Source organism: Anolis carolinensis, unplaced genomic scaffold, assembly GCF_035594765.1.
Source record: "Anolis carolinensis isolate JA03-04 unplaced genomic scaffold, rAnoCar3.1.pri scaffold_7, whole genome shotgun sequence".
NCBI lineage: Eukaryota > Metazoa > Chordata > Lepidosauria > Squamata > Dactyloidae > Anolis > Anolis carolinensis.
In genome coordinates this window covers 3981814-4099206 of record NW_026943818.1, presented here as the reverse complement: position 1 = coordinate 4099206, position 117393 = coordinate 3981814, and the positions used below count along the sequence as shown (strand labels likewise).

General features: G+C 42.5%; 1 long non-coding RNA gene across 1 annotated transcript; it reads right to left on the bottom strand.

Moving 5' to 3' along the window:
* Positions 1-9516: 9516 nt before the first annotated feature.
* On the bottom strand, positions 9517-70991 carry LOC134293253 (uncharacterized). Its single transcript, XR_010000276.1, has 3 exons — positions 70778-70991; positions 13348-13388; positions 9517-12537 (listed from the first exon to the last, which is right to left on the bottom strand). It is a non-coding gene; the product is annotated as an uncharacterized LOC134293253 (long non-coding RNA).
* Positions 70992-117393: the final 46402 nt, after the last annotated feature.

Sequence of the window (117393 nt, the reverse complement as noted above, 5' to 3'; positions counted from 1 at the left end):
GTAGCAAACACTGTCACCTCTTGAGAGTTTGCCAGATACCCAAGCTTTTTATTTTCCTACTAGCTTGGCTGACAACATTTTGCTAGGATGATTGGTGCCTTTTTGTTTCCGCTGCTATTATACAATTTCTTGTCTATTAGTTTAGCTTTATTTTGCCAGTATCAACTACTATAATGACATCTGTGAAATATGAGCTTAGTGGAATTGGAGAGAGAAAACGCTGCTCCAAAAAATAAATCCCAGGCAATTTTATTAGAACTCCCTATTTATTTAAACTACATTAGAGGAAGAAGTAGGCCGGTTCTAGGCCTTTAGGGCTTTAGATGTCATCACAAGAACCTTGAATTCAGACCAGAAATGCATTGGCAGCCTGCATGCTGTCTAAATGATGTTCCAGTTAGCCTTTGAACTCCTGCATTTTGTACTGCAGGCAAGCGCAACACAGCAACACAACTAAGAGCAATGGAGGAGGTCACCCCATTGAGTAGACTCAGCTTGCGTGAGCCATGTCACGGCATTCTCCTCCTCCTATTGGCCCAACAGGCAGGGCTCTGAGTGAAAGAGCACACGGCAGTTTTACGTGTGCCACATGAGATGCGCCACGTGCCCACAAAAAGCAGGTAAGGAACCAGAATAGGCTCCCGCTTGCTTTCGTGTCGAGCCGATTTTCGTACTGGGAGGGGTCTTCCCATTACGTGTTCCCTAAGGTAACGAAAGTAGCAAAAGTACCACATTAACGAAGGAAACTGATTTGCACACAACTCTACTGGCTACATAACATCATCAGCGTATAGATTAATCTTGATGACTTCCTTGCCCACCTTATAACCTTTAATAACTGGGTTGTTCCTTACTGAGTTTGCTAAGGGTTCTATGGCCAGTGAAAATAGGGCTGGGGAAAGGGGGCCTTTTAAGTAGGCAGCCTGTGTTTTAGGAAGACTCAATGAGGACTTGATACATCTAGATTTCTCCTTTCCGTATCTAATAAAGTCATGCACTTTGACTTATCACACAGCAGATGGATGACTCCTCCTATTCCGTTGGGTGTTTCCTGCCCAGCTCCTCGGCTCTACTTCGCATTATTTTCCCTTCTCACATCTTCAAGCTGGACATTTGCTCTTATATGTTGAGCTAGTAAAGTCTTTCCTTGAATTCCTTGCGATGAGCGTTTGCTGCTTCCAACAGTCCCCCAGAGGGTTGGCACATGAAGGAACTGAAGCCTCTGATTGCTGACTATTTCCTAAGAGGAGTCATTTGAGCTGGCGGAGAGGTGGTCGGGAGGAAGAAGAGATCAATTAAACATGTAACAAGGGGGGAAGAGATAACAGCAGACACATGAAGCAGGAAATCTTAAGTAACTTGGCTTGTTTCGCTAAGACTGAAATCCTAGCCGGTCCCTCCTGTTAGACAAAGCGGGGAGAATGAGGAGAGCAATTAGAAGTGTCATCAATGCCCCCGACTTGTAGTCTTCCCGTTCTCATTGGGATATGTCAGGCTCGTTAGGAAAGCTAGTTAGGAAGGAAGGATGTCTGGCTGCAAAGTGCACTGGAGAGGAAGGCTTTTTATACTCCCTCTGGCACCACAGGAGCATTTGCCAAGCACTTCCCGGCTTCTCTGGGTAATTGAGATGGGGAGGTCTATTAACTTTCAACATGGGATGAGAGCACTACTGGAAAACTGTGATCCTCATGAAATGTTTTGATGGGTATCATGATGGACATCTTTCTCTGAACATTTGTTAAAGGAGATTAGACTGCTACTTTCTGAGATTGACCTCAATGTGGATCATGGAATCACAGTCATTTATGGATCCAGACTTTACCTCTAGAAGACAATCATACTTGGCTGCAAGTATGGCCTCAATTGTCTTTGGAGAGAGACCCTTCCAACTCTACGATCCTATGATCCATGGGTCTCAAACCAACCATGGTTCTCATGTTTTGCTAGGTTTCGCTGTTGATTCAGAATTTTTCAAACAATGCCCACCTAATGTGGAAGGAGGCCATGGAATTGAATCGAAGCATGGAAGCTCTTGACCCATTAGTAGTTGTTTCTCTCAGCGCCCTGAAATGTGGGATTTAGATCTGTTGTTGTGTGCCTTCACATATTTTCATAAAATCATAGACCTGGAAGAAGCCACATGGACCATACAACCCCTTGCAATGCAGGAAAAGCACAACTAAAGTGTCTCTGATAGATGGCCATCCAGCTTCTGCTTAAAAACCTCCAGAGAGATGGCTGATAACATTTTACACACACAAACACGCATGCACAATTCTCTGGAATGACACTAGGCCAGGTGCAATATCTAGGTCAGGTTCCTCAAACCATTATGGGTGGTGCTGCCATTCATAATAGTAATCAACATTTGTGATGTTAGGAAATACACTTACTTTCCGATTGACTCCCACTTCCACAGGCTACTGCGACCCCCCACGAATGACGGACCTTGACCAAACCTGGCACACAGACCCCCCATGAACAACAGAACATACTGGAAGGGTTTCAGGGGGGTGAGAGGAACTGACCGACCCAGGTGGGTGTTATATGAGGGCTATCCAGAGAGTAAATTATGTTTTGAAATTTAACATAAACAAAGTATAGGAGAAAACATTTACCATATGCAATTGAAAGCCAGACTCAAATACCACTTCTCAACATAGTCCCCATTGAAATATAGGCACTTACGATAGCGATAAAAGAGTTTGGAAAGTCCTTCCCAAACAAACTTTGCAGCTTGGCTTGCATCCTCAACCAGGCGGGCATCCCTTCTCGCAGCTGCGCATGTGAATGCGCTCAATTTTCCCCCACGCTCATCCTGGATTGCTCTTCTAAGGTTTTGCAAGAAGCACACCTTTCCTGTCCCAAAAAACAGTCGCCATAACCTTCCTTGCAAGCATTTGCAAAACAGAAGAGCAATCCAGGATGAGTGTGGGGGAAAGTGGGGGAAAGTTGAGTGCATGCATATGCGCAGCTGCAAGAAGGGACGCCCGCCTGGTTGAGGATGCAAGCCAAGTGGCAAAGTTTGGTGGGGAAGGACTTTCCAAAGTCTTTTATCACTATGATAACTGCCTAGATTTCAATGGGGACTATGTTGAGAAGTGGTATTTGAGTCTGGCTTTCAACTGCATATGGTAAATGTTTTCTCCTATACTTTGTTCTTGTTTAATTCCAAAACGTAATGTACTTTCTGGATAGCCTTTGTAGTTCACCCTGCATCCATTTGCCTTTTTCAAATAACCCAGGCATAGCAAGTATGTCTTACAGATGTTTAAGTTCCGATATGTTAATGGCTGACCATTTTTATCCAAGACCTGCATTCGGTTCAAGACTACAGAAATGGAGTGTGGTGAGATTCAGCATGCAAATTGCACACTTAACAGGTAGACGGACATTGCAGGTTGTCCTTCTGATCTGCAGCAGACATCTTGATGTGCGTGTCCATCCAGCTGTGCATATATTTGTACAATCTCACCATTGGTGGAGTATTATATTTAATTCCTTAAGCATGAAATTATGCTCAGTGCAGAATCCCAGTCTGTGTTCAGGATGAGCTAAACATAAGCTTGGTGCATTGAAAGACACTGAAAATTATCCACCCCTCAGGGTGCCTTCCTAGTCCTCCTTCCAGTCTATCTATCTCCGCTCATCAGCTTTCCTGAGGCCTTCCAAGGTCCCCTCTCGTCCTCAGCCTGAAGGTCTGACAGGTTTGTGTTGTGGTACAATGAAGACAAAAGGACGATTGTTAAACGATCCCACGGCTTGGTAACTGACATGTTAACTGACACGGAGGAATTCACCATCTGAACAAGTCCCTTTCAACTGTAATTTGTTGGGCTTGGGTGGGGTGGGGTGGGAAGGATGGTGGGGAATACGAAGCATTACAACTACAAGCTGTTCCAGCTAAGCTTCCCTAAACAGATAATCGGATTTGCATAATTGGCTACTGCTGGGACTTAAATAATTCAGCAACACAGCAGCCGTAAGAGGCAGGCAGAGCTGTTAACTGTGTCAACACATTGCTCAGGACACTGTTGTCAAGGATGAAGGCTTCGGACCTCACCTCCCATCCCATCCTATGAAAGGTGGTCTCCAAAGATTTGGAGGGATAAGAAATCCTGGTGCCTAAACAAAAGTAGTAGTTACTCTCTCCCTTGTTGACAATCAAAGTCCTCAATGTGAAGACGATGTGATCCAGAATAGGTCTTCACAGTCATTTATAGATCTGTCGTCAAGGCTCTACTCCTGGAAGACGATTGTACTACTCAGCCACGAATGATACCCATTGATGATGTTGGGACAACTGGTTAGTAACCAGATGCAATAAATCACTATTGACTGAGAGGTCATGAGTTCAAACCCAACCCGGGTCAGATTAAGCCCGCTAATATTAATAGCCTAGCTCGCTGTTGACCTACGCAGCTCAAAAGACAGTTGCATCTGTCAAGTAGAAAATTTAGGTACTGCTTTATGAGGGAGGCTAATTTAACTAACTTACGACACCATAAAACCTTCCAGCAGCATGGACGGTGAAGTGGCAGCTCCCCCTGTGGCCGTAATTGAGCATATCCTCATGAAGCTGAAAGCTGGAAAACGTTAAATTGCCTCTGTGCCTGTCTATTAGGCTTGCTCAAATAATTCGTTTTCCCCGTTTACCGTTATTGATTCGTTTTTTTCGATTGTTTTGAAGCAATATCGAACCTTGGTTGTCCACACGTCTGGATATCGCAGTTTCGAATCGCGAGAGGCCGTTTTTTCTTATTTCTTCGTTTTTTTCGAAAAGAAAAAAAAGCTTTTGCAAAGCACCCAAACTCCTTTCCTTTTGCCCCTCAGCCAATGGGAGGCTCAGCCAATGGGAGGGGGCGAGGGGGAAGGAGGCCGAGGAGGAGGAGGAAGACGGAGGGGGGAAATGGCCGCCGCCGCCGCCGCCTCGCCTCAGGTCAGTGCATTAATTAATTGGGCCTTAATGAGCCCCCTTCCAAGCCAAACCCACCAGAGAAACACCCTCAATGCAAACCTTGCAACGTCCTTCTCTCCTTCTTGGACACAAAGGCAAAGGGAGGAGGCACTTCGGGTTCCCAAGCGACCTGAAAAGAGCCATAGAGAAAGGGAGAGCCAGTGCGCATGCTCCACCCTCCAAGGCACACAAGGGGGAGCCGGAAGTGTTGGGGCCTCCGTCCCTCCCTTGCTTTTCCTCTTTGGTCTCCCTATCTTGAACACAGAACACGCATGAAAAAAAACACACCATAATTTCACAATATATAGTTTAAATAACAAAAGGAAGAGGAAGGAAGAGGCCCGGGATGCGAGGGGGTGTGGGCCAGGCCCGTCCTCGGCTGCTCCCAGGGGCCCAGATTCGCACCCTCCCTCCCCCCAATACAGGTCTCCATTCCATACTACGCTACATGAACTTGAATGGATACTGTGGTTGTGTTGTCGAAAGCTTTCATGGCCGGGATCACACTGTTGTGGTATGTATTCCGGGCTCTATGGCCATGTGCCAGAAGCATTCTCTCCTGACGTTTCACCCACATCTGTGGCAGACATAGAGGTTTTGACGTCTATGCGAAGCTAGGCAAGTGGGGTTTATATATCTGTGGAAGGTCCAGGGTGGGAGAAAGAACTCTTGTCTGTGGGAGGCAAGTGTGAATGTTGCAATTGGTCACCTTGATTAGCATTGAATAGCCTTGCAGCTTCAAAGCCTGGCTGCTTCCTACCTGGGGGAATCCTTTGTTGGGAGGTATTAGCTGGCCCTGATTGTTTCCTGTCTGGAATTCCCATTTTCTGGGTGTTTCTGGGAAGGTAATGGCACTCCATGTAGTCATGCCGGCCACATGACCTTGGAGGTGTCTATGGACAACACTGGCTCTTGGGCTTAGAAATGGAGATGAGCACCAACCCCCAGAGTCAGACATGACTGAACTTAACGTCAAGGGATACCTTTACCTTTACCTACACACACACACACACACACACACACACACACACACACACAAGCAGGGACTATATATATATATATATATACACAATATATATCACACACACACCAATTTAACAAAGTTTCAGCCACAAAAACAAAGTTTCTGAAGTAGAACAATGACTTTCACAGTAAAGACAACCCAATTTAACAGGAAATAAGACTTTCAAACCAGGAACAGATTACTGCAATTATTAAAAAAAGGTTTATTATAAAAGCTATGAAAATTTGCCAAAAATCAGAGGATAAGGGAAACGTTCCACATTTTGGTGAGCTATCAGTGTTAAATGTGTTCTACCACTGTACCAAGTTTGAAGAAGATCACTCAAAAAATGAGGGCGGGAGAGCCCCCTAAGTCCCCCCCCCTTCGGGCTGTTTTTGGGCCACCGCGCATGCGCATCCGCCATTAACGAATTAATTTAGAAAATAACGAATTTTCATTAATTTCGAAAAATTTTGGGGGCCAAATTCGTTATTAGCAACAAAAACGAAAAAACTGCCCCCTCTAGTATTGAAACGAGTTTAGAATCAAATTTTTCATGGATCGATCAAGCCTACTGTCTATATACGAAGGTTATCCAGAAAGGACCCAAGCGGCGGAATTTGGTGGGGGAGGAGTTGCAAAGTTCATTCATAGCTATGATAAGTGCCTAGATTTGAATGGCAACTATGTTGAGATGTGGTATTTGGGTGTGGCTTTCAACTGCATATGGTAAATGTTTTCTCCTATGCTTTGTTCATTTTTAATTCCAAAACGTAATCTACTTTCTGGATAACCCTCGTATGTCGTAGGTGCAACGGCATTGAATGTTTGCCATGTATATGTGCATTGTGATCCGCCCTGAGTCCCCTTGGGGGTGAGAAAGAAGGGCGGAATATAAATACTGTAAGTAAATAAATAAATAAATAAATGATATTGTTATGTGGCCCTGCTCTGAGAATTATTATTATTATTATTATTATTATTATTATTATTATTATCCAAATATAATTTTATGCATTTAGACTCTTCACATTTGAATCTCCTCCATTCCCTGGACTGTGTATAACTTTGCTCTCTCTCTCTCTCTCTCTCTCTCTCTCTCTCTCTATATATATATATATATATATATATATATATATATATATATATCGGCAAGTTTTGTTTTAGCTAGTGAACAGCCTCAGGCTATGGGCAAAGGAGCTGGGATTTCACAGCAATACAAAAAAGCCGAACAGATGAAAATAGGTGGAAAAATGCCGGTGACGTTTCTGGCTGGCAGCACAAACAAAATCCCAGGTCAGTGTGCTCTGGCTAGCGGCAAAGACGATGCTAACAGAAAATGTTCTAGTGACAGCCACAAGCTATATGCAGTGGAAACAAAAGAGGAATATTGGTGTGGCTCTTTCTCGTGCTGCATCCCAGCTCACGTCTTCTCCCAGGCTCCCTTTCACCCACCAGTTTGGCTGACTGATGTTGTTGCTCTTGTTGTTATTATCAGCAGAATTATTTATATCCCACTTTTATCTCTTCCGGAGCCCCCAGTGGCTCAGCGGATTAAACAGACCCAACATGGTCAACTGTACATACAGTTAGGAGTGATTGACCTCGGATCTGGGAGTTGCAGTTCACCCTTATCCAGCGAGCCCAGAACACAGCCGACGATGGATCTGGACTCATCTTGGCACACAGACCCAACATGGTCGACTACCAATACTGTCAGGGTTTGGTGATGATTGTCCTGGGAATCTGGGAGTTGTAGTTCATCCTTATCTAGACAGCACTGAACTCAGACAATGACGGATCTGCACATAACATCCCAAAATAAACAATACCTACTTCTAATAACCCGGCACCGCCAGATCCCCAAGCTCCTTTGGAAATGAAGAGACTCTTCATTGAAAGACAGCTAGGACACCAGGAGCCCTGACCTATAGTTTATTCCTCCCAGTAGGGGAAAATATTTGTAGTGATTTCCAACAATTCAAACATCCTGAACATTTCGGGGATTAGCATAACTTGGAAATGACTTGAAGGCACACAGCGACAAGAAAGAAAAGCACGGTGATGCTCTACAGGAGATCTCAAACAGGTGTGCATGCGGCACTTTCTTCTGTCCTTCTACAGGCAGATGCCTAAATATCCTGAAGTCTCCAGATCCTGTCCAATCCTGGAGACTAAGCAGGGTGAACCTGGTTAATACTTGGATGGGTGGTCCCTCGTTATCCGAGTATGATGGTCCTTCAAGAGTAGTGTCTTGGTGGTGGGTACGTAGATGACAGTGGAGTCCTATTCTTGACCCGCATGTTCTTCCACAGCAAGGACATCGGATTCCAGATGGAAGGTGGCCCCAGTCAGGGTTGGCTTGACTTGGATGGGAAGCTGCCAATGAATACCAGGTGCTGTAGGCTATATTGCAGAGGAAGAGATTGGCAAAACCAGCAGTCCCCAAATTACAGCCCGCGGGCCACATGTGGCCCCTTGAAACCTTTTATCCACCACCACCACCCCCCACCACCCCGGTGGCAGTGGCGCCCAGTACGTGTCTTCCAATGCTTTGCTTGTGGTTTTTATCATGGTATTCTAATTATTATTTAATTATTTATTTAATTAATTATTAAGGGGTGCTTTGCTTGTGTTTTGGGTGCACAAAGGCAGAAGGGGGTTGGGCTAAATGGCCCAAGGGGGTCTCTTCCAACCCTCCTTTATTATTATTATTATTTTATTTTATGACACAGCAAACAAGATAGGTATGCTGGATTTCGTATCACAAAATCACAAGTCGAACACTTCCCAAGTGTCTAGGACTGTGTGATGTATTTTTGGATGATGCGCGCAGATATTATTATTATTATTATTATTATTATTATTATTATTATTATTATTATTGCTCAGTGGCCAACTATAATCTGGCCCTCCAAAGGTCTGAGGGACAGTGAACTGGCCCCCTGTTTAAAAAGTTTGGGGACCCCTGGGCAAAACCATCTCTTCCTTGCCTAAGAAAAAACTTATGAAAAATGCATGGATTGTTCATAAGTCAACAAGTGACTCGAAGGCATACACACACACGCAGTCGTAGCCAGATTCTCTTTCTCTCTCCCTCCATAACTCAAGCTTCGAACAGTAATCAGTAGAGAAAACAGCCCAGGTTGTTTCTTCGATTCCTTGACCCAATTGAAATGTTATGCTTCCAGATGTTCTATCCTCTTTCATATGGATTGGAGCGACAGGAAACGAAAGCCTTCGGAATCGAGAGGAAACAAAGCAATTGGCAAGCTGGGTGCTTAGTCACATTTCCAGGTTTACCTTATGGGCTTTAAATCTGGAGACGACATTATGCAGGCATCTGTTTCTTGGAATCTGTCCTGTTGAGTATTCCAGGTTGGAAATAGTCTTGAAAGGAGAGAAAGCCTGAGGTATCATCATCAAACAGATTTGCATATATTTCCTTCCTCCCAATCGTTCACTCTCTCTTTCTCCCTCTCGCAGCCTCCCTCATATACTCGCTCATATTCTCATATTTGTGTCCCACTCTAAAATTATAGACTTTTCAGTTCCAGCGAGAATCGATTTATGGAATCAATGGAACCAAGCACAAGTGTCGACTTCCTAAGTGACAGTTGATTTAACTAATAGTTCCTAGTTGGGAATAAAAATAGAAATTGGTCTGGATTTTGCAGTCATGCATTTTTATGTTAGTGGCAGAAGGTAGGTTTCATCACAGTGGGATAGGAATCCACCATAGGTTTTGGTCTGAACTTTAAATTTATTTATTTATTTATTTAATTTACAGTATTTATATTCCACCTTCTCACCCCAAAAGGGACTCAGGGCAAATCACAATACACATATACATGGAAAACATTCAATGCCATTAGACATCTAACATATAGACAGACACAGAGGTAATTTCACATTTTTGAGCTTCCAGCTTCATGAGGGCATGCTCGATTCCGGCCACAGGGGGAGCTGCCGCTTCACCGTCCACTAGTGACACCGAGCCCTTGATGGTAGTACTTCCTCATTCTTATAGTGTCGTAATTTAGTTAAATTAGCCTCCCTGCATAAAGTGGTACCTAAATCTCTTACTTGACAGATGCAACTGTCTTTCGGGCTGCTTAGGTCAACAGCAAGCTAGGCTATTAATGGTCGGAGGCTTAACCCAACCTGTGCTGGCTTCGAACTCATAACCTCTCGGTCAGCAGTGATTTATTGCAATCATTTCTCGTGTGAGAGAATTGACCACCTGCAAGGACATTGCCCAAGGGATGCCCGGATATTTTTACCATCCTTGTGGGAGGCTTCTCTCATGTCCCCATATGGAGCTGGAGCTGATAATGGGAGCTCATCCGTGCTGATAATGGGAACTCATTCAAACCAGCAACCTTCAGGTCAGCAAACCAACTTTCAAGTCACCAGTCCTGCTGGCACAAGGATTTAACCCACAGATTTCCCTGCTTCTTGGCAGGGGGTTGGACTGGATGGCCCACGAGGTCTCTTCCAACTCTATGGTTCTATTATTCTCCTGTAAGTCTTGCTTTGCAGGTTTTGTCTCCTTGTCTCTGAATGTTTTTGTCTGATGGATGGAGCATCACCAAAGGAAATGCATCAGTGGAGAAACGCAATGAGAGCTCAGAGCGGCATGAGATGGGTTGACAGGGTGCCATTCTTCATGTCTCCTGCGAAAGCGGAGAGTGGTCTAAGGACGTTTGTGACATCATGAGCCATAGAAGCATCTCAGATCATACCTTGCAAAACCAGCTCCCAGCCAGGATTCAGTTATTTGCTGCAAAGGGACAGGGATTACTCCTCACCAGCATCACATCTTACATTGTGCTGAACTTCCATTGTTATTCATTTTATTGCATTGGATAGACCACATCAGTTACTGTATATACTCAAGTATAAGCCTAGCTATCAGCCCTGTTTTAGGACTGAAAAAGCCCCCCCCCGCGGCTTATACTCAGGTGAGGGTCCTGGTTAGCTTATATTCGTGTTGGCTTATACTCGAGTATATATGATACATTTATTATTATTGGTATTATTACATTTATTATTTTACTCTATTTTTATTGCTATTAATAAATTTATTATTTCACTCTGATATTATTATCGTTGTTATTGCATTTATTATTTTACTCTATTTATTATTGCATTTATTATTTGACTGTATTTGTTAGTCTCATTACATTTTTTATTTTACTCTATTATTATTAAAAGGATACATAAGCACATTTACACTGAAGAAGATGAGAATGGTGATTTAATCAAAGTTGGAAAGCTTTATCTTAAATTACAGTTTTATGTAAATACAGTAGAGTTTCACTTATCCAAGCCTCCTTATCCAAGCTTCTGGATTATCCAAGCCATTTTGTAGTCAATGTTTTCAATATATCATGATATTTTGGTGCTAAATTCGTAAATACAATAATTACTATATAGCATTACTGCGCATTGAACTACTTTTTCTGTCAAATGTGTTGTATAACATGATGTGTTGGTGCTTAATTTGTAAAATCATAACCTCATTTAATGTTTAGTAGGCTTTTCCTTAATCCCTCCTTATTATCCAAGTTATTCGCTTATCCAAGCTTCTGCCGGCCCGTTTAGCTTGGATGAGACTCTACTGTATTCAAAAACATTTCACCTTCTGATGCCTCAATTAGTGTAATTTTATTGGTATCTATTTTTATTTCTGAAATTTACCGCTCTTGGCTTATACTGGAGTCAATGTTTTCCCAGGTTTTTTGTGGTAAAATTAGGTGCCTCAGCTTATAGTTGCGTCGGCTTGTACTCGAGTATATACGGTATTTTTTCTTTGACATTCTTATTACAGTTTTCTATGGCTGAGTGGATGACAACTGGCAGAAGACAGGAAACTGGTGCCATTTTTGGAATCAGCAGGTCAGATATACCCAGAAACTGGTCTAACATTTGAAGCACCAAAATATGTTGGCCAGTGTTATCATGACCAGAGCCGGCCCTAGGTATTTTTCAAGTGTAGGCGAACAGAATTTTGCTCCCCCCCCAAAGCCAATCACTGAAAAATAAAAGCATTGGATAAGCAAAAATGTTGGATAATAAGGAGGGATTAAGAAAAAGCCTATTAAACATCAAATTACATTAAAATTTTACAAATTAAGCACCAAAACATCATGTTTTACAACAAATCAACAGAAAAAGCAGTCTCGACTGCACCCCCATAAGTTTTGCACCCGAAGTGACCGCTTAATTTGCCTCATTGTTGGACCAGCTCTGATTATGACCACCCTATGGAACCCAAATATTAGCAGTGAGGAATTTAGGGATTCTACACAAATAAACTCTAGAATCATAATTCAAAAGAATTGATGAGAACCCTCCAGCAGACAGAAACTAAAAATTCCAGGGCTCCATAATAGCTAAAGTGGGATCAGACTGCTACAACAATGCAGTGTGGATGTATCCTTTGAGGAGAATAAGCAGCAATGCCTTTCCATTGCCTCACAACAGTCCAAAAATATTTCACGATCACCTCCTTCCCAGTTAACATCAATTCCAAGGTCAGTCCGATCAGACTCGCTTATTCCATTGGCCTCCCCTGCAAAATAAAAACAACAACAATGCAATTGCGGGCTAATGCATCTTTATGGCCCATTCCAACGCTCTTTAAATTTTACAGCGCCAGTGTTGGCAGAGCCAAGCACGAATGCAAGAGGGAAGTGAAACACAGAGCAGAGATTTGATTTATTTCAAAAAGTGGTATCGTAATCAACACCAGGTGTAAGCTAATCCTACTCTTATTCCCACAATCTCTGTAGGACGATATTCACCATTTGATCCAAACAAATCCTTGACTCTTTAAAATACTTAAGGGGTTTTGTTTTGCTTGTTTTCCTCTGGAGGGGGTGGATAAATATGTTTGCCTTCAAGGCTCTTGAAAAGAGTATAGAGAAACACTTTGGATTTTATGTTATACTTACAATAACCTTTCTTATCAACTTTGGTACTTGGTGGGGCGTTTATCTCTATTCAAACGCAGCTACTGGTCACTTCCATGTCAGTATGGTGGTGCAACAATTATGGTTTTTAGTCTGAACATGAAAGCCCGAGGCCTTAAGGAAAGCAGTAGGGTTGTGCATGGGTTTCGTTTCTTCCATTTTCTTCGGTACCTTTGGTACTTCGGGAGCACGTAACAGTAACAGCCCTTCCGGTATGAAAACCCACCTGACACGAAAGCAAATGGGAGCTGATCTCAGTTCCTCCTCCCGTATTCAGTATTATAGTTGAATCTTTTTTATTTTCCGTTATTCTCCTGATTCTTTTTATTTTGTGGGACTGACTGGGAGTTGGGGACCTGGGGGATGGTGGGTGGTGTGTGCACGCACTTTGGAGGCTTTCAACCTTTTACCTTCTTCTTCTCCTTCCCTTTGTCTTCTTCAGAAAATACTTCTGAAAGATAATAATAAATAAATAAATAAATAATAGTAAGTAAACTTTTATTATGGTCAATGACCAGCTCATATCAAGGGCACCCAGTCCCGTACATCCATATGAAACCCGAGAGGTTATATACTTCAAAATTAATAAAATTCCTATAAAACTGAATCATTGACAAAATTTAAAATCTAGGCTAAAGACTTCAATATTAATAGAAACCATTATAAAATTGATTCGTTGACAAAATTTAAAATCTAGGTTAAAAACTACAACATTAATAAAAACCATTATAAAATTGAATCATTGACAAAATTTAAAATCTAGGCTGAAGATCACATACCAGTACCATTAAGACCCAACTCAATAATAATAATAATAATAATAATAATAATAATAATAATAATAATAATAACTTTATTTATACCCCGCCACCATCTCTCGGGGCAGCTTATATGTGGCAGAGGCCCAAACAACATAGGACAAAATATAGGCAACATAATACAAATCACAATATAAAAAGATAAAACAGTAATACAATATATCAATTAAAACAAAAATACAGGATAAAAAAATTGCATTTAAAACACAGGATCATCCGAGGGAGTCTATTAATAATAATAGTAATCCGAGCAAACAAAAAGAGAAGTCAGCCTCTCCTCTAGAGTAGAAAGTAGAAACAGCTTTCAGGATGCAAAACCCCAAGCAGAAAGGAGATTGCAGCCTTGCAGGCAAGTGAGGGGATTTTTAAGGTAGTCCAGGTCATACAGGTCATAGCTCTTCTTTCCCTGGACCTCCTTAAAATGCCTCTTGGGAAGCTGTGCTTTTAGTGAATCCACCTCATGCTTCTATCTCAAACTTCCTCCCAATCTAAGCAAGTTCTCCATATAATCCAATACCTGTTTTTTAAAACGACTGGTAGGATCCCATTGAATCATTGTCTATATTGTGAGAACACTTGAGCAAATCCTTTGGGTTCAATAGTTCTACTCTATTTGGAGCAGCTATTATTATTATCATTTTGTTTATTTATATGCCACTTTTCTCTCCAAAGGGAGACTCAAAGTGGATTTTCGTCCCAATGGGACACTGACTCCTCTCTAGGTTTTGCACAGCTTTAAAGGAGTTCTCTAAGGTGCTGAATCTAATTTGAGGAGAGGATTCAGCACCATGGATACCTCTTTGAAAACATTCATTAAAATCTGAAGTGGATTCATTGCTCCACTGACAAGGGGTCCCCAGTCGCTACATCTGGGACTAGCAGTAATATTTCGGCTGGTTATCCTCCTCATAATAATATGACACAAGTTGTCTTGTGTGCTTTTATTCAAAAGGGAAGGTGGCATGCAAATTGTCCCAATGAACCATCAATCAAACAAGCCTGTCCGTCTCTATTTTTGCACATGCATATATTCCGTCTGCTAAAAAAAATCGCCATGCAAATAAATAAGTGACTTTTCCCATTCTTTCTCTCCCCTTCTGCTCCAATGTAAAGACCGAGCCCAAGTTCCTTGTCATTGTCCACAAAAGTGCTAAAAGTTCACTGCCTTGAATACATTGTCATCCCCCCTCCGCCACCCTCAGCTCCCTGCCTCTTCGCTTGACAAGGGCTGTCAGAAAAGGTTTCCATCCATTTCTGAGGTCTGTGTAACGGGTTCATTATAGAAGTCAACGTGACAGGTGTGGAAAATGGGACAGGCACCTTTTTTCTTAACCGCTGAACTTATGTGACAAGAAATCAATCTTCCTGAATGGGGAGGATTGTCGTCACCGGGGCCCAAAGTCCCCAGAGAAAGGGAAGAGATCAGGAAACTCGAAGAACAACAACATGCAAAAAAGTTTGGGCTGAGTTTGCTTTACTTGTGGATGCAGCACCTGAACTCTGTTTTCTGCTGCCCTTGGGGACTAGGACGCGGAAAAATGACTTCAAACGACAGAAAAGGAGGTTCAGCTTGAACATTAGGAAGAACCTCCTAACTGTGAGAAGAGCTGTTCAGCAATGGAACTCTCTCTCTGCCCCGGAGTGTGGTGGAGGCTCCTTCTTTGGAGGCTGAATGTCATACCCCAGCTACCTTTGGCTTCTGAAGCTGATTCAGAAATGAACTTTGACCAGGATGAAGCTTATTCTGACCTTTTGCCCAGTTCTCTGAGCTCCTTTCAGTTACAGCTGCTGGCTGTTGATAGTTCAGATGCTTCCTTAATTGGGAGAGATACTGGAGATGTTACTCCCATGGCTGAACCAGATGTCCAGAGTTCTCCAGAGAACTTGCCCTTCAACCGAAAGGAGTTTTTGCATCGCCAGAGATCAGAAAAACAAGGGCTTAGAAGGAGTAACCGCTTGGCATCTCGAGGGGATTGTGGATAAGAAGATTCCCTTGGGAACCTTTGGGGAGTTTGGTCTCCCTTCGTTGGAATCTGATCTTCATTCCATAAAAGTGCCTTGCACTGCAGACAATTTGCAGTGTCAACGTAGCATTTTCCTGAGAACACTTCACCGACTCCAGTTCCCTGATTTCACCAAGCCAAGCCTCCTGTTTCTGGCTGCCAAACCAAGCCGCGACTCCCAATTTAACCCAGAGTAAATTCACTTCCTTGCCTTGTTCCTGAATCAAGTTTGATCTTCGCTTCGTCTTGTTCCTGCTTTGATATCCACGATCTCCTAGTGACTGGAGACCTTGTTATTCAGCCTTTCTTCCTTGTTGTTCCCTGCTCAAACTTCCCAACAGTTTGAGCGTGTTTTGGTTTTGGACTTTGGACAATAATATTGGACATTTTGCTTCATCTTTTTGGACTTATTCATACCTCATCACAAAGGACTATTTCCCACTCATCCATTCTGCTTATGCATTCCTGAATTTATATTTGCTTTAATAAAGATATTATATGATTATTGGTCTCTGTCTAGTTTCCAGTGTTCACGCTGCCTTGGGGTGCAACACTGAAGCTGGATGACATCAAATGACAGAAAAGGGTGTTCCACCTGAACATCAGGAAGAACTTCCTAACTGTGAGAAGAGCTGTTCAGCAATTGAACTCTCTCTGTGTCCCCGAGTGTGGTGGAGGCTCCTTCTTCAGAGGCTTTGAAGCAGAGGCTGGATGACCATCTGTCGGGGGTGCTTTGAATTCAATTTTCCTGCTTCTTGGCCAAATGGGGTTGGACTTGATGGCCCACGAGGTCTCTTCCAACTCTATGATTCTATGATGCTATGTGTTGCGAATTAAACCAGGTACAAGGAAAAACAAAGCATGCTGAGCACTCCAACTCAAGCATAGCACACAGCTTGGCCTAAAATGAACAGCTATTGAGTGGCTGGCAAGATGATTTTGCTACATATCCATTTAGTTTTTTTAAAAAATGTCCCCGCCGAGCTCGGAAAGATCTATAAAGTGCTGAGAGTTCTTTTTATGTTCTCTTTTATCCCTTGCCAATGAAGGGGTAGGGGAGAGAAATATTGTGTAATTTATGCCAGTTCATATACTAATACATATATACATGTATACAGATGACCAAGGCTGTTTGAAATGGCAGGCGGGACAAATAAGAGGGATCCCTTGAGAAAACGACCAGTTAATATTCTCTTTCTCCTTCTCCCCGTTTGAGAAATATTGACGCTCTTTGCCTTGAGAGATGGTGATAAATACGGGGCGGCTTTATGATTAGGAAGACGCTTGCAACATCATGGAGCTCCGGTGCCTTAATACAGAATTCATGAGCTGCTTGCAGCCGCTTGCATTAAACCACTTAGCGTAGGTCACTTCGCCGAAGCTCATATATTTGCATTCTAACCAGAAGGCTGTCGGGCAGAAGCCGCCTTTTAGAGAGCACTCCCAAGATTGGAAATGGCTTCCGAGCACAAGTCACGCACGTATTTTTTGATGTTGTGAGAGGTTTTGCCTACCTTCCTTCCTCTTTTTCCCATGAGAAGTCTCTATTTTGCACAAAGGAGACCTTCGGGGGATGAACTTCACTGGAGAAGAACTGCTACCAACAGGAGGAAAAGCAGAGCCAAGAAATCGCAGATTTAGTATGGTCTGAGCAGATTTCACAGAATTTAAGAAGTTGGAAGACGCCACAAGGGTCATCTGGGCCCAGGCCCAGCCCTAGGTAATTTTCAAGTGTAAGCGAACAGAATTTTGGCATGCCCTCCCCCAAACCAATCACTGAAAAATAAAAGCATTCGATAAGTGAAAATGTTGGATAATAAGGATAATAATAACTGCCTAAATTGCCTTATGAGTGAACCGCCCCTGTCTGGGCCAGTCCTATTCCGCCACAAACAATGAAAGCACTCCTGAAAGACACACATCCAACTGCTATTCAAAGACCTCTCAAAGAAGAGGTCCTTAAACTACCTTCCAAGGCAATTTATCCCATTGCTAAACTACTCTTACAAAATAAGTTCTTCCTAATATAGGATACAACATCCTCAATAGGTCAATGTCCAGACTCTGTGAAGACATACAGAGGGGAAAAGACCCCAGAACCTTCCCAGATAATATGTTGTATTTCTGAACCAGTTGTGTATATGTGTGTCTTCAAGTCACCTATAGCCTCGTGGTGACCCTATGAATTTCACAGGGTTTTCTGAGATCAGGAATCCTGTTGGTTTTGCCCATTCCTTCTTCCAGAATGCAACCAACATCCTGGTATTCATTGGTGGTCTCCTATCTGAGTACTAACCAGGGCAGGCCCTGCTAAATCGCAAGATCAGACTCTTACCATCAAGAACTGCCTTCCACCATTCAGCCATAACCAGACACTTAGGTTCCTCACTAAGTTGCAGAGGTTCTAATCTTCACTAAATCCCAGAATTTCAGTAAGACGGAGCCCTGAAAACAGAAATGATACAAAATTCATTGAAGTGTGTGGAGCAGATACACAGCAACCTGAATCTTATTGGAGAACCCCACCCAGAGCAGACCTAAGGAATCATCTGGAAAGTCAACCTCATTATTTCAACAATTCAACTAGAAGTTGGACTGCCAACATTTTTGGGTTCTTGTGAGTCTGAATATTGCCATAGATTGCATCCCCCTGATTCTACATAAACTCCCAAGATGGCCTCCATCTCTGTCATCTGTTGGGTTAGTTCTATTCCTTGCACCAAGCTGTTAGCTCTTAAATTAATGGATGAGACAACTGCTATTGATCTTCTTAATCTGTGTGAGTAATGAAGGTCCAGCTATCGTACTTGATCCTCAAGTGCTGGGATAATATGGAGAAAACATTCTCAATTCCACCGCTGCTCGTGTGTTTTCATTCTCGCAAATTGCGGCTCTGCAGCTCTTTGGCTTCCTGCAATCTTCTTGCTGAAGGGTTTTTGTAGCCGTCTCTTGTTTCCCTTTATCCTCCGTTCCTTAATGAGAAGTCCCCCCACTATCTTCCCTTCCATTGTATTTAGATATTGTAAATAATTGATCTTCAGGATTAAAGGCAGTGGCTGGACAAAAGCCGAAATTTGCTCTCAAATGCATCTGGAATAAATCGAAGCCTGCTAAGAGGACTCAGCGTGATGCCTCTTTCACGGGGCCACTAAACCGTCAATGCGGATTGGACATTTGTTTGACTACATTGTTTGCGTTTGTTATCATTTCCCCGGGAAAAAAACTAATTAAGGGACTAATTGATTGTTTTGTTGTGCTACTAATTAACTCCATATGGTGCACATCTCTGTGGAGCTACAGTAAGAATTATTGGGACTTTGGTGATTTAATGTGTCACTTCTGGGTTAAGGGACGAGTCTGTGAAACTAATCAGCCGTAGGGGGACACAGGATGGGGAGCCACCAGGCCCCTTTGTCCTGGCCATGATTGGTCTATTCAGTTGTCAAAGGGATGCCTGAATATCTGAGCCAGAGGACAAAATTCTCCATTCAGGAGACAGAAAGCAATTTATGCTCAGAGTTAAGGAGTTAAGGGCTCTCCATGCAGTCATGTCTACCAAATGACCTTGGAGGTGTCTATGGTTGGCTCTTCGTCTTAGAAATTGAGATGATCACTGTAAAGATGCTGAGGTGACAGGGAATGGAATCCTTTTTGAATCCCACCGCTGCCACCAAATATGTACAGAACTGAGGGTGACAGGGAATGGAATCCCTTTTGAATCCCTCCGCTTGCCACCAATATGTACAGAGGTGAGGTGTCTGACAGGAACGTGTGACAGCGATGGAATCCCTCTGATCCTACACACACACACAGATACCACCAATTAATAAAGATGTTTTATGAGAGATTATGTTAATTAATTATTTGTTTGACTATCTTCTTCGCTGCCACCAATGGAGGAGACGTCAGGCAGATGGCACTGGTTCTTTTAAGCTGTCTCTATTTGCTCCACTTCAGATGTCGATGTTACTTAACTTAATATAAGAGTATGACAGAGGCTTGGTTAGAATAAAATCAAAACAAGTTTATTGCAGGTACAGAGCTTGATGGTTTCATATAACTTGTTAAAGGCACTTCGCTTAATGGTTACAAACAGATATGAGGTGGTCAAACTTTCAAAATATTCCTTTCTCTGGATTACACCAAACCCTGATCCTCCTGGATCCCCTGGGATTAATTTTCCCTAATCCACAGGCTCTATAAATGACCCTAGACAAGTCACCTAACTTGCCTAGTCTGGTCTAACCTAAATCTGACTCAAATCCTTCTATTTAAGCCAGCCTGATTCTCCTCAGAAGAATCAGTTCCTCCACTGTGACTAGAAAATCACAGACTGCCTGGGTTTTAAAATATTCCCCCTTTTCCTTTCCAGGCGGCGGTTGGCTCCGCCCCTGTTGCTAGGGTAACCTGTTCCAGCATTCTAAGATGGCTACCTTCCCCCACACATCATCAATTCAAATACTCACCATTTTAAACTTTAGCCAAACCTGACTGTCATCTATAAACTAAACATGTCATCTATAAACAAAATATAATTATACACTTCTTCACAATCACCAACCCCCAGAGTTGGACACGTCTAGACTTAATGTCAGGGGAAAACCTTTGCCTTTACCTAAGGAGAATGAATTGTGGATTCATTGGGCTTGGAGTTTGAGAAACCAAGTGTTTACACTTGGGTTTTTTTTGGGGGGGGGGGGGGTTTACACCTGGTAATGCATGGCAAATAACAATGTGGGGCACTTTGATGGCCTACTTGAATAGACAACATGTGCACCAAGACATGCCACATGCATGGAGCAGAGTTGTGGGTGATATAAGACCAGGCCAGCCTCTCAGAGTCCTCTCTTCATGTTTCGTATGTGAATCCCTCCTTGACCATGGAATCATACAACTGGAAAAGACCACAACAGATTTCTCAGCCAGGGAGCCCTCAGGTTCTGCAAAAGATTGGTAGGGGTCTGTGAGAGATTTGGATTGGGAAGAAACCACCCTTTTTAAAGTTGTAGATACATATTTTTATTTCTTCTTTGTGGTCTCTGTGAAATCACACACGGGTCTTGTGAGTAGGCATGGAACAGCTTGGAATTCTCTATAGCTTTAAGAAGCCTCTTGGTGGTACCATTTCAGGTGCAAATGGGATCTTCTGACTTCCCATTACCTTTTGCAAAGTCCTGAGGAACAGGACACACTGCATCCTCATCACCCATGGTGAACTTGGCATAGTTCATCCATATGCTCCAGACCACATACTCTAAAAAGCTTTTGATGGTCTACAGCAGGGGTCCCCAAACTAAGGTGGCCCTCCAAGGTCATTGACCTGGCCCCTGTCCTAAACTTTAGACTTAGGGTTAACCTACGTCTGAAACGACTTGAAGGCACACAACAACAACAATGTATTTTGGACTATTTCATCATAGTCCGGCCCCCCAACAGTCTGAGGGACTGTGAACTGGCCCTCCACGTAAAAAGTGGACCTCAGGGGTCCAGAGGTTGAGGAACTGCTCATCCCATCATGCTTTACTATTATCCAAAGTACTGTATCTAAGTCTAATTGAAATTAGAGTTCAAGGACATCTGGGAAACAGGTCACCGAACTGAATGTAACATCCGCTCTGACTAGAAGAATGCTAAAATGAATTAGACTTGTTCTTCTCTTCAGTAGATTTCATTGATTTCAGCCAGTCTACCCTAGCGAGAGTGAATATCAGATTTAGCCCATGCTAAGTCATTCTGGTTGCGTAAATTGACTATCTACACATTACAATTCCATCTTCATTTATATGCTCTTTGACCTAATTTGTATTCAAAGAGGCTCCTAGTATACCATTAAGTGCACAGAAGAAGCAATAGGTTGCTATGACAGGGAACACTTCACCTTTTGAATTTCTGCCCAACGTGCAGCTGTTCAACTTCTCCATCCCCACTTTGGGCCAAGAGAGGTCATTTTGCCATAGGCAAGCTGCCATTATGCCCTGACCTATTTGAGATTCGAGCACCAGATCGGATGATTGCTTCCCTCACCTCCAATCCCCGGCCTCCTTTGTTTTCCACCTTTCCAAGGGCTGCTTTAATAGAGAGAGGCAATGCTACCTGAATGCAGAAGGCCCTCGGACGGATATGGATGTGGCAATCAGGCCCATCCCCTCCTACCTTTCAATGAATCAGAAAGCAAGAGATGATATTAACCTGTCAATTTGCTCACTCCTGTCGCTTAGAACAATTTTGGGTGAATTACCAGCTATAGAAAATCACTTTAGATGTTCATTAGCCTGGAAGCAGAAATGATGATAAATGTTATGAGGACCAATTCTCTCTTTCAGACCCCACCCCCCACCCTTTTAAGGTGCATATGAATAGCTGAAATGCATCCCATCCCTGGTGGATATTTCCAATCTGGGTAGCGGATAAGTCAATACTTTCCCACAGATCTAGTTGGTCTGCTTCGTCTGGGAAGAAGAAAAAATATGGGGGGGGGGGGGAAGCTGAGGTGGGCCTATGCTACAGAAATAAAGGAGAACTGGTTCAAAATGTTCCACATGTGGAATTTGACTTTTATACACATGTGATGGGAATGTAAGAAAATCAAAAATTTTTGGGAAGCCAGGGCACCTAAAGAGAGGTTCTTGAGGATTTCTCTGAAAAGGATGGCCTTTTGAGTCTTTAATGAAATAACAAAGTCTTTATTGATGAACAAATAATAAATCTTCAATGAGTCAAATAACACTTCAAGGTTTCCTTAATAAACTGTTGGCTTTTCAATCTTGTCCTCAGGGGACGGGCAATTGGCTTGGGATAACTATATTTTCTCTGTAAGAAGAAAATCCCCTTATAACCTCTCCCAGGCTGTCTATCATGTGGGCCTAGCTGATGTGGGACCTAATACCAATTCCAAATGTGTTTGGGCATCGAGTAGACCTACCAACCAAGGCTTGCAAATGTTTCAGCTGGGGTTCCATGAATCTGTGATGCTGTTCTCTCTCCAAGGTTTCTTTGGAAACTTTAGGGCTGTTTCCCTCAGGAGCTGTGAGGCTGAGAGGCTGTGAGCTCTCAGCCAGAGCTTTTGGGACTTTTCCCCTGAAATTTCTGTTTCTGTTTTCTTGGATGTTCTATATTCCCGGATGTTCTTGAGATATGAAGCTTTTCTACGGGACGACCTGGTCTACATCCTATAGCTTAGCTTCCTTAAGTGAGACTGACTTATAAATGGCTCCTTCCCTCCCAGAGCCCTGAACAAGGGGCGGAACCAAGCTTAATGATGATGGACAGGTGGCCTGTCCTATGACTGCAAACATTAGCAGCAAGAAAATAAAGCTGGAGCTTCTGGTACAGCCGTACTAGCACATGGTGAGTAATGCATAGCAAATAATGGGACGAACATCCTCTATGGAGGATCCTGGAACCAAACCCCAGCAGATCAGGCCCCACTGTAGAGCATCTCAGTGAGATATAACTCCTTGCTTCTCATACTCCTGTGGTGATTGGGATGATTTGTTGTGTTTTTAATGCACACATTATTTTTTCCTGTATGTTCTTTTTAATCCTCATAGCTTTTTTCCAAAACATGATACAAATCAACATGAAATAAGTCCATTAAAACTGCAGTAATTTAACCAAGCTCAAACAGGAGCAGTAAAATCCATACCGAAGGGGGGGATCCAAAACCCTGAGGAGCAAAGTGAGATTCCTGCAGTTAAAAACAATTGGTAAAAGGGAACATTTCACTCCCTGTGGGAACAGCAGCACTGGCTACCAGTTGGTATCCAGGCAGAATTCAAAGTGCTGGTTATGAACTGTGAAGCTATACATGCTGTTTAGGTCTAGACAACTGTGAGCACTACATCTCCTCATTTGAGCCTGCATGAGTTTTAAGATCCCCAGAGTTTTCTCTCATTTGCCTCATTTCCACCATGATCATGGTGACACAATGACCACTCCAACGCTTTGGAACTCCCACCACAAGAAGTCAAGAAAGTTAATTTTGTTCACTCTCCTTCCATTGTTTTGTTTAAATGATTATTTGACAACTAGGGATCTATTAACATATAAACAAGCTGGAATGTAGCCATGTAGTGGTTAGCGAGGAGCACAGATAAGGGGATCCATGCCCGGTGAGCATATGCTAAACCAAAAGGGCCAGGATGGAAAAACAACTCACCAGGTTAAAGACAAGCCCAGACAGCAATCTCTCAGTCTTAGGTGAACCATGCAATTATACAAACATTCTTGGGCTATTTTGAGCTGTTGTGGGAAGTCATCTATCTATCTATCTATCTATCTATCTATCTATCTATCTATCTATATCTATCTATCTATATGATCAATGCACCCGGTGATTACCTGACTTGGGAAATGGCCAGAGGAGTTTGTCTAGCCTTCCCTTTTCTCAGCAGAGTCATGGAGGGTTGACCATCTCTGAGCTACATCTTGATACATTTTATAGTTTATACATCTATATAAATAAAAGGATAGAAATTTGAGCCTAGAAGTAAACAACAAAACTAAATGCCCCAGAACCATGAAACTTGACAACAGAACCCAATGGCCTCGCCGCTAGGTTCCTACCACAAAACTGAACCTCCAGAACCGAACCAGGACTTGCAAAACCCCAAAAACTGGGAAAACGAAAAGAGCATGCACCGGATAGGAACAGGTGCGCGCTCATCACACACCCCACCCTTCACCCTCAACGGTCGTTCCTCGATTCCCTCGATTGCTGTGACTTCTGGGAATGATTTGTTGGCCAGGTGGAAAGCAGTTAATAGCCTTGCAGCCTCAAAGCCTGGCCATTTTTTCTTATGGGAATCCTTGTTTTATATAAGAAATAGATAATCTATAGTCAAAAGAAACAATTTACACAGACAATAATGAAAAATAGATACAATTTATTGAAGGGCTAGATACCATAGAGTTGATCCCCCATCCCATTTATTGCCTGGGGTGCAAAAATTAGAAGCAGCACTCAGTCACAACACATGAGGGACTGGGAATTGCATCTCGGTGTATCCTAATCCTCAACAGAACCGACTCTTTTGACTTGTGCAGCTGTTAAGACAGGTTTGCAGGGGGGCATTTCTAATTGTGACAAGAGTGCCATGCTTGTAGATATGAATACCAAGCAGATACATGCATAAGTCTACCTTAGGCATTTATAACTTTCAATCGAATGCCAGACTAAATAAATGAGGACAATTAAAAGGCTGGGAGAATTGAAATCGCCTCCTACAGTGCCTAAAAAGCAACTAAAATGATGCATGGGAAGTAGGTGTTTGGCTTTCGTGGTTGTTTTTGGTCGATTCCATCTTTCACAGGCTGGAATCCTGTTGCTCTCTTACACATCGGTGTCCAATATGCAATATCCCCCACTCAATTCAAGGTCATGTAAACTGAGCTGCGGAAAAACTCAGGTGTGTTTTTGCTTATGCATTGTGTTGTGCATGCCATTCTCTCCTTCTAAGTGAATCAATTTCATCACAAAGTTGCACATTTATCCCACATGTCTGTGGAAGCAAGTGTTATTTGTACATTGAGCACTACGCATGCCGACCTTATCTATTTCAGAAGTGGCATGTGAGCGAGGGATCTGAATTTTAAATATTGAAATCAGTGCAAGAATATATTCTATCTCGGCTTTCATTCAAATAGATACCAGCTGGCTGGAACGTTACGCACAGGCGCACACTCCTGCCCACATACCCTGCCGAGAGGACTCCTTAAGTAATTATTACTCCATAGCAAGACTGTCAAATCTGCTATTAACCTGAGGGCAAAGTGCATTTTCTTAATCAGTCAGAGTTCATATTCTATATTTTTAATGCGTGCACACACAGGTGTATAAGAGTACAGAGATGATTGCTGGACTTAATCACAGGGAAAAGTGCCGAACCTGGTATTTCTTTGAGAAGAAAAACAGCAAGAGAAGTCCAGCTCCACTACAGGGGTGATAGGTTGCAATGTTTCTAAGCAGTATTTTGCACTGATTGAATTAGCTGTGCAAGAACGATTAAGTCCTTATTTAACACTGGGCACCAGGTTTGCTTATGGCATGGCCATAGAATTGTATTGTTGTCCGAAAAATGGGAACAGATTGGTTTGTTGACATAAATCCAGGGGCGGTTCACCCGCCAGTCAAACTAGGCATTTGCCTGTGGCGCCATCTTGTTGGGGGTGACACGGGCAAATCCTGGCTCCGCCAGGAAGGCGTTCTGAGCTTTGCAGACCAGAGAAGCTGCGTCCGCTTCTCTGGTCTGCAAAGTGCTGAGAAATGCCTTCCTGGCAAGAAGGAAGCCATTTCTCTGAGCTTTGCAGACCAGAGAAGCGGCACCCACTTCTCTGGTCTGCAAAGCGCCAAGAAATGCCTTCCTTCTCATTGCTCAGTGCTTTGCAGACCCCTCCCCACTCCTCCCTGCTGCTCAGCCCCCTCCCTGGTTTGGAGGGGCACCAAAATTCAGGGGTGGGGGTGCCAAAATTCTTATTGCATACTCTCAAAAATTACCTAAGGACGGCTCTGCATAGATCAATAGACTTGCCTGGACTCTCCTTTGAAACGGCGGATGTAAGCAGGCCTGTAGCAAGGGGGGGGGGGGGGTTAGGGGTTCAACCCCCCCCCCCCGGAAATTTTTCAGGTTATAAAAAAACCTGGTTTACTCATGAATTTTAACTGGTTAACCAAATCCCCATGCTAAGTCTATGAGACATAAAACATTAAGAGTCCCTCCAGGCACTATTTCAAGCAGATATTGACAGGTTTGTAGCAGGGGTGTGTGTGCTAGGGGTTCAACCACCCCCCCCCCCAAATTTCAAAACCACTCCTGAATTTTTTTCTGGCTACAGCCCTGGATGTAAGGACTGCCACTTGGTCCTTTGTACATTTGTAGAGTAGTCCTAGTCATCACAATAGGAAACGGGGCACAAAGGACACAGAAATCCCAACTTTCCACTTATCGGCATTCAGACAGAGAGTCCAGTGCCTTCTTTAACATTTTCAGACAAAAGGACTATATGGAGAAAACTAGGTCAAGAGAGGGAAACTCAGCCAGCCCTGGCAACTACCTTGCCTGAATCTCTCGGAATGAAATTCTGGAATGATTATAAGCAAAAAGGTACTGCAGCAGCTTGGGATTCCACTCCTATATTCCATCCTCTATTGAAATTCTCCCCATCTCCCCTCGCCTTCAGTTGGCATTACCGGATTATTGAGTCTCATATTCATCTGTCTCTAAAAAGATTAAACTGTCCTCTGGAAAAGGCCACTGCGCCCCAAAGGAAGAAGCGATCTCCTTACTACACACTTCTTCCCTTCTTCCCTCCCACTAGCCCCAACATCAAATGGATGAGTTCAGCAGAAATTTTTGCAAGTTGGTGAGTAGTACCAAAACCTCTCTGAAGAGCATAGAAAATAGCCTTGCTTCCTTTTCTCCCCACGCACACTGATATATATTCTTAAATAAGTGTTTATTGTGCTCTCTGGTGCAAGGCTATTCCAGTATCACGATTGTGCCATCTGGCTATGTGAGAGGTTTGGGCCAATTCTATCGTTGGTGAAGTTCAAGGGACTCTGATTGTAGGTGAACTATAAATCCAGCAACTACAACTCTCAAATGTCAAGGTCTATTTTCCCCAAACTCCACCAGTGTATTTGGGCATATTGAGAATTTGTGCCGTGTGGTCCATATCCATCATAGTTTGGAATCTACAGTGCTCTCTGGATGTAGGTGAACTACAACTACCAAACTCAAGGTTAAACTCCACCAAACCTTTCCAGTATTTTCTGTTGGTCATGAGAGTTCTGGGTGCCAAGTTTGGTTCAATTCCATCGTTGGTGGAATTCAGAATGTTCTTTAATTGTAGGTGAACTATAAATCCCAGCATCTACAACTTCCAAATGACAAAAACAATCCTCCTCAACCAGTATTCAAATTTGGACGTATCGGGTATTTGTGCCAAATTTGGTCCAGTGAATGAAAATACATCCTGCATATCAAATATTTACATTACGATTAATAAGAGTACCAAAATAACAGTTTTGAAGTGTCAGAGTATTTGCAGCTCTGCAGTAGTTGGATGGAAGCAGTGGAGCGCAGAACGAAGAGACACTCAGAGACGTTGGTAAACCTATTTACAAAGTTTTACTGTATGCAGCAGTAATCAACACAAACAGACTTGCAGACGACAGATGAACACAGGACTGTTCTGTTCTCCAACAAAACTTGACTCAAACTCTAGGCAGACAGAACTCAACTGAACAGAACTGCACTGATGCAATCGTTATGCACAAACACTTGTGTCTGGATACTCCCTAGTTCCAGCCACACATCAAGGTCATCATAGCTTCTTGGCAATTAACTCTTTCCACATTATGGTACAATCTGGATGATGCAATCAGTTGCAATACAAGCATGGCACAAATTGCATTTAAACACTATCAGTACACAAATCCCACATTAACATGAAGTAGCAACGAAAATAATTTTATGGTTGGGGTTCACTACAACATGAGGGACTGTATTAAGGGGTTGTGACATTAGGAAGGTTGAGAACCACTGGTTTAGGTGGACATGGTCAAACAACCCAGTTCAGTTCTGCACATAAGTACATAAGGTCATTGCAAAAATTTTGAATCTCAAGCTGGGAGTCAGCCATTGTTTACTTCTATAAACATGTTGGCTTTCCTCTTTGTGTTGACAGTGGCGAATTGTGTCTTTTGTGTCAGTGGGGTGGCATATTTGTGCCTTAAGGAGCCATGGCATTAAGACGTCTTTGTGAGAGGGCAACCAAGATGACAGGCCAAGAGTCGCAGCAGACATTCCTTGCTCCAATTCTCCAGGATGAAGCAGGTCACAAATCTAAACAGGCAAATGAATTCCTAATAAATTCACAACAAACCACCATCTGTTTCAATTTCCGATCCCCCTCCCCAAGAGAAGCCTCCTTTCTCAGTCTATGGGAGTGCTTTTCTTGTACCCAAAACCTCTGGCTGGAAACTCGCAACAGCAGGGTTGCCTTCATGACACATTACTGTGTCATCACTGTAAATATTACAGCCATATGGATTTTCAATAGCCAAACACCATGCTGCTATTAATATGAAATGCAATAAGATATTTTGGGTTTTGACAATCTCAGCCGTAAATGTTGGCCTAGGAAGTGGAGGGGGAGGACGGAGATGCCTCCTGGCGACACTTGTGCGTTATTTGTTCACGACGTCCCACCAAGTAGAATATTATAAAGGGCGGGCAGGGGGGAGTCATAATAAATAATCAAGATAATGAACTTTCCGGGCTTTCCTCTGTTCAAAACATTTGGGAATGCCTGCTCTCTGCCTCAGGGAGTGGCAATTGCTCTTAGCGAATCCTTTTCACCAGTAATGTAGGTCATTCGGAGCCATGTCGAGAACAGTTGTGAATGGGAACCATCTAAACAGTCATCAAATTCCGAAATCAGAATAATCCAGGTCATAGTATTTCCATTCTATGGAGCTGTGAAAGTTGAATAGTGAAGCAAGCTGATAGGAAGAAAATCAACTTATTTGACATGTGATGTTGGAGAAGAGTTTACAGATTCTATGGTCAGCCAAAAAGACAAATGAATGGGGTCCGAGAGCAAAACAACCCTGAACTCTCCCTAGAAGTCAAAATGACTAAACTGAGACCGTTATACATTAGCTATATTATTAGAAGTGTCGTGCCTCCGCAAGATTTCTCACTGTTTACTCCTGTTAAGCATTCATTTAGTTGGAGGAGGTTAGTATTTTATGTATAGTTTGTAGGGTTAGTCTAGATAGCCCCTTCCTCCTTGTATTTGAAACCTCCCTTGCCCGGTCATTTTAAGACTCCTCTTTGGGACAGACCACAAGTTAACTATGAGTCAATTAGGGTTGTGCTCAGATTTCATTTCTTCCATTTCCTTCGGTATCTTCGGTACTTTGGGAACCCATAACGGTAAGAGCCCTCTTGGTACGAAAACCTGCCCAACACAAAAGCAAGTGGAAGCCAATTTCAGCTCCTCCTCCCCTATTCGGCATCACAGTTGAATCCTTCTGATTTTCCTTTATTTTCCTGTTTCCTAGATCCCTTTCCCTTGGACCTGTTTTCAAGCCAGGTGTCACCCATTCTATATTGATACCTTTCATGTTGCACCAGACTTTTCTCTCTGTTCAAATTCATTTTGATGATTTTTTGGTAAATAAATCAACTCTAAGATTCTATGAACTTGAAAGTTGTTGCACCCCAAGGCAGCGTGAACACTGGAAACTAGACAGAGACCAATAATCATATAATATCTTTATTAAAGCAAATATAAATTCAGGAATGCATAAGCCGAAGGGATGAGTGGGAAATAGTCCTTTGTGAAAAGGTATGAATAAGTCCAAAAAGATGGAGGAAAATGTCCAAAGTCCAAAACTGAAACACACTCAAACTGTTGGGAAGTTTGAGCGAGGAACAACAAGGAAGCAAGGCTGAATGAAAAGGTCCCCAGTCACTAGGAGATCGTGGATATCGAAGCAGGAACAAGACGAAGCAAAGATCAAACTTGATTCAGGAACAAGGCAAGGAAGTGAATTTACTCTGGTTTAAATTGGGAGTCGCGGCTCGGCTTGGCCTCCAGAAACAAGAGGCTTGGCTTGGTGAAATCAGGGAACTGGAGTCGGTGAAGTGTTCTCAGGAAAAAGCTACGTTGACACCGCAAATTGTCTGCAGTGCAAGGCACTTTTATGGAACGAAGATCAGATCCCAACGAAGGGAGATCCCAACAAACTCCCCAAAGGTTCCCAAGGGAATCTTCTTATCCACAATCCCCTCGAGATGCCAAGCGGTTACTCCTTCTAAGCCCTTGTTTCTCTGATCTCTGGAGATGCAAAAACTCCTTTCGGTTGAAGGGCATGTTCTCTGGGGAACTCTGGACATCTGGTTCAGCCACGGGAGTAACATCTCCAGTATCTCTCCCAATTAAGGAAGCATCTGAACTATCAACAGCCGGCAGCTGTAACTGAAAGGAGCTCGGAAAACTGGGCAAAAGGTCAGAATAGGCTTCATCCTGGTCAAAGTTCATTTCTGGATCAGGTTCAGAAGCCAAAGGTGGCTGGGGTATGACAAAAGTAGAGGAAACAAAATCTGTGTGGTTTGGTTGGTTGGTTTCTCACATCCATGTCTTCCTTTGATTAGCAACATTGCATTCACAGCCAAGGGAGCCGATCCCTTTTGTGTTGTTTGGACTGTTGACAAAACTCTACTCCTACCCTGGAGTCTGCCCCCCATTGTCCTACAGTCATTGCTTTAACAAGAGCAAAATGTTTGCCTGGGTTTTTTCTTTGGGGGGAAGTGGAGGCTTGTTGGCAAATATTTGTTTACATTTGAACAGCAAATCTGTATTTAACTACATTTGCAAGCTCTTCATGTTTCATTTGGGAGATAATATGAGCTGCTGCAGCATGAAAGCTAGCTTATCAAAAGAGAGGTTAAAAGGTGACTTGATTGCAGCTGCGTAAGTACCTATATATGGAGAATGAATGGCAGGCTGAAAAGTTCTTTAATCTAGCAGATATATATATATACACACACACACACACACACACACACACATATACTCTAATAGATAGATGTTAAACCAAGGCAAAGGAAATGGGAAGGTAATGAGGAGTTCCTTTATTATTTTGAAAGAGTAATAAGGCTGCTTTCTTCTTTGGGAAAGAATTCTTTTTCAAGTTTTTTAAGGACAAAGTACCATTTGGAAAGCAAGAAAATATCCTTGGAACTTTGTTGAATTTCTCACACACTCTTGTGGAAATAATAATAATAATTTTATTCTTATACCCACCCTATCTCCCCGAAGGGACTCGGGGTGGCTTACATGGGGCCAAGCCCGAGCAGAACAATAAAAACAAAACAATAAAACCAATAAAACCAATAATCAGACAAAAAAGCAAGTCATAAAAACCTCATACAAGATAAAATGTTAAAATCATGGATTCTAACGAAATTCTAACAAAAAGAAAAAAAATATTGATGCGATTCCACCTAAACATTTGGAAAAAAGTCTTAATGATTACGGCTGTTTGACAGTAGAATGTGCTGCCTCAAAGCATGGTGAAGTCTCTTGGGGTTTTTAAACAGAGGCTAGATGGCTATCTGTCAGGAGGGCTCGGATTGTGTATTCTTGCATGGCATGGATTTGGATTGGATGATGGCCTTTGTGGTTTCTTCCAACTTGATGAGTCTATGAGGTGTCTTCAAGTTGACTCCAACTTATGAAGACTCAATCCTGTGTCTATGTGCAAACTCCATGGGAATGATGAAAAGAAGCCAATGTACCCTATAACCTTCACCAAATACAGTAGAGTCTCACTTATCCAACACTCGCTTATCCAACGTTCTGGATTATCCAACGCATTTTTGTAGTCAATGTTTTCAATACATCGTGATATTTTGGTGTTAAATTTGTAAATACAGGAATTACTACATAGCATTACTGTGTATTGAACTACTTTTTCTGTCAAATTTGTTATATAACATGAAGTTTTGGTGCTTAATTTGTAAAATCATAACCTAATTTGATGTTTAATAGGCTTTTCCTTAATCTCTCCTTATTATCCAACATATTCGCTTATCCAACATTCTGCCGGCCCGTTTACGTTGGATAAGCGAGACTCTACTGTACTGAATGAAAGAAAGAAAGAAAGAAAGAAAGAAAGAAAGAAAGGGAAAGAAAGGTCACCTTTCAACACATTGGACAAGTCTTTCCTACCTGTGTCACATTATTTACTATATATACATATACCACTGCCTGCGGTTCCAGGCACTGCATCTGCAGGCGATAATAAACTCCTCTCTGGCACATCAACAGCTCGAGGGGAAGAAAAAAAGTGCAATTTTAAACACACCAAATGAAAGAACCCAGCAGGAACCAATGCGGAAGGGAGGGCTTTCTTCTGTTAAGGACAGTCAGAAACAAATTAGCTTTATGAAATGAAAATGTAGACGCCACCAGGAAGTCTCATAAAATCAGATGCAGAGGAGAAAACCAGCTTTTTTGAAAGGGGCTGTGATCCAGAAGAAAGGTTTTGTTTCATGCGAGGAAAGAGGAGCCACTGACCTTGGCTGAGTTGTTACATATATGTTTGTTTATATGAGTGGAGCAGCATTCTGCTTATGACAAACCTAGGGCACTCCAAGGCATTTGCTTTTGGGGAAAGGACAAAATAACTTCTTCTCCATTCTCTGTACAGAAACCATTTGGTTCGATCTAGGAACCTCAGGTAAAGATTGACTTGAATGAGGCTTCTAATTTTTTTTTCCATTCATGATCCCTTTTCACTTGAGAATTTTTATGTGACCCCAGGTATAGGTATAATTTACGATCAAGTCCAACCAAGAAGCCATGAGATCATGTCTCAAACACTTGGGTTTCAATTTCTCACAGTCTTTCTGAATGCCTAATTAACCTATCCTTCACTCCCTCCATCCAGAGACCTAATCTGAGATCATGAAAAAACTCCCCATCAGCTGAAGGCTGATTCCCAAGAGAAATGGACTTTTCACTGGTTTCTCTTTCCCCTGTTGCTAAGGAACGGACATTGGAATCCTGTGGGACAGAAGGCTGGGGACACAGATGGGCAAGTCAATCAGTCTCTTCCCCAGAAGGAAGGACCGCTACACAGGTTACATGCCGTTTTGTTGAAGAAGTGTAGAGTTTAAAAAAGAGGGTCAGTCTATGCTCTGATGAGGCACAGGGAAGATTGATCCTAGGTTGATGGGATCAAGGAGACTCAATTGTTCATTTTGAGTCAGTTTAAAATAAGTTTGGTGACTTATTTAATGTAGTCTGTGTCCTGGTAAGGCACAGAGAATCTGTGATCGTATATCACAGGGGTGACTGCGGTTTAGGAGTAGCAGAGAAATAAGTTTTAACTACTTTAAGTAAAAGAAGTGACACTTTGGAGCGTTTGACTCATCTCATTCTAGTATTGTAACTGTTAATAAAAATACCTCTAAGTGAGAAACAACATTGTAACCACTAAGCTCTGTGCCTGAATAAACTTGATATTGTTCTTCCAACATCTAAGCCTCTGTCACACATATTATAAGCCAAGTTATGCTACCATCTAGAGTGAATAAGAAGAAGAAAGAAAGAAAAGAAAAAGGTCTCCTCTCTGAGTCTTTAGTGGTTGCATCTTTACAAATTGGTGGCAGTCGTTATTAGCTCCTTACAAAGTGGTTGCAGCAGTGGGATAAAAAAGATTCCCCCTGCCTGAAGGAGCCTTAGACGTTCTTATTAGCTCTTTACACTAAGTAAGTAAGTAAAAGACATGTGTTAAACCCTAAAAGTAGAGTTGCACATGTGCCGCCATTAATGTTTATCTCAACCAAAATATTATATTGCTGACGGTGAGAATTGTCAGCACTTTATGAAACCTGTCCCCACTGGGTTGCTTTTAATTACTCTGATTTTATTTGCTTGGATTTTAATGTATTTGTCCATTATTTTATTTTGTGTATTGTTGGAATGTTTTAAGTTTATGTTAAATATGTTGTTGTTGTTCGGGCTTGTCCCTGCTGTGAGCCGCCCGAGTCCCTTCGGGGAGATGGGGCGGGATATAAAAATAAAGTTTATTTTTATTTTAATTGTATGAAAGCAACAAGATCATCACTGTACAAAAGTATATTGGACAGCTAGTTGAATCATTCTTATTTTCTAGCAATGGAAAAGCATATTCTGTCAGACCAGAAGGCAAGAGAAAAACTTAGGGGTTACTAAGAACAAAGTTTTCTCCAACTGCTACCATCCACCATCAAATTCAACTAGTCTCTGACTAATGGAGGGACAGCTGAGACACTGAATGCCAGCTACTGGAATTGACAATGGGGACAGTTATTGCATTAAACCTCTTCTTATCTGGCTAGCCTGTTCCTTGGTTCATACATTTTAACTTAAACAATAAGGAGAATACTAATCAAACCGGCATTGGGGCTGATCGTTTTGATTCCCCTCAAGCGAGAGACATTTTCTGATAGAGAAGGCAGAGTGACAGAAATACACATTACTTTTGTCCAACCCAGATCAAAATCACATGCTTTTTGTCAAATCAGTCTATTGATTTTAGCTGTAGGCCTAGAAAGTTTAAAGCAGTGGGAAGGGGGCCTTGGAGAAGAGAAAGATGAAGATATTCTCTCTCTGCAGCATTTGACAAGAGGAGGAGATGTCCAGCCTTCTTTTTTTTGGATCCCCACTGGTTTCTTAATTGAGTTTTTAAAAAATACAAAATTGTTTTGACAGGCCAAGGAACAAGTATCTCTGTCTTTTGGAAAAACAAGGATGGTAGGAATATTTCAAACTATTTAAAGAATAGTGACAAATGGATGCCTTGAGTGTTGACAAAACATCTTTGCAGTTGGAAACATAGCCTATGTGAAATTAAACATATGCTTGCTTTGCATGAAAAAATCATTTTCCGAATTGTTTTTTCTTGTATATTCTATTCTTCGCAGAAAATTGTCTGCATAGAAAATTCTGTACAGAAAATGTGATTTTTTTTCTATATATACATTATAAAAAAGTGGGGGAAAAGAAAAAAAAGAAAAAAAGAAATGCAAATCACCATATTTTGCAGCGAAAGTGGGGGAACACTTTTTTATAGGTAGAAAGTAGGAAGTAAGAAAAAAGATATATGTATGTGTATATATATATATATATATATACACCCATGCATATATGTATACACATACATACCCATACCCATCCAAACCTATATATATATATATATATATATATATATATATATATATATATCTAAAGAAAAAGAAAAAGAAAGAATTTTTTTTTTAAAAAAAGGATTAAAAACAAAAGAGGAAAAATTATACTAATAATAAAAAATAAAATAAAATAAAAATTTAAAGAAAGAAAGAGAAAAAAATAGGTTGTAGACTTCCATCTGTCTTTTACTGACTCTTCATAATCTTTTCCAAGAAAAATCATATTTGTTGGTAAAACACCATGTCCCTTCGTCCTCCTTAATCTCTAAGGTTGTGTTGATTCAGCAGATAAGATCAAACTTCATGTGTTTCAAATAATCCTTTACCAGGTCCCAATTTGTTTCTTTCTTTGGTAAACCTTGATTTGGGGATAACCAATAAGTAAGTCTATCCATGTTCATTATCTCTATGACTCTATTTAGCCAATCCTCCTTTTTTTGGGATCTCCTTTTGTCTCCAAATCCTAGCATATGTTATCCTCGCGGCTGTAATCAAATAATTGAACAGAATCTCTTTGTTCTTGTCGTCAGCAATGTCAAACATTCCCAATAAAAAGTATTCAGGTTCCCTGTGAATCTTTATCTTAAGAATTGATTGTATAGCTTCATTTATGTCTTTCCAGAATGATTGGGCTTTTGAACAAGTCCACCACATATGGTAGAAAATGTGATTTTTTTCTGAGCTATATTTTTCTTTAAAAAACAACAAATATTGCACTTCCTTTCAGCAAGGAGAAATTTGACCAACATCCCCACTGCGTCCTCCAAGAAGGAAATTGGTGAAGACCTTCATACATAAGAATAAGACTCCCAACTTCCAACGTGTTGACCAGTTGAGATGACATTGGATTTTCTTTTTCCCCATCTCCCTCTTCCTCCTTCTCCTCATTCAGTTATTTGTTTTCCCTCCTCTTGCTTTCACTCCTCTTCCTCCTCTATTTCCCTAAAAAAAGCCCAAGCTTCCTAAGAGATTGTAAGTTAGAAAGTAGGGCACGCAAATCATGCAGAAACAAAGAGGAAGGACATCTCCATTGTAGATGTCCTTTCATATCAAAGTCTTGAAGCACCCTGGGAGGTTAACAAAAAGATGCAAGCCTTTGTGCCTTCACAATAAGAACAAGCACACATGGATACTCCCACTCTTTGTCTTCTGTGACCTCTTCCTTGCAGGTCAATGGCTCAAGAGTCAAAGTTATGGAGGCCACTTCTAGCTTGAGATCTATCAAAGTCAGTTGTTTAGAAGCGGAGAGGCCATATGGACCTCCACACCGCAGGGAAACATCAACGCCTTAGGCTATGCTTGTGGGCTTCTCAAAAACATCTGGTTGGCCAACAAGGGAAATAAGCTCCACCACTTGAAGTGATTGACTTGACCTTATAATATAATAATAATAACTTTATTTTTATACCCCGCCCCATCTCCCCAGTGGGGACTCGGAGCGGCTTACATGGGGACCGAGCCCGAAACGTACAGCAATAAAACGAAAAAACAATTGTTCCAACAGTAAAACATAAATATCAATAAAACCATCATAAAATCAATATACAGCATAAAATGTTAAAAACAAGAGACTAAAACAAGGATCTGTGCCATAGTGTAGAATATATCAAAATGGGAGAGGTAATTTCTCAGTCAAAGTAGTCCATAAAGTGCAAAGTAGTAGTGGCAGAAAATCCTGTAATTGGATGGGCAGATAGTTCAACCTAGTAATTAATCGCCGAAGGCCTTTTGGAAGAGCCAGGTTTTTAGGCTCTTCTGGAAGGAGAAGAGGGTAGGGGCCTGCCTGATCTCCCTGGGGAGCGAGTTCCAAAGTCGGGGGGCCACGACGAAGAAGGCCCTCTCTCTCGTCCCCACCAACCGCGACTGCGAAGGTGGTAGGAGTGAGAGGAGGGCCTCGCCCGACGAACAAAGAGAACGAGCAGGTTCATAGGGGGAGATGCGGTCTCTAAGGTAGGTGGGTCCCAAACCGTTTAGGGCTTTGTAGGTGATAACCTGCACCTTGAATTGGGCCCAGAAAGTAAACGGCAGCCTTGAAGGAGCTGGGGGTGGTGATGGATGACAGGGAGCTCTGGCGTACTCTGGTCCATGAGGTCATGAACAATCGGAAGCAACTGAACAAATAAACAACAACATCAGAGCGTTGTTGTATGTCTTTAGGGCTCTGTGGCGACGTTCCAGAAGTATTCCCTCCTGACGTTTCACCCACATCTATGGCAGGCATTCTCAGAGGTTGTGAGGCATGGATAAACTAGGCAAGGAAGGTAAATATATATCTATGGAGAGTCCAGGGTGTGACAAGAGTCCTTTGTCAGTTGGAAGCCAGCGCTAATGTTTCAGTTAATTAGCATTGGAAAGGTTTGTCTCTTGCCTGGGCGGCATCCTTTGTTCAGAGTCATTAGTCGTCCTTGGGGCTCCTCTGCCTTCAGAGTGTTGCTTCCCTACTGTTCTGATTTTTGAGTTTTTTTTAATACTGGTAGCCAGATTTTGTTCATTTTCATGGTTTCCTCCTTTCTGTTGAAGTTGTCCACATGCTTGTGGATTTCAGCAGCTTCTCTGTGTAGTCTGACATGATAGTTGTTGGAGTGGTCCAGCATTTCTATGTTCTCAAATTATATCCTGTGTCCAGGTTGGTTCATCACGTGCTCTGCTATGGCTCATTTCTCTGGTTGAGTGAGTCTGCAGTGCCTCTCATGTTCTTTGGCTCGTGTTTGGGAGCTGCGTTTGGTAGTCCCTATGTAGACTTGTCCACAGCTGCATGGTATCCGGTAGACTCTTGCAGAGGTGAGAGGATCCCTCTTGTCTTTTGCTGACTGTAGCATTTGTTGGATTCTCTTTGTGGGTCTGTAGATAGTTTGTAGGTTGTGCTTCTTCATCAGTTTGCCTATGCGGTCAGTGGTTCCCTTGATGTATGGTAAGAACACCTTTCCTCTGGGTGGATCTTTGTCTTGACTCTCATGGCTTGTTCTTGGCCTTGCAGCTCTTCTGATGTCTGTGGTGGAGTATCCATTGGCCTGTAGAGCCCAGTTTACGTGGTTTAGTTCACCTTGGAGGAGGTGAAGTTCGCAGATTCTTTGTGCACGGCCTGTCAGGGCTTTGTGCTTCTTTTTTGACTTGGGTGATGGTTGGAGTTTTTATGAAGCTATCTATCTGTGTGTAGGTTTTCTGTAAACTGTGTGGCCCAATTGTTGATTGGGTTTGCGGATGACCAGAACATCTAGAAATTGCAGTTTTCCTTCCTTTTCTTTTTCCATGGTGAATTGGATGCTTGGGTGGATGCTGTTAAGGTGTTTCCAGGAACTTGCTGAATTCTTCCTCTCCATGGCTCCAAATGGTGAAGGTGTCATCTACATATCTGAACCATACAGTTGACTTTTTTGGTGCTGTTTCTAGGGCTTGTTTTTCAAAGTGTTCCATATAGAAATTTGCTACTACTGGGCTGAGAGGGCTCCCCATGGCCATCTTTCTGATCATAGAATCCATTGTCCCACTGAAAGTAGCTAGTGGTGAGGCAATAGTGAAACGGGGCTGTGATGTCTTCACAACAAACAACAACATCCTTTTCCATGGTCAGAAAGAAGTCCACCTGTTGGGGAGACTCAAACACTACAAGCCGATCCCGCATTTACACAATACATATTTGGGGGTCTGTCCCTGCCTGCTATTTGCAAAGAGCATTGCGCGCAGGTCAAGACTGTTTTGATGTTTCATCCTTCCGATTTAGAAGGACTTAGCTCATAATTTGCTGCAGGGGCCGACATTATGTATTCAACAGCATACAAGAGGTTCTCAGCAGCATATCTATCAAGGCATCCTTCACTTAATTACCTATTTCTTTTATTACCAGATAAAGCTCTGGCTTTGGGAAAGGGTTTGGAAGCTAATCTGTAGTTTGTCCTGGTTTAGATGCAGCAGAGGACAAAAAAAAAAAAAAACATCTTTGCTGAACTTAAACATATTCAAGCATGCAAGAAACTATCCACAGCATGATGCTTGATTCAAGACACATATGAAGACCTACTTCTTCTAGGAGGTCTATCCAGTCAATTTTAAGCTGTGAATTGTAACCTGCCTTTTATTGCCAGTGGTCTTGTATGTAGTATGTACATATTTTAATAGTGTCATGTCTGTTTTAACCATGTGGTACCCCACCTCGAGCTGCAAGGAAAGGCAGGTAACAAATAAATGTTGTTATTATTCATAATTATTATTTTGTTATTACTATTGTTGCTGTTGTTATAAACAATTATTCTTTTATTTTATTTTCATTCAGTAGCGACTTGAGAAACTGCAAGTAATTTCTGATGTGAGAGAATTGGCCATCTGCAAGGTTATTGCCCAATCTTGTGGGAGGCTTCTCTCATCTTGCATGGGGAGCAGGAGCTGACAGATGGAGCTCATCTGTGCTCTCCCCAGGTTGGATTTGAAGCGGCAACCTTCAGGTCAATGACCCAGCTTTCAATCATCAATCCTGTCAATGCAAGGGTTTAACCCACTGCACCACTGGGGGCTAGAAGAAGAAGAAGAAGAAGAAGAAGAGGAACATGCCCTGGCAGAATATGTAAAGCAAAGTGAAGAACTTGCTTTGATTGAAGTCAAAAATCAGAAACTCCTCAAAGCACAACAGACAAAGAATCAGTACAAGAAAACCGCACTACAAACTAGAGCTGACAGCTGGCACAAGAAAACATTGCATGGAAAATTCCTTGACAAAATTGAAGGAAAAGCTGATACGGAGAAGACCTGGCTCTGGCTCACGAATGGGACCCTGAAGAAGGAGACAGAAGGTCTTGCAGCCCAGGAGCAAGCCATCAGAACAAATGCAATTAAGGCCAATATCGAAAAATCAGCTGATGACCCAAAATACAGACTCTTATTTATTTATTTATTATTTAAACTTATATGCTGCCACTCCCCTAGGGCTCGGGGCAGCTTACAAGAAAGGCTAAAATCTAACAATTTAAAAACATCTTTAAAATATCTTTTAAAAAAATCTCAGAAACACTCCCCCAGGGCTCGGAGTGGCTTACAAAAACAGCTAAAATCTAGACTCTGCAAGGAAACCGATGAAACCATTGATCATATCCTCATCTGCTGTAAGAAAATCGCACAGACAGACTACAAACAGAGGCACAACTATGTGGCCCAAATCTTTCATTAGAATTTATGCCTCAAGTACCACCTCCCTGCAGTAAAGAACTGGTGGGATCACAAACCTGCAAAAGTATTGGAAAATGAGCACGCAAAGATACTGTGGGACTTCCGAATCCAGACTGACAAAGTTCTGGAACACAACACACCAGACATCACAGTTGTGGAAAAGAACAAGGTTTGGATCATTGATGTTGCCATCCCAGGTGACAGTCGCATTGACGAAAAACAACAGGAAAAACTCAGCTGCTATCAGGACCTCAAGACTGAACTTCAAAGACTCTGGCAGAAACCAGTGCAGGTGGTCCCGGTGGTGATGGGCACACTGGGTGCCATGACAAAAGATCTCAGCAGGCATTTGGAAACAATAGACATTAACAAAATCACGATCTGCCAACTGCAAAAGGCCACCCTACTGGGATCTGCACACATCATCCGAAAATACATCACACAGTCCTAGACACTTGGGAAGTGTTCGACTTGTGATTTTGTGATACAAAATCCAGCATGTCTATCTTGTTTGCTGCGTCATAAAATAATAATAATAATAATAATAATAATAATAATAATAATAATAATATGTACAAACTATCTCAAATGTATGCAATTAATCAACGAGTTCCAAATCAATTAACAGACTGAAATCCTTCAAGTTGCATTGCAATTTAGCTGTGAGCATGGACTCGTGTGTCTTCGCCAATAGTACCATAAGGAAGATATGAATATGGAACTTTACAGCACTACAGGTGACCATTTGCTAGCTTCGCCATGAGCCGTCCCATCAAAAAGGCCGTGATATCCACAGATGGTGTTTTACATGAAGCAGTGAAATGACACTTGGAATGTGTGGCACATGCACTTCTTTCCTCGCGAACCCACCAGGGTTCAAGCGCTTTCCTGTTTTGGAGGCATCAGCTTTATGTTCCAGAGGAGCAGATGGGATGTTGGCCTCGCATTGCTTCCCTGGGTTGAAATGCGGGAGGAGAGGAAGACCATTATGTCATTCATAAATGGTACATGCGTCCTTTCCAACGCTAAGGGGCATTCGAGAATTAATGTTCTCCTGCTCTCCCCAGCATGCTTTTGGGATGGCTTGGCAGGCATCCTCTGCTTTGGTGTGCATTTTGGAGACTCCGATGGCTTGAGGCTCGGGAAACGTCTCTCGTCTGATGCTCTTCAAATCACCATTTGAGCAAAATATAGTCGTGATTCAAATGGAACAAATTAAATGCATGGAAGAACCATGGAGCAGGAGAACCATGGAGCAGGAGAACCGTGGAGCAGGAGAACCATGGAGCAGGAGAACCGTGGAGCAGGAGAACCGTGGAGCAGGAGAACCGTGGAGCAGGAGACGGTGGAGCAGGAGACCGTGGAGCAAAAGAACTGTGGAGCAGGAGAACCGTGGAGCAGGAGACCGTGGAGCAGGAGAACCATGGAGCAGGAGAACCATGGAGCAGGAGAACCATGGAGCAGGAGAACCATGGAGCAGGAGAACCATGGAGCAGGAGAACCATGGAGCAGGAGAACATAGGTTAGATGGCCACCTGCCGTAAAGGCACCAGATCCTGTCTGATGATGAACTTAAGGTTCCTCCAACACCTGGGCAACATCAGGTAAATACTCCAGTATTATAATAATAATCACCACCTTCATAAAAACTATATACCAACTAAATACATGGAATTTGGTAGGAAAGCAGAATCATTGTGTCAGCTCACCACAGCCGCTCCTGAATGAACACACGAGACTCTCTGTGATATCACCAGAAACTTTACTGCAGGAAACATAAACATCAGAAAAGCCAGGAATGGGAGACTCCGGCCAACCATCCTTTATATACCCTCCCCCTCATTTGAAAAGTCTCTTCCCGCTCAGTAAAACCCCGCGCAAATTCCCCGCCAAGTCCAGCAGCCGTTTCTTCTCTGAGTCCTGAGACGCAGGTGTCTTATCAATGTCAGTGACCCTGAAACTCAGAGCCACATACAGGCTCTAGTAGCAGGGTTCTGACACATTGCTTTTTGCCTCAGGCAACAAAACACTGTGAGCAAATTCCCCCTTTCTTTTTCCTTTTTGTATTACCATCAAGCCTTCTGCAAGGGTGTCCCTTCCAACCATGAAGAATGATTCCTCGCTTTTCTCACCTTCGCCCCATTTTCTTTTCCTTGCAGCCAATTTTTCGGGGGTCCCAGAGCAGGTGGCTGAAGGATTTGCTTGAGTGGCTAAGTTGTAAAGAGCAGAAATATGTGGAATATGTAATCATTTTTTTTCCAGGCATAAGCAAAACACAGAGCGTGCGGCATTCAAATCAATGCGCTTGTGCATTCTCACACCTCAGCGAAACAGGATCAGAGAGTCAGGACCAATTCTCATAACCCTTTCAATGCCTTGTCCTCCTAGGAGCCAAAGTTGGGCAAGAGGGTGCAGTGGCCCCATTCCTTCTGGGTAATGTTTGTTTGTTGAGATCTTATTTGTTGCTGTTGTTGTTGTTTTGTGCCTTCGAGACATTTCTGACGCACAATGTCCCTAAGGGAAACCCATCGGGGAATTTTTTCAGGTGAACAAGAGTATGACTGGCTTGCAGTCCAAAATGGGTTTCATGGCTCGTCGGGATTCGAACCACCAGAGCTGTAGCCCAATGCTCAGATAATAATAATAAATAATAATAAAACTTTATTTATACCCCGCCACCATCTCCCCACAGCAACTCAGGGCGGCTTATATGGGGCAGAGGCCCAAACAATATAGGACAAAATATAAGCAACATAATACAAATCACACTATAAAAAGATAAAACAGTAATACAATATATCAATTAAAACAAAAATACAGGATAAAAAATTGCATTTAAAACACATAAATGGTAAAATCATAATAAATACAGGATAGATTATTAAAAACCCTCTGGGGCTGATTAATTAATGACTGTATCTCCAAAGGCCTGCTGAAACATCCAAGTCTTCAGTTATTTCCTGAAGGAAGGTAGAGAGGGAGCCAACCTAATCTCCCTGGGGAGGGAGTTCCAGAGTCGGGGAGCCACGGCCGAGAAGGCCCTCACTCTCTCTCGTCCCCACCAAACACAGTTGTGAGGAGCGCGGAAGCAAGAGGAGGGCCTCCCCGGAAGATCTCAGCGATCGGGTGGGTTCATAGGGAATGACGCGGTCACGAAGATAGGCAGGTCCCGAACCGTTTAGAGCTTTATAGGTAATAACCTGCACCTTAAATTGGGCCCAGAATATAATCGGCAGCCAGTGAAGCTGCTTGAACAGGGGGGTTGACCTCTCCCTATAAGCAGCTCCAGTTAGTAACCTGGCTGCCGACCGCTGTACCAACTGCAATTTCCGGACCGTCTTCAAGGGCAGCCCCACATAGAGTGCATTACAATAGTCCATTCTTGAGGTAACCAGAGCTTGGACCACCATGGTCAAGTCAGACTTCTCGAGGTACGGTTGCAGTTGGCGCACTAGCTTTAGCTGTGCAAAGGTCCTCCCGGCCCCCGCCGACACCTGAGCATCAAGTGACAGCGATGAGTCCAGGAGGACCCCCAAGCTGCGGACCTGCACCTTCAGGGGGAGTGTGACCCCGTCAAGCACAGGTTGCCACCCTATGCCCCGATCGGCCTTACAACTGACCTGGAGGACCTCTGTCTTGTCAGGATTGAGCTTCAACTTGTGGTCCTCATCCAACCCATTACAGCGGCCAGGCAGATCACTACGTCACGCAGGCTCCTCATCTCATACCTTGTTTTATTCAAGATTGGTATATATAACCGGTAGGCTTGTGCACGGATTTCGCTTCCTCCGTTTCCTTCGGTACCTTTCGTACTTTGGGAAAATGTAACAGTAAGGACCTTTGGAAAGTGTCCCTCCCATAATGGACTGGATAAGGTGCTTTCTCAACCCTGTTGCTGAGGCTCCCAAGAAGGAGAAAGGGGAGTTTTATAAGTTCCCCATTGCCACCAATGGTGTGTTGAATGAAGACGCCCATTTGGCAGTGTGCCCGTTTTCAGGAGCCATTGGAAAACAGATATGTGGGGCTTCCAGTATCTGGCAAGCAGAAATGAATACCAAAAAAGAAAATGGGTTCCCTGGAACTACAAAGACAAGTATCCATTATTACAGTAATACAGAAATCATTAATCCAAACGGAACATCCGAAGGGGTTGAACAATACCAATTCTTATGATTGTTTCTTGTAAAGATTGACAGTCTTCCTTTAAATGTGACTCTGGAGTAATAGCAATTAATTACTTTACAACCACCTGACCATTGTGCTTGCCATTTAAGATCGAAATTAGTTACTCAGCTTCATACTCGCATTGGAATCAACTGTTTGCAGAGTATGCGTGTTGAAAACTTAGATCTTTCTGTGAGTATGACTTTTACATTATCATTGTTGTGTATCGTGTATGTCTCATGTAACTATATGTACAGTAGAGTTTCACTTATCCAACATAAACGGGCCGGCAGAATGTTGGATAAGCGAATATGTTGGATAATAAGGAGGGATTAAGGAAAAGCCTATTAAACATCAAATTAGGTTATGGTTTTACAAATTAAGCACCAAAACATCATGTTATACAACAAATTTGACAGAAAAAGTAGTTCAATACGCGGTAATGCTATGTAGTAATTACTGTATTTATACATTTAGCACCAAAATATCACGATGTATTGAAAACATTGACTACAAAAATGTGTTGGATAATCCAGAACGTTGGATAAGCGAGTGTTGGATAAGTGAGACTCTACTGTATTATAAATAACTGATAGCCACTATATATGTTCCCTATAGGATCCACATTTAAAAAACTCAAAAAAAAACTGAAAAAAGGACTACAATCCACCTGATGAGTTGAAACCAGTTGTGGTTTTGCAGTCTACTATCCATAATAAAGAAACAAGAACAATCATTATATATAAGAAGAAGACTCAATTTGTGTATGTGGAACAATCAAAGAACTAAAGAACATTTATTGTTCATGAGAAGAGGAGTAAATTCATCCTTCAAGAGAAAAATATTGTTTCTACTGTGAATGTAACAATCCTTTGTTTGATTGTTTAACAACGCCTTTTGTATCTGTTTTCATATTGTGTATTGAACTAAATTTAGGTTTTATGATTTCTGTATTACTATAATAGTGGATACTAGTAAGCAGAAATGAATAGCAATTCACCCAAAATGCACAAGCCTAATAAACAGTGTTTCCCAGGTGTCAGAGGAGCTGTTCCCCCCCCCAAAAAAAACCTTCATTTCTTCTTTCCCTTCTTTTTCTTTCTTCCCACCTGACAAAAAAACCTTTACCAAATCCCACAAACAGATTGTTTTATTTATTTATTTATTTACAGAATTTATATTCCGCCCTTCTCACCCCGAAGGGGACTCAGGGCTGATTACAATGAACACATATATGGCAAACATTCAATGCCAACAGACAAACAACATACATTAGACAGACTCACAGGCATTTTTAACATTTTTCCAGCTTCACGATTCCGGCCACAGGGGGAGCCGTTGCTTCACCATCCAGTAGTGGCTGTACTTCATTCCTTTCTTCGTGTTTTGCTGGCAGTTTTATGGTGTTGTAAATTAGCCTCCCGCATAAAGCGTCCCTAAATTTCCCTAACTGACAGGTGCAACTGTCTTTCGGGGCTGCATAGGTCAACAGCAAGCCAGGGCTATTAATGGTCGGAGGCTTAACCTGACCCGGGCTTCGAACTCATGACCTCTCAGTCAGTAGTGATTTATAGCAGCTGGTTACTACCCAGCTGCGCCACAGCCCGGCCCCATTGATGGGATTGATGTTGCACTGTCCTCCTGGTTTGTAATACAATTCTTCAGTGTTGGCTATAGATGGAAAGGGTTCTGTTGGGACAGTGTTTGGATATCGCCTCCCCTCACTCTCCTAACACCCCCCTGAATTATTGATCTCCACCCAATGTGGAATCTGTCTTCATTATACATGCGCCTCAGTCAACCTGGGTATTAGTGTAGATTTCTGGCTGCAAATTGATTAGTCGCTCTCAAAATATGGAAGTGGCGCGTCATGCCTCGCTTTTCTTGGGGCTCCCCAGAGCCCCAGCCGTTCTCTGCTGGACACCGAAATGGAAATGAGATTTCAGTTTAAATGCATCGTAAATTAGATTAGATTTTTTTTTCAAGTGCCAAAAGGAGAAAAAATCATAATCAGGTCTCACGTTGGAGGTAGAGAGAATGTGTACAGAGGGAGAAGAAATGGAATATGTTCAGGGGGAAAGCCCAGGAAGATGGGGTGAAAATTCTGCGCTCACTTGCAAAATGGTAATGAAGTTGGTTCACAGCTGGAAAGGAGGCTGCATCTTTTACAATGAAAGGATGAGGATGATTATGATGATGATGATGATTTTCACCGCTGACAGAAGGAAACCAAGGAACTGGCTGTTCTAGCCCCACTTAAAAGAGATTTCTGCATTTCCTGCATCCAAACATTCAAGAGAAAAGAGGAAAAACTGCATCCATCAGGTGGAAATTTCAAGCTGTACATTTCTGCAGAGGTGTTGCTGAATGTGTGTGAAAGCACATTCAAAGTGGCTATCTCCCCACTACAAAACAACTTTCCAATTTTCAATTCGATATATATATATATATATGGCATGTCCGATCAATGAAAAAAATTCTCGTTTCAATTCTCGTTTCTAAAGTAGGGGCTCTGGCGCTTCGATATAGAAAGTATTTTCGATTTTTTCACCCAAAAATTTCAGATGGTTCGAATTACATTGCTGGTTGCACTGTGAGACAATGTCTCGGAATGCGTATCAAAAAGCGAGAACAATCCGAAATAATTCCGATATTCAAAATGATTTTTTGGACCTGTCTAATATATATATATAGCACAATACTGGATGATTTCCATTCTTCTGCAGCTCAATGGGAGGGTATTGCTATGCTGTCTTCTAAATCCTTCTCTTCCAACTCTAGGATTGTATGATTCTATGGATGAAGGCACAAAAAGGGCAGAGAAATGTGATCTCAAACCATGGTTTTTCTGTAAGTCCTAATGCAACCAAGGGTGAACCTTGCAACGCTAAACCTGGTGTTCATACCCTTTGCAAGAACTCCTATATGTTTTCTTCTAACATTAAGGTAGAAATACTTTCCAAAATCCCACCACGATCTTTCCTTGTTCTGCCTCCATGGTATGCCCACAGAGAGAGACTGAGAGAAAGAGGAACGATCACAATTCAATAAAATAAAATAAGACAAGGAAGCAAGGAAGAAAAAAGGAAATGTGCCCACTCCTTGAAAGCCTCCACTGCTATGGTTGAGATTTCCTGTCAGCCTCCGTAGACATTCTTTGGATGTTTGACAGGATTAAGGAGGATTAATACATTAAAGCATTATTACCATTTTCACTGGGGATTTTCAAAGTCACCACGTTCTGATCTATTTGTCCCACTTTAAAAAAGATGGTGGGTGGGGAGAGGTGAAAATGAATAGAGTAATTGAAAAGAGTCGCAGCAATCAGTAACCTTCAAGTTTTGGTCATTGGATTCCAAGGTTGTCCATGGTGGCTGACCCTGATGGCTACCTAGAATGGCTTAGATCCTACAAGCACCCTAGAGCAAAAACAGATATCTGCCCTCCCGATTTCTAGAGGCTCCCAAAAAATGGATCGGAGCCCCCACCGAAAGCCAGGACACAAAACGAGTCAAGGTTTACCCCGAAAGCACAACCCTACTATCTATCTATCTAATAGTCTTTCCATCCATTTATCCTTCCTCCTTTTCCCCAATATGTTACTACAAGCCACTTTTGTTGTTAATTAAAACAAACTAGTTTAAATAATATAATTATTTTATTATGACACAGCAAACAAGATAAATATGCTGGATTTCGTATCACAAAATCACAGGTCGAACACTTCCCAAGTGTCTAGGACTGTGTGACGTATTTTCGGATGATGCGCGCAGATCCCAGTAGGGTGGCCTTTTGCAGTTGGCAGATCGTGATTTTGTCAATGTCTGTTGTTTCCAAATGCCGGCTGAGATCTTTTGGCACGGCACCCAATGTGCCGATCACCACCGGGACCACCTGCACTGGTTTTTCTCAGAGTCTTTGAAGTTCAATCTTGAGGTCCTGATAGCGGCTGAGTTTTTCCTGTTGTTTTTCGTCAATGCGACTGTCACCTGGGATGGCAACATCAATGATGCAAACCTTTTTTCCACAACTGTGATGTCTGGTGTGTTGTGTTCCAGAACTTTGTCAGTCTGGATTCAGAAGTCCCACAGTATCTTTGCGTATCATTTTCCAGTACTTTTGCAGGTTTGTGATCCCACCAGTTCTTTGCTGCTGGGAGGTGGTACTTGAGGCATAAGTTCCAATGAATCATTTGGGCCACATAGTTGTGCCTCTGTTTGTAGTCAGTCTGTGTGATTTTCTTACAGCAGCTGAGGATATGATCAATGGTTTCATCAGCTTCCTTGCAGAGTCTGCATTTTGGGTCATCAGCTGATTTTTTTAATCTTGGCCTTAATTGCATTTATTCTGATGGCTTGCTCCTGGGCTGCAAGGATCAGGCCTTCTGTCTCCTTCTTCAGGGTCCCATTCGTGAGCCAGAGCCAGGTCTTCTCCTTATCAGCTTTTCCTTCAATTTTGTCAAGGAACTTTCCATGAAATGTTTTGTTGTGCCAGCTGTCAGCTCTAGTTTGTAGTGTGGTTTTCTTGTACTGATTTATTATTATTATTATTATTATTATTATTATTATTATTATTATTATTATATCCCGCCACCATGTCCCCAAAGGGTCTTGGGACGATTTACAAGTGGCTTACAATATATAGTGCAAAAGCTAAAGAACTAACCCAAATACAACATTAAGTAAAGGTAAAGGTTTTCCCCTGATATTAAGTCTAGTCATGTCCAATTCTGGGGATTGGTGCTCATCTCCATGGAGGCTCATTTGAATAGGAAACAAGAGAGCCTGGTATGTGTGCATGTGGTTCATTTTTTTTAGAAAGTTCATCAGTATCCTTGATTCTGACAACAGAAGCGTACGAGGAAAAACTTTGCGTCCAAATTGGCAGCTAGGGGAGGCAGTGGAAAAGCAAATGAAGCCAACGCTGAGCTGACTTTTTATTTATTTAACCATCTTTATTTAACCAACTCTTCCATTACCGACTCCCTGAGCAGCTTACTGAGCTTTTATTTAAAACAAAACTATACCTGACATTAAAATAATATTGGATCAAAGGCAGCATAAGAGACCACAGAGGAGTTGGGAAGTGTCAGCGTTAATCTAAAAGGCTTGACAATTTGTTCTTTTTAAATAAAAAAAGTCAGCAAATTAAAACTTATTTCATTTCTGTGGCATACACTTTCCTGTCCTCCAAAATCAGGAGACACCTGGGGAGCCTCAGACAGAATAACCAGAAGGCTGTTTTTGCAGTCGTCCTTCTAATATCTGTTGCTTGAGGCACTGTCCTAATGGTGAGGCCAACACCTAAAATGGGATACAGACCGTAAGGATTCATAATAATAGTCCAAACTATCAAGTGAAGCCAGACACGAGGAGAAAGACAAGGATCTTAAATATTTTGCTTTCAATATTCATCATAAATGATCACTCAGAGCCGAGGCATTGTCTTCAAGAAGTAGATTCTTGCTAGTGGGTCCGTAAGTGACTATGGAGACCTATTCTGGATTCACACACTTTCACATTGGAAACCTAGATTTCCAGGTTGAAGGTGGTCATGGCAAGGGTTTGCTTGAGGTGCCTTCCTCTTGGCATGTTTCTTCCTTTCACACTCTATTTGCCTCTCTTCAAAATGTAGGTATATATAGGCTTTTCCCATCTTCGGCATCTTTGAGGCTTGTGCTCGGTTCCAGCCACTGGGGGTGCTGTCGCTCCATCTCCCAGCTGAAGAGCTTTGTTCATAAAGGTCCTCCTTGATTGAATCACTGACATTTTTCTGGCATTTCCTTATGGGGGCCTTAAAATACCTCCCTGTTTTTTTAAGCGCTATCTATTTATTTGCTCAGATTTTGTTTTCAAACCGCTAAGTAGGCAGAAGCTGGGCTAAAGGCCAGGAGCTCACCCTGACCCGGGCTTCGAACTGTCAACCTTTTGACTGACAAAATTTACTGGTGGTTTAACCTGTCAGGGTGCGGGTTAAAAACATCAGCTCCGCAGCACCCTGATTTATTACTTTGACTCTCACCAATTCCTCCTCGGTCAGACTGCTTTCCATCTGGAAAAGCAGTACCGACAAATGACACCTCAGTCGTAAATCAGCTGAAGGCAGCGGTTCTAAGGCTTTATTCCAAATATATGCAAAAGTATTTACAAGATACAAAGTCCATCGCTTGTTGCAGACATGCTTTCTCCTTGCCATTCAGATCACACACAGTGATTACTGATAACAGTACATTCCTCAGCAGAATGACAAACATCCTCTCCAGCCGGAAGTCACGACCTATAGGCTGCAGCAGGCTATCACTCAAACTAGCCTGTCATTAACACTCAAGATGCCGGAACACATGTCTGGTATACACAATTGTAAACAGTAAAAACACTTGATTCATCATTTCATCCTTACACCCAAAATAAACCAACATAGCCTACTGTACTAAAGCCCATCTTGTAGGATATTATTATTAGTAGTATGTTTATTTATACCCCACGTTTTCCCTCCACAAGGAAACTCAAAGAGGATATTTTGAAGACAATCCTGACAGAATCATTCCAAAGTGGAGATGGTCCATGTTTCGTACAATAGAGCTGGACAGACAATAGTTTTGTAAACAAGCATCTTGGTATCCCCATGAACGTCCTGGTCCTCAAATGCACTGCACTCACAAAGCTCAGAAGGTGTTGTATTTTGGCATCAATATCAACTTTTGTGGCTGTCAAGGTCGTGGAAATGGTCAACATTTTCTAGAGCTCTAACATGAAGCTGTATTGCTGGCATTGAGGAGAAATTGGTTTGTGTCTTTTGCTGGTAGAGGAGAACTTTGGCTTTTTGGATCTTCGACTAAGACTCCCCATTCTCCACCATGGAAACCCACTTGTCAACTATGGTCAACTCACATTCTCTTTAGCCTTAGACAAAACCCAAAGTGAACTCTCTCCGAACAAATCTTGCCAAGAAAGCCCTACAATAGACTCACCTTCAGGTCACTAACAGCTTGAGGGTCACAACATAACAGCCTGTGTGACTTTTCCCCACCATTTAATCAAGAATTAGAAGAAAACGGTCAAAGCCAACACAACACCAACTTCAAATGCAAAGTGATGAAACAAACCAAAGAGGAGGAAATGGAGTCAGCCTTTCAAAAGGCATTAGCAGTTTTCCGAAACTATTCTTTGCTTCTTCTGAGACTCCCTGGAAACAGAGATAAACATCAAGCTCTAACACTGACAAATAGCTCATATATATATATATATATATATATATATATATATATATATATAATCTCCTAATAGAGAGCTGGTGTTGTCATTGCTTCAGCTAGTATTGAGATTTCCTGTCAGCCTGTGTTCTATTTTTCCCCCTCCCTTCCCTTTTCTTTTCTTTAAAATAGCAATACTTTGGAAGTTTGACAGGATTACGGGGATTAATACATTAATACATTATTACGCCTTTCATAGGAGATTTCCAAAGACTTTAATGCCGCAAGCCATTTGTCCCGTTCTATAAAACGCACAGTAATTGCCTTTAATTACTCCGTTGTGAGCAGGCAATGCAGCAGGCGAGAGGCTGGCTTGCTGATGGGGTGGAAAGATCCGGCCGCCAAGGAGGGGAACATCTTTCTTTGGGGACCGTTCACACTGTGCTATGTTCCACTTTGATCACCATGGAAACATCCCTTGGATTTCTGGGAGTTGCAGTTTCAAGAGGAGACATTTAGATTCCCAAATTATAGACCTCTCAGACTTGCAAAACCGCAAGAACGATGATCCTATAGCCATGGCTATTGGATGGGGATGGAGCAATCTGTGCAATGTGAATGGATGGCTTCTCACTTCTCAAAGCAGAATTGTTTTGGTCCATGAACCTTCTTGTGCCAGCTGAACTGTTGACCTGAAAGGTGTGAGAAAGGGCAAGCTCCCATCTGTCAGCCCTAGCTTCCTGTGTGGGGACATGAGAGAAGCCTCCCCGCAGGATGGTAACACATCCGGGTGTCCCCTGGGCAACGTCTCTATAGACAGATGATTCTCTCATACCAAAATTGACTTGTCTCAATTCACTTCTGACACACTAAAATAATTGAAACACAACTCCCAGGATTCCATAGAATTGAGCCCTGGCAGTTAAAGCGATATCAAACTGCATTAATTCAGATGCACCCAGAGAAGGCAGTAGACCAGTGGTTCCCAAACTTATTTGGACTACCACCCCCTTTCAAGAAAAAATATGACTCAGTGCCCCCTGGAAAGGGGGCATGGCTTAGAGGGGTGGGCATGGTTCCTGCTCAAGAGGGCGGGGCTGAGCCTCTCCCTTAGTCCAAGATGCAGGGCTGGGAGGGGGAGGGGGAGTGGCCGGGGCCACAAATGGGCGGCCAGGACTGGGATGGGAGGAGTTACGAGCTCTGAGGCAGGGCTGAGCTTCTATCCTTGCCAGGACACAGGGGGCGGGGCAAGAGGAGAGGGCGGGGCCTCTTCCCAAGTGCCCGTGTTCTAACAAGCGCCTCAGGGGAAGTATACAAAGGCTCATCCTGTCTCGCGCTCTTGAGAAGAGGCCCCACCCCCACCCCAGCCCCTCCCTTTAGTCCTAAAAGGCCTCTCAGGAGAAATATAGAGGCTCAGCCCTGTCTCAGGCTCTTGGAAAGAGGCCCCGCCCCCTTCCCTAGCTCCGCCCTCTGTGTCCCAACAAGCGCCTTAGGAGAGGTATAGATTCTCAGCCCTGTCTCAGGCTCTTGGGAAGAAGCCACGCCCCTCACATGGCCCCACCCCTGTTTCCTAATAGGTGCCATCACCGCCCGCCCCCTGGATCACTGCAGCGCCCACCAGGGGGCGGTAGCGCCCAATTTGGGAATCACTGCAGTAGGCAAACATGAAGACCACATTACAGGACTTTACAGAGAACCCTGAGTGTTCAAGACACGAGCAGGACTGTTGATAGGTCAAAGTTGACTTGATGGCATTTAACAACAACAACAACAACAATTTTCAGACTGGAGAACTATATTGAAGGGGAGGGAACGGTAAGTACCAAAGGAGAAATCTGTTTGGGTTGGCGCACTAGTTTGAGAAGTGCAAATGAGCCGGCTTCACATAAATATGTGATGATGGGAATGAATTTCTCCCCCAGCCCTACTTTGGTGTAGACACACGCATAGGATGCTGCCCCATGCTGAGTTCACTCTCTATAGAGCCAATCTCTTTTTGGGAAGCTGCCGTGTTTATATCCCCTTATATAATTCCTTCGGCTAGCTCCCTCTTTGCTGTGAAGGATCAAACAGTTTAGTTCTGATATATTTCTCCCTAGACTCTTTTTATAGATTCTTTTTATGGAAATTGTATTTCTCAGCATGCCTACCGCAATTAAATCATCCCTCCAGATGCCGGTCCATTCTGTGGAGTGCCTTTCCGCGCCACTTCTCCATTTAAACTCTCCTGGGCTGCTTTGTCTCTGATAACTTAGGGACATGTCTGCAGCAAACAAGGAAAGTCGGATTTCTTTTCTTAAAATGGTGCATTGTATCCGGATAGCTCCAGAACTGGGAGTTAAATAGAACGTCATGTTAATACTGTAGCCATAAATGTGGCCATAGGTGGCATTTGACCCACCACCATCAGAATAGATGCACCTTGAGGGTCACAATGGCCATGACCCAACATCATGGGTGAGTAAATCACAGGCCAACCAATCCCCCAACACCCTAAAATAGCTCAAACAGGAACTTTCTCAAAATATATTCTCCAAAGGCATAAACAAGAACAGGAAACAGGAAGCTTGACAATACATGAACCAAGAACTTGGGATCACAAACAAGAGACTGATCTCCTTTAGCAATGTTGTCTCCACTGAAAGGCCTGAAAGCAAGCCACTTAATTTAAGTCCACCAAGCCACCCATGACATCATGCCCTACACATCTGGATCTCCAGGCTTTATCTCAAAGCCTCTGAGAAAATCTAGTTTGTGGGGTTTTCACATCCTGCGTTCTCAGGTCTAATGTTTGGACTCCACGCTAAGCCATGATTTGTGCTGACGATTAATGCAAGACAACCAACCAAACCACAAATTGTTTCATCCACCTATGTGTCTCCTACCTCTTTGGTCAGTTCCTTTTTCAGGATGTAACTTGGGGAAATAAACCAAGGAAAACTACAGTACTGGATGTGGAAGCTGTGGTTTGTTGTCATGGCTTCTTTAAATCATAGTTTATCGCCCAAGTGTGTATTTTGGTCATAACAACAAAATGTAGCTCCTAACTCTAGTTGGTGTCTAGATGATAAAACAGTGATTCCCAAAGTGGGCGCTACTGCCCCCTGGTGGGCGCTGCAGCAATCCAGGGGGGCGGTGATGGCACCTATTAGGACACAGGGGCGGGGCCAGGGGAGGGGCGTGGCTTCTTCCCAAGAGCCCGAGACAGGGCTGAGCCTCTATACCTCTCCTGAGAGGCCTTTTAGGACTAAAGCACGGGGCTAGGGCTGGGGGCAGGGCCTCTTCCCAAGAGCACGAGACAGGGCTGGGCGTCTATATACCTCCTCTGAGGAGCTTGTTAGAACACGGGGCAGAGTATAGAGGTTCAGCCCCGTCGGCAGGCACTTGGAAAGAGGCCCCGCCCCCTCCTCTAGCCCCACCCCCTGTGTCCTGGCAGGTGCCGCAGGACAAGGATAGAAGCTCAGCCCTGCCTCAGAGCTCGTAACTCCACCCATCCGAGTCCTGGCCACCCATTTGTGGCCCTGCCCACCTCCCCCTCCCAGCCCTGCATCTTGGACTAGGGGAGAGGCTCAGCCCCGCCCTCTTGAGCAGGAGCCACACCCACCCCTCTAAGCCACGCCCCCTTTCCAGGGGATGCTGAGTAATATTTTTTCTGGAAAGGGGGCGGTAGGTCAAATAAGTTTGGGAACCACTGTGATAAAACAAGAAAGCCAGAATTCAAAAGCCAACAAATCAGACAATGCATGTTGTTGACCAACTTAAAGCGCATCTACTCTGTAGAAACAATGCAGTTTGACACCACTTTAACAGTGCTACGGAATCACAACAGACTGTTTAACCTCCTCTGCCAAAGAGTGCTGGGACTTACCAAACAACGGATCCCTGGATTCAGTAGCATTAAGCCACTGCAATGAAAGTGGCGTCAAACTGCATTAATCCTGTAGTGTAGATGCACCTTTATTTAACCTATTTGGAAGAGATATTTCATCTTCTATCTAACTGCTTATATCAATTAGATATTAAACTAAAAGCAGATGGGGGGAAAGTGCCATATGAATGGGAGAGATTATTAATGCTGTATGCACTAAGAATCAGAGAAGAAAAAGGCTTGGGGTTTGCTTTTGCAAGCCAAAAAAGCCCTCTTCCTCTTTTGTCCCCGTTTCCATTCAAAACATATTATTAGCTCGCCTCTTGAACTAACTCTTATTATTTGCTTCACCGCTTGTACCTGGCATCCTCTCCCCTATCTTTCTCTTCTAATTTGCTCTTCTTTCTGCGCTTCTAAAAATGCATTTCTCCATGGTACTAAGAATGGATTTTTCTTTTGAGCCTGGGAAACGATGCTGTCATGAGACTCCTTTGTGATTCCAATTAGACCTGCGCCACACATGGAAACCAAGGCCAGCGTTTTATGAATACGGCAGCAAACCAAAGCCCTTCGTATCAGCGGTACTTCACATTTGCGTCGGTGCATACGCCCCAGTTTTTGATCACCGTGTCGTTCCAGAGACAGCAGCCGTGTTAGACTTAGTTTCCGTAACGTGGATATAGGAGAATGGCGTACGATGGACATTCTCTTGAAGTTGGCCCTGCAGTTCAAAGCTATAAGTTAAGAAAAGCAAAAGCATGGACGCAATGATGATTTTATGTAATTTGCTATTGACTTCAATGCACCGTATATACTCGAAGATAAGCCAAGTTTTTCAGCCCTTATTTATCAGCTGAAAAAGCCTCCCCCTGCTTATAATCGGGTCAAGGGCAAGCAGGAGGCCATTGCTTGCAATATATGATATATTTATCTCTCATCTTACCCTCCCTTATCAGTGTTTTCTTTTCCAAAGCCTCCCTCGCTCTTAACCAAGGAAATATTTTGAAAAGAGAAAGAAGCACTTGCAAGTCAGGAAGAAGAATATATATATACCCATTAATCTTATAAAAGCATTTTCTCCTGAAATATTTGTTAATCTCCGCTACAGATTTATAGGCATTTCCCCCTGCAAGCCTTTGCAACCCCTATGTACCTTTATATTTGTATCTATCTACCTATATACATTAATTTTATATATGATTTTCTCCATATGTTTGCAAGTCTTTGCAAATCCTATAAACATATAGATATCTAGAAAGTTCAATGACCTGCATATCTGTATCTATGTGTATACATTATTTTATATATGAATTTTCACCTCATATGTTTGCAAGTCTTTGCAAATCCTATACAGATATGATTATCTACATAGAGAGAGATGTCTAGATAGATATATATGAATATAGATATGTAGGGCGTGTAAATATTGCAGGGGAAATGCACACACACACACACACATAAAGATTTCTAGATAGATATAAACATAAATATATAGGGCTTTCAAATATTGCTGGAGGGAAATGCACATATATAGAGAGAGGGTTTACAAACATTTCAGAGGGAAATGCATATGTGAAATTAGTATAGATAATTGTAGATCTATATCTAGCACAGCATTGTGTATATAGGCATTGAATGTTTGCCTGTTACTATGTTGGAAGCCGGCCTGTGTCCCCATGGGGAGATAGGGCAGGGTACAAATGAAGTTTATTATTGTTGTTGTTGTTGTTGTTGTTATTTTATTGTATGACACAGCAAACAAGATAGATATGCTGGATTTCGTTTCACAAAATCACAAGTCGAACACTTCCCAAGTGTCTAGGACTGTGTGATGTATTTTCGGATGATGCGCGCAGATCCCAATAGGGTGGCCTTTATTATTATTATTATTATTATTATTATTATTATTATTATTATTATTATCATTATTATTATTATTATGCTATTTTTAATACCATATTGTTTTTGTTGACCCTACTTTTCCACTTACAGAGCTAGTTTACTGTTTTTCTTTGAAATATGGTAAATATTGAAAAACCTTTAACCTACTGATGCTTCAATATAATTTCATTGGGATTTATTTTCATTTTGAAATTTGTCAGTAGCTGCTGCAGCTAGGATCAGAGAAAGCCTGGCTGAGCCCCCATAACCAGACAAACCATGGTCACATCGGTCACAAGTAATCATTGTGTGTCTGGCTGGAAGGTGGTGCCAGATGTTCCTCTAATCCCGCCAGATCATGGGAGGTAGTTTTGGGGCTTAACAACAAGCCAGGAGCATTGCTTTGGTTGCTGCATAGAATTGAAGGAGATATCAACACCTGCAGCTTCCAAAAAGGCTCATATGTACACATATGGGGCACCTGTATGTGCAGATGTCACTACCTGAATTCCTTCAGTCTTGTATGTGTGTATTGTGCTTCTAGGACTTTCTATAGTCCACTGAAGAAAATCTCAACAGCACACATCTAAGGATTTTCTAGTAAGAAAGCAGGCGTCTTTTGCACATTTGGGATGCGTCTCTTGTTTCTTCTGCGGCTCACTGATCTGTTTCTGCATGAATGAAAAGCTTACAGAAATTTCCACCAGAGCAAAAGTTTGCAAGATTTTGAGCCTGGGAAAAAAACTCTTTGGGAAGGTAATATTGGTTCTTGCAACGGTATTTGAGCAGAAACAGCTTTGGTCAGATTTGAACATATCACCAGCTCAAGTCCAAATCCCTTGAGCAGAGAAGGAGGAAGGGAGAAACATGATTCATTTTCTTACTTGGGAATTACATAAAGCCAGCTAGTTATTTTTGGAAGGATCATCAAAAAGACAGTCCCTTTCTTTCAGCTTTGTGAGGACGGACTCACAGACAAATGTCCAAATGCCTCCATTTACCATTGTTCTGTGACCGAGATTGGAAAGTGAAGCATTTCTCAGTTTGCAGGTCTAGTATTTGGTGAAAAACAAATCATCCAAGAGGTGAACTCCATCAGCCTTGTACAATTCTGGTTGTCTGAACAGGACTATTCAGCCCCCACTCTGTCCCATGGCATTTCTCATTTTCCAATTGATCTTCCTTTAGGCCAAATCGAGTTTCTTGGGATCACAATCCCCTAGCCACCTTGATTGTGGCAACAGTGCAGACCAGGCAATTGGAACTTCAGACCGATGTTGCCTGATAAAGTCTTTTCTGTCCACTTTAATATCCGATCCAGATTTGGTGTTAGGAAGCCTCCAAGCAATGATGACAGGTCCTTCCACCTCGGATGGACTCAAAAGGGTTAGGTTCGATCGGATTTGGTATAGCACTGGGACAAGAGAGAGATGTTTCTGTTGCCACTCCTCTGGAAGCTTAAATGTTAAGTGAGATTCAGCCAGTTGAGAAACTATACAGAGTGTAATGACTATTTCTATTTACATTGTAGTTATAATCCCAGTTATGTGTCTAATAGTACAAGGGCTATCCAGAAAGTAGATTACGTTTTGGAATTAAAAATGAACAAAGTACAGGAGAAAACATTTACCATATGAAGTTGGAAAGCCATACCCAAATACCACTTCTCAACATAGTCGCCATTCAAATCTTTGAAGGTCTCTTTGCTTACCTATGGTCTTATGAGGCCATCTAGATGGTCTTTGGAGGTCTCTTTGCTTACCTGTGGTCTTATGAGACTATCTAGATGGTCTTTGAAGGTCTCTTTGCTTACCTATGATCTTATGAGACCATCTAGATGGTCTTTGGAGGTCTGTTTGCTTACCTATGGTCTTATAAGACCATCTAGATGGTCTTTGGAGGTCTCTTTGCTTACCTATGGTCGTATGAGACCATCTAGATGGTCTTTGGAGATCTCTTTGCTTACCTGTGGTCTTATGAGACCATCTAGATGGTCTTTGAAGGTCTCTTTGCTTACCTATGGTCTTATGAGGCCATCTAGATGGTCTTTGAAGGTCGCTTTGCTTACCTATGGTCGTATGAGATCGTCTAGATCAGGGGTCTCCAAACTAAGGCCCATGGGCCGGATGCAGCCCTCCAAGGTCATGGACTTGGCCTCTGTCCTAAACTTTAGACTTAGGGTTGACCTAAGTCTGAAATGACTTGAAGGCACACAACAACAACAATCCTAATTTCGGACTATTTCATCATAGTCCTGCTCCCCCAATAGTCTGGGGGACTGTGAATCGGCCCTCCACTTAAAAAGTTTGAGGAGCCCTGTTCTAGATGGAGAGACTCCAGTAAGGAAGCCATAGATGTCCTGAATCTGCAAGATAGGTGGAAGATAGGATGACTTGGGGGTCTCTCATTCATAAAGTTGGTTGTCAAAGTTGATTTGACAGCTGTTAAGAACAACAACTCTCAGAATCCTAGCCCAACATCGAAAGCACTGTACTACGCTAACATTTTCTAATTAATTCATTTTTAATAACTAGAGGGCAATTAAAGTGATGTGAGATAGCTTCAGTTCTTTTATGGCTTAGCTGTAATTGTTTTAGTTTTAGAGTTGTGCGGCAGATCACAAACACTTCCATTTTACATCTGGGATGCTTGAGTAAAAGAAAATAACCAGATCAAACCTACCAGATTGAAATTCCAAAAATGCGTACGTAGAGAAATGTTAAACCTTAATGATAGCAAGCTAGTCAAAAGTGCTTATATAGGCAGAAGAAAATGCATATTTTGCATTTTATAATGGTAAGTAATGACTCTTCCTTTTCGGTGATTATGGTTTTGTGTGTAAAACAAAACTGTATATAAAACAAAAATATATGGACAGAATATTAAAAGGTTAATAAGCCCACAAAAACAACCCACAAGACCACACAAAAACCCACATCCTAGATAAAACTCTTCTACTATTGAGCTGTTAGCAAAGCTATTAAATTTAATTGCAGTATAATTACATAGCCGAATACCTAGCCAATACCTAGCTATCAAAGCCATTGAAGACTCATTTAAATGTACACAAAACACAAGGGAGAGGAAGAAGGAGAAGTTTGCCTGAGGTGTTGCGAGATTCCAGAACTCAGCTTCGCTCTCATGCTCAAGCTCACGATAAAGATGTCAATCCAAGAAGGTGGCCTCCTCTCTCCACAAGAAAAGAAATCATGTTCCTCCAAAAAAAAAAAAAAGCCTTTTATTTATAGAATCAATTTTTTCCATTTAAATCCATCATGGCATTTGGTGGTGATGAATCCTAGAAATGTGTCAGTAATTTATTTTCAGAGTCTGGGAGTGATTAAATAAGAGTTAGCATGAAAGTGGGTCACCACCTTCTGCTCTCCTCCTGATTCTACTTTCAGTTTCCTTCTTCTCTTCTTGTCCTCCTCTTTCGTCATCTTCTTTTTCTTCTCCCATATTCTTCTTCCTCTTTCCTCCTCCCTCTTCTTCTTCTTCCTTATCCCTTTCATTCTTCCAATTCTTCTTCCACCTTCTCCCATTTCTCCTCCCCCTCCCTTTCCTCTTCCATATTTTTCTTCTTGTCCACCACCTTCCTCTTCCCCTTCTTTTCCTCCTCCACTCTCTTTACACCCTCAAATCCCCAATTCCCAGTCAGTCCCACTAAATAAAAAGAATCAGGAAAATAAAGGAAAATCAAAAAGATTCAACTGTGATGCCGAATAGGGGAGGAGAAGCCGAGATCGGCTCCCACTTGCTTTCGTGTCGGGCGAGTTTTTGTACTGGGAGGGCCCTTACCATTATGTGCTCCCGAAGTACCGAAGGAAACGGAAGAAACGAATTCCGTGCACAACCCTAATGGGTATGATTTATGACCTCAGAAGCAACTAGGCATACAAAGCTTTATAAGGATAATTCTGGAGAGATTTTCCAGTTGTCTACAGGAACAACCACTAGCAATGGTGATTCCCAAAGTGGGTGCTACCTAGTGGGCTCTGCAGCAATCCAGGGTGGTGGTGATGGCACCTATTAGGACATGGGGCGGAGCCAGGGGAGGGGTGTGGCTTCTTCCCAAGAGCCCGAGACAAGGCTGAGCTTCTATACCTCTCCTGAGGCACTTGTTGGGACACAGAGGGCGGAGCTAGGGAAGGGGGCAGGGCCTCTTCCCAAGAGCGTAAGACAGGGCTGAGCCTCTATACCTCCCCTGAGAGGTCTTTTAGGACTAAAGAGCAGGGCTAGGGGCAGGGGCGGGGCCTCCTTCCAAGAGCCCGAGACAGGGCTGAGTCTCTATACCTCTCCTGAGGCGCTTGTTGGGACACAGAGGGCGGAGCTAGGGAAGGGGGCAGGGCCTCTTCCCAAGAGCGTAAGACAGGGCTGAGCCTCTATACCTCTCCTGAGAGGCCTTTTAGGACTAAAGGGCAGGTCTAGGGACAGGGGCGGGGCCTCTTCCCAAGAGCACGAGACAGGGCTGAGCCTCTATACCTCCCCTGAGGCGCTTGTTAGAACATGGGGGTGGGGTATAAGAGGTTTAGCCCTGTCAGGCACTTGGGAAGAGGCCCCACCCCCTGCTCTAGCCCTGCCCCCTTAGTCCTGGCAGGCACCACAGGACAGGGATAGAAGCTCAACCCTGCCTCAGAGCCCGTAACTCTGCCCATCCCAGTCCTGGCCGCCCATTTGTGGCCCTTCCCATTTCCCCCTCCCAGCCTTGCATCTTAGACTAGGGGAGAGGCTCAGCTCCGCCCCCTTGAGCAGGAGCCACACCCACCCCCCTAAGCCACCACCCCCCTTTCCAGGGGGCGCTGAATAATATTTTTTTTCTGGAAAGGGGCGGCAGGCCAAATAAGATTGGGAACCACTACTTTATAAGGATAATTCTGGAGGGATTTTCCAGTTGTCTCCAGGCAATTGATATGCTTTGTATCCCTGTTTTCAGCTCTACAGCTTCAGCATATCCACTTATCATATGGATCTGATTGAAAAGCTCATTGCTTGATTGCCACCGTTAATTCAGCCATTCATATATCTCTGTGCAAGTGACTGCATATATGTAAATACACTTTCTGCCTTCCACAGATGTGTATTTATATTTACAGATGCTTAATTATTCCGTCACTTTCCCTTCTGCACTTAACTTTGTTGAGCTCTAATTGCAAGAACTCCATCGCCTTTTTGTCATCTCCGGTTTTGTTTGTGTGTGCATGTGTGTCAGCTCATTTTCAGCTTCCTAATGATCTTTTAATGAGATGTCAATTAATGATGCAAACCTGGGAAAGCAGGCGTTGAGGGATTGTCGCTACCTGGTGCATTACAATTGTTCGGCTTGTAATAATTCGCCAAATGACATGCCCTCCTTCTCATCTCAAACGCACCTGCTACCATGGCTTTAAAAAGCCTTTCTGTCTTGAAAGCTTTCCCTAGCAAAACCAGTGGAAGGCCTCTGATCCCAAAATGTCATTCTTTGAATTCATCCCTGGATTTATGGACTTCTGCATCTCCCTATGCAGTCTCAAAAAGGCAATGGGTGCCTGAGAAATCCTCTGTTGTTCTATTACTTTACAAAAATACGGTTCTGCGTACTTGGCTGGGCTTCTCCCTCCTTTTGTTGAATTTAATCTTGTATCTATCACTACCAAGAGACACAAACTTTGTGAATCCATACACTGGCAAAACGCAGGTGTTAGGAAAGCCCTCTTGATCTATACAACATAGACGGAATATTTTCGGTCACTTACTCTGGTGTGAAACAATAGATGTATTTGCAACACCTTATTATGGAAGTCAGATACCATCTAAGTACCATTAGAAGTACAAAATTATAGTATTATTAGTCCACATTATCTTCCATGATTCTACTCCATTGAGTTTTGTAGTTTGGTGAAACACTAAAATCCTCTGGGTTTTATAGATGTCCATCTACAAACTGAAGTTCTTGGCATCTCATGGGATGTCACCAAGACTTTTCAACTGGAATAAAGCATGGTCCCCATATCCATGAGGGATATGTTCTTGGACTTATTGTGGAAACATGAAACCCTATTGAGATGATAGAGTTTCAGTATAGAATTGTGCTGGAGGACCTAGAAATTGCCTAGAGAGAACAACCCTCTACCTTTTCTAAGTCCTCCAGCATGGCTCCATGGCCAGCCTCCACAGATATGGGTCATAGAATCATGGAGAAACATCTCAAGGTCTAAAGGACCTCAAAATGCTTATAAGAGAACGTATTTCTTTTGGATATAGACAAGTGAAATTACAGGTATCACTTCCTCCAAATTTGGCTGAAAGTTGACATTGAGCATGTCTAGTATTGTGCTTTCCCTTTCTACACTCCTAGAATAGAACTTACTGGTATTCATGGTGGTTTCCCATCCAAGTATTAACCCAATATCAGACAGGATCAAGTGCCTTCAGGCTATTTACTCGTGCATCGAACCCCAACAAGGTGACAACTTCTGGCTTCTTGTTGGTCAATTCCAGTGCAAACCACAATTTCTCTATGTATCTCCTTCTAGATAGAACCTAGAAACATCTTCTTCTGCTGTGACACTAAGGGGAAGGATCTTCTCACCAACCTTTCCATCCTCCTTCATCTGTCTTGTTAGCTGTGGTTCATCAATCCCCGTCTTCACAAATTCATTGTTTTATACAGCCTACAGTGACATTCCCATAAATCATGCTACGAAAATAAAAATGCAGACTTGTAAAAAAAAACCAGCATAAACCTTTTGTAACTGATAAGTAATGTCAACAGAATCAATATCTGGCAGGAGAATCTGAAGAGGGTGTCTGCATCATGCATGAGGTTTTGTGAATTAGTGGCATCTGATGAGACTTCAAGTATCAGTGGAGTGGATCATAAACGGCCACCTAAATTATTATCTTACCAGCACTCTTTGACAGAGAAGGCTAAAGACCTTATAAAACTACAAGTCTCTGGATTCCATAACATCAAGTGATGGCAATTAAAGTGGAGTCAAACTGCATCAATTCTGGAGTATATAGATGCACCCTCAGAGTAGGCTGTAAGCAACTCAGAATACATGTAGATACTATGCATTTCAACGATAAAGTACAAACTAGAAGACCAGCCAATATGTTCCTCACCCATCTTCTGAAAACATAGCCTAGTACAGGCTGCAACCATTTCGAAGGTGTGCACCAGCCATAAAACTACCCATAAGGAGCACTCATGAGTAGTTTTATGACAATTTGTGTTTGAAAGCTAAAACGATTGTTCTCCCTTTTCATTATTCCTAACACAAGGAGATGGTGCTGAAACAATTGCCTTTCCTTGTTTATAACCCCCTAGAGATGGTTGGAATACATAGTTGAACACGTTGAAGGCAAGTGCATAACCCCTTTTTAAGACAAAAACAAAAAAACACTACATTATCCACAACAGGTATTTCCTTCCCTTCCAATTTTCTATACTCTTTGGGAAACTAAGAGGTATTCCTCCAAATATGGATTTATGAGAGGAGCCTGTTCCCTTCAGAGCTGGAAAAAGTATCGCTGAAATCACTCAGTTTTGCGATATCGCCGGTTTGAGATATCATTTTAGAGATGGTAAATGGGATATAAATCGATTAAATGAACAAATAGATGTAAGGGATAATGCTGGTAAGATTCAGAAGCCTCATGGTTGGTACATTGAGGTGTCTTAATTTTTACTTAAAAGGCGGCAACAGGGACAACGGGTAGGTTGGATCAGATGAGTACCTTTTAGATGCTTCTCTACCATGGAGAGACAGAGAAAATAATCAGCTGGATGGGTGGATTTAAAATGTTTCCCCTTATGAGGATGCAGAGAAAATACTCAACTTGATGAATAACATTGAGATGTTTCTTCATCATAGATACAGAGAAAGATACTCAACTGGTGGGTGGCTTTTAGAGGTTTCTCCATTATGGAGATACAGAGATAGATACTCAACTGGATAGATAGCTTTTAGATGTTTCTCCATCATGGAAATATAGAGAAAATAGTCTACTGGGTGACTAGCCTTTAGATGTTTCTCCATCATGGAGAGCCATACTCAACTGGTTGGGTAGCTTTTAGATGTTTCTCCATTATGGAGACAGAGAAAATACTCAATTGGATGAGTAGTTTTTAGATGTTTCTCCAGCATAGAGATACAGAAAAGATACTGCACCAGATGAATAACTTTTGATGCTTCTACATCATGGAGAATTAGAGAAAATACTCAACTGGATAGGTAGCTTTTAGTTGTTTCTCCATTACGGAGATACCAAGAAAGCTGGTGGGTAGCTTTTAGATGTTTCTCCATTATAGAGATATAGAGAAAATACTCAACTGGATTGGTAGTTTTTAGATGTTTCTCCATCATAGAGATACAGAAAAGATAGTAAACCAGATGAATAACTTTAGATGTTTCTTCATGGAGATATAGAGAAAATACTCAACTGGATGGGTAGCTTTTAGATGTTTTTTCCATTATGTAAATATAGAGAAAATACTCAAATGGATGGGTAGCTTTTAGATGTTTCTCTATTATGGAGATATAGAGAAAATACTCAATTGGATTGGGGATTATTATTTTTTTTTAGATGTTTCTCCACCATAGAGATACGGAGAAAATATTGAGCCAGCTCTATTAGTAAACATGTTTGATTTCTATATTTAAAATCCTAATTTTGTTATTTTTGTGTTGTTTTATAAGTACACTGATGTTTATTGTTTATGATTTGATGTTTTGTGATGTTCTGCCGGCGTTGACTGTTTGCCAGTTTGGGGAGATAGGGCGGTATAGAAATAAAGTTTTTTATTATTAAGTTTATTAAAATAAAATGAGGGAAAGGTGAGGGGAAACCATACGCCATTACGCATAGGATCATTCTCCCAAAATTTTGCAGAGTCCTTGCAACAGCTCTGTTCTTTTTCCCAGGTTGAAGCATCGAGGAGATAATTATTATTCTTGTCGGAAAGGAGGAAATACCTATATTCTTTCCTTCCTTCCCTACCCGGCATTGTCTTCTAACAGAAATCCAAATCCTAGACTCATCTCTGAAAGGAAACATCCCTTCTCGCTGTTATCGCTCCAACATCATCTTGTAATACCTGTTTAAAAAAACACGGCTGACAAAACCTAGAGAAAATAAGCCCTAATAATTAAGAAGAGGAGGAAGGAGGCAACCGTGACTGTCGAAACCAAGCAGAACTTTTATTTCTTCTTGAGTAGTCATATCCTGTGATGCATGGCGAGCAGGCATTAAATTCTCGCTCAACTCAAAGGCAAACCATTATTCTGTAATTTTGTATGTAAATAAGATGTATTAGCAAGGCGCTCAAGCAATTAATTAAACAGCTGTTACAGAATAAGTGATAAAGGAAACAGGGGATGAATATGCAGAATATTCACTTGCTTTGCCATCAATATTCATTTTTTTTCCTGGTTCTGGTTGTGTAGATACACACACGCTGTTGAACATCAAGGAATGCCAAGCAGCATTGTCGTCGTATTGAACTGCTTTATTTGTCGGTTGTATGGTTGTGCCTTTATGTTGCCAGGAATATGGGGACGACGCGGTACAGCATGCTGCTCTTGCCCAGGTGCTCTTGTTCAATTCATTTACACCATCTTGGCTAGAGACGAGGGGAAAAAATTAAAAACGAGACAAATTGATTCGAAACGCAGGGACGGTTTGGAAATCTGGACAGGAACGTTGAGTTGGCCGACGTCATGCCCAGATAGACAGATTGCGCTTGTTAAAGTGATTTGCATCTTCTTGGCAAGGCAGGGCAAGACACATTTCCAGGTTAGCCATTACAAATGGTTGGAGAGCATGGCTGACTTTCACTCATTGACCCTCCAAGTGATGAAAAGTTACTTTATTGGATCATAGTCCTTAGATTAGATTCTTATATTTCCCCTTGATATTAAGTCTAACTGTGTCCGACTCTGGAGTTTGGTGCTCATCTCCATTTCTAAGCCGAAGAGCCGGCGTTGTCCATAGACACCTTCAAGGTCACGTGGCCATTGGCATGACTGCATGGAGCACTGTTACCTTCCCGCCGGAGTGGTACCTATTGATCTACCCACATTTTGAACTGCTAGGTTGGCAGAAGCTGGGGCTAACAGCAGGAGCTCACCCCACTCCCTGGATTCAAACCACCGACCTTTCAGTCAGCAAATTCCGCAGCTCAGCAATTTAACCCTCTGTGCTACGAGAAGGGCAAACTTGCCCAACATAACACACGTGAAGTACAGATGGAGTTCCGGGGGGTTAACATTAGATAATCAACCCCAGGCGGTATTATCCGGTATTTTATTAGGTCCTTAGTTTTATTAACTATGCAGTTTATCTCATCATTAGACTCTTGCATAGATGTTTCAGTTCCTCCACCTATGTAGACGACAGAACTGTACTTGGTGGTTGACTGATATTATTAACTACTATAATATCCCTGTTTTATATTGTATTTTGTTTTTATCTTGTTATACTGTGAATTGTATGTATGTTGTTTTTGTTTACCGTATATACTCGAGTATAAGCCGGCCCGAATATAAGCCAAGGCACCTAATTTTACCACAAAAACTGGGAAAACTTATTGACTTGAGTATAAGCCGAGGGTGGGAAATGCAGCAGCTACGGGTCAGTTTCAAAAATAAAAATAGATATTAATAAAATTGCATTATTTGAGGCATCAGTAGGTTAAATGTTTTTGAATATTTATATAAAACTGTAATTTAAGATAATAATAAGACTTTAATAAGATGAGACTGTCCAACTCTGAATACCTATATATTCAAGTATAAGCCGACCTGAATTGAAGCCGGCCAGAACCCTCACTCGAGTATAAGCCGAGGGGAGCTTTTTCAGCCCTAAAAAAAGGGCTGAAAAACTAGGCTTATACTCGAGTATATACAGTAATTATGTTGTTTGGGCTCTGCTTCATGTAAGTCGCCCCGAGTCCCCTTGGGGAGATGGTGGTGGGGTATAAATAAAGTTTATTATTATTATTATTATTATTATTATTATTATTATTATTATTATTATTATTATTTTATGACACAGCCAACAAGATAGATATGCTGGATTTCATATCACAAAAGCACAAGTCGAACACTTCCCAAGTGTCTAGGACTGTGTGATGTATTTTCAGATGATGCATGCGGATCCCAGCAGGGTGGCCTTTTGCAGTTGGCAGATCGTAATTTTGTCAATGTCTATTGTTTCCAAATGCCGGCTGAGGTCTCTTGGCACGGCACCCAGTGTGCCCATCACCACCGGGACCACCTGCACTGGTTTCTGCCAGAGTCTTTGAAGTTCAGTCTTGAGGTCCTGATAGCGACTGAGTTTTTCCTGTTGTTTTTCTTCAATGCGACTGTCACCTGGGATGGTGACATCAATTGTTGTTGTTGTTGTTGTTGTTGTTGTTGTATGACACAGAAAACAAAATAGATGTGCTGGATTTTGTATCACAAAAGCACAAGTTGAACACTTCCCAAGTGTCTACGACCGTGTGATGTATTTTCGGATGATGCGTGCAGATCCCAGTAGGGTGGCCTTTTGCAGTTGGCAGATTGTGATTTTGTCAATGTCTATTGTTTCCAAATGCCGGCTGAGATCTTTTGGTTATTATTATTATTATTAGCCTGCCATGATGTGAGTTGTAGTTCACCCACAACCTTATGCATTTGGAACAATTAAAAATTGACTTTTTAAAATAGTCTGGGCAACACTGTGTACCCAAGCTAGTATGCAAATAAAAATACAATAAACAAAAGAAAAAATAGAGGAGGATACCACAGCAAAGTGACAAACTTCCCAAATGCCAAAGAAAAAGAAAGAAAGAAAAGTGCGAAGGAGGCCGTAGCTTGTTTCTGAGTTGTCCTCCCCTCCCTCCAACAGCCCCACTTTTCCAATGCTGGACTATTACTTGCCCAGCTGTCCTCGATATGGCAGATTTAATGACTGCAAATGAGAGGCATTTATCTCTGAAATAACTGTTGTGCTTTAAAAAAAATGGCAAAATCAATAAATTCATTACCACACACCGGCAGGATTACTTGGGAGAAAAGGCTCACGCTGTTCTCCCATGATTGCCAGACAGTGAAATTTGGAGCGTCTCGGGGGTCTCTGAATGGCACACCTTTTTTTCCTCCCAGCATTTATTCGGAATTACCTTGGCGGAGAATGGCCAGGCTGCCTTGTGCAAATGCCAAAGCAAAATGCATCCAAGTGTCCGCGCGCTTTTGTGCTTCTCGTCTTCCCATCCTCTACATTTAACGAGGGTGTTTTTCTTGGGGAAAATGATGCTCGGGGAAGCAATTATGCTCTTTCGTCTGTAAGAGTGAGTGGTGGTGATTTGGGGTCTGAAATAACTGACGGAAAGAAAGAAGGAAGGAAAGAAAGAAAGTAAGTGTGTAGGGTGTTTGTTTTTTTTTCCTCTGCTTAATCCATTGTAAACTTTACTTTGAACATCAGAAAGGCACTTCGGATCTATCATCAGCCTTGTCACTTTGGAGAACATAACAAACAGTCAAGCACAGAGTCCGGGATCTGATACAAGGGACACAGGATATGTTGTCACACTTGAGGAGAGCTGTGACAATTGTACAACGTTACAAAGAAAGTATTCCCTGAAATGCACAGGCAAGAGGCCACTATAGCTAGAAATGTAATCCAATAATATGAACTATAAAACAGTAATTAAACCAAAATATAATCTATGGATGGTGACTAACCTTGAACTTGTTTAAAACATTGGATTTCATAAAAGGATTCACTTACTTGGATGTTTAAATTTGGACTCACAATTAGTGACTTATACAGTCCTCCATTTGGAACATGAACTCTGGTGGGCATTGGACTCACAAACTCTGAATATAGAGTTTTACTTTCTATGAATGTATGTGTGTTGGTAACACAAGGATTATATTTTGGTTTAATTACTGTTTTATAGTTTATATTATTGGATTACAATTGTACAACGTTGCCACCACTAAGTATCCCACCACTTCCACTCCATTGACCAGATACTCACTGTTGGTTAGGATCAGATCCAGAATAGTTGAACCCTTTGTTGCCTCTTCCATCTTCTGGAAAATAAGTGTCAGGATCACCGTAGCAGCCTAGAACTGGCAGATATGGTTCTCTGCCATAAGAAAGGAGATGGGAAGGAGGGAGGATGGATACAGGGTAGTGTATATATAAGATATCTGTTTTGTGAGGGAAATAGAAGTTGTAGTTAACAGACAGTGGGCACAGTGTTTGGCCACTAGGGGGCGGATGGGAGTTGGGCTGTTTGAGCAGGAACTCTTTAGAACTGTGATTCAGTGATTGTGGAAAGATGGAATAAATAATTCGCTTCCATTGTTCTGTCACACGCTGGGCCTGTAACTGTTGTCTTTGTATAGGACGTATACTTTATGCCCAGTGGGAGGCCAGGGCACCTCAAAGAGAGGTTCTTGAGGATTTTCCTAAAAAGGATAGTTCTTTGAGTCTTTAATGAGATAACAAAGTATTTATTGTTGAACAAATAATAAATCTTCAAAGAGTCAAATAACACTTCAAGGTTTCCTTAATAAACTGTTGGCCCTTTCAGTCTTGTCCCCAGGGGACAGGCAATTGGCTTTGGATAACTGTGAAAACCCTCTTATAACCTCTCCCAGGCTGTCTATTATATGGGCTTAGCTGATGTGGGACCCACTACCGATTCCAAATGCGTCTGGGTATCGAGTGGACCTACCAACCAAGGCTTGTAGATGTTTCAGCTGGGGTTCCGTGGATCTGTGGGGCTGTTCTCTCTCTGAGGTTTCTTTGGAACCTTTAGGGCTGTTTCCCTCAGGAGCTGTGAAGTTGAGAGGCTGAAAGCTCTCAGCCAGAGCCTTTGGGACCCTTTCCCCTGGAATTTCCGTTTCTGTTTTCTCGGATGTTCTATATCCCCGGATGTTAATGAGATATGAAGCTTTTCTATGGGATGAGCTAGTCTACGTCTTATAGCTTAGCTTCCTTAAGTTAGGCTGACTTAAAAATGGCTCCTTCCCTCCCAGAGCCCTGAACAAGGGGCGGAACCAAACTTGATGATTGACAGGCGGCCTGTCCTATGACTGCAAACATTAGCAGCAAGAAAATAAAGTCGGAGCTTCCGGTACAGCCGTGCCAGCACAATTGTTGTGAGCTTGATTTCAACTCCAAGAACTCCCAGAGTCTTACAACAAGTGAGGAATTCGTTGGAGGGTTGTTGTATGTTTTCCAGGCTGTATGGCCATGTTCCAGAAATATTCTCTCCTGACGTTTCGCCCACATCTATGGTGGGCATCCTCAGAGGAATTTGTTGATCTTTGTACTCTTGGCAAAGTTTATTTTCCAACAAATATCAGGGTAGTTAAAATCCCTCATTACTACTATGTCTTTTCTTTCAGCATGCTTGGTCATCTGGTCAAAAAAATGTTGTGTCAGGAGTGACATGAGAAACTGCAAGTCACTTCTGGTGTGGGATAATTGGCCGTCTGCCAATGGACGTTGTCCATGCGATGCCCGGATGTTTTTCTGATGTTTTTACCATCTTTGTGGGAGGCTTCTCTCATGTCCCAGCTTGGAGCTGGAGCTGATAGAGGGAGCTCATCCACGTTCTCCCTGGGTTGGATTCGAACCAGCAACCTTCAAGGCATCAGTCCTACCAGCACAAGGGTTTAACTCACTGCGTCACCCATCACATGGGTAGCACACCTTTAGTCAAAGCTGGTCCAACTCATTGGACTGCGAATTAAGCAGTCGCTTGGGGTGCAAAACATACAGGGGTGTGGTCGAGACTGCTTTTTTGTTGATTTGTTGTAAAACATGATGTTTTGGTGCTTAATTTGTAAAATCTTAATGTAATTTGGTGTTTAATAGGCTTTTCCTTAATCCCTCCTTATTATCCAACATTTTCGCTTATCCAACGCTTTTATTTTTCAGTGATTAGTTTGGGGGGGGGGAACGCCAAAATTCTGTTCGCCTACACTTGAAAAATACCTAGGGCCGGCTCTGCCTTTAGTACCTGACCCTTTCTTGAACTGCAATATCTTCACAGATTTCTTCCCTTTTCCATTAATGTTACCATCCACACAGAGTTTTTTGTGCATCTGTTCAACCGCATCTTTTTTTCCTCTCTCTCCTTTGCCCTTTATTTATTTTTGGGCATCCAATGGTTCATAGTTAAGCTTGGAAATGGGAAAAAGGAAGATGAAGGAGGAAGAGAAAAGTCAAGCAATGTTTTATAGGTAATTGATTAATGTTTTTGTTCATTTGTTGTAGGCATGCCTTGACTTGCTATGCCATAAATGGCACCCAAAGCAATGTCATGGAATTAATTGGCTTAGTTTAGCTTAACAACAGCTTTGATGGCTCTAAAAGGGGATTAGTGAGTTCACGGCAAATAAATCTATCAGTAGTTATTAGAGACAGTATGGCACTGAATCGCCCAATGCATCACATGTAAATCAGGATTGAATTTGGAGGAAGGAAAATGAACAATTTAAGATATGCAGATGACACCGTATGAAAGAAAATCTAGAGTGAAGGTACAAGATCTTATCTTGGTAGAGTCAGAGGGTTGGACTAGACGGACAATGTGGTCTCTTCAGTTTCTATGATTCTATGATCAATATCAGCAATAGTAACTAGAATAGGCCCATTGGATCACTTGTTGGCCTGTCCTTAATGCAGAAGTAGTTCCCATTGATTCAACAAATCTACTGTCTTTGGAAGCACCAGTAAGGTTTAGATCGCTGTGTGTCCCTGAATTAATCTTGCCAAGTAAACCCTGCAATAGTATCTCCATGAGCTGGAGTTGATGTGAAGGCACACAACTAAACACCGACCAAAGAAACCCACATTTACCTGAGAGGAAAACCTGGATTCTGTGGGGATTTCTTCCAAATCAAAACCTATAGGATTTCCCCCGTAGGCTCCGGTTTGGTAAGCAGCAATTATGTCGTTCTTTCTCCACCGTTTTCATTAGCACTTCTTATTCGTACCCTCTGGATTTAAAGGCAGCATTTGTTTCAGTGGGGAGAAAATTAAATAAAGACTTGGAAACAAAGTTATCACTGAGTAATAGAAGCAAAAAGCCGGCTTTCATGTTTTCCATTCATTCTCTATTACACCAGAATGAGCCAGCTCGCCCCCAAGGCTGATATGGAATGGATGCCGATAGGGAGGGAATCATTTTATGCTTTTAATGAAAATAAATGCCGTAAATCGAAGCCCTAGTCTGAGGATTGGACTGCTGTCACTGGGAGCACGATAGCACACAGAAAATAGCCACACATTCTCTCTTCCTATCTTCAAAAATTGCATGACAACAAGCAAAGGATGCCAGGAGAGGAGAGACTGACTATTCAGGGAAAGGCGCAACAACAAGCCTCCTGACTGCTGCTTCTCCTCCTCCTCCTTCCCCCTGAGCAGAACCGTTCCATGTGGCACCTGGAAGCGGGGAAGCATTGGTGTCTTCATTTTTAGGCCTGTTCCTGGGTTTGTTCCTGATTCAAAACATTGCATTGGATAGACCATATTAGCTCTAGATTATTAAATATGATTTTCTGTGGGCAAGCAGACTACTGGATGGCATATGTTCTATATCAGAAACTAGAGCTGACTTGGTCTATCCAATGCAATTTTCTGAATCAGCACCCCAAATAACCAAACTGAATATAAAGTTGAGCAAAAACTGGTTCATAACCCTTTTGGTACTAATGTTGGAGACTGGTCCCTGGTCAAGGTGGTCCCCTGGTCAAGGAGGTCCCTGGTCAAGGATGTCCCTGGTCAAGGTGGTCCCTGGTCAAGGAGGTCCCTGGTCAAGGAGGTCCCTTGTCAAGGAGTTCCCTGGTCAAGGAGGTCCCTGGTCAAGGAGTTCCCTGGTCAAGGAGGTCCGTGGTAAAGGTGTTCCCTGGTCAAGGAGGTCCCTGGTCAAGGAGATCCCTGGTCAAGGAGTTCCCTGGTCAAGGATGTCCCTGGTCAAGGAGTTCCCTTGTCAAGGAGTTCCCTGGTCAAGGAGGTCCCTGGTCAAGGAGGTCCCTGTTCAAGGAGTTCCCTGTTCAAGGAGATCCCTGGTCAAGGAGGTCCCTGGTCAAGGAGGTCCCTGGTCAAAGTAGTCCTCAGTCAAAGTGATCCTGGTCAAGGTGTCCCTGGTCAAAAAAAGGTTGGGAACCACTGAATTATGTAAATGGGATCTAGGATCTCAGCCAGGAAGTTTGCTACTAGACTCTCCAAATTCCTCATTCTTTCGACTGAGCATAACATATCTCAAAAGAAAGACTGATCTGGAGCAAGCGAACTCTCCTTCCCAGTCACTTCAGACTTGTCCCCAACATGTGGTTGATGATGATGATTCTCCAGATTAAATCTCATTGATGCAATAAATAGAGAAAATGTGTGAGCCATTTACATCGAGCAGTTTGCACTCAGCCTCCATTTGCCCGCATCAACGTTCACCTTGCCAGATTCCACTTGAGTTGCAAAGGAGGTTGGGGGGGGGAGGGGCTGGGTCGGCCCAGAATTGTGTTCCATCTTCTATTTATACAATGAATCTATAATGTAATTTCATGAGGTGCTGAGATGTGGCGGGAGGAAGAGCAGGAAACCAGATGAGCAGTATGTTGCCGCGCTCTGCCTAATCCATATGAAACAGCATTTGGATATCAGGCTGGTAAACACAGCAGAAGAATGGAGACTGCCTTGCATTGGAAGGTCTGACACTAATCTAAAAGGGATTATCGGAAAGATCACCTGGATGCAGAACACTTCAGCAGAGAGGACCGAGAATCCCATTTAAATTAACACGTTGGGTTGCAAACCGCTTGTAAGCGATTAGCACGCTGCCTCCATTTCTATCCACATTGGGAGAAGTTCATTCTTTCAGATAGTGGAATACTTATGCATCTACCACGGTGCTCGGAAGAATACAAATAGAGGTGAAGGCGACCCCAACAAAGTTAGTTATACCTACGATGGAACATCTTGCCCATATGTTGATTCAATAGCAGGTAATCCCTTTCATCTCAGCGGGGAATGGTGAATTCCCTTGTAGGGATTTAAAAGTGCTCTCTTTGTGGGGCGGGGTTATATTTTAGGATATCACACTTCAGGAAATGCACAGATACAGGGTGGATGAGACCTGGCTCAACAACAATCCGTGGGAAAGGGATCTAGGAGTCTTAGCAGGCCACAAGCTGAACATGAGGCAACAGTGTGATCAGAGGCAGTTCAACCACCAGGCCAACTAGGCAGTTGCCTGTGGCACCATCTTGTTGGGGGCGCCATCGAGGCACTTCTCTGCTCCCCAAAGCCCCGAACGCCTTCCTGGTGAGAACGAATGTCTGGATTTTTCCTGTTTTCAGAGTGTTGTTTTTTATTTATTGTCCTGATTTTAGAGGTTTTTTTAATACCACACTGCCCTATATCCCTGTTCAATGTTTGGTGCTAAATTCGCAAATATAGTAATTCCTACATAACATTACCATGTATTGAGCTGCTTTTTCTGTTGATTTGTTGTAAAACATGATGTTTTGGTGCTTAATTTGTAAAATCTTAATGTAATTTGATGTTTAATAGGCTTTTCCTTAATCCCTCCTTATTATTCAACATTTTCACTTATCCAACATTTATTTTTCAGTGACTGGTTTGGGGGGCACCAAAATTCTGTTTGCCTACACTTGAAAATTACCTAGGGCTGGCTCTGAGTGTGATGCAGCAGCTTAAAAAGCCAGTGGGGTTTTTAAGAAGGCTCTGTGTCTATCTGTTTGGGAAGACTTTGATTGTGTGTCTTTTTGCATGGCAGAATGAGGTTGAACTGGACTCTACTGTATTTCCCCGAAAATAAGACATTGTCTTATATTAATTTTTGCTCCCAAAGACACGCTAGGTCTTATTTTCAGGGGATGTTTTATTTTTCCATGAAGAAGAATTCATATTTATTGTTGAACAAAAAAGTGAACATCTATATATATAAAAGGGTAATGAAATTTCGGCCTAGGACAAAACAACAAAACTACACATCCCAGAAACATTAAACTTGGCAGCACAACCCCTCATCCATGCCTCTACATTCATACAACAAAAAGCTCCAGCTACTCCAGAAAACGGCCAGGCTTTGAGACTGCAAGGCTATTCACTGCTATTCCACCTGGCCAACAAAGGATTCCCATAAGCCACAGCAACGCGTGGCCGGGCAAAGCTAGTTTATTATATAGTAGCTGTGCCCGACCACGTATTGCTGTGGCATAGTCTGGTGGTTAGGGATCCCTCTGGTTAGGAAGCAGCCTGGCTTTGAAGCTGCAAGGCTGTTCCATCATGGCAACATTTTTTAAAAGTGGTGTTAGGCTCCGCATACAGCTACGAGGTCCTCTGGATAATGTAGTTGCTTCAGTTCTCCGGGGGTCTCTGCACATGCGTGGTAAGCAATAGGGGGTTTTCTGTTATTTGGACTTTATTTTTCTAGTTTTTTTATTGAAAAACATAGGTTGGAAGACTATGTCTTTTGTGGCCAAATTTGGTATGATTTGGTCTCGTGGTTTTGTTGTTTACTCCATAGGAAAATGCACATTACATTTTTATATATACAGATTGTTCAGTAGTTGTCATCACAAACCAGCATAACCAGACAAACTGTGAATCCTATCAAGAATTTCTTGTTCCTACCATTATTTCCATGTACAACAATCTATGGTACGTACATTTACTGATCCTGCATGCTCTGCTCTTCTGTTTGGTGTGCATGCTTCCAAACAAAAACTTTGCTAGGTCTTACTTTCGGGGGAGGCCTTATATTTAGCGACTCAGCAAAACCTATACTAGCTCTTATTTTCAGGGGATGTCTTATTTTCGGGGAAACAGGATAGTTCAACCCTGTTCTCTTCTAATGGGGTCTCTTCCAACTCTATGATACAATTCCTCTGAGAGCTGAGCACAGCACTATGCATGACATCAGAGGCGGTCCAACCGTAAGGTTAACTAGGTACTTGCTCCATAGTCCCGGGGGCGCCATCGTCCCAGGAGGATGGCACCACCTCCCACCTCCTTCTCCTTCGGGCCTCCCAGCAGCCTCACTGGGCCTTCCGGCCGGCGCAGAACCACCTTTGCGTCACGCTGGCCCATCTTTGAGGCCTTCAGAGATTGTGAGGTCTGTGGGAACTTGGAAGCTAGGTAAGTGGGGTTTACATATCTGTAGAAGGTCCAGGGTGGGAGAAAGAACTCTTCTTTGAAGCAGATGTGAATGTTGTAATTCATCACCTTGATTAGCATTTAATGGCCCTGTGGCTTCAAGGCCTAGGTTCTTCTTGCCTGGGAGAATCTTTTTTTGGGAAGTGTTAGCTGTCCCTGATTGTTTACTGTCTGGATTTCTCCTGTTTTCAGAGTGTTGTTCTTTATTTATTTTCCTGATTTTAGAGAGGATTTTTTAATACTGAGGGCTATCTGGGCTATCTAAGTTCACACTACCCTATATCCCTATTCAATGTTTGGTGCTAAATTCGCAAATATAGTAATTCCTACATAACATTACCATGTATTGAACTGCTTTTTCTGTTGGTTTGGTGCTTAATTTGTAAAATCTTAATGTAATTTGATGTTTAATAGGCTTTTCCTTAATACTTCCTTATTATCCAACATTTTCGCTTATCCAACGCTTTTATTTTTCGGTAATTGGTTTGGGGGGGTGCCAAAATTCTGTTCGCCTACACTTTAAAATTACCTAGGGCCGGCTCTGCATGACATTATCTGCAAGGGCCTCCTGAAGACATCTGGTAATAGCCAGATGGTTGTCTTCTGCTACTTCAACTCTGACTGACCAGGCTGGAGCTTGGAAGAATTTGATGGGAGACTAGATTGCAAGCAATGCTTGTTTGTCATGTTTGTACCAACTGATCAGCTCCAGCTGGCATGAGGCGCTGCAAAACCCCTGACCCAAGCAAGAGTGTGCCTTTGATCACATCTGACCTGCCTGTTTCACCTGAGCCACCGAGAAAAGAATAAATACGGAGCCTAAGATTTGCAGAGACATGCAGCTATCTGCTCAAACACAGGAACGGAGCTGCGGAAGACATTATGAATAAATGCATACAATCCCTCCTCTCCGTTTTATTTGCCCTGGAAATGGAGTCGAGCCACTCTCTCAGTCAGAAGGCCAATGAGAGAGACATGATGAATCAAGTTTACATCCCAAATACCCCATGTCAGTTTCCATCCCTGTCTGTTGAAGAATAATGGCCTGTTGTTTCTTATTAAGTTGATGGCAATTTGTTCACCTGCAGACTCAGGCAAAAACTCTTCTGCTTCTCTCTATTCGGGGAGCAGCAGAAGATATCAAGAGCAAAGCTCCCATCTCCTCTGGTGTAAATCAGAATTCACTGTTTTGTTAATCGTTGAGTGGGTTTGGAGTTCCATTGGCCACCCAACAAGGGCTCTGTCTTGCGCCCAGTGCTACTCAACAACAATGATTGGATGATGGAAGAGAAGGCATGCTGATTGAGTTTACAGATGGGAGCAAATTGGGAAGGATAGTTAATAGTTCTGAGAACAGGATCAGAAAATCAAGCTTGTTTCAAAACAATACAAAAACAATACAAAAACAAAAGCCATTGTCAAGCAATGGGAGACGTGTTTCTTTCTTTGACTTCTTCCTATGTATGGTATGAACATTTTTGTCCAAATTGCTCTTAGACTTTGATTTATAGCTTGCCAAGCTGGAGAAGGAGTCTGGCGAGGTTAAATTGCTGGTGGGTGCACCTCCTCCTTTGAGAAGTTTACCTAACCCCGGGCACATCATTTTACAAACTTAAAAGCCATTATAGCATTATGCTAGCCCCCAGGGTACTCCAAATCCTCCCCCAGGTACGTAGGAGGTCAGCATTAAGTCAGCTTAACATATCCCCGGCCTTCAATTTCAAGTTCGAGAAGATGCAATTATTGCCAAGAAAGGGAAAGATCATAAAACACGGGATCTGTCGTTCACCTGGAATTTGCATCATGAGGATATTTTATGCTCGCCAAAGGATACGGCTCATTGTATTCTTTCAAAAACACACACACACACAAAGCTGTAAATAGCAAAGTAATAAAAGAGAAATATGTATTTAATGGACTTCAAGGAGAGACTTCAGGCACCTTTATGTTTAAATTTCGTGGTTGGTTAGCCCACAATGGCTTCTAATCGCTTGGGAGGGTTCTCAAAAGTAAAGCTGAAGATACAAAGGCCCTGTAAGTCTAGGATGTCACTTGAAAAACAGAGACTGAGTTACAGGGAAGAAATGGGCAGAGATGATACAACTCCAAGGATGTGTGAATATGTGAATATCTACAGAGTCCACTGGTGGCTTCCATGGCATTGGGGTAGTTCAATGCGCTTTAGTATGAGTTTCAAAGGTGCTATCAAGGGTCTAGCACAGTGTTCAACTTGTGGTCCTCCAGGTGTTTAGGACTTGCAACTCCCAAAAGTCCTAGCTAGTTTGTCCAATGCTTAGGAATTCTGGGAGCTGAAGTGGCCGGGCTTTAGCACAACAAGGAGCATGCATGCTCCATCAGTGCCTAAGGGAAGCGTGCTTGCTCCATCAATGTTTAACATTTACACAAATGATCAGCCACTGCCAGAAGGGACAGAGAGTTTCATCTATGCTGATGATCGTGCCATCACCGTCCAAGCTTTGGAATTGTTTAACAGAAGCTCTCCAAAGCTTTAGGTGCTCTTACTGGCTATTACAGGGAAAACCAGCTGATCCCTAATCCATCTAAAATGCAGACATGTGCTTTTCACCTTAAGGACAGACAAGCATCTCAAGCTCTGAGGATGACCTGGGAAGGAATCTCACTGGAGCATTGAACACCCAAAAATCTAGACTGTGCTCTGATTTACAATAAGCACTGTTTGACTATCAAACTAGAAATAACATCATACGAAAGCTGACTGGCACAACCTGGGGATCACAACCAGACAAAGTGAAGACATCTGCCCTTGTGCTTTGCTACTCCGCTGTTGAATACGCATGTCCAGTACGGAATGCATCTCACCACGCTAAAACAGTGGATGTGGCCCTTAATGAGACATGCCGCATTATCATAAGATGTCTACGTCCCACACCACTGTTTATCTGGCACTGCACAACCTAACTGTTAGTATTTTGGTTGTTATAGTGTGATATGTTCAATCCATTGTTGCTGTTGGATTGTGTATATATGTTCCGGCAAGCATTCCAGCAGCCAAGGAGTTAATTACATGCCAGCCCTGATTGATTGCCCGGAGGGCCAATGGGTCAAGACTTCTGTTTCAACTACATGGACGGAACATTCGTCATGAACTGTGGAATATAAGGAGGTGCTTGCTAGTACTGATAACAGACTCAGCAAGCCAAGAGGACACGGTATGCTTTGTCCTTGCCGAGGAAACATGTGTCCAGAGAGTGATGGTATTTAGAGTTGTAAATAACTTGTAAATAAAGCCTATAGAACCGCTGGGATCAGCAGATAATTTACGACTGAGCTGTCGTTTGTTGGTGCCACTTTCGCCGATGCCTAAGTAGTCTGACTGATGAGAAGAAGGTGAGACCTGACTCATCAATCGGTCAGGGTGATAATTTCCCACTGGAGAAATTGTACTGTTAGGCTGGCACTGCACAACCTAACATCCTCCAGGAAGTAGTAGTAGCCAGCAATGAAAGGACCAAGGCATTGACATCTCCGGCCCATCCTCTGTTTGGATATCAGCCACTTTGCCAATGCCTTAAATCAATAGTTTTCTAAGGTCTACAGAGATACTCGCAGGAACACTTCAGCAAGCGAGAGTCCAGGATACCTGCAATAAGCCTCCAATTGTTATATATTTATCCGCCAAAGGTGTTTTTTTTACGTTTCAGTAACTTTCTCATTCCAACCCAAATAGGCCCTAAATGATTTTGTATCTCAAGATAAACATTGCATTAAGGGAGTTGGGGGGGGGGGGGACACACATCAAATATCATTGGAGGGTGGGGAAGGTGCCCAGTCCTGCAAAGAGAGGCAGAGAAGTAAAACTGGAAGTGACAGCGAAGTTGCCGAGGCCGAGGGAAAAAACCAGGGAGGGAGTTAAATCGGGTTTTGTATCAGCAGAAATGCAATAAGCCAGCAAAGTGGAAGAGTACAAGAGCTGGAAATTGAGTAAAAGCATCCGTAAAACAGCTCCCTCCCTCCCCGAAGCAGCGCTACCTTTGTAGAGCAGTCCAGATTCGAATGATCCAAGAGATGGGTCAGAAATAAATAGCAGGGAACGAGGGAAGGAAAGACAAACCAACCAAGAACTGGGACTGGAGAAAGAAACTTCAATAAAAGTCAGTGTTTGTATGTATGTATGTATGTATGTATGTGGGTGGATATGTGGTAGCTTTCTGATTGGTTCCCACTTTCACAGGCCACTGTGACCACCCCGAATGACGGACCTGGACCAAATTTGGCACACGTAACCCCCATGACCCACTTTACGTCCTGGTGAGGTTTTGGGGGGGGGGGGGGATGGACCATGGTATTTTCAGTACTTTCCATCCCTTTGGGTCCCACAGACCACGACTATGTCCTGGTGCGGTTTGGGCACCCGGACGCATGGATGATGGGATTTGTAGTACCTTCACTCACTCACAGAGATCACTGCAACCATCACAAATGACAAGCCTGGACCAATCCCGACACACAGACCCAGTTTGGCCCACTTTATGTCCTGGTGTAGTTTGAGGGAAGATGGACCACGGATGATGGGATTTGCAGTACCTTCACCCAATACACCTCCCACAGACCACTGTGACACCCATGAATGATGGAACTGCACTAAACTTGGCACATAGAACTCTCATGATACACTTTATTGGCTGCTGCTAGGTAAAGTGTCTCTGTAATGTCACTGGATTAGAAGTTGCTAGGTGAATAATTGGCTATTTCTAGGTGAAGTGGCCCTTTTGATTTCACTGGATTGGCTGCTGCTAGGCGAAGTGTCCTTCTGTACGTCAGTATCTATTTCCTCCCTTATCCCAATGTAGGAATGGCTAAATCTCTCCACAATATTTCTCCACAATATTTCTTTTTAAAGGAATCTTGTTTCCTTCCAGCAAAGAGAAATGGGATTCTCTTTGTGCGCATTTCGGAAGGAAGGTCCCTAAACAGCACACAGTTGTCACAACGTAGAGCTGTGAGTGCTAATCCCATTTCTCTTTCCGAAAGTTTTATTGGTGTTTGGTTCTGCCAAGTATAGCGGAAAATGTTCAGTGCAAAACATCTGCCGGCACCGTTCGGAAAAGCAACATCTGGCACTCTGATCACATACCTGGGCTTTTGCGATCTTGTCTATTTGCTCCTGGGGAAATCTGGGAAGTGTATTATTTTTGCAAAGTAGGTTTATGACCCCATCACGCTCAAGAGTTTAGAGTCAGCAGCAGTCTTTGCATAACAGCGGTACTGTCTTCACCAAGGCATGGTCCTCTTGGAACGTAGGTTGTTTGCACCTACATTACTCCATTGTGTCTTAGTCTGCTAAGACTCCTAGATTTATTATTTTTTATTATTTTTATTATTATTTACAGTATTTATATTCCGCCCTTCTCACCCTGAAGGGGACTCAGGGCGGATCACAGAACATATATACGGCAAAGACTCAGTGCCGTTATACACAGACAGGACAAACAACAGTATAGATAGAGGTATACAGGCATTTCCCATCTTCGCCATCCTGAAGGTTGTGCTCAATTCCAGCCACAGGAGGGTGCTGTCACTCCATCCTCCATGTCGAAGAGCCCTGTTGCTCCTTTTTTGATGGCCGGCATTATTCTGGCATTTCCTGATTATGCCATTAAAATACCTCCCTGTTTAAGCGATACCTATTTATCTACTCACCGCTGTTTTCAATCTGGAACTTTATGTTCTCTTGTCTTCACCAAAGTTGCTTAATGCTTATGCTGAAAAACTAAAGTGACCTTGGAGGCATCTAAATGTTATGAAAATTATTGGTGTTTTGATTCTTAAATTCCCCCCTCCAACTTTCCTCCCTGTTTCTAATATCGTTGGGTTGTTGTGTGTTTTCCGGGCTGTATGGCCATGTTCCAGAAGTATTCTCTCCTGACATTTCACCCACATCTATGGCAGGCATCTTCAGAGATATGGCCATGTTCCAGAAGTATTCTCTCCTGACATTTCATCCACATCTATGGCAGGCATCCTCCAAGGTTGTCACCTCGCAACCTCTGACGATGCCTGCCATAAATGTGGGCGAAACGTCAGGAGAGAATAGTTCTGGAACATGGCCATACAGCCCGGAAAACATACAACAACCCTGTGATCCCAGCCATGAAAGCCTTCGACAACACTTTTCTAATATCGCTTCATATCCTCGAATGTAACGAATTTGATACGAAATACAAATTATAAATAAAATTATGCACATCTCTAAGAGCTACATCTCCCCTTCTTGGCGTAGGACCTGTGACCTGTTTGTCTGCAAAGAATTTCCTCGTGCCATTTGCAATCCTAGCGAATAACACTATCGGAGTTTCCTGAACGTCTTTACATCAACAGGACAATGAAAAGAAGCACTGCTGAATAAAGGAAGAAGGACACTCTAGAAGCGGAAGTATTTCACCTCGTACCTTGAAGCCCTTGGAGTGAGCTACTAGCTACCAACTAATGAAAAAAGGAAAAAGGTGACAGATGGAGTGGGGTTTATTTTGAAGCAGAAATCCTAGTAGTGCTGCTTAACAAAGAGAAATGAGACTCTGAAGTCTTAAATTTGTCCCAGTGTCTAATTCTCGAAAGAAACAGATGATACCTATCCCGGAATGAGTGTTTGGAAATCTACAACGAAAGGAGAAAGCTTTATTAACACTGGAAATGTACTCTTAAGCTTAGATTTCTTTTTCCTCCCAACACCCAGCTTGTTCATATCACAGCTCAGTGAACTGTTAACATCACATATTTCTTCTATTCCAGTGGCAAGTCCGGTTTCCATCTGTGCTTTTTTTTCCCCCCCAAACTGCAAAAAGGCGAACACCATCTTTCCTAGAGAGCAGGAGCGGCAGACAAAGGAAGACAGATGGAGCTTTGCCCAGGACCAAGGAAAAAGCAGAAGATATGTTGGTAGTCCCATCATGCTTGTGTCTACAATGACTTGTGTCTACAATGACTTGTGTCTACAATGACCCTGGGCAACCATGATATCAATGATACAGTGTTGAGAACTAATATAGGACTTCATCACATGCGTTTCTAAAACTGTTCATAGACAAAGTGCCACGGAGCCCATCATAGGACGCAGGCTGCTATCCGTAGTGTTTTGTCAGTGGATATTGTCAGAAGTGGAATGGAGGAACTGAAGTTGGGGAGAAATCATCTTCTGAGCACCTCATGCACCTGGAAATGGGAGACAGCGCTTAAAAACACTTGGGAACGGATCTGACAGATTTTCCCATTTTGAACTGTTTCAGTGATGTGGAGGAATGGGCGTTCTTAAGGACAGCACCTTAAGTCTCTTCTAGAGTGATGAGATTGAGGTGGAAAGTCAAGTTTCCGTAAAGTGAAGTCTGACTTAAGAACGATGCCTTGGTTCTCTCAGTGTAGAGTTAAGATAGGAGGAGATGATCCTGAGTGATGTGGCTTTTTGAAGTGTCTTTATTAGTGCTTTTCTACCATTGTGAAACATAGACGTAATGACAATGAGACAAACAAGATTACATGTTGTATGACGACCGAACAGAAGTTGTGCTGACCCAAGTGACATAAAAAGTACTAAATAAAAATACAAATAGGAAAAAAAACAATTAAATAAATAGATAAAATAAAAGGGAAGGGGAAAAGAGAGGGGAGAGGAAATTATTATTATATGGAAAAAATAATCATAATAAAAATGACAATAATAGTCATATGAGAGAAAGAGAGAGAGAAAGAAGAGAGAGAGAAAGAAAGAGGGAGAGATAAATAAGAGCGAGTTTCTTAGTGATGTGGGAAACTCACCTTCTTCTGTAAAGACAGAATTCCATGTAAAGAAGATTCTACACACAAGAAGACAATTTCCCCCACCTTTCCCAGCTCCGTCTGATGAAGTTCAAAGTATGGACTTGGGGAGATGGGCATGTTTATCTTGAAGAACAGAAGATGGGAGTTGACTTGATCATTACGTTCAGCTCCAACTCCTGAAATCTGTCGGACATCTCCTTTATTTTGTGGAAAATCTCTTTGACCTGTCGGACATTTACTCACCTTGCCTACTAAGAGGAGACTCTAACCTGTACCATAATGATAGCAGGAAGGAGACTTGATAGTCTGCAGCCTCAAGAGGATGGTGTCTCTCTCTGAATGTTTTGAAGAGAGTCCTTTTATTCTTCTGAAATGCATTACACCGTCAGATTAAGGAGGAACAAGACAGAAATTTGACAGCGGAGAGTTGAAAGAAAGGATTAGAGTTGGCGAGAGTGACTTTAAGCTGCGACGCCCGTTGGAGGTCAGCTCAAGGAGGCCCGTTCTTCTGTCTTTGGAAATCCACGTAATTTGAAAATGCATCCTGCCATTTTGAAGTTTCTTTAATGTGAGCATGGCGAACAGAGGTTTGGGTTGTCAAAGAAACTCTCCTTCAATTCCCTTTGTCGCCCACCAAGTGCAAACACTATCCATCAGCCACATCTACGTCACAGGGTTATTGTGAGAAACAATAGGAGAGTCACAAACACAGCTTTGGCAAGAAGGAATGGGGTTCAAAATGTAGGAATCATTAATAATAATAATAATAATAATAATAATAATAATAATAATAATAGATCACACAGCCCTAGACACTTGGGAAGTGTCCTACGTGTGATCCAGTACAACAGCCAGCAGAGTGTCTGCTGTGGACTCATCTTGTTGTGTTTCAAATAATAAGAATAAGAATAAGAATACACACAAAGGGTCAGAAAAATTCTCAAAAGCAAGCTCAATGGAGGCAACACCATCGAGGCCATAAACACCTGGGCCATACCTGTCAGAAGATATACTGCTGGTATCATAAACTGGACACAGGTGGAACTGGACAATTTGGACAGAAAAACAAGAAAACTCATGACCATTCACCATTCACTGCACCCTCGCAGTGATGTTGACCGGCTATATCTGCCTAGAAGATCAGGGGGCAGAGGACTCTTACAAGTCAAACAAGCAGTCAAAGAAGAAGAACATGCCCTGGCAGAATATGTAAAGCAAAGTGAAGAACCTGCTTTGATTGAAGTCAAAAATCAGAACCTCCTCAAAACACAGTAGACAAAGAATCAGTACAAGAAATCCGCACTACAAACTAGAGCTGACAGCTGGCACAACAAAACATTGCATGGAAAGTTCCTTGACAAAATTGAAGGAAAAGCTGAGAAGGAGAAGACCTGGCTGTGGCTCACGAATGGGACCCTGAAGAATGAGACAGAAGGCCTGATCCTTGCAGCCCAGGAGCAAGCCATCAGGACAAAGGCAATTCAGGCCAAGAATGAAAAATTAGCTGATGACCCAAAATGCAGACTGTGCAAGGAAACCGACAAAACCATTGATCATATCCTCAGCTGCTGTAAGAAAATCGCACAGACAGACTACAAACAGAGGCACAACTATGTGGCCCAAATGATTCATTGGAACTTATGCCTCAAGTACCACCTGCCAGCAGTAAAGAACTGGTGGGATCACAAACCTGCAAAAGTATTGGAGAATGAGCACGCAAAGATACTGTGGGACTTCCAAATCCAGACTGACAAAGTTCTGGAACACAACACACCAGACATCACAGTTGTAGAAAAGAAAAAGGTTTGGATCATTGATGTCGCCATCCCAGGTGACAGTCAAATTGACGAAAAACAACAGGAAAAACTCAGCCGCTATCAGAACCTCAAGATTGAACTTCAAAGACTCTGGCAGAAACCAGTGCAGGTGGTCCCGGTGGTGATGGGCACACTGGGTGCCGTGCCATAAGATTTCAGCCGGCATTTGGAAACATTGACAAAATTACAATCTGCCACCTGCAAAAGGCCACCCTGCTGGGATCTGCGCGCATCATCCAAAAATACATCACACAGTCCTAGACACTTGGGAAGTGTTCGACTTGTGATTTTGTGATACGAAATCTGTGTCATAATAAAATAATAATAATAATAATAATAATAATACTTTATTTATATTCCTTCCTTCTCCCCAAGGAGACTCAGAGCAGATTACAGCATATAAACAAACATAGGCAAATATTCAATGCCTTGATACAATGAAACACACATACACAGACAAAGGCAAAGGCTTCTCCTTTCATTTCCGGCTCTGGAGGTGTGCTCATCTCTGGCTCTGGGGGAGGTGCTCATAACAATTTCCAAGCCTATAGCCATAAACAAACACAGGCAAACATTCAATGCCTTGATACAATGAAATACACATACACAGACAAAGGCAAAGGCTTCTCCTTTCATTTCTGGCTCTGGGAGAGGTGCTCATAACAATTTCCAAGCCTATACCCATAAACAAAGACAGGCAAACATTCAATGCCTTGTTACAATGAGACACACATACACAGACAAAGGCAAAGGCTTCTCCTTTCATTTCTGGCTCTAGAGGCGGTGCTCATCTCTGGCTCTGGGAGAGGTGCTCATAACAATTTCCAAGCCTATACCCATAAACAAACACAGGCAAACATTCAATGCCTTGTTACAATGAGACACACATACACAGACAAAGGCAAAGGCTTCTCCTTTCATTTCCGGCTCTCGAGGTGGTGCTCATCTCTGAGCCCTGGGGGAGATACTCTTCTCCATTTCCAAACCAAGGAGATTGTGTTGTCACGTCCTAGTTGTGCTTGGAGCGTCTTTTGCCTTTTCCTGCTGAAGTGGTACCTATTGATCTATTCATATTTGCATGTTTTCAAACCGCTAGGTTGGCGGGAGCTAGGGCTAATGGCGGGAGGTCACCCCGTCCCGTGGATTCGAACTGCCATCCTTCAGGACAGCAGTTCAGCAGCACAAGGGTTTAACCCATTGCGCCACCACAACCCCATTGATTTAGGATCAATATTGGTTATGGTAGGGAATGAGAACACAAATTTCTAGCATCGTAGAGACGGGGACGCTAGAAACCATGCCTATATTTGCTATAATAAACAGAATTCCAGGCTTTGAAGACAATATTTATTTATTTACAGTATTTATATTCTGCCCTTCTCACCCGGAAAGGGGACTCAGGGCGGATTACAATGAACACATATATGGCAAACATTCAATGCCAACAGACAAACAACATATATAGACAGACACAGAGGCATTTAACATTTTTTTCCAGCTTCACGATTCCAGCCACAGGGGGAGCTGTTGCTTCACTGTCCACTAGTGGCTGTACTTCCTCATTCCTTTCCTCGTGTTTTGCTGGCAGTTTTATGATGTTGTAAATTAGTTAAATTAGCCTCCTGCATAAAGCGTACCTAAATTTCCCTAATTGACAGATGCAACTGTCTTTCGGGGCTGCATAGGTCAACAGCAAGCCGGGCTATTTAATGGTCGGGGGCTTATCCCGACCCGGGCTTCAAATTCATGACCTCTCGGTCAGTAGTGATTTATTGCAGCTGGTTACTAGCCAGCTGCGCCACAGCCCGGCCCTGCCATTGAAGATTTTCCAAGTTCAACCAATACTGTGCCCTTAAATAAATGTACTATGAGACTCCCCTTCTGAGTCTTTGAAGGGTTAACACGAAACTCTTCTTCGCTACCCATATGGATGACACCAATAGACGCCTGTCCGCTTCTTGCAATTCGAAACGTACCCCTAGGCGCTGTTTAAAACCTGCAAATGCTGATGTTCAAATAGTTATTCATTCCCAACAGCTCTGGGGGCATTTCTTCCCTACCTTAGCCTGGAGAGAATTCCATGTATCATTCAGAAGATAATTAGCTGATAAGGGAGATTCATTGCTTTTACTTTTCCAACAGAAGCTGGCATAAATCATGAGAGAGTCGCCTCCTTGCAACGCTTTGCTAGCTCCGTGCCGTGGATGCAAGGTGTTTGGGGGATGAGAAGGAAGGGGCCCTGTTTGTTAATGACAGTTTAATGTCTTCATCTTCCGCATGAAATTCCAACTAATTAATATTTACCCAATTAGAAAACAGAAAGGACGGGAGGGGGAGGCATCCACCCCGCTTGGCACATGGGAAGAGGTGACCTAATTTCTCCAGTTTTCAGGTACTAATTAAATTAGCCTCTGCCATTTAAAGAATGGAACAGCCCGAGGCAAAAGCAAAGGATAGAGAGGGTGGGGGGGAATATAATGATTTAGGAACAGGTTGTTCTGCCTTGTCATGGCTAGGAATGTCTTCTCCGTCTCTGTGAGTCACGGACGGTCAACCAGAGCACTCAAGCTGCCCAAAACTTGGCTTACGATTATTAATACAGAGGACAAGAGGTCTGGAATATGGACTATAAAGTCAATCCTACAAGAGGATGGAAATGTTCCCTTTTAATCCAGAAATCCCAGTGAAAGAGCTCCCTATTTATAGCAAACAGGAAACAACTAATTGACCCATGGAGACATCAAGAAGGTCCATGAAACCATATAAAGTGCAAAGAGAGAGTTAAGGTGCACAGTACCTACTAGACATGTCCAAAAAATCGTTTTGAATCTTATATCGGATTTATTTCGGATTGTTCTCACTTTTTGATACGCATTCCGAGACGTTGTTTCACGGTGCAACCAGCAATGTAATTCGAACCAACGTTGGCCCATTCTCTAATTGTCTCTTAATGTTTCGGAATTTTTTTCCCCAAAAAATATTTTAATATGTTTTTTAAAAATATTTTTAAAAAATGTTTCTGCAACCTACCTTGAATGGGAGCTTGGCACAGCCTAACATGGCTGCCACTCCCCAGCCAATCAGAAGCTTCCATGATGGATGCAAAGGTGGGGGCTAACATCCTCTGCGTCCACATAGAAGATTGCCATACAAGCCCGGTGTGTAGCCAAGGCGAGCCATTCTGGGCTGGGTTTTGCACGGAGAGGGTGGTGGTCTGGTCTCCGTTGCTGCAAGTTTGTTAGGCTAAGAGTGTTGAATGTGTTCTCCCACTGTACCAAATTTGATGAGGATATCTCCAGAAATGAGGACGGGAGAGCCCTGTAAAAGTCTCCCCCCCCCCCCCCGGATGCAGGTTTTTTGGTGATTGCGAATGCCGGCCCGCCATTTTAGAAACATTTAGAATCATTACGAATTTTCGGAAATATCCGAAATTTTTGGGTGAAAAAATCGGAAATAGTTTCTATTTCGAAGCGCCGGCGCCCCCTACTTTAGAAACGAGAATTGAAACATTTTCTTCATCTATTGGACATGCCTAGTATCTACCCAAAGCTACTCAGGTCTTCTACTATATTCCCAAAGAATTTCTCACCACCTTTAACAGGGTACCCTACCCTCTCTCTATATTAGTGGTTCTCAGCCTGTGGTCCGTGGACCACCAGTGGTCATCAAGAACTAAAATATGGTACACGGCCTCACTGTTACTACACCATTGCAACGAGAGTGACTTCTCTCGCAAAATCCTCTTATAGTGCCAAGGCAATGCGGATGTTGGAAGGGGAGAGGCTGATTACCCACAAAAGGCATGTCAACAAGCCTCCTGACTGCTGCTTCTCCTCCTCATCGCTCGCCCTGTGGCATCTGGAAGCAGGGACACCTTGGTGTCTTCCTGGGATTATTTGGGGTGTTGATTCAAACCATTGCACGGGAAAGACCACATCAGCTCTAGATTGTTAAATATGGTTTTCTGTGAGCAAGCAGATGGAGACTACTGTGTGGCATATGTTCTGTATCAGAAACTAGAGATGATGTGGTCTATCCAATGCAATTTTCTGAATCAGCGCCCAAGTTAACCAAACCACATTTAAAGTTGACCAAAAACTGATTCATAACCCTTTTGGTGCTAATGTTGGAGAGTGGTCCCTGGTCAAAGTGGTCCCTGGTCAAAATGGTCCCTGGTCAAAGTAGTCCCTGGTCAAAGTGTCCCTGGTCAAAATGTCCCTGGTCAAAGTGTCCCTGGCCAAAGTAGTCCCTGGTCAACATGTCCCTGGTCAAAGTAGTCCCTGGTCAAAGTGGTCCCTGGTCAAAGAAAAGGTTGAGAACCACTGTACTACTTGCTCCTGATTCCACCCGTTTCAGGCTCTACTCTTATGGGCATTATACTGGAAGTCCTTCTCAAAGATCATATTCCAAACATTGGCAAGCAGGCTGACTTGGGTTTTGGGTGTCTCGGCAGTAGTGGCTGGTGGCTTCCACACCGTCTGAAACAATTAATCCACTCTGGGTTTTAGTCTGAACCATAAAGACGCTATCCAAAAGACTAAACCTCGTCCCTGAGAAATATTGCAAATGTTTCTCCTAATATGTGCAATTTAATCTAATAGATGCATACTTCAGAGAGAGAGAAACCAGTCAAATTATTACAACGAGATGCATTACGGGGTTGCAGCTTCCCCAATATACACATCTTGTGCGTGCCTTTTTTAAATTGCAAAATTCAGTGCCGTGTGAATTTATGAGGATGAGAGAGTTGAGGTTGAAAAGGCACTGAACTGCATTAGAATGAATGTCAACTTCAGTCCTTGGTAACTCCAGGGAGACCACATCAGCTCAGTGCAAAAACGGATAGCTATATATTTAAAAGGATAATGAAATTTCGGCTTAGGACAAAAGAACAAAACTACACATCCCAGAAACACTAAACTTGGCAGCACAACCCCTCATCCATGCCTCTACATTCATACAACAAAAAGAAAAGGAGAAATAAAATCCTAATTAGAGGGAGAGGAATAATTGTTTTTATCCAATTGCTGCCAGTTAAAAGGCTAAGCTCCGCCCACTTGGTGTCCTAGCAACCCACTCAGCCCCTGGGACAGGCAGAGTTAGGCCTCACTTAGGCCTCTTTCCCACAGCCTATAAAATACAGATTATCAGATTTGAACTGGATTATATGGCAGTGTAGACTCAAGGCCCTTCCACACAGCTATATAACTCATTTATAATCTTATATTATCTGCTTTGAACTGGATTATCTTGACTCCACACTGCCATATAATCCACTTCAGTGTGCAGTCGGACACAAATAGATTTAATGTCAAGAGAAAACCTTTACCCTTTACTTTAACGACCTCCAATTCCTCAATACTTTATTTCCCATACCACCATACTTCGCCAAAGCAACACGTGGCCGGGCACAGCTAGTGGAGTATATTTTAGTATTTTCTTCTTTCTCTCCAAAAATCCTAGAGACTGGTGGGGTCTCTCTGGATACCTTCTTGAGATCCTGCATGGGACTCAAGGAGGATTGGACTCAAGAGGCCCCTTTTCAGCTCTATGGTTCTGTGAGTCTAAAAGCAAGGACAAATTCAAGTATGGAGGGTAAAAGAGATGTTCAAGAGGGAAGAAAACCCAACCACCATGCCAGGGTTCTCCCCTTTTAACAAATGACGAGAAGGATCTGTTTCCTTCTAGCTCTTTTTTCCTCTCTCTTTTCTCCCTCACTGTCGGATATTCATTGTAATCACTGAAATGCCACATTTAGCCAAGGCAGCAGTTTCTATTTAAGGTGCAGCACTCGCCAAGCCAAGCCAGAGATAAACGAATGGGAGGAGAAATGTTGATACTGGGAACTTAAATGGAAATTGGCTTGAGATTGGTTCCGCAAACATGCTTATTATTCCAAGGAATGATTCCAAACAGCAGGGTTGAGGAGAGGAGATAGGGGAAAGGGAGAAAGAGACTTAAAGGGGAGGAGGGTATTGGCGTTAACAAAATGAAACAAACCAGTGATCAAGATCCAACATTAGGGCTGTGTACATCCAGCGTACCAATTGTGGGATGCAACCCTAGTATTCAGTGGTGTTCTGGTATGCAACTGTATCACGGCATCAGTTTCTTATAGCTCAGCAAGCATCAGAGGAATTTTTTTTTATGACGGGTCAGAGAATGAGGAGGAGGATGGGCTTCAAAGTGAGGAGAGAGTTGCAGGCAGATGAGACTGATGTTGTAGATTCTTCTGCTCATTCCCAGGCAACAGGGGAAAGTGAAACTTTCTGTTTCCTTGGGAAAATGCCTTAGGCCAATGGGGAGTTTTCTTGGGAGACTACATTAGGTCTGAGAACACAAGGAGTGAAAAATAGACAAACGAGATATTCTCAGAGAATCTGAAATAAGACCTTGAAGGCCAGGGGTGTTAGGAATGATCTCATGGGCATTAAGTGCTTTGGGCTTCAAGCATTTCAGCGGAGATAACGTTGCCATAAGGAATGGCTCTCCTGTCTCTGCTCTCAAGTTCTTGATCCAAGTAATCTCAAGTTTTCTGTTCTGGTTTATGCCTTTGTTTCCTGAAAGGGTTTACCTTGGAAAAGTTCCAGTTTTCATGTTTATAGATTTATGTATGAAGAACTGCTGTGGATTTTAGTTGTCTTGACTTTATGTACTTTGGCATTTTTGGATTACTGCTATTTTGTGCTTTCTATTCTACTAATGCTTTGCCTTTGGAAATCCGAACTCAAGTGAACCCACCCGGATTTCGGTGCCGTATTATTTGTTGCAGCTGGGGAAAAAACTTCACGCCACCCATGCCATTGCAGCTGAAATGTTAAATGAATACATCGAATCAGATGAATCTCGTTTTAGAAAACGAATATGTGCACAGCCCTAGTGCCAACATGGGTTCAACCAGAGGAAACATTTCATATTCATTAATGTGGAATTGATTTCACACATTTCTCCATCTTCAGACTGGAACACATTTTAAGTTTTGACCAATTCAGGTAGTAAGGGAAACCCAAATGAGTGGATTCCCCCTCTTGCTCAGATGGAGGGCTTCAAGAGGGGAAAGTTTCCCATCTCTCGCTATTATTTGAACTTGCGTTCACAGGATAGCGTCCAAAACTCACCCCTGATGGTCCTCCTCCAAAGCAGATGGAGCGTTTGTTGACGTTCTGATGACAGCTTGAAAACTTGTAACCTGCCTCAGAGCGGAGTCCTTTCTCTCTCTCTCTCTCTCTTCTCTGCCTTGTCCTCCATCTGCCATCTCATTTGAAAACCAGCAGAACAACCCGAGTGAAGCAATTTCGACTTTTTCCATCTGTGCACAGTTAATTAAGAGGGTAATGAGAGCTCCGAATGAACAAGTCCCACATTAATCCAAGATATGATTAAGGGGAACATGTTCCCCCCCCCACACACACACACAAAAAATATCTGCCAAAAAAGTACATATCGCTGTTATAAAACTAGAGTCTCTCTATCTTTCTCCCTCCTGAGATCAGTTCCTAGAAGGAAACAAAAATTGTTTTGCCAAAGGATACACAATTAGCACTATTTCCCAGTGGTACTTTTGGTTTTGTGTTTTTTCAAGAAGTTTCAAAATAGGACTCTGTCCAGTTTGAGTTTGTTCTGATTCCAGCAGGATGGTTTTGAACTAGAAACAGAATGATCAAGCCACACTTGCCACATCTCAGAGTATGACTTTTTTCTATTGCAATCTATCACTTTGTCAGGGGAAGGTTGGATTTCCCATGACCTCATCACACGTGGAAAATTTTGGTGATCAAGGGTCTGGAGAACAAGCCCTATGAGGAGCAGCTTAAAGCGCTGAACATGTTTAGCCTGCAGAAGAGAAGACTGAGAGGAGACATGATGAGGACCATGGATCAAGATGTGGGGAAGTCATAGGGAGGAGGGAGCAAGCTTGTTTTCTGCTGCCCTGGAGACTAGGACACAGAATAATGAATTCAAATTACAAGAAAGTAGATTCCACCTGAACATAAGGAAGAACTTCCTGACTGTGAGAGAGAGAGCTGTTCAGTAGTGGAACTCTCTCTCTGCCCTGGAGTGTGGTGGAGGCTTCTTCTTTGGAGGCTTTGAAACAGAGGCTGGATGGCCATCTGTTGGGGTGCTTTGAATGCAAATTTTCTGCTTCTTGGCAGAGGGTTGGACTAGATGGCCCACGAGGTCTCTTCCAACTCTATGGTTCTATGATTCTATGATTCACCTATGTTCCTACACTTGGATGCACAGCAATGACATCCTCCTCCAAGATCTCTAGAAGATTAGAGATTCCAGAGAACACCCATCCCCTTCTTCCAGTGACCAATAAATTGCCATTTGTGGAAAGGAAGAGCTGCTCCTTTCCTGTGTCTTGTCAGCGGGTTGGACTGGATGGCCCATGAGGTCTCTTCCAACTCTAGGATTCTATGATCCAACTATGTTCCTACACTTGGATGCACAGCAATGACGTCCTCCTTCAAGATCTCTAGAAGTTTAGAGATCCCAGAGAGCACCCATCCCCTTCTTCCAGTGACCAATAAGTTGCCATTTGTGGAAAAGAAGACCTGCTCCTTTCCTGCATCTTGGCAGAGGGTTGGACTGGATGGCCCATGTTCCTACACTTGGATGCACAGCAATGATGTCCTCCTCAAGATCTCTAGAAGATTAGATATCGCAGAGGACATCCGTCCCCTTCTAGTGACCAATAAGTTGCCATTTGTGGAAAAGAAGACCTCCTCCTTTCCTGCTTCTTGGCAGAGGGTTGGACTGGATGGCCCATGAGGTCTGTTCCAACTCTAGGATTCTATGATCCACCTATGTTCCTACACTTGGATGCACAGCAATGATATCCTCCTCCAAGATCTCTAAAAGATTAGAGATCCCAGAGGACATCCGTCCCCTTCTTCCAGTAACCAATAAGTTGTCATTTGTGGAAAGGAAGACCTGCTCCTTTCCTGTGTCTTGTCAGAGGGTTGGACTGGATGGCCCATGAGGTCTCTTCCAACTCTAGGATTCTATGGTCCACCTATGTTCCTACGCTTGGATGCACAGCAATGATGTCCTCCTCCAAGATCTCTAGAAGATTAGATATCGCAGAGGACACCCGTCCCCTTCTTCCAGTGACAATTTGTGGAAAGGAAGACCTCCTTCAAAGGCATTTTCGAGGATGTAGGGCCTCATATATGCCTGTTTCAATAATAGTTTTTCGTGATACAGTTTAAGGATGAGGCCATTGTCCCACCTATGAAGAACTTCCCAACCCATCTCCTGATTCGGGATCTCAAATCGTGGTCCTTATTCATCCTAGCATGGATGGGTGGAAGGGAAACGGGGGAGGATGTACACCACTGCTGCGTGGGCTTGCCTGCATTTAGAATGGGGATGACTAAAAAGTGTGGGGAGGGGAGAGACAACCGGCAACGAGCCGGAGAGAACAAGCCAAGGGTTTTCAGCTTCCCCCAGTTTGCTCACAGGATGATTGGCTAAGAAAAATGCAGGCTTTAAATTTAGGACAGAGTGCTCCTTCACACCACACATTTCTGACTGTACCTGTGAACCACACTTGTCGGCTCCCCCGGATTCCTGACAGTTGATGGAAGGGAACTATAGGTTTAATCATAGGGTGGGAAAACTATATATGCCTCCTCTTTCGAGCGATTATTGGCACTTGTTATCCCCTGTATCTCTCCCTCTCCTTCTCAGCCTGTTTCTTTGTTTGATCTCTCATTTTTTTCTTTCTTGAAATTGTGTGACCCATTGGTTGCATGGGGCCCTCAGAAGGTCCGCTTTCCAATATTTCTAGTAAAGTGACATCCTCCTCCAAGATCTCCTTCTTAAATAATTTTTTTTGGACAATTAAAACTGCCCTAAAGGGGTTTAGAAGTCTTAGGAGGGGAACATAACCTTAAAAAGGCATAAAAAGAATCAGAAACATAAGTCCTACTGGAAATCAAGACGGACGTGGCACCATTTCTGGTCATCCAAAATGGCCCATGGGAACTCCAGAAAGGAGATGAAGTAGATGAAGTTGGAAAGGCTCCAAAGTGTGCTTCACTCCTGAATTGTATTGTAATTCCAGATCAATACATACTTACTCAAACGATCCCTTGTTGTCCGAGTATGATGGCCTTCCAAGTATGGGGTATGTAGGTGACTATAGAGCCATATTCTTGACCTGCATGTTCTTTCACAGTGAGGACATCAGTTTCCAGGTGGAAGGCAGTCCCGGTCAGGGTTGGCTTGATGTGCCTTCTTCCTCTTGGCACGTTTCTCCCTTTTGCCCTCCATTCATGCCTCTTCAAACTCCACAGCAATACTGGTCACAGCTGACCTCCAGCTAGAGCTCTCAAAGGCCAGAGCTTCCCAGTTCTCTCTCAGTGTCTCTGCCCCAGTTTTTGAAATTAGCTTCAAGCCCATCTTTCAATCTCTTTTCCTGTTCACCAACCTTCCGTTTTCCCTTCTTGAATTGTGAGTATAGTAACTGCTTTGGGAGACGGTGATCAGGCATTCGGACAATGTGGCCTTCAGTCCAGCGAAGTTGATGGCGTAGGAGCATCACTTCAATGCTGGTGGTCTTTGCTTCTTCCAGAATACTAGCCTTTGTCTGTCTGTCTTCCCAAGAGATTGACAGGATTTTTCAGAGGTGGAATCGTTCCAGGAGTTGACTGTGACATCTGTAGATAGTTCTCATTTCTCAGGTGTATCAAAGGGTTGGGAGGACAACAGCTTGGTCTTCCTATGGATGCCATGGCTCAGTGCGATGAAATTCTGGAATGTCTTGTGAGATATTTACCCTTCTCTGTCAAGGAGCTCTGGTATCACAACAAACTACAGATTCCAGGAAGCCATAGGATAGACCTACGAGGGTTGAATGAAAAGTAATGCCTCCACCTTCGTAACTCCTTAACAGATGGCAGTCCTGGTATGCGGCAGGTACTGGCTTGTTCAGTAGACTCTCCCCTACAGTTACATTTGGCGGGAAGCCTTAGCATTGAACTGTTGTGTTGTTAAAGTGCGAAGTATGGAACCCTGAGCAGATGGGGAAGCCTTAGTATTGAACGGTTGTGTTGTTAAAGGACGAAGCGCAGACGAGGAAGCCTTAGCATTGAATGGTTGTGTTGTTAAAGTGCGAAGTATGGAACCCTGCGCAGACGAGGAAGCCTTAGCATTGAATGGTTGTATTGTTAAAGGGCGAAGTATGGAACCCTGCGCAGACGAGGAAGCCTTAGCATTGAATGGTTGTGTTGTTAAAGTGCGAAGTATGGAACCCTGCGCAGACGAAGAAGCCTTAGCATTGAACAGTTGTATTGTTAAAGGGCGAAGTATGGAACCCTGCGCAGACGATGAAGCCTTAGCATAGAACGGTTGTGTTGTTAAAGTGTGAAGTATGGAACCCTGCACAAACAGGGAAGCCTTAGCATAGAACGGTTGTTTTGTTAAAGGGCGAAGTATGGAACCCTGCGCAGACGAGGAAGCCTTAGCATTGAACAGTTGTATTGTTAAAGGGCGAAGTATGGAACCCTGCGCAGACGAGGAAGCCTTAGCATAGAACGGTTGTGTTGTTAAAGTGCGAAGTATGGAACCCTGCACAAACAGGGAAGCCTTAGCATAGAACGGTTGTTTTGTTAAAGGGCGAAGTATGGAACCCTGCGCAGACGAGGAAGCCTTAGCATTGAACGGTTGTGTTATTAAAGTGCGAAGTATGGAACCCTGCGCAGATGGTCGGTCAATGCGACTTGAGCAACATGCAGTCACTGAATTCTTGACAGCAGAAGGTGTCAGCCCAAAGGAGATTCATCAGAGAATGCAAGCTGTTTATGGTGATTGTGTTGATGTGAGTACCATGCGTCATTGGGTGAGTAAGTTTAAAGATGTTGAGGTGGGAACATCTGAGTTGGATGTCCTGTGACATCAACCACTGAGTTCCACAAGCAAAAGGTTGGCAGATTGATTCAGAACAGTCATCGTATCACTTAGAGAAATTTCAAGCATAATCGGCATTTCGAAAGAACGTGTGGGTCACATTATTGCTTTGCTTGGCTATCAGAAAACCGGTATTGTGAGACACTGGTTGCGGAAACCGAGTGTCGACTTCTTCCGTGACAGCTTCAGAAAACTTGTTCATCGTTGGCAGAAATGCATCCAATTGTCTGGTGATTATGTGGAAGAGTGAATAGTGGTAGTTTAAGAGCACATTCTAAGGATTATTTCTGCGTTTGATTCATTAAAATATTCCCATCCAAGCCCTGGTAACAAAGGTGGAGGCATTTCTTTTCATTCAACCCTCGTATGACAGTTAAAGTCGTATCGAACTGTGATAATTCTGCAGTGGGGGTAATCCCGTTCACCAGACCGCACGTTTTCATAGAGCGGGATCAAAGTGTCATAGTTGTGCAGTGTAACTGAGTGATATAGAAAAGCACGAGTTTACTTCCAGCTGCTCTTTCTTTGCTCAGAATGGATTGCAACAACTGGATCCCCAAATGCAGAAGTCTATCTGGGACGGGGTCCCACTCATTTACATTTCCGGAGGACGGGAAAGAGAAAACTACCCCTGAAATGTGTCATAGGAGAGGGAACATATGCCGTCCATGCATTAAAATAGCATTGATCTTACTTTACACTGACGTTCTGGTGAAATACGCTCTCTTTTGCTTGCAAAACGCATGGATGAACAGATGGCAGAAAGCGTAGTTTGGGGTGTTCTGTCCATCAAAGCCAACCTGGATCACTGGGGCCTTTTGCTATAATTGGGCTCCGTGAAGTTGCAGCCGAGTTTTGACTGGTGGAACTATTCCCAGGCTCCGGGGACTTCCCGGCAACAGAGAAAGCTTGGAAGAAGCTCCGCTTTCAGGAGCCCGTGGCTTCGGTGCTGTGATCGTAAGCTCCCTTCCAAAAACGAAATGCAGAAAAATGTTTGAACCATTTTAGGTTAGACTTTTAAACTCAAATTCAGAAAAATAATAGGCATTGGGAGACCATGCTTGCAAAGTGAAAGGCAACATTTCACATGTCCGAGGGTCTGCGTCAAATGACTCATTTGTCTTCTTTCAAGAGGACTTGGAAATCACTCTCTTATTTCCGAACTGGAGTTGGACTCCGCTGTTCATTGGGCTGAAGGAGAATTTGTCTGTCATAAGTCTTCTTCATCTTCTGGAAAGATGAACTCTTTGGACACTTGTCCACGTCCTTTTTATTTGTTTGTTTGTTTGTTTATTTACAGTATTTAATAATAATAATAATAATAATAATAATAATAATAATAATAATAATAATAATACATCACACAGTCCTAAACACACTTGGGAAGTGTTCGACTTGTGATTTTGTGATACGAAATCCAGCATACAAATCTCGCTTGCAGTGTCATACTATATCTTTGTGTTAATAATAATAATAATAATAATAATAATAATAATAATAATTGTTATTATTATTAATATAATAAAGCAAGCTCAATGGAGGCAACACCATCAAGGCCATAAACACCTGGGCCATACCTGTCATAAGATATACTGCTGGCATTATAAATTGGACACATTATAAATTGGACAAATTAAGAACCAAAACATCATGTTATACATCCAATTTGACAGAAAAAGTAGTTCAATACGTACTAATGTTATGTTGTAATTACTGTATTTACAAAATTAGAACCAAAATATCACATTATATTGAAAACATTGACTACAAAAATGTGTTGGATAATCCAGAACGTTGGATAAGCGAGACTCTACTGTATAGTAATTACTACATAGCATTACTGTGTATTGAACTACTTTTTCTGTCAAATTTCTTGTATAACATGATGTTTTGGTGCTTAATTTGTAAAATCATAACCTAATTTGATGTTTAATAAGCTTTTCCTTAATCTCTCCTTATTATCCAACATATTCACTTATCCAACGTTCTGCCGGCTCGTTTATGTTGGATAAGCGAGACTCTACTGTATTATTATTGACATTTTTTCGAACTGCTAGGTTGGCAGAAGCTGGAGCTAACAGTGGGAGCTCACTCCGGTCCCCGAATTCGAACTGCTGACCTTTCGGTCAGCAAATTCAGCAGATCAGTGGTTTCACTACACCACCAGGAGCTCCATGGAACATGGCCATACATCCCGGAAAACTCACAGCAACCCAAACATAAATATTTTGGACCCAAAAAACTCCTGAAAGTAAGATGGCAGGCAGAAAGATTGGGAGGAAAAACTCAGCAGAGGAATGTGTGGGGATATATCTGCTGGGATTCGTACAGAGAGGAGAAAAGGTGTCAGAGCTTCCACTTAACAAGGGATGAAATGCATTCTGCCAGATCTGAGCGTTTCCAGCCTGACTAAGTATGCCGACAATGGTAAGCCGCTCAGAACATAGACTCGAGTGGCTGGATCGCGGAGCTGTGTGAATCGGGCCTTTCTCTCTTCCCTGCAACATGATATGATAAATAACTAGGCGGATCTGTGGATGAGCAAACAGCTGTCTCCAGAGCTGATAATGCGACGGCGTGGTGAATGCCATGAAAGAACAACTCCTTGCCAAGCTGACTTGGCAGTGTTGATTCCCAAAACCTCTACCACAAAACATAGAAAGGATACGGGGCTCAGAAAGGGAGTGAACTCAACCGAATGTTCACTTTGCTTAGATATATGAGGGTTGAATGAAAAATAATAGGGAAGACGGGGAAGCCTTAGCATTGAACGGTTGTCTTGTTAAAGTCCGAAGTACAGAACCCTGCGCAGACAGGGAAGCCTTAGCATTGAACGGTTGTGTTGTTAAAGTGTGAAGTATGGAACCCTGCACAGACGGGGAAGCCTTAGCATTGAACAGTTGTGTTGTTAAAGTGCGAAGTACGGAACCCTGTGCAGACGGGGAAGCCTTAGCATTGAACGATTGTGTTGTTAAAGTGCAAAGTATGGAACCCTGCGCAAATGGGAAAGCCTTAGCATTGAACGATTGTGTTGTTAAAGTGCAAAGTATGGAACCCTGCGCAGATGGGAAAGCCTTAGCATTGAACGATTGTGTTGTTAAAGTGTGAAGTATGGAACCCTGCGTGGACGGGGAAGCCTTAGCATTGAATGGTTGTGTTGTTAAAGTGCGAAGTATGGAACCCTGCGCAGACGGAGAAGCCTTAGCATTGAACGGTTGTGTTGTTAAAGTGCGAAGTATAGAACCCTGCGCAGATGGAGAAGCCTTAGCATTGAATGGCTGTGTTGTTAAAGTGAGGAGTAGGGAACCCTGCGCAGACGGAGAAGCCTTAGCATTGAACGGTTGTGTTGTTAAAGTGCGAAGTAGGGAACCCTGCGCAGACAGAGAAGCCTTAGCATTGAACGGTTGTGTTGTTAAAGTGAGAAGTATGGAACCCTGCGCAGACGGAGAAGCCTTAGCATTGAACGGTTGTGTTGTTAAAGTGAGAAGTAGGGAACCCTGCGCAGACGGAGAAGCCTTAGCATTGAACGGTTGTGTTGTTAAAGTGCGAAGTATGGAAACCCTGCGTGGACGGGGAAACCTTAGCATTGAAAGGTTGTGTTGTTAAATTGCGAAGTATGGAACCCTGCGCGGACGGGAAAGCCTTAGCATTGAACGGTTGTGTTGTTAAAGTGCGAAGTATGGAAACCTGCGAAGACGGGGAAGACTTAGCATTGAACGGTTGTGTTGTTAAAGGGCGAAGTATGGAAGCCTGCGCAGACGGGGAAGACTTAGCATTGAATGGTTGCGTTGTTAAAGTGCGAAGTATGGAACCCTGCGCGGACGGGGAAGCCTTAGCATTGAACGGTTGTGTTGTTAAAGTGCGAAGTATGGAACCCTGCGTGGACGGGGAAGCCTTAGCATTGAATGGTTGTGTTGTTAAAGTGCGAAGTATGGAACCCTGCGCGGACGGGGAAGCCTTAGCATTGAACGGTTGTGTTGTTAAAGTGCGAAGTATGGAAACCTGGAAGACGGGGAAGACTTAGCATTGAACGGTTGTGTTGTTAAAGTGCGAAGTATGGAAACCTGCGCAGATGATTGGTCAATGCGACTTAAGCGATGTGCAGTCATTAGAGATTTGTTGAAGATTCCCAAAGGAGATTCATGAGAAAATGCAAGCTGTTTATGGTGATTGTGTTAATGTGAGTCCTGTGCGTCGTTGGGAGAGTAAGTTTAAAGATGTTCTGACTCGCGTGACAAACAAAGAGTTGGACGTCCTGTGACAGCAACTACTGAGTTCCACAAGCAAAAGGTTGACAGATTGATTCAGGATGATCGTTGTATCCCTCAGAGAGAAATTTCAAGCATAATTGGCATTTCACAAGAACGTGTGGTTCACATTATTGCTTTGCTTGGCTATCAGAAGATGGGAACTGTGAGACGCCGGTTGCGGAAACCGAGTGTCGACTTCTTCCGTGACAGCTTTAGAAAACTTGTTCATCGTTATTTTATTTATTATTTACAGTATTTATATTCCGCCCTTCTTTCTCACCCCAAAGGGGACTCAGGGCGGATCACATTATATACCTATAGGACAAACATTCAATGCCCATATACACATAGAACCGAGACAGAGACAGACGCAGAGGCAATTTAACCTTCTCCTGAGGGGATGTTCGATTCTGGCCACAGGGGGGAGCAACTGCTTCATCATCCACTGTGATGGCACTTCCTCATTCCAACGTCGTAAATTAGTTAAATCTGCCTCCCCGCTTTATTCCTATTCCTTTTTTCACCTCGAGTTTTTAACCTAGTGTTCATGTGGCCCACCCTTGGTTTTATTGTTCTTTTGATTGTGCTTAATGTAGTGTATATTATCTTTTATTGTATTGTTTAATGTGTTATGATTTGTTGTTTTATTTATATTTTGTGATATTGTTTTGTTCTGGGCATGACCCCAAGTAAGCCGCCCCGAGTCCCCATTGGGGAGATGGTGGCAGGGTATAAATAAAATTTATTATTATTATTATTATTATTATTATTATTATTATTATTATTATTAGTGGTACCTTATTTCCTACTTGATAGATGCAGCTATCTTTCGGGTTGTTAGGTCAGCAACGAGCAGGGGCTAGTTTTTTTATTTTTTAATTGACGGGTGCTCACCCCGCCATGGGCTGGCCTCGAACTCATGACCTCATGGTCAGAGTGATTTATTGCAGCAGTCTGCGCCACAGCCCGGCAGAAATGTATCCAATTGTCTGATGAATATGTGGAAAAGTGAATCATGGTAGTTAAAGAGCACATTCTAAGGATTATTTCTGCGTTGGATTTATTAAAATATTCCCATCCAAACCCAAGTAACGAAGGCGGAGGCATTACTTTTCATTCAACCCTTGTATCTCTGCTGCGTATCACTTTCAAAAAAGTAGCTTGGTTCCAAAAAGTAGCTTGTTTCTGTAGAGGCACCTTCAAGTGTTTTTTTAAACCGAAGCTGTGGCTCCTTTAAGACAAGAAGTGCTTGTTAATGCACCAAAACTGATACAGGTGTGAGTATGAAATGCACAGCTTGGCTACTGAAAGGCCAGAACCATAGAGAGGAAGGAGACCTAAATGGTCCAAAAGTTTGGAAGCCATGATTCCTTGTAAAGAGCTGGCTTTGTTTAGTTTGGAAAAGGGACCAAGAGCCATAAATATTGGAAAGAAAGTCCTATTTCTTCTGCTCTAAGGACCAAGACATGGAGCAATGGAGTCACATTGCAGGAAAAGAAACTCCATCTGAACATTTGGAAGAACTTCCTAATGGTAAGAGTTGTTTGGCCATTGCTTGCTAGAGGTTTTTGAACCTTCTTTGGAGTTTTTTTTTATTTTGGAAGAGTCTGGGCATCTGTTGGGACTGTTTGGATTGGGTCTTCCTGCCTGGAAGAATGGGCTTGGACTAGATGGCCTTCAGGGTCTCTTTCAATTTATTTACTTGAGTATAAGCCTAGTTTTTCAGCCCTTTTTAGGACTAAAAAAGCCCCCCTCGGCTTATACTCGGGTGAGGATCCTGGTTGGCTTATATTTGGGTCAGCTTATACTCGAGAATATATGGTACATTTATTTTTTTTCTCTATTATTATTGGTATTATTACATTTATTATTTTACTCTATTATTATTACATTTATTATTGTACTCTATTATTGTTGCTACTATTACATTTATTTTACTCTATTATTATTATTATTATTATTATTATTATTATTATTATTATTAATAATAATAATAATAATAATAATACATTTATTATTTCACTCTGATCTTATTATTATTACAGTAGAGTCTCACTTATCCAAGCCTTGCTTATCCAAGCCTCTGGATAATCCAAGCCATTTTTGTCATCAATGTTTTCAATATAATTACAACATAACATTACTACATATTGAACTACTTTTTCTGTCAAATTTGTTGTATAACATGAAATTTTGGTGCTTAATTTGTAAAATCATAACCTAATTTGATGTATAATAGGCTTTTCCTTAATTCCTCCTTATTATCCAAGATATTCGCTTATCCAAGCTTCTGCCAGACCGTTTAGCTTGGATAAGCGAGACTCTACTGTATTACATTTATTATTCTACTCTACTTATTATTAGATGTATTATTTTCCTGTATTTATTTATTTATTTATTATTACATGTATTATTTTACTCTATTATTATTAAAAGGATACATAAGCACATTGACATTGAAGAAGATGAGAATCATGATTTGATTAGAGTTGGACAGTCTTATCTTAAATTTGAGCTTTATGTAAATATTCAAAAACATTTAACCTACTGATGTCTCAGTTAATGTAATTGTATTGGTATCTATTTTTATTTCTGAAATTTACCACTCTCGGCTTATACTGGAGTCAATGTTTTCCCAGTTTTTTTGTAGTAAAATTAGGTGCCTTGGCTTATATTTGGGTCGGCTTATACTCGAGTATATAGAATCATAGAATAGTGGAGTTGGATGTTTGCTGTGTATGTATACTGTGATCCGCCCTGAGTCCACTTCGGGAGATAGGAATATATAAATAGAGAGTTGTTGTTGTTGTTGCTGTTATTTGCAGTTGGCACCAAAAATGTCATATGGCTGAAACTTGGCATTGTTTACAAATCTCCTGACCACCATGCTGTGCAATGCTTTTCTGGTAGCTATAGTTGACTTTGGAGGACTCAGCTCTCCAGTCCAACTGGATGAGGAATAATAATAATAATAATAATAATAATAATAATAATAATAATAATAATAATAATAATAGCTGCTGTAAGAAAATTGCACAGACAGACTACAAACAGAGGCACAACTACGTGGCCCAAATGATTCATTGGAACTTATGCCTCAAGTACCACCTGCCAGCAGCAAAGAACTGGTGGGATCACAAACCTGCAAAAGTATTGGAAAATGAGCACGCAAAGATACTGTGGGACTTCCAAATCCAGACTGACAACGTTCTGGAACACAACACACCAGACATCACAGTTGTAGAAAAGAAAAAGGTTTGGATCATTGATGTCGCCATCCCAGGTGACAGTCGCATTGACGAAAAACAACAGGAAAAACTCAGCCGCTCTCAGGACCTCAAGATTGAACTACAAAGACTCTGGCAGAAACCAGTGCAGGTAGTCCCGGTGGTGACGGGCACACTGGCTGCCATGCCAAAAGATCTCAGCCGGAATTTGGAAACAATAGACATTGACAAAATCACGATCTGCCAACTGCAAAAGGCCACCCTGCTGGGATCTGCACGCATCATCCGAAAATACATCACACAGTCCTAGACTCTTGGGAAGTGTTCGACTTGTGATTTTGTGATATGAAATCCAGCATGTCTATCTTGTTTGCTGTGTCATAATAAATAATAATAATAATAATAATAATAATAATAATAATAATAATAATAATAATAAATTCGAAAATACATCACACAGTCCTAGACTCTTGGGAAGTGTTTGACTTGTGATTTTGTGAAACGAAATCCAGCATATCTATCTTGTTTGCTGTGTCATAATAAAATATAATAATAATAATAATAAATTCGAAAATACATCACATAGTCCTAGACACTTGGGAAGTGTTCGACTTGTGATTTTGTGATACGAAATCCAGCATATCTATCTTGTTTGCTGTGTCATAATAAAATATAATAATAATAATAATAATAATAATAATAATAATAATAATAATAATAATAACTTTATTCTTATAAGGCACAACTTCGGTGTCTCAGCTCGGAAGACAAATAAAACAAAATAAAAATGTTGACTTGCTAAATCCTTCAGTTCTTTCACACCTGTCAATTCAATTTTCATTCTTTTTTATTATTCTTTTTTCCCCAAGTGAAGCCTAGGCTATTTACGAGGGCGCTTCCGTATTCCGCCCGACAGCTTCCCTCCCAGATTGACTTCAGATCCACTTGGAAGGACCCCCACGACACACAACACAGTTTCCTTTTGAGTCGCTGGGATTTATCCCCCTCCCTCTTTTGTTAAATACGTTCATAACAGCTAAGTCAATCACGGCGAGCAAGGCTGCCAAACATCCAGCTGAAACTTGCCCGAGGCAAAAAAGATGCACGTTATTTATTTAAAATTGGAAAGACAAGATAAGGGAAAGAGAGGGAATTCGCTCTCACTGTCTCCAGTGAGCGCCTATCTTTGACAAAGCTGAAAGCCACAAAGTTATTATTTTTTCAGGAGATGTCTGCCATTCTGCTAGAGTTGAGGTGGGACCAGTATCAGTCCTGGCCCAGATCCCTGAACAGGTGACTCGCAGCCTTTAACTGGCATGACATATTGGCAAGCACGCTCAATGTGTTGTCGAAGGCTTTCATGGCCGGGATCACAGGGTTGTTGTGTATCTTTTGGGCTGTGTGGCCATGCTCCAGAAGTATTCTCTCCTGACGTTTCGCCCACATCTATGGCAGGCATCCTCAGAGGTTGTGAGGCATGGATAAACTAGGTAAATATATATCTGTGGAGAGTCCAGGGTGTGACAAGAGTCCTTTGTCAGTTGGAAGTCAGTGTTAATGTTGCAGATAATCACCCTAATTAGCATTGGAAAGGTTTGTCTCTTGCCAAACCAGTATTAAAACACTCAAAAAACTCAAAAATAAGAACAGTAGATGGGAAGCAACACTCTGAGAGCTGAGGAGCCCCAGGGACAGCTAATGACTGAACAAAGGATGCCCCCCAGGCAAGAGACAAACCTTTCCAATGAATCATTTGGGCCACATAGGTGTGCCTCTGTTTGTAGTCTGTCTGTGCAATTTTCTTACAGTAGCTGAGGATATGATCCATGATTTCATCGGTTTCCTTGCACAGTCTGCACTTTGGGTCATCAGCTGATTTTTCGATCTTGGCCTGAATTGCCTTTGTCCTGATGTCTTGCTCCTGGGCTGCAAGGATCAGGCCTTCTGTCTCCTTCTTCAGGGTCCCATTCATGAGCCATAGCCACGTCTTCTCCTTATCAGCTTTTCCTTCAATTTTATCAAGGAACTTTCCATGCAATGTTTTGTTGTGCCAGCTGTCAGCTCTAGTTTGTAGTGCGGTTTTCTTGTACTGGTTTTTTGTCTGCTGTGCTTTGAGGAGTTTCTGATTTTTGACTTCAATCAAAGCAGGTTCTTCACTTTGCTTGACATCTTCTGCCAGGGCATGTTCTTCTTTCACTGCTTGTTTTACTTGTAAGAGTCCTCTGCCCCCTGATCTTCTAGGCAGATATAGTCGGTCAACATCACTGCGAGGGTGCCGTGAATGATGAATGGTCATGAGATTATTATTATTATTACTATTATTATTAATAATAATAATAAACTTTATTTATACCCCTCCACCATCTCCCCAACGGGGACTCGGGGTGGCTTATTATTATTAAAAGGATACATAAGCACATTTACATTGAAGAAGTTGAGAATAATGATTTAATCAGAGTTGGACAATCTTATCTTAAATTACAGTTTGATGTAAATATTCAAAAATGTAATTTTATTATCTATTTTTATTTCTGAGATTTACCGCTCTCGGCTTATACTTGAGTCAATGTTTTCCCAATTTTTTGTGGAAAAATTAGGGGCCTCGGCTTATATTCTGGTTGGCTTATACTTGAGTATATACAGTATATAGAAAAAGCAGGCATCTTTGTACATATGAGTTTTTATGCATTAACATTGCTACGGGTTGAAATTACCTCCCACCTCTCTGGGGGTTGGTTTCTTCCAACTCTATGATTCCATGATTCTAAACTTACAAATGATTCTTCATGGAACTGAACCACATTTAATGTCTTCCCTGTGCTGTAAATATTCCTGCCATCTCACAAATGTTTCCTGTAGCCCCGTGACTCTGTGTCGCTCTGATATATCTCCCTTCCATCTCTGTGTGAAATGGTTTTTCATGTCTTGCGCACTCTTCCTACCCAGATTAAACTACAGAGCAATGGCAAGATGCAGCTACCTGAACTCTTAATAAATCCTCCTAGATTAGCCAGAGTAAGAGATCAGAACATCAGGAGGACTTACTTGATTTACAAGGCAAGGATTACGTCCCGAGATCTGAATGCCACATGTGGGGAAGTGTGCTTATGTTGTGTGTGTGTAGGCACCTTGTGCTTAATGATATAGAAGGAAGCTAATAATTCTAGGTCACCTGTCTGTCCGTGACAGATAACAAATTGCAAAATTAGGTGAAGCGGTATTTCACGGTGTGTTGTGGAGCATCAAAGGTGCTAAGTAAGAGTTCCTGGGTTTCATGCCATTCCTATGAGAGGTGTACAGGCATCTAGTCATTTTCAACTTCAGACAACCCTAAGTGATGCGGTTAACTAGAACCGCAGTTAAAGAGAATCCGTGCCTGGTGAGCTATGCTAAACACCAGATAGGCCAGGACAGAGATAGCAAAATAAACAGAGAATCAGTTTTCAGGGACAAATGAGCAAAGATGCTTAACCCTAAGAAAAACCCCTTCTGGTGGATCTCAGAAGAATATGCCATTGTTTTGCATCTGATAGAGCAGTGGTTCCCAAACTTATTTAGCCTGCTGCCCTCTTTCCAGAAAAAATACTACCCAGCGCCCCCTGGAAAGGGGTGGGCGTGGCTTAGAGGGGTGGGTGTGGCTCCTGCTCAAGAGGGTGGAGCTGAGCCTCTCCCCTAGTCCAAGATGCAGGGCTGCGAGGGGAGGTGGGCAGGACCACAAATGGGTGGCCGGGATGGATGGGTGGAGTTATGAGCTCTGAGGTAGGGCTAGGCTTCTATCCCTGTCCTGCGGCGCCTGCCAGGACACAGGAGGAGGGGGCGGGGCCTCCTCCCAAGTGCCTGACAGGGCTGGACCTCTATACCCTGCCCCCGTGTTCTAACAAGCGCCTCAGGGGAGGCGCTGTCTCAATCTCTTGGGAAGAGGCCCCACCCCCACCCCTAGCCCTGCCTTTTAGTCCTAAAAGGCCTCTCAGGAGAGGTATAGAGGCTCAGCCCTGTCTCAGGCTCTTGGAAAGAGGCCACGCCCCCTTCCCTAGCTCTGCCCTCTGTGTCCTACAAGTGACTCAGGAGAGGTATAGATCCCCAGCCCTGTCTCATGCTCTTCGGAAGAGGCCCCGCCCCCACCCCCAGCCCCACCCTTTAGTCCTAAAAGGCCTCTCAGGAGAAATATAGAGGCTCAGCCCTGTCTCACTCTCTTGGGCAGAGGCCCCGCCCCCATCCCTAGCCCCGCCCTTTAGTCCTAAAAGGCCTCTCAGGAGAGGTATAGAGGCTCAGCCCTGTCTCGGGCACTTGGAAGGAGGCCCGCCCCCTTCCCTAGCTCTGCCCTCTGTGTCAGGAGAGGTATAGATCCTCAGCCCTGTCTCGGGCTCTTGGGAAGAAGCCACGCCCACTCCTCTAGCTCCACCCCCTGAGTGTCCTAACAGGCGCCTCAGGTGCTCAGCCCTGTCTCCGGCACTTGGGAAGAGGCCCTGCTCCTCCCCTGGTCCTGCCCCCGTGTCCTAATAGGTGCCATCACCGCCCCCCTGGTTCGCTCCAGCACCCACCAGGGGGCAGTAGCGGCCACCTTGGTAATAACTGTGATAGAGGCTGCTCCATTTCCACTATACAGATTGTGAATCCTGGGTGTGCCGTAGTTGCTTTCCACTAAGTCAGCCTTACACTGTATTTGGCAACTAGTGTATATACTTGACATTTCCCAGGTGTTGTTGGGACCTTTGCCTGACTACTCTCTCCCTTCTCCAAATCTAAGGAGGCCTATTTCCAAAGCCTGTTACAAGTAACTCTACTACTTGGACCGCATTGTGTCTGACTCTGTTACGTGTAACAGCTCTACTAGTGTGGTGTTATTTCCAAAGCCTGTTACAAGTAACTCTACTACTTGGACCGCATTGTGTCTGACTCTGTTACGTGTAACAGCTCTACTAGTGTGGTGTTATTTCCAAAGTCTGTTACAAGTAACTCTACTACTTGGACCGCATTGTACTCTGTTACATGTAACATATCTACTAGTGTGGTGTTATTTCCAAAGTCTGTTACAAGTAACTCTACTACTTGGGCCACATTGTGTCTGACCTCTGTTACATGTAACAGCTCTACTAGTGTGGTGTTATTTCCAAAGTCTCTTACAAGTAACTCTACTACTTGGACCACATTGTGTCTGACTCTGTTACATGTAACAGCTCTACTAGTGTGGTGTCATTTCCAAAGTCTCTTACAAGTAACTCTACTACTTGGGCCACATTGTGTCTGACTCTGTTACATGTAACAGCTCTACTAGTGTGGTGTTATTTCCAGGGTTGTATTATGTCCCAAGTCTGTTACAAGTAACTGCATTACTTGAATGGTATTGTTTCCAAGGTTTGGCTAAATGTAACAGCTCTACTTGTGCTGCATTATTTCCAAAGCCTGTTATAAGTAACTGCATTACTTGAACCACATTGTTTCCAACATCTAACGTATGTAACAGCTTTACTTGTGTTACGGTTATTTCCAAAGTCTGCTACAAGGAACTGCATTGCTTGAAATGCATTGTTTTCAAGGTCAGTTACATGCACCATAATATTTCCAAGTTTGGTTGCATGCCCTTTACTGGCACTGGCTTATTTCCAGGATCTCATTCCTATCAGCCTTCCCTCCCTCCTTTCCCTTTGCTACACTGCTGAATATACAGCTTCTTCCTTGGAGCGAATACTCTTTGCTTTGAACAACAACAAAAAAAATGGGATCAGACTTGTTGTAGCTGTAGATTGCATTTCTGCCTCCTGCTAGCCAGGTGACAGACAGTTGCTACCTGGAATGTTTTCATTTCTTTCCAATATTCTCCAAAGCCTATTTTTACATTGGACTGTTGACACGAACACTGTGTGCTGCAAGGTTTGATAAATAATTGCTCTTCTGTTTCAGGCCTTCAATTAAGTTTCTTGATGAGCTGTACATGAAATTGCATTTTGATTTTTGATTTTTTTATTATTATTTGTCTCTGCCGAGAGGAAATTTAGCAAGTGATAGAGCCATGGGGGGAAATCACAACAGAATTTGAAATGTGTGACTTCTGCCAAGAACAACATAGGGACACGAGAGAGTAGGGACAAAGGCATGAGTCAGGCAAACCTTTGTTTGGACTGGAGATAATTCTTGGATTTCTTCTCGTTCTGTTGTGGTCTCCACTTTCAAGGAAGCCTCCCATTGAGGTCTTTACTCAGACCATCCTCTAAAGCTGAGAGAGTGTGGCTTCCCCCCCCCCCCCCCCAAAAAATCATCGAGTGAGTGAAGATTCAAACCCTGAACTTCCATAACATTGAGACATGGCAGCTAAATTGATGTCAAACTGCGTTCATTCTACAGTCTAGATCTGGGGTTCTCAAATTTTTTCAGCCACTGAGCACTTTTGAAGCAAAAATTTCTTGCAGAGCCCGAAGAAATACGTATATATTATATTATATATTGTATTATATATTGTATCATCTAGTGTAGCATCTAGTGTAGCATCTAGTGTGGTGTCATCTAGTATAAAGAGTAGTGCATAGAGTGCAGAGACTGTATAGAGAGTGTGTATAGAGTATATAGAGTGTATAGAGAGAGTGTATAGGGTGTATAGAATGTATAGGGTTTATAGGGTGTATAGAACGAGTGTATAGAGTGAGTGTATAGTGTGTATAGAGTTTATAGAGTGTAGAGAGAGAGTGTATAGGGTGTATAGAATGTATAAGGTTTATAGGGTGTATAGAGTGCATAGAGAGAGTGTATAGAGTGTATAGAGAGTGTGTATAGATATAGAATGTATAGAGAGAGTGTATAGAGTGTATAGAATGTATAGGGTTTAGAGAGTGTATAGAGTGAGTGTATAGAGTGTATAGAGAGAGTGTATAGAGTTTATAAAGTGTATAGAGTGAGTTTATAGAGTGTATAGAGAGAGTGTATAGGATGTATAGAATGTATAGGGTTTAGAGAGTGTATAGAGTGAGTGTATAGAGTGTATAGAGAGAGTGTATAGAGTTTATAAAGTGTATAGAGTGTATAGGGTGTATAGAATGTATAGGGTGTATAGAGTGTATAGAGAGAGTGTATAGAGTTTATAAAGTGTATAGAGTGAGTTTATAGAGTGTATAGAGAGAGTGTATAGGGTATATAGAATATATAGGGTTTAGAGAGTGTATAGAGTGAGTGTATAGAGTGTATAGAGAGTGTATAGAGTTTATAAAGTGTATAGAGAGAGTGTATAGGGTGTATTGAATGTATAGGATTTATAGGGTGTATAGAGTGTATAGAGAGAGTGTATAGAGTTTATAGAGTGTATAGAGTGAGTTTATAGAGTGTATAGAGAGAGTGTATAGGGTGTATAGAATGTATAGGGTTTATAGGGTGTATAGAGTGTATAAAGAGAGTGTATAGAGTGAGTGTATAGTGTATAGAGAGAGTGTATGAAGAGAGTGTATAGAGTTTATAGAGTGTATAGAGAGAGTGTATAGTGAATAGAGTGTATAGAGAGAGTGTATAGAATATTGATTATATTGATTATTGCATATTGAATATTGTATATTGATTATATTGAGTATATTGAGTATATTGAGTATATTGAGTATATTGATTATATTGAATATATTGATTATATTTATTGTATATTGTATGCTGTATACTGTATTATATATTAGGCTTGTGCATTTTGGCTGAACCTTGATCAGTTTCTACTATCCAGAATTTAGGGAACCCACAGATCCGTTTTTGCACACACTCCGAAAACGGGCAGGCGTCCAAATCGCCAGATCTGAGATGGACTTGGACTTCCCATAGTTTTCGCTCTATTCCATCCAGAGCAATGGTCCTCAGCTTCTGCAGCTCTCCCTAGATTATTGGGTCGTGTGTTCTTGTTTTCTCCCTGCCTTCCTTTTGAAAGCTACCAAAGTGGAATTCCGGACAAAGAAACCCAGCCATTGCAGAAATGGCTATCGATCCAAGATCGCTTAAACCGACGGCTTCCCTTTGGTGCTTTTCCCAAGCTTTCTGGCCCTTGGCTTCGCTCCGAAGGGAACAGCTCTCTTGAAGTCCAGGGTGGCCCTTTGCCAGCTTTTAATGCAGCTGAAACGTCGTCCTGGAAACGTCGGCGTTGTCAATAGTTAAGTAAATAACCACAGGCCAGCTTTGTTCTTACTGGAGACAGTGAGTAAGGTTTGTCTGGGGGGGAAACGGATGTTCTGTAAGTTCTTGGAGATTTTTCGTTGCAAAAAGAGGCCAATGCCTGGAAATTTCATGGCCTTTCCTTTTCTATGGACAACCAACCTTCTTGTCTCAACCTAGACTCCATAATGTTCTGTGTCGCTTCCTTTTTGCCCTCCTGATATTTTCTTCCCCAGGTTCGCAAGCAGATATCAATATCAGCTTGACTAGAGAAAGAAAAGAAAGACTTCATAAAATTTACTAAGAGATTTAAAATGGAAGGCTGGCTGTTTAGCTGCTGAAGAAAAGTCTGTTATAAGAAAAGAGGTTGCAAGAGACTCTTAGGGCGATGCCGTGCGATCAATCAATACAAGGAAGAGTAAGCAATTTAGACAGGCAGAAACTTTTACTGAGATGCAGATAAAAAGACTTCAGGATTTGGTTTTTATCAATTCAGAGACACAATGCTGGGTTCAGGATTTTGGGGGACTCCAGCGTTGGACCTTGTCACCAATGTGAATCCCAAAGTGACCCTCAAAGGCCATCTAGATGATCTCATAAGGCCATCAGAAGACCATAGATAAGGAAAGGGATCCCCAAAGGCCATCTAGACAATCTAATAAGATAAGGAAAGGGGCCCCCAAAGGCCATCTAGACAATTTCATAAAACCATAGGTTAGGAAAGAGAGCCTCAAAGACCATCTAGACCAGGGGTCCCCAAACTAAGGCCCAGGGGCCGGATGCGGCCCTCCGAAGTCAATTACCTGGCCCCCACCCTCAGTTTTATAATATAATATATTGTATATACATATAATATTGATAATAATATTATAATGTAATGCAATATAACACTAATAATAATACCATATAATAATATTAATTATATATTCTATATTACATATAATATTACTAATAATATTACAGTATAGTGGCATAGTTCAATAAAGTAATATATAATGCTAATATTGTGCTATGCTAATAATATAATATATTGTATGTACATATAATTTGTAAGCCACTCTGGGTCCCCTTTGGGGTGAGAAGGGTGTGATACAAATGTAGTAAATAAATGCAGTAAATAAATAAATAATAAATAAATACATTTTAGACTTAGGCTCACCCAAAGTCTGAAGTGACTTGAAGGCACACAACAACAACAACAACAACAACAACCCTAATTAACTTGACTATCTCATTGGCCAGAAGCAGGAGCACACTTCTCATTGAAATCCTGATAAATGTATTAGTAAAATTATTTTTATTTTTAAATATTGTATTGTTCTTTCATTGTTGTTGTTGTTGTTTTTGCACTACAAATAAGACATGTGCAGTGTGCATCGGAATTTGTTTGTATTTTTTTTTTTCAAATGATAATCCGGCCCCTCAACAGTCTGAAGGATTGTGGACCAGCCCTCGGCTTAAAAAGTTTGAGGACCCCTGATCTAGACAGTCTCATAGGACCATAGGTAACAAAAGTGAGCTCCAAAAGCCATCTAGATGGTCTCATAAGGCCGTAACTAAGCAATGAGACCTTCAGAGGCCATCTAGATGATCTCATAAGGCCACCAAAAGACCATAGATAAGGAAAGGGACCCTCAAAGACCATCTAGATAGTTTCATAAGACCATAGATAAGGAAAAGGGCCCCCAAAGGCCATCTAGACAATCTCATAAAACCATAGGTAAGAAAAGGGACCCTCAAAGGCCATCTAGACAATTTCAAAAAACATAGGAAAGGAAAGGGACCCTCAAAGACCATCTAGACAGTCTCATAGGACCATAGGTAAGGAAAGTAAGCTCCAAAAGCCATCTAGATGGTCTCATAAGGCCGTAACTAAGCAATGAGACCTTCAAAGACAATCTAGACGATCTCCTAAGGCCATAAGTAAACAAAGAGACCTCCAAAGACCACGTAGACTTAGGTCAACCCTAAGTCTAAAGTTTAGGACAGGGGCCGGGTCAATGACCTTGGGCCTTAGTTTGAGGACCCTTGGTCTACACTATGGAATTAATGCAGTTAGAATATATACACCTAACCCTAACACAAAGACATAACTCAACTGTAGAAAGTAAACCCAAAAACATCTCAACCTATTCGAAATAGGATACATATAAAAATTGCTCATAAAATAGCAACAAGCATTAAAATCATCGTAGCAATGCAGATACTTTCCAATTTAAGAAGATAAAACGCAAGTGTCCATGGACGAATCCAGTAGTTTCAACATGACTGTTACATCTATTTGAACATGGCTCTCACATTCCCTTCTTTCAGCCTCTCAAAGCCATTTCCCATAGGTTT